Below are 144179 nucleotides of genomic sequence, written 5' to 3' on the forward strand. Positions count from 1 at the left end.
AAGTTGCAAGTTCTTCCTTCAGCAAACTGTTGGTTTAGCTCTTCCTTTTTATGACAAGACTCTGTATTTATTCTAGACTTTCATGTAGCTTTCCAAGTGGCAATACAACAGTCGCATAATATTGAATTTGGGACAATTAGAAAAAGGGGCTTTACTCCAGAGAAACAGGAAGTTGTTACATGTATGCAAGAAGTAACTACGCTTAAAGATTCAATTTCTGAATCTTTCCACAAGATATTCTGCTTTTAATACAAAAAAAATTTATTTATACAAAACCCCGCAAAAGCTTCATAATACACAGTGCCAACATTTATATGCAAGGACCTTAGGTGTCAAAACACGTTTTCAGAGCAGTTTAAGGCAAACATTGGTTCACCACTTTTGAAAACGTGTAGTCTCTCATATAAACTCAACCTTTTAGATCTCTGTCCTTTCAAAATTCATACTTTTAAATCGTTCTTCAAGCCCATCAGAATCTTCACCACTGTCTATACTATTGACGTTTGTATCAAAATCCAACTCATTCTCCAATCCACTGCTCTCTTGGACGTTTTTAGTAGTCACACTGTCAGTTCTGTCTTGTCCTTTATCAATCCTGCAGAAGGAAAGAGGATGTTATCACCACCCACTTTTGGAATTTATTTTCCTTTAAAACAAGAATGCGATGGAAGGTAGAATATTCTACCAGGGATAGAAGGGGGTAGGAGGTGGGGAGGAGAAGGAGAGGGACAATAACCTAAAGTTAATTTCATGTTGAATAGGAAAGATGTAAAACATAGTAAAGGGAAAAGGGTCTGTGAAGAAAAAAAATAAAAATTAACAGTTTGACCAACTAAGCAACTGCTGGCCAGTTGTCACAAACTAGTAAATTAATGCAGGATGCTTGATAAAGAAAGAACTCTAGTAAAAGAATAAAAGACCTAAAAGCCTGCTAAATATATTGCAGTAAATTTGCTCAATATCAGCCCTTGCTTAGTTTTTCTGTTCACTAGTAACTTAATCACCAAATGACAGACGAAATTCAAACAGTAAATTGACTTATGCATATTTTAATGGTGCTCTATACCGAACTCCATTTTGAAGTGCTTTGTTCCTAAGGAAGATATGCAATTTATCCTTGAGTATTAAAATAAAACGTCTTATCCAAGTAAGACTTTTTTTGGCCCAGTCCCACTAACATCACCAGGCATTTTACCCCTAGTTTCAGCAGAAGAAAGGGTAATGACTCCTACTGATTTCTGTCAGGATTATTCAGAATATGGCATAAAGTACAGCTTCTTGGCAGTTTCCAAACAAGCTCTATTAAAAGGGAAAGAAACAGTGCAGTACTGAAACTATGTAACCTACAAGCTACTTACGGAATTACTATTTCTTCTTCTTTTCCACATTTAGCACAAACTTCTAGTTTACCAGCACATGGTCGACAAATAATATGGTAAGGATCTTTTACAGTCTTCTGGAGACACTTCACACTGTGAAGAGAAAGAAAACATGATTAAAAAAATATTTGTGGACACTTATTAAACATTCTCTGTTCAAAGACAATATAGACATACTCTTCAAAAAGAGGAACAACATGTTATAGGCCAGTTTCATATGAAACAACTGGTGTTTTAACAAGCAGCACTATCAAAATCATTGCCTGTCTTCCCTCTCCTTTAAGTTTTTCAGGAAGAATTATTAAAACAAGAACCGAAGAAGAAACTTAAACTCACGGATTTTTATATTTTAAGTGACAAAAGAAACTTTTCCATTCATTTCAGTAGGTAGTTTTACTTTAAAAGCTACATAACTTCTTCTTCTGGATTAACGATAAAAGCAAATAAGAATATGGTATAAAAAGGTGCATGCACTTTACAAATAAAAAACTGTCAATTCAAACACTACAGTGTCTTCCTCTTAAACTTCTCAAGAGTACAAACAAAGCCAGTGCTGGACTTGGCTTTCTATGAACACAAACCTGCATGGAACTGTATTCTGAACAAACCCAACCTAATTATGTATAGGTTTCTGGCTATTCTTTTTCAAGATATGATAAAACTCCGTAGATTAATTCATTTATAAAATGCTATGGCTCAACATTTGGCTGGTATTTCTAAAGCCTTGTACTTGCGGAGAACAGAACCAGAACTATATATCCCATGTAATGCAGCTGTCCTAAAAGTCATTCCTTCTTGGTTCCTCAGGCACTCAAAAGTCTGTCAGGCAAGATTTAACATACAGTTCTGAACAGCAGATTTGCAGACTTGGCTAAAACAGGCTGAAGAAAAATACCAGGTGTTTTTGCATGCCTTGTAAGGAGACATGCACTAACTAGCATCTACTGAAACAGAATCTTTACTTGTTTTCTCAAATCCCATTCTTAAGCGCTATCACCTTCTCCCTACTGTCTTCATCTAGGCTCTGCTGAGCTTTCATTATTAGGATATGCGTAGCCAATTCCTTAAGAAGCTGTAATATCACAAAAATTGCTGTAGGACACATTTGACAAAAGCAAAGTCTAAACTTCCTAGTGTTCCTGGTCGTCCCTCTCCCCCAGGAAAAATCTACAGTTAGATGTCACTGGAAATACCTACTGAGTTTGGTTTTTTTTTTTTTTCTTTCTTTCTTCTATGTTCAATTGCATTAGTATTAAAAAAAGTCTACAGCTCTTCCCACCCATGTCACATCAAACAGGGATACTATCAACGCAAGGTTGATAGAGTGTTTTCTTTTTCTTTGAATAGTTTAATTTGTAATAATTAGGTACTTGAAATAAAAGTAAAGTAGGGATAACTTGTAGTTGTACTAACAATCATAATTTTGAAGATGTTAAAAAACTAGAAATAAGTTCAGGTACAGAGAAGTCCTCCATTCCCATTGTCCGTGATGTGAAGAATTCCTTTTTTTTTCCATACAGTCACATTTTTAATGTCTATAATGTGTTTACTTTGCCTGGAAGCTTCACCCATTAATGTGCTCAATATCAGCCCTTGTTTAGTTTTTCTGTTCACTAGTAACTGAATCACCAAATGACAGACAAAATTCAAACAGTAAAACAAAAATCTTCATAGTCATGTCCCTTCAGAACAGCAGCCCACTCAGCTGTTTTACTGCTGTAGGCTGGGCTAGAAACCAGCACCTGTGGAGTTAGAATGGTCTGCAGCCCAATTTACTTGTTCAAAAATATGATGAAAAAGATCACATGTTCTGTCATAAGGAGCTGCCCCACACTGCCACTTTTTCTATTTCCAATCCTCCTCTAATGTACAAGCTTTTTTGCCTGCTTTGTTTCCTTTGTGGGCAGGCAGAGAAGAAGCAAAAGAACCAGATCCACCACCACATGATTTGTTACAGCTCATTATTTTTAAACAGGATGCACATAGTCATTTGAGAAAGAGTTAAAAAAGACAAATCTCAGCTTCACCTGTGGTGAACAGAACCCAGAATGTTTACTTTGAGAACCAGTAAGACTTCTACCTAATCAATTTTTTTTTTTTTACATGAAAGGGTGAAATTGTTTACTAAAACCCAAATATTTGTTGCATATGGTTTCATATTAGAAAGTAAAACTTCTCACAAGTGGGGGATATAGTATGAACAAACATTCCTTCCCTTTCAACCTACTGAAAACCAAAATAAAATACATCGTCATTCAGGGAACTGCACACATACATTTACATAACCTCTTCAAGCAGTTCATAAGTATTTCAGAAGTATGTAACTGAGAACAACCCAGAGATGCAGAACAAACTACTGTGACAAAGGTGGCTATATCGTACACCACAGCCCAGCTGTAGTTCTTTGAGTTCAACGTTTCACTGTTGAAACACTGGCTGTGTCTGCAGCCATAGAGGTAAGGACCTCTGCAGCTGAGCAAGTAAGAAGGAAGCAGAGAGCATCCACTTCCGAAAATTAACATATCACAAACCTATAAATATTTTTTAAGATATTTATCACCTTTGTGATGTACTTATCCAAAACCACCTAGTACAGAACTGTATGCAAACAATGCTAAACATTTAATATACAAAAAGAGAGAACATGCTAAGAGCTAAGGAAATGCATGTCTTGCAAACATTTTGTAGGAATTGAGGCCTCAGTAATGCTGACAGCAGTGTTGCTGATAAGTTTTGATGTGACACAAAATTAAAGCCTTCCTCTCCTTATTTCTCCAACAATGGGTTTTCATAGCAGAAAATCATGTTACAACTGGTTCACGTTTGACTTTTTGTTCAGGAGGACACACTGACAGTTTTGTAAACTTACGGGTCCACAACTCAAACATTTTAACAGCAAAAAGAGAAGCAGTTGCTTTACCATTGTGTTTTCTTTTCAAAAGTTTAAGATAAAAGACTAACGAATTAGAAAACTAACATTGCATATATATTGCCATTGCAGATTCCACATTTGAAGGATGTCATATAGCAGCAGCTACTATTTGTGAGTTTCCAAAACTAGAATATTTTCCAAAAAGTTGACAAACTACATTATCAATGATTAACACAAAGTACCTACTCACCATTTTTTAGGTTTTGATAGTAGTTTGTACTTGCTGAATTTTACCCGCCACTCCAAGATACCTTTGCAATGCTGACACACTCCATCATGAAGCTTAGCATTTATTTTCTGGATAAATAAATAAAAATTAAAATAAGTATACACTGAATATTTGCTACTTTTATGAGTATAAACTTGCTTAGAAAGCATTTCCACCCATCATGTGATTAATACAATATTTAGAAATATATTTGTTTGATATTAACATAAGCATTTCATATACATTTATTGCTAGTAATTTTCTTCAGTGGAAAGAGTGCTGAGGTAGTCTTTTACTTCGAGGTAGTCTTCATTCTTATTATAATAATTTTAATATTGTTAGTACTAGTACTTATTTGCTATATTTTATAATTTTATCGCTAGACATTTTACAAAACAGATAAGTAGAAATGAGCCCTGAAATACACAGGTTTTGTCCAAAAAAGACAATTCGCAAGACTTAACATTTAATTTCTTACTGTTCAAGTTACCATTATACTACATACTTTAAGTAAGCAGTCTCAGGATTTTTCCTCAGATCACAGTAAAGTAGAATACACACATTATTTGCAGTCAAACCATTCAAAGTCTCTTTCATCGTAAATTTCCTTTATGAAAAAGTAATAAATTTTTGCTCCCAAGTATCTAAGATAAAATCTTCAAAATGGTCATTTTAACTACAGCGTATTTTCAAGACAATGCAACGTTTACCTTAAGATCTTCAAAATTTTGTGTTTAGTTTGCTGAGGAATATGAAATGTCAACTGGCCAGTACTATTTGCAGAAGAGAAGTTATTCTGAGATGGGAAGTTGTAGCAAACCACAGTTACCTCAAATAACAAGCAACATACACTTGTACATTCAACCTACTTTTATTTCTTCTCTATCCAAAAATGCCAGCAGTAACTTTCTCTCTCATACGGTTGTGCATATTCATTTAGAGCTTTAAAAACAGAAATTTCACGATAAAAAAAATGCATAGCCAAAATGCATAGCCAAAAAAAATTCTACTGTGCCTTTTTTAAGGCAGCTTAAAAATGGCTACCATACCAAAATTACATGATTGACATGGTCTAAATCACATCTGTTTCTTACAATACCTAAAAGTTCATTGGAACAGATTCTGCAGTAATTGGGATTAGAGCTTATGTTATACTTTTATAAATAAACTTAAGTTATTCTATGCATACAGTAGCTTCTGAAGTAATCTCCTGTTTTTATGAGCCACAAGAGATTCTTACTACTCCACAAAGTTCTGCTTCAATACAGTAGACAAAAGAACAAGCCTAGCTTTAAAAACACAGTATTTTACTCTATTCCGAAAAATCTATGTGGCAGAGGAAATGCTATTTACAAGTGAGACTATACCATGGGACTTGTCTTCCGTTATTTCCATTTTTACTAAACTTCAACCATTCAGTATGAGTTTTCCCACGGTGCGGTTTACTGAAGGTGTGGTGCTTTTAGACTGGTTTGGTTAAAAGACAGTAATTTTTTTTTTTTTAAATTAAAGACTTGGCATTTTGAAACAACCAACCAACCAACGTTTTGCACAATGCTTGGATATTGAATACAGAAAGTGGTGGTTCTTATGTCAGCTATGCATTATGAGTTAAATTTTCCAACACAAACATTTGGCTAATGTGAAGACTTTCTGAGAGAAAATCATTGGTAAATTCTCAGCAGGTACCTGTAAAAGGGCTGGCAATTCAAACTGCTGTCAGCACTGACCGTGTTCATTCTTTCAAAATTTATGCAATTTGAAGATTAACCTTCTGTTCAGTGCTTGACTAGCACAAAGTAAGGCTCCAAGTAGTATAGCCTGAATAAACTTCTAATAACCTGCAAATTAGCCTGAACTTCCCAGTTCCCCATCTTACTCTCCTGATTTGCATTAATTAGTAATGCAGGACAGGAGAAAGACAAAAACGCTGTAATTTGTATTCCCAGCTGTCCTTTATTGTGATCAACTATTTTTAGTATTGCTAAGGGAGAGCCCAATAAACGTCAAAAGATTGCAATAGTTTAAGCTGAACACAGCTGCTTGTCTTTCCGAAGGGAGTTAGCTTCCTTGCTGAAAACTATCTCGTTTCCAATAATATGTCCTGACATCACAGCTGGGGACAGAAGCCCTGTTACTAAGTGATGCAGGGACAGGCTCAGCAATGCATAACATACTTGGAATGCAAAAGGCCATGCTCAGGACTGCATGTGGCATAAACAGTGCAGAACAAAACAGGAACTACTTTCACCTCTCATCTGAAGGAAATCCAAAGTTTGTCAAACATGCAGCTGATTACAAATTCTGCTAAACATTTGCTATGGAACAAGGAAATATGCATAATTATTATTAATGGAGCTTTATAAAGCTCTTCCCCCTCCCAATATGCTTATCATCTGGCTCCAGAATACACAACAATCATGTGGTGATGAATTTCTTTTTTTTGTTTTTTTTATCAGACCAACGAAAACGCAGACCATGCCAAATTCCAAAGATGCCTTTTCATGTTACTCACAGTATAGATCTTTGCATGAAAATACCACTTCATAGCAAGGCCAAGAGACTAGTCATGTGGCATAAAGACTATATTACTCAGCCTTCTTCACCTTTGCTTCGAACAACAAAGCCCTGCATCTTATCTGATGCCCTCATCCCAAAGATTAGTCCTCTCTCTATATTAACACATTGTTTCACCACTGAAAAAGGTATTTAGAAAATAAGTAACACACAAGAAGCTCTAAAGTAAAATAAAGTCAGTGTAATTCAATTGCACAGCAACAATCACATTATCCTTATAAAGGCAATGAATCTCTATCAGAGCTGACCTGTGTATGAAGATTACTTCTACGCAGTCACCTTTGAACTGTTCCGTCTTCTTGGTGTGATCAGTGACACTTCAAATATCCAGTGCAAAGATAAAGATTAAGAACATCAACCAAAATGCTGCCTAAGAGTCTTTTGACACCAAATTAGATTGTAGCCATGGAGATCGCATTTATGTGTAACTTAAGATTCTGATCGAGGCATAAAGATGCCTGAACTTTTCAACCTAGTCACCTGTATGACCATAAATCTTAACACAGCAACTCAAAGAAACCACCTGGTATCTGCTCAGAAGGTAACAATTGGAAGAAAGAAGACAGCTTTTAAGTTCTAATTTCCTCCTTCTAACAGGCACACATAAAGCACAGTCTCTCCCTCCCCTTCAGCAATTTCCGGTATTTTTTACTCAATGTTGGCACTTCAAGTATGGGGTGGTGCAGTTAATCATTGTCTCAGCACATGTGAATATGAGAGAGACTATGACTCTACAATCCTACCAGGCTGTTGATTTAGAAAGTCAATAGAGAATGATGGATTGATGTAAAGCAAGCAAGCAGGGAGATTTACAGAGTTTAACCTTTACTTGTGTTTGCCTTCTAAGTTTATTTTGCTCAGAAAAAATGACCAATATTTAAATGCTACTATCACTAAAACAAGCTGATCATTACTGTCATTCTGTACACTAAATTCAACATTTCCTTTGACCAAAAAAGAGTATCGTATCATTTTCAAAGGCAACACTGACTTCAAGAAGCAAAGAAAGCTGCCCCTAATTAAAGATTTGGATAAGCCTTTTTTTTCAGATTTCTGAAATCACCAAAGAACACGTGAAAGTAAGTTCTGCTTACAAACTGGAAGAGAAACTTTCCTGGTATTTCAGTTCCCAGTCAGAATGGGCAAGTTATTAGTTAAATCAAAGAAATCCCTCTGCTGCTTACTTTTCCTATTAATATTCATTTTTTAATATATTTCGTACATTGTTTAAACTTTCACGTATTTGTATTTTCTTCCTTTTGCCCACTTAATAGCTTGCTTTCCTTTAAGGGTACAAAAAAACCAACCATCCACACAAAGACCTGAACAAGGCTTGTCAACTTCATTATTCCCTTCCAGCTTTTCTACTCAGCTTTTACGCAGGTAGTTAGCTCTCATACACAAAAAGGTGGTAGTGCTTATGGTCTGAAATTGATTTCTTGGTGTGAGAACTATTCTGACAGGTTAGTTTCTGTTTCTGTCACAGCAGCTTCCCTCTCTTTTTTTTTTTAATGCTCATTTCCCTCTTTTATTCAATAGCTCTTTCCTCTTTTCTTTTGCCATTCTTCCCTCCAAGGACAAGTGCAACTCATCCAGTGCTTACAGTATCTCTATATATTCTCCAAAGAAATTACAGTTATGCAATACAGACATACATAAACAGTCTTAAAGTATACAGTCACAAAATATTCCATGTGCATATTATATACACAGTCAGGTCAACTGCATTAACGAAACAGCATCCTCTGTAAGCTCACGTAACCCAATATTAAATCATTTAACGACCCGCCAAAAGCAGTTCAGAATGTATTAAAGTAAACACATGCACCTACACCTACTAACTTGGCACACAAAATAATCCCTAGCTTAAGCTAGCATTAAAGCACTCAGAAGTAAGATGTAATGATGGGGTTTCAAAGAAGCCTCACTGTCTGTTTGGAAGTTTCTAATTATGTGTGAACCTATGGGTATTTTGATTTACTCTACTGAAAGCAGACTCCTACTACCAAGCACAAATCAGTGGTCTACTCTGCTGTAAATTAATGCAATGTCAATGCCATGCATAATCTTCCTTGTCAGGAGCACAGGTGATACTGCCTCCAATCAACAAGGCTGAATGCAGCATTTCTGAATGACTACCCTTGTCAGAAAAACAAAATTCCACAGGATCTCCAGCACATGACTACAAAGCAGTTAAGAATAGGTCAGTGCAGACTAACAAACGTGAAACTGTGATACAAGACACCAGCTTTTCGGGGTTCTAATACACATTTCACAGCCTGAAATCAAGTCCACCAAAGAGCTTCACTTGCTCACATATTGTATCAGTATTACTTCAAATTCCATTTTCTACGCAGATATTTTCTCATCTCTTTCTAAAAAGAAGCACATTTAACATTTTAACCAAAGCCTTAAAGTCCTCCTTACATCCATTCTCGTTACGTACGGATGGCTACCTAAGCTAGCATTTAAGGCCCTGCCGTGTTTTATTGCTATGGACTTTAAAACACATGACGTCACAAGCTTTCTCTAAGCCCAATTCCAAATGGCCCTCCTGGAGATCAAGATGTATGGCTTCTTTCAGATGAGTGACCATAGATTTGAAAACATGCAAGTAACCAGCAAGAGAATGTACACACTTGGAAGGACTGACAGTCAGCTCCCACCCTCTTCCCCACAAAGAACTGAACACACACGCTCGCTCTCTCCCCTCCACCAGGGTTAGGTTAGAGTCCATAATAGATGTTACGCTTGGTCCTCTTCTCCCTACGTGAAAGTTTATAACCCAGGCCTGAATGCAGTTCTGAATCCAGAATAACAGGGGTGGCTAGAGAGTAGACTTTAGCCTACCAAGCTACTCTATTTTGCAGCAAGAACAGAAACTAACCAAACTCCAACACTGTTACCTGACAATTCCAGTTGGCTACTGGTTTATCTGCATCTCCCCTCTGAGCTTGAAGTCACAATCACGTGACCCAGCATTTAAGCTCTGTATTCACCTGTTCTGTTCCTACTGCCTTCGCACAGTCTTGACCAGTGTATCCACCAAAACAAGTTATTTATCCATGCAGACAGCTGAAGAAGCAGCTGACATAAACACTATGGTAAAGTTGAGGTTCAGAGTTAATAACCTCTGAAATTTAGGGAAATGTGGATTATCATCTGGGGCGTACTTAATGAGAGGAAAGAAATGGAGAAACAGATCAGTCATTTGGGTGTAAATATGAATCACTTTGTGGTTTACCGTCTTATTACAATGGAGTCCTAAATGTTCTCATTGAATGTTATTTACTTTCATCTCTAGAACTACTCCAGTTTCCATGTTGACTTATGTAATATACTTTACATAAAATGTATATTCATATAACATAATGTATATTCCTCACTCAGTGCCGCAAACAGCTGTTCTGGAATATACTATGTAAAGCAAGCGCCCATAAACAAATTCCAAGATTCAATAACTAACAGCACAGTGTGTCTTACCCTGTCCGGCTCTTCCTTCTTCAGTTCATCCTAGGATGGAAGCTTTCCCAGCACTGTTGTAGGCAGTTACCCAAATACAGTAAAGAGGCAGTGTATTTTGCCGCAACTAGCCTATCCCAGAGTAATGCTCTAGTAAAGACTGATCATTAGAGGAAAAACAGATGGATCTTTCAGCATGTTCTGCAAGTAATCAGATCTATGGTCTTTAAGATTGGAAAATGGATGTTAAGGTCCCTGTCAGACAGAGAGCACAAAACCTTTCAAAAAACCACAGAACAATTGGATAATGACTGCCAGCAGGGAAAAGTCAAAAGACTATTAGATCAATTTCTTCTGCAGATACTGCTTCACTGAGAGAAGCAACAATAACACTGCAAGTAACACCTCAACTACACCTACAGTACAACCCGAAGCTACAGTAGTTAATATTCAACATTGCTAATGCAGTGTGCAAGTGCAGCAGGATAAAAACTTTAAGCTAAAAAGCATTCTGCAGCCTTTCAAGATAATATTGCATTGGACAGTGTGTAGCAGTAGTCAAAGATAGGCCAAATACCTAAAAAAAAAAAAAATAATTAGCAGTGATTTACAGGAGATCTACCCTCTTTCAGCAGTGCTGTGCAGTCTTCTGATCTCCTGAGCCAGTGAGAGGTGGAAAGGAAGAATGCTCCACTCCTGTATCAGTCCCTGTGATCAAATTGCTACTGTTTCTTCAGTTCTCCCATCACACCTTGAATGTCTGTAGCACATCTGATCATTCAGGACTACACAGAACAGATGCAAAACTGTCATCACTGAGCATAGTCTGCATCTGAACTATGACGTTAATCACTACTTAATCTTTGTTAGTCTAACTTCTTTTCAAATTTCTCAAATAGCAGAATCAGGCCTAGTCATCATTATAAAGACACCTGTGTATCCCTTAGCACTAGAATTTGTACATGATGATATGCCAAAAGAAAAATGCATCCTTTCCCTTTACCGCGCATTATCTAACCCTGTAATAGGAAGCACCTTCTTCAAGCTTCTTCCCTGTGTTCAACCATCTCCATGAACTGGCAGGCACAGAGAGAAAAGAAATCATTAGCTTGAAACAGAAAGGAAAAAGACACGGTCCCATATCACAGTTCATGTCCACAGTGAATCTTGGCTACATTCAAAAGCTTTTAAAAAAAATTATTTATTTGAGTGCATGGTACTGTGTAGCCAGTTCTATATGATACAAAATATTTAAAAAGGTAAGAAAAACAGCCATGTGAGTATTAAAGTGACTACTTTACAGTTACAAAACTGAAGTCAGAATTCAGTTTCTCTTCGAAGACTTTTCTGGTAGACCAACTCTCTAGGATATTTTTGTGTGTCTATACATGTAGAGGCCAGACAGGAAAATACTCTCCTATCAGGGATCATGCAGTGACTCACACAATAAATAACAGTGGTGCTGCCTAGAGCCCCAGGAAAGCAGCCTGTTCAACTTGCAGAACCAGTCCTACAATATCTCAAAAAAAACCCCCAAACTCACCAAACTCAACTCCCCCCTCCCCAACGTCCCTCTTTGGTGCCATTCTTTAACTTACTACTTTCTTCTCCTCCTCTCAATTCTTTTTGACAACCCACTCAGGTTCAGCTAAAGAGATACTGACATAACAGCAACAGCACCAGATAAGCCTCTTCTAGAATGCTCATCTTGTGTTTTGTTTTACTCAACTCTTCCAGTTTAGCTTGTAAGAGAAAACATCGCACTTTTGTGTTGATACTGCTCAGGTACGCTGCTTGGTCTTCATGCTCTCCAGTGCTGCTATTATGTTACCACAACTACAAGTATAGAGCACGTTCCAAGAATATATGGTAAACCATTACCTTTTCCATGCTTAGAAACAAAAAGGGACAATGATGGTCTTTTGTAACAAGTGTGAAAATATCAAACCACGATAACGTGTGTAGCAAAAGCATTGATAAAACAGCTGAAGACACCTTTCTATGTAACTACTCGGAAGGGCCCTCTAAGATTTTTTTTTTACAGCCTTAAAGCAAACACGAGTCTTTTTTAAGTCGTCTAAAAAGTATGCAAAGTGAAACTTGATATTTATATGGCTGATGGGGGGAGCTGTTCAAAATTAATTCTCCAAATGTGAAGACGCCTGAAGGAAGTCATAGTCACAAACTTTGAGGAGACCAAACTCCTTTCAAGAAGGCACATGGAAAACACTGCAGGGAAGGTTTCCTTACTGCACAAAAGCAAATGCTTTATTTCAGTCTTCCTCTTAATAATTCTTTGGCTTAAGGAGGGCCTTTCGTGTCCGAAATACGACTCGGGTGTCACACAGCGTGTTTGCTTACGCAGCCGCCTAAGACGGGCCGGGTGACAGCTGACTGAAACGGCTCGTTACGGATTACTCCCTTGACACCGCTGGGAACCCTTCGGACAGACCCGCGCTGCCCAGAACGAGCTAAAAACGAGGAGGTCTCTCGGCTCCCACTGCCGCAGGGCTTTGCGATCCCGCAGCTCTCCAAGACCGCCCGCAGAAGACCGCCCAGGGACAGGCCGTCCCTTGCCAGGCGTCCGTGCGCCCAGCAGGCCGCACGGCCTCCTCTTCACGCTTTCGGCCCCAAACGCCGCCACACCCGCTCCGCCGCCGCGTCTGCCCGCCCGCCGGGGGCGCACCCGCGCCCACCGGGCACCGAACTGCCCTGCGCCGCCCGGCCCGGCCCGGCCCGGCGCTGTGCCGGGAGGGGAAGGCCGGCCCCGCCGCCGGGGTCCGCCCCGCCGCTCACCTTGCGGCGGGCGCTGGTGTCGTACTTGTCGTTCCTGAAGGCGCGCGCGTTCTGGTAGCGCTGGGGCCGCGTGCGCGACACGTTCCCCTTCTCCGAGCTCATCCCCCGGGCAACCGCCGCTGCCGGCGACACCTGCCCCGGAACCGCTCCGCGGCCCCTCTCCTCCCCCCGCCCCGCCCCTGCCCCGGCCACGCCGCCTCGCCATTGGCCCGGAGCCGGCGTCCGCATCCGCCCTCCGCCCACGGCGGTTCGCTGCCTATTCCCTGCTGCCCGCCCACCCGCGTTCAGCCGGAGCCTCAGTGGCCGGAGCGGCGCTGCGGGCTGCGCCCCCATTGGTGCGCTGCGGCCGGCGGCCGGTCCCGCCCCGCCCCGCCCCGCCGCTTCTTCGGCCGCTCCGGCAGCCGCTCGATCCGATGCAGTCGCTCGGCGAGGCGAGGCCGCCGCCGCCGCTTCTCCTCCCCCCGTAGGCCGCGCGGAGAGCAGTTCTCCGGGGGCCGCGCGTTCTCTGCCGCGGAGGGCGGCTGCGGAGCTGCGGGCGCCGACCGGGGGCCGGGGCGCTGACAGCCGCCCGCCGCCGCCGCGCCGTTACTCAGCACAACCGGCACCCCTCCCCCGCCGGCCCGGCGTTCGAGCGGCGGCAGCTGGGGAAGCGCGGGGCCGCGCGCGCCGCCGCCGCGCGGAGCGCCCGGTGCAGGTAGGGGCTTCCCCCCCCCCCCCCCCTTCCCGTGGCAGTGGCGGGGCCGGGGCGGGCGAGTTGCGGTGATGAGGGGGGGGTGGGGAAGCAGCCGGGGCGGCCCCGGCTGGGCGGCGGGGTGGCGGCTCGAGGATCCGGCTGTGGCGGCGAGCTGACCCCTCGGCAGGCCCGGCCGTTTTCTCTCCCGTCTGCACCTACCCCCGCCCCGCCGCCCTTCTCCCCCCGCTCCGGGGCTGCGGCGTGGGGCGGGAGGGAGGGCCGCGGCAGGCACCGGCTTTTCCTCGGCGAGGGAGGCGGCAGTTCGGCTCTCCGACCCGAACCGGGCAAGGGCGGGGAGGGGGGTGTTGGCGGCGGCCGCCCCCGCCCGCCTGCCTCCCGTCTGCGGGCTCGGGGGCCTCTGCCCCGCCGCCCGGGGTGCTGCGGACGGGCCGCGGACGCCTTTGTTCGGGCGGCGGGCGCTCCGGCTGTGGAAACGCGTGTGAAGGTCTGGCTTGTAGCGGGTCTAAACGGCGCTTCCGCGCCAGTGCTGCTGACTGACTGACTCCTGCGGAGTCCTCTTGAGGTGGGGACACCTGAGGAGCTGACTTCATTCCCGCGAGCCTGATTTAAGGTACTTCTTCAGGTTCCCCCGTTGACGACGGGGGGTGGGAGTGGCGCCGGCCTTAAAATCGCTCTCGGATATTACTGATTCAAAAGCTTAAAGTATTTGGCCGGGAGGCAGCGAGGAAAAAAACCCAGAGGACTGCAGAAGCCCAGGCGGTGCCACCGGAACGCAGGCCGGCTTCGAGAGCGTCGCCGCCTGCCAGGGCCGGGCCGAGCGGTGCAGTGAAGCACCGGGCTGGCGCGGCCGCCGAGCGGGAGAGGGGTCTCCAGCGCCGGGCCGGGCGCAGGCGGCTTCAGCGGGGCAGCTCCGTGGAGACGAGTCTTGCGGGGAGCGTGCGAAACATGACGGAATCCGGCTTAATCCCGCGGTTATCTGCCTGGGACCTTTCGCGGGTCGGCTCGATCTTCGGCCGAGGAGGGAGGGCGAGATGTTTCACTTGGCGTTCCCCGTGTTCCCTTTCTCTTTTCAGCCGTGCCGTTGGGCTTTGAGGTATACAAAGTAACCAGCAGCAGCGGGTCTCTATGTGCGAGTTAAGCTTTGTAAGACTGCTAGAACTCGTGACGCGGGTAAAGCTGTTTGTTTCTTTGAAAATCGCACTAACCAAGATGAAGTTTTGGTCCTGCTGGGCTTCTCTGTTTTTGTGTAGGTTTCTTTGCTCTTTGAAAACTACCTTAAAGAGTTCCTTCACGATGTTTCTTGGTGTGGCTTTTTCATTATTGAACAGACTTCCTCCGTGTTCTTTTCCGGACCTACTGTTTATTCTCTCATAATAATTCTGTTAGTTTAAACTTTTATATAATACTTAATCAGACACTGATGATTTTTTTCCCCCACTAAACATTTTGTTGCTTTAACTGTTGAAGTAGTTGGAGGATGTTCATACCCTTCTCTTCCATTTTTAATATAATGCAGATGTTGAAATAAATGAGAGCGCTTCAGTAGCGGCTTGAACTCGAGTTTGTTGCGTTGTGCTCAATGAAAAAGGGTGAGGGAAACTACTTTAGAGTTTCTTATTTCAGCAGTATGTAATGAAAAATAATGATTTAAAACAACAACACCCAAACAACAACCGAACAAAAAAAAAAAAACCCAACAATTTGAATATCTTGCCTTTAAAACTAGAGCACCACTAAAATTTACAAACCAGCAGCTGTATTTACGAGTTTGACTTTGTTCTTGTGATTAGTTCCTATGAAATAGGTAATTTGATTTAAATATACAATTAGAATAATTTCTATTTAATGTAAATATAAGATTTCTAGATAAGTGTTTGTAAGTGTTGGGCTTTTGAGGCTAATACATAGTAAAGTACTCAAAGATGTGAATAAAAGGAGCCACTCTCTTGTTATGATTTGCAGAGGGAGGACGACAGGAATAATTGCTTACACGAAAGAACTACATTTGTGTTCTAGGAATTGCAAGATAAATATTTGAGGTGTTCTTTCAGACTAGATAGACACACCCCCCCACCACCCCCCCCCCCCATTCTGTCAGCCTTAATGAAAAGAGTAATTGCCAAAGGCTGGATTGAAATTACTGCCTGTGGGCAGTTTTAAATTTGTCACTTTCTATGTCACTTTTTTATTCATAAGAAAGTTAGAGATAAATATGATAAAATTATCTGGCCTTCCTTTTAAAAGCTATCCCAGAAGGGGTGGGTGATGCCACTTGGGTCTGTTTTATTTTTTAGCCTTTCTTGGTGCCATAGTAGGTTTAGCAGTTTTTCCACAGTTTCTTCCGCAGAATTTTCCTACTTAATTTATATGAAAAATGCAGTATAATTTTAAAGGAGACAAATATTTCTCTTATTATGTTCTTTCTGTTGCTAGTAATTTTACCAGCATTAGGAGCTGTGTTTGCAGAACAACACTGGCTTCTTTTAGTATACTGAAATGATAAAGAGAAGGTGAAATAGTCATGTTGTTGGGATGTGTTGATCTCTGTGTCTGATGATGCTACTGTAATGAGCACAGACATTTACATCATACATGCTCAGAAGGTGTTAGACTGTAACTTAGGTATTAACAACATATCTTAGGCAAATGAGTCCCATTAAAGTTATTCATCTGTACTTGTGGAACTGTATGCTTAAGGTAATTTGTGGTCAGTGTTGGTTTTGCCCCAGTTTCAGTAAGAGTCTAGAAAAAGCATACATCAAGCCCATTTGTTATTAGAGTGACTTTTTAAGATGCAGCTTCACTTGCGATACCTTGTTCACTTTCCATAAATTATATTTTAGACTTAATAAAATAATTAGTCTCTTAAGACTGTTGATCTCTGAATCTTTTACCAAGGGTAGGTGATGCTAAATGAAGGGGGTTTTGTGACTCTTCACTTTTACTATAATAATTTCTGGCTGGATGAATCATTAGAAAATCATGTTACATGTTTTCTAACATTAAGGACACTAAAAAAAACACTAGTAGGGGGGTAACTTTAAGTTTAATCCCGCATTGAAGTATCTGAGCAGTATACTTTTTGAGGAGAGAGAATGCCTGCTTAGTTGAAGTTAAATTATGACATCTGGTGGATAACTACTAGGCTGAAATGCTGATTCAGTTGAACTTTTAAACAGTGATATCAGAATTACTCTATACACCCTGGGGACACTCTCACATCCTGGTTCCATTCCAGATCCGGAGGTTAAGAACACACTCATGTGAATACAATGAATGACAAACCAGTTCCAGTATAATGGAAACATTGTTTGCATTTAGTTAAAGGTATCCTCCTGAGGGAGTTCAGTAGGTGTTTTGTCAGATTTGTTCAGTTAGTGATGCTAGGGAGCTACTGTTTTGCTTGGGTCTTCCGAGTGAAGAAAGTATTTGTTTTAAAGGAAGGAGTTGTTGCTAGCTGTGATTTAGATGGAGAACAACTATGGAATCAGAATCTTTGGTTTCAGTAGACAGTTTCCATTGGATTAAATGAGCATTATATAAAGTCTAATTACAGTCTAGTATAGAGGAGAAATAATGCTTTAGCCATGGTCTTCAGCATAAGTTATTTGCCATATGGGGCAACAGCCCATTTTTAGCACATTTAAGCTATCTTGAGGCACAGTACCACCTCAGATGATTAACTGTGGTTACTCCAGTACTGCCCTGTGTGTGAATTCCACAGGCCAGCTTCCAGTCTTCTGAAATGACTTTGACAAATAGCAAATATTCTCTGAGTGAGATCATATTTGTAGTGTTGCTGAGCTGTTTATAGTTATAAATAATGTAAACTCTTGTTTTAATTCTTTCTGACAAGTGGACTGAGAAGCAAGTAAGAAATTCTGTAGTTATTGTCATATGCTGGAATAGAATGCAATCTGCTGCTCCTGGGCAGAACAGGCTATTTGTACCTCACTTTTGGAGGTATGTATTATTCTAAATTTTTCACATAAAATAATATTCCCCCTCTCCGCCAAATAAGTTGTGGCATCTAGCTTTGGCCTTCAGCTTTACTGAAAAGGTGGGAAAACTTACTCAGAAAAGATCGATTTAATAGTGTCTGATAGAAGTGTGGTTGAATGCTGGGTCATAAGCACTTGTTGCAAAAAAAGCCTGTTGAGACATCACAGCAATTTCTCTCGGCTGTGAACGTGAACTAAGTAAACTGTTAGAGAAGTAAAGAAGGGGAAAAAGTACTGAGTTTTTCCTGTGCATAAAGCAGCCCAAGCCTTTTGCCAATTGCTAGACCTCTTCCATAGAGGTCTTCCACTTCTTGTCCTACTTGCAGGTTAAAATTAAAATTAATGGCTAAATAACCTCACCTGACGGGGAACAGATGAGCTACTCCATATTGGAGTGACTACTTGTGCTGATTACATAAATACATGAGGTTGTTGTTTCGTTCGCTGGCAGAAATATGGTCCTTTATTGTGGATCTTCATTTAAGAGACAATCTATCTTTTTATGGGAGGTGACCAGTACACCCCTCCTGCCATCTCCTCTAAATTGGTAGTGTTGGTCACCCATATCTAAGAGCCTGTGATTTCTCTCTGTTCTGAAGAAAACCAGAGTCTCAGGGTGAAAGCACTTGGCTGTAGCAGCCTTGGCAAAAAAAACGGGGGTTTGGGCCCTACAAAGAGGAGTAGTATTCCAAGAATGTTCATGCTGTTTATAGGACTGTCTTGCTGTGCCTGTGTTTGTTACTCTGCAAGTATACTCTGTGTAACATTGTATTCACTATGCATTCATACTCTACCACAGGGAAGAGACCATTCACTGTCCAAAATACAGGTAGCTAATCTGTGATGTATATTCAACAGGTCTTATAGCAGTGTCCTTGAAGCTTTTCTGAAGAGAGATTTATACAGGCATGAAAACTATGCTTGTGTTACAAGTTAGAGGACAAACTTTGAAATATGATCTAAATATCACCAAGTATTATAGTTAGCAGTAAGATTTTATTGTTGCATTACCCAAGTATTTCTGAAATAAGATGGGTCTGTGGACATCAGAAATCAGCTTGTTTTGTTCCCATTTGTAAACTTGGATATAGCAGTCAAAGCTGGTACATGAAACTGTAAGAGTGTTTCTGTTCGCAGTGACCTGGCAGGAACTGAGCTTGAGACCTGTAGGTAGATTTGGGATGGAGAAGTTGTTGAAGTTGAGGTGAAATGTCGGATGCCTCAACACAAGGGAAGTAGTGTAAATGCTTATCTTAGGTGTGCTGGTTTCTAGCAGGGCTCTTGGTAGATTTCATCACTCTTCCTACCTCTGAGAAAAAGTATTGTCACAGCAAAGGATTTTTTCCCCCCCTCCCTTCTTGCTGCTGTAAATTAAGATGACACAATGCCTGCTTTTCAGGGCAACTATATCTTTACCTAGCTTGCTTTAGGTGTATGTTTGTTTACTTTTTTTTTTCTCCCCCACTCTGTTAACCAATGCTTTGAATTGGTAGTATAGATTATATTGATTTGCCAAATATCTGTGATAGAGCGTTTGGTTTGGGATGGTTTTGTTAAAGCATACAATAAAAATAGTCATATCACTAATAAAATCCCAATTTCTATGTGCAATACAGGAAACCTTAGCTAATAATTTCTTTGAAGGGTTTCAAAACATTTAAGTGGATTTATGTGCTCAGCCAGTATGTGGAGCACAGAAGAGTTTGTGGCTGGATTTTAGTGTACGGATGGTCTACAGTGTCTGCTAAGCCAGCAGAAGCATCTTGGTTTGCCTTTGAAGTTTTGACCTTCATGCACCTTTCACACTGCTGAAACCGCTTGCAAGAGTGCATAACTCATGACTGCAATACATATTCTCCATATTTCAGAAACGCTGTAGTGATTTTTGGCTGCAGAGGTCTGCATAGCCTTGGTATCCTGCAAATGCTGCAAACTATTTTAATCATTCTTTATAACATGTACACTTCTTTTAGTGGCTTAAGATGAGGGACTTCATTTCCTCCAAAGAAACTCCAAAACTCATGCTTGTTCTCTCCTGGGTAATCATATTTTAGTTTTAATATCTGGCAGAGCTTTAGAGCCATCGCTTTTCTTAATAATATGCTCATTCTAAAGTAGCTAATAATATCAAATAAGCTATTTTATAGAAATTCACATATATATATTTAAATCTGTTTGTTAAATGTTTCCACTAAAATTATGTATTATTTTCTAGAGAGGTTATGTTTGTGTTTTCCATGAGTTTCTTTTTTCTTTTTTTTGTGTAAGATTGTAACTAGAAACTGATACCATTCTCTCTTCCTGTTTCAGACTAGAAGATGAATAATCTTTCCTTCAGTGAACTGTGCTGCCTGTTCTGTTGTCCACCATGCCCAGGGAAAATTGCCTCCAAACTGGCATTCCTACCTCCTGATCCCACCTACACACTGATGTGCGACGAGAGTGGTAGTCGGTGGACTTTACATCTCTCAGAGCGAGCAGACTGGCAATATTCTTCTAGAGAAAAAGATGCCATTGAGTGCTTCATGACTAGAACAAGTAAAGGTAACAGGATTGCCTGTATGTTTGTGCGTTGCTCGCCTAACGCCAAGTATACTTTGCTCTTCTCACATGGAAATGCTGTTGATCTAGGTCAGATGAGTAGCTTTTACATAGGACTGGGTTCACGGATTAATTGCAACATATTCTCATATGATTATTCTGGATATGGTGCAAGTTCTGGGAAGCCAACAGAGAAGAATCTGTATGCTGACATTGATGCTGCTTGGGTGGCTCTTAGGACAAGGTAAGACATTAGTTGCCAATTTTCTTTTACAGCGTGCTTTTCAAATGGTTGTACTTAATCTGCATTGGTAGTTTAAACAGAAATGCTGTATTTTAGGATTAATTGATTCATATCCAAGCTGATTGGTGGTGCATTATGCTGAAGGCATTGTCAGTATTGAGCAAGATCAGTATATAGTCCTGATATACTAGAAAAATTGAAACAGGGTGAAATTTAATAAGGTATGTTTCAGTCTTGAATGATTAGAAGATAATCCTTATTGTCACAGGTTGGGATCTTCTAGCTGGAGATCTTAGAAGATAGGAAGAACCTATAATAATTGATTCCCCAGTAACTGAGCCACTGGTGTGATGTGGGTGAGAAAATGCAGGTTGTTTTTTCAGATAATTTCTTCAACTACTTTTTTTTGTAGGGAGGGGCAATGGAAAAGCTGCTATAAGAGAACATGGTGAGACTCTGTTTGGACTTCTGTTTGGTGTTCAGACCACCTTTGTTTCAGAATTCAGACCAGCAGCTACAGCATTTCCAAAGATAGCTTTCTATATAAAACAAGAAGATGTTTTTATCTTTGCAAAATATTATGTGTGGGAAAGGTTGTAATTAATCTGTGTAAGTACATTATGGTGGGAACAAAAACTAGGAATTGAACCAGTGGTTTTATCTCAAATAGATTAAAACTGGACAAGGGAAAAAAACCAAAAAAAACAAAAAAACCAAATTGGAAGGATGTTGTTTCAACAATTTCTGTGTTCTAAGCCTCTGGTTTTAGGGAGATAAAATAGTAAGATGAAAGACTCTGAAGGTATTCTCTGATACAGGTAAGAATCCTAGGCACCAAGTAAACACAGTACTGAATACCCATTTCTTAAATTTGGAAGTATTTTTCACCGTGGTTTGTTCCATTTAGAGCAATATTCTTGTGTTACAAGTACCCAAACTACAAAAGGATTATTTTTTTAAATACTTTGCGATCATAAGAATAGATGTTCACCAAAAAACCTCCCATCACATTGTGTATTTTGCACCAAAAATCTGTGAAAAACTGAATTTAATATAGAGCAGCATGTTATGGTTTGATCATTGCAACTTGAGCATACTGTTTAATGATATTATATCAGGGATGTGACTTAGTGTAAGGCCATGCGTAAAGACTCTTTAAATCCTGGAGCCTAGTAGTTGTTGCAGTGAATTTAGAACTTGATCAATGTAATATTAACTATTTTCCTATTTCTTTGGAGTGGATTATCATTTTTTCAGTGTTTTAAATACACATTGTTTTACATTATAACAAAGGTGTGATACTTCTGTTTAAAGAAGCATACTTTATTCATACTGAAGTAGGGGGAACGCTTATTATCATAAACCTCATACAACTGCGGGGGACAGGTATTCAGCCTCACATATCCAAAACCACGTGTACCATGTTGTTAGATTAGGTTTTGGCATTTCTTCTGATTACAGTGGAAAGCTGAGATATAACTAGACATCCGTTCTGTAAGCTAAGAGCTGCAACAGGTGCGCTGGTGACTGTGGTCTGTAGTTGATTGGTGATCTGGAAGATAGCCATTTGGTGAAATACCCAGTAACATTGACCAAAAGCATAATATGGTTTGTGAACAATGTGGAAGACAGCCTGAATTCTTTAAATGTACCAGAAAATGGAAGAGAACTAGATGGTGAAACTTAATCATTTGTTTATGTCAGTTTACAGGCTCAGTTTTATGAACTAATTTGTAATTATTGTCTCTTCCTCCCCCTGATGAATTTCTGATTGAAAACTTAAAAGAAAATGTGACCACAACTTGAATTCTCACTTCCATTCTTGAACAATGCATAGTTTATCTTCCCTAGTCAAATAGGATTGTTCATTATAATATCATATCTGAACATGCCCTTTGCTGAACAGACATTGTTGGGGGGAACTCTAAATACATACTACATCTATCTGCTTTTCCCTCTTCCATTCAGGAAGCTGAGTTCCATTTGCTGTCTGCATTTTTTTTTTTGTGTCAAAAGCTCCTTTAGAAATACATAATTCTGTAGAGCTTGGATTGGTCTGCCCAAATTGTGGATTTCACAAACGTGTACTGAATTTTTTCCGTTGCTTAAAAAGTGGTTGGTATTACTAGTTTCCACTGTGGTACTTTCAGCAGCTTTCCAATTGGCAGACCTGGTCTTGTCCTTGTGTCAGGATGCTGAATGTAGCAGGGAGAAGTTGAGTACATGACTCTGGATGTATTGGCTCCCACACTTTGATTACCAGTCCATGGTATTCTCTTGAGCCCTGAGAGAGTGCTAAGCTGTGTTTAAATACTTGATGAATATCTGGACCAAAACGAAGCCTTTGAGCAGTTGCTGCAGCATTGATTCACTTTTCTAGCATAGCCTGTTCCGTCAGTGTTACACTGCCACCATCATTAACATTTTATAGTGTGAGTGTTCTGCAAAATGTTTGCAGGATAGATGTAACTATAGCTCTAACTCCTTTGAAATGCATGTTGATGGAAGGAGAGAAGAAAGGGATCCTAGACTTTGAAATTGTGCCTCACAGTTTGTTATGGGACAAAGAGAAGAATGGAGAAATTACCTGTGTTGGAGGTTGATCACAGCCACGCACAGCTCCCTGCATTCCTTGTTCTGAGAAATTGTATCATAGAACCCAGCATTAAAAGGTGTTTCTGGGGTAATTGAAATGTCTACGTGGGCTTCATTCTACAGTCAACACAGCTGCTTGTGATAGAGATGTGTTAGTGTGTTAAGTTTTATATCTTGGAACAACAATCCAGATGGTCATCTGCAAATTGGCACAACTGTCCAGTGGGGACTGGACAGCTAGGGTGAAATAGTCTGGAACTGGTACTGAGGATGATGGTGAGGTTGGTCCAACACTACTTTCTTAAAAGTGGTTGTTGTAAGGGTGTGTGAATATTACCATTCCTGTAAATGAATACAGAAAGCTGATTTGGCAGCAGATGAGAAGAGGTAAAGAGCAGATGCAGCTTCTGAATTATGTCCCTATTCTTTACCTGCTTTGAGAATTTTAATAGGAAGCAGTAGCTGTCCATGTGGATGCTGACTGTGGAAGAAGGCAAGGTGATTCGCTGCCATCATGTTTGGGAAAGTTGCACATTATTGCATATTCATGTGCATGGGACTACATAAAAGCTGCAAGTGAGGACATTCTTTTTTCTGTCTGTCATAGCTACAAAGTGTTGAAATGCCAGTAGTCATTTTGGGATACGCCTATTTTCTGCTGCGTTGGTCTCTGAAGGACTTTGATGACACCCTAGCAAGGGTGGAAAGGTTTAACCAGCCCCAGGCAAATGCAGGGCAAGTGGTGCTCATTCAGAAACCTGAAGACTTGTTGGAGTTGCCTCATGACTAGATGTACCTTTAAGAAGCCAAAGAACCTTTTCATTGTTGCTTATCATGGACTGTATAATAACTGAAAAATTGAAGGGTAGATCTCACCATCAGCCTGGTATGTCAAAGTGGACTGCATGTCCATAATTTGAACAGCCAAATATAGGAATAATGTCAAATCTATTTGGATATTGGCTGAAAGTGTGCTTTTGAGAATTCACAAATTAGGGGGTTTTTTTTTCATTCAAAAGTTGGGGGGGGTGCTAGAAGATGAGGTGCCTTAACTTTGAATATTTGGAGAGAAATTGAGTTTTTACTTAAATTGGTAGGGAAAAGTAGCTCAATTCATTATGAAGAGAAATCTTGCCAATAAAACAAATATACTAGTAGCATTGTAAGGTTTAGAAAATGCTAAACTGTCACAAGAGGCAGAGGAGGTGCAGTTCGTTGATTATGACATTTGTGGTCAATGGGCTTGCCTCTCATAAAATGTACTTCCCTTTTATTCTAGTGTGGCGGGTTGACCCTGGCTGGATGCCAGGTGCCCACCAAGGCTGTTCTATCACTCCTCCCTCCTCAGCTGGACAGGGGAGAGAAAATATAACAAAGGAGTTGTGGGTTGAGATAAGGACAGATCACTCATCAATCACTGTCATGGGCAAAACAGACTCAGCTTGGGAAAAATTAACTCAATTTATTGCCAATCAACCAGAGTAAGGTAATGAGAAATAAAACCAAATCTCAGAACACCTTCCCTCCACCCCTCCCTTCTTCCCAGGCACAGCTCCCGGATCTCTACCTACCCCCTGCAGTGCCACAGAGGGACAGGGAATGGAGGTTGTGGTCAGTTCATCACACATTCTCTGCTGCTTCATCCTCTTCAGGGGCAGGACTCATCGCCCTCTTCCCCTGCTCCAGCATGGAGTCCTCCCCGGGCTGCAGGTGGATATCTGCTCCACTGTGGACCTCCCTGGACTGCAGGGGGACAGCCTGCCTCACCATGGTCTTCACCATGGGCTGCAGGGGAATCTCTGCTCCAGTGCCTGGAGCTCCTCCTCCTCCTTCTTCTCTGACGTTGGTGCCTGCAGGGCTGTTTCTCCCACATATTCTCACTCCTCTCTCTGGCTGTGGTTTCTATGTGCCCTACAACTTTTTTCCTTCTTAGATATGTTATCACAGAGGTGCTACCACTATCACTGATGGGCTCGGCCTTGGCCGGCAGCGGGTCCATCTTGGAGCTGGCTGGCATTGGCTCTGTCAGACACAGGGGAAGCTTCCAGCAGCTTCTCACAGAAGCCACCCCTGTAACCCAGCCCCCGACAGCCCCCCCCCCCCCCCCCCCCCCCCAAAAAAAAACCTTGCCACACAAAGCCAATATATCTAGTAATGATACATGTTGTATACACAAGAAGGGGAATGTGCATCTGAGTTGAGGAAGAGCTGTATGCTCATGAATTTTATTCATGGCCTGGAATGTTGATAGTTAAAGGTGTGGAGGATGTTCATGCCCTTCATGTTCTGCAATTTGCAGCTGTAATTTCATGTGTTATGTGCATGGCGACAAAAGGTTCTGAAATGTGCATTGAAAATTCCCTCAGGACGTTCACCCTTGTTCCACGTGCCTCAAGCACTGCTGTCAGTTAGTTAAATGCATGTGTTGCAACAGCTTCACAAACAGCAGCCTCACTAGAGCATCTATTGCACCTCTTCATTAGTGTGAGCCTGAGAGATACTATTGAAAATGTACCCTTATAAGGTTTATCTTACTGATACTTTATTTTATTATTGTAAAGCAAGCAAGTCTTCTAGATTAACAGCAGTAGTTCAGAAGTAAAAAAGATAAATTGCTTTCTGTCTCCCTTAGGTATATCAAGGGCAAAATGGCAGGTACTCATAAGAGCCTGGAAGTATAGTATGGTAATTTCAGCTGGTATTTGATTGTTAAAGGGAACTGAAGCTTAAAAAAAAAAACCAACCCAAACCAAAACCCACTTGTTACAGCCAGACATGCATTTTGTAGTTTACATATTGCACGTCATGGTAATGTGATGTATATCCAATGAAAGTATATAATATGATGAATATCCAATGTAAGTGATATATATCCAATTGAAGTGTTCAAGGTAAGGTCAGACAGGGCTCTGAGCAACCTGGTGAGTGGAAAGAGGTCCCTGCCTGTGGCAGGGGGCTGGACTAGATCATCTTCCAACCCAGTCTGTTCTGATTCTATGAAAAGAAAAAAAAGGAGGGAGGGGCGGAAAAGAGGTGGACTGCCACTAAGATAAGTGTTTAGTAAAGGTCTTGCTACAGAGACAGAAATATAAAGGAAACAGTGAAAGAGCTTGTGCTACAGGACATTGTAAATGTTTGTCACAAAGGGAAAAAAATATTTCATTGCTGTTTAGCAGTTCTTCTTTTTCTGCCGGAAGCTGAAAAGGTCAGGCAGGAGTGTTCAGGGCTGCATCTTTGACAAGAGACCAGCTATCATCTGATCAGCATATGTAGGCTCACAGAAGAGCATATTGGCTTTGCTAATTGCCCTGTGTTAGCTTGGGCCCTGATTCTAGGGAGTGGGCTGATGTTACAGTTACAACAATTTATTGGCTTGCTTCTTCCTTTAACCCACCAGTGGCATGTCATTTCTTGCCTGGCCCTGAAGACAACCAGCACAGAGGAGCAGAAAAGTAGTTGCTCCCCTTCTCCCAGAAAAGATGAGTTTAGTTTCCTAAACTAGTTGGTGAAGCCCAATGAAGGGCAACATGTCACTGAAGATGGAAACTGGAAAGTGGTTCTCTCCTGTTCTGTAATAGCTTAGCTTTGTAGTGACATTAACCTGTACCTTTAGCATGGTGATAGGGCAGAAGTTCATGAGTGCGCAGGCACTCTGTGTGGATGCTAGTAAGCTTATGTCAACAGATGTATGTTTAGTTCTAAGTAAAGACTGTTCTTCAAGTTCCATGTGCTTTCCAGGCATGTAGCCCTTAGGTGCATGAACATAAAGGATGAATCAGGTGTTAAAAAGAATTGAAATCTCAGTTGCTGTGGGAAGGTGAAAAATGATGTGGGGAGCCTTTGAACTGCAGAAAGTATCTATCTAAATTTCATGCCAGATTCAGTCCAGAATAACTTGTCTCTGAGGAAGAGTGCTCTCTCTGAGAAGGTACATCTATGCACAGCTACTTTTCAGATTTTGTACCAAGGTCCTTTCTGGTGATTACGGCTTAAACAAAACACATAAACCTCCCCCGTTACCAGGACCAACAAACTGAAGGCCTGTGTATTCTGATACAAGTTATCTAAGATTACTTGTGTAGACAGTAGTGTTTATATTACTCCTATAATCAACATAATGAGCTTTCAAAGATATCAACAGTTTTTACAGCATGTCTTTGAGCTCTTGTCACCAGAACAGCTACTTACCGCACATGGCTGTCACATTCCCTTTCCTCAGGATGGCCTGTAATTCTAAGGGACTAATTAAGAGAACAATATTACTGCCACTTTTTCTTGATCTGACACTTCCTCATTTGGGAGACCAGGTGTGTAGTCAACTAATGATTTTCTACCAAACTTCTTGGCTTTTACCTGGAGTTTACAGGACTGTCAAAAGGAGGAGTAGACAAATTTTATGACTATGGAACTTAACAACAGTTATCTTTTCAAGAATTCTTCCATTATAGATTGGGAAGTGATACTTCTGGGAGAGAGGCACTGGGAGACAGTTGGGCTCTTCCTTTTTCCCAAACTTCTCAGAAGCCTGTTAAAGAGGAGAGGGGAGACTGGAGACAGACACAGCAGATGCTGTTCTTTGGTTTGCAAGCTTCTTGTTTGGGGTTTTCCCCCCCCCCCCCCCCTTTTTTTTTCTTTGTCCAAGCCAGAATATTCAAAAGTCTGCTCTGAATCACCACTTCTGGTGATTGGCCTCACTATTTCAGTTTCCAGACTGCAAAACAAATAGTTTCTGGTGAGTGCTGTGAAGGCAATCTGTTTGGCTGTGGTGGAGAAAGGATTACTTTAATCCAAATATAGTAAATGCTTTTCTTGGATTACTTTCTGTAGCCAATCTTTAGCTATCTTTAGGCTGAAGGATTTGGATTAAAAAATAGGGGGAAGAATAATGAGAAAGAGGAGAATATATGCTCCAAAATGTACTTCTAAGTTTTGCTTTAAATTTGTGTGCAATGGCCTGCACCTTGTAAAACTCAATACCTGAGGAAATGTGAATGTGATAATTTGCTAGGTTTTTTATTTGAAAACTATGTTATGTCATAATTTGCTGTGCAAACTCCATGCCATACTAATGATGCAAAGTGTCAGGTATTAATTTAAACTTTGTTCAAATTATATGAAAGGGATAGAAGGCTATACTGTACTTTCAGAATGGACAAATGTGATTTGACTTATTCTGAATTGGGAGATTAGTTGTAAAAGGATAGGTGCTGGGCTGCTGTCAGGTGTTTCAGAAGAGATACAGAAATAATGAAGGCCTTACATTTGTTTCAGTTTCAAAGCTTTAATTCATACTATTTTTGTGTGTTGGAATTTTGAGAAAGTATTTGTTAATCAGAATGTTTGAATTTTTTTATTCTCCGAGAACCGTTGTGAGGTGGAGGGCTTGCCTGTAGTTCCAGGCTGATGATTGAGTCTTAGTGTTTTAGAAGTCTTGATTATGATCCTAGAAACTCTTTCTAGGAAATGCTGATAGTAATTAAGTAGTGATGATACAGATAGATTCTATGAATCTATCTGTGCTAATACTTTTACTGCTTTTATGTTTCACTCTAGCAGAACAAAATTTAAATAAATAGATGAATAGTTAAATAGACAATGTTAGCTGTGTATAGTGGACTTTAGCCCCAATTTAGAAAGCTTATTGGGGTGTCTAATGAGGTCTGCTAGTGATACTTACATTTCAGTAATACTTAAATGTGATTTTGTTTTTCTTGCCATCTTCCTAGTTTTTTTTTTTTTAAATTAACTGTTTATTATGTACTGATGTTACACACAGGACATGTTTTCTGGCTTATTGAAAAGTACTTGTGAGTTTTTGGGTTTTGTTGGTTGGTAATTTAAATGTCTTGGTACATGTGAAACATCTTTTTTCCTGATGTTCCTGATTTTGAGGCTTTTGGACTTTACTGATTTTAGTATATAGTGACCTGTACAGTTATTTAGCCATATTTATAAGATACTGGACAAGTTTTCATTACCTCTGTTTTGCTGGCTTTACTGGAGGTATGCAAAATGTACTAATTTGGTAACTCCTTTGTGGGTATGGGTGTTGTTACCTAGCTTTGACAGGAAAGATGCATTCATTTGTTGAAGAGATAATGGTTGCACTTCAACTGTAAATAGTTGATTGTCAGTCCTTTTAGGATTATAGTCATAGTCAGTTGGCAAACATTACACTTGCCTCATGTGTTCCATATTGGTGTTAGGCTAGTCTGCTCTAACTTGGAAAGCTGAACAAGTTTCTGATGATACACGAGAACAATGTTTGATTTTTGTTGTTGTTTTTTTGTAATGCAGTGCAGTATCTTTTCCTATTTAAGGTACTTCCTTTCCCACATAAGTTAAACAAAGGTACTCAGATAAATATAATTTGCAGTCTGAACCTGTACCAAGAGTACTTTGTTGGTATATATCAGTGTATCAGCAGCTCACTTCTGCCATGGGCACAGTTCTTGCCAGCATAACATTCTGTTTAGAGGCTTTTCCACTGGTACTTGGGAGCCAGCTGCTCTTTGTATCCACAGTAGTGCAAAAACATATGTTAGATCTGACTTGTGTAAGTGTTAACTAGATGTTTCATGACTCTTTTGTTTATCTCAGTTAATTACAGGAAAAAAAAAGAGTGTTTTCAACTTACTAGGAGGGAGACTTTGACTTAATTTTGTAGTGCTTATTGGGCTGTCTTAATTGTGGGTTAGGCTGGGTATTCCCCTTGCTAGCTTGCATGTCAAACCAACCATGATAAGAAAGAAGAATCTCAGCTACTACATAGAGAGCATAGTATTCAGACCACTGTCTGTGTGGGCTTGTTTTAGGTCCCACTAAATTGCTGAGCTATGTTACTAGCTTGCAGTTTTTATCAGGTATCAGAAGAGTGAAGCCAACCAAACTTTTGCAGATTTGACTATGCTCTACTTGATAACCATAGAGCTAGGAAGGCTTTAATCAGTTTTCTGTTGTAGGTTCACTAGAGCTACCAGTAAAGGCTTTCAGCTAGTATACAAGTCACAACTGCATTCACAAATCCATATTTTAAAAAAATGAAACATACTTCAGTATCATTCAGGCTTAAGGCAAAAAAACTACTGCAAATACAGAGTAAATAATTGTCCCTTTAAGTCAGGTTGTTATAGAATATACTTGCTTGTTCTTCTACCAGCTCCTGTTTCATAGTTTATACTCTTCAGGAAATTTTTGTCTTCAGAAATGCTTTTTTTGCCTTGCTGTGTAGTTGCAGTTTTGTCTGTTTCTCTTTATATACCAGTTTTGTTAACATTTTTAATTTTCTAGGTACGGAATCCGCCCTGAAAATGTGATTATATATGGCCAGAGTATAGGAACAGTACCATCTGTGGATCTTGCTGCTAGGTATGAAAGTGCTGCTGTAATTCTTCATTCTCCACTGACCTCAGGAATGCGAGTAGCTTTTCCTGATACGAAGAAGACCTATTGCTTTGATGCATTCCCCAAGTAAGTTGTAGGATTTTTTTTATTCTACATACATTTTTCTCTATTACAGAATTTTTAAACAGGGGAAACAAGTAATACGGCAAATAAAATTTCTTTCAAAGGATTAAAAAAAAGTTTGACAAAAATCAGAGTGAATAACAACGATGAGGAACATTTGATTTGAAGGACTTTACAGAACTTTGTAAATCTAGGTTTTTCACATGTCTAATCATTTCAGTGGGTCTGGAATGTTAATGTGAAATCTATTAAAGAAGTGATTAGTTTTCCTATATGTAACCCCTAATACCACTAATTCTAACAAGCAGTTCTAGTCCAGTGAATTGTTAATCTGGGTAACTGAACAAAGTCTTTTGCATATTTCTGTAAGTAGCAAAGGCTGGAAAGCTAAGTAGACCTTAACTGAAGAAAGTTTCTGTCGTGTATTTCAGAACTGTGCCACTAGTTGGTCCTTACAAACTGGTACACTTGTCTCAAAGAATTGTATTTTGAGCATCTAACTTCAAAGACCTTTTTTCCTCAAAGATGGTCAAACTTTAAATGCTAAAATTCCTTCACTTCTGACAAGCACTTTTTTACTGAAAAACTCTGAAGTAATATTTTCATCAGTCCAGTGACTTCGGTATTTTTTTTTAAGTGAATGTGGTAATGAATACCACTTTTAGATGGATTGCTCTGTTATCCAATCCTAATAGTTTCCAGTAGTTTTTTTCCTTTCTGTGTGGCTTTACATGCGCTACTGTAATGGCTTCCAGGGTGTTGATAAGATCTAATTTTCAAATGATTTAAACAACTTCAGAGTTAAATTGTTAAAACTACAATGTGTAATTAAAAAGTGAAATTAACTGTCTGGTCCTTCAAAAAGATTTAATAAAGCTCACTGTGTTCATAGATATAATCTTTTTCTTACAGCATTGACAAAATTTCTAAAATAACATCTCCTGTGTTAATAATCCATGGGACTGAAGATGAAGTAATTGACTTTTCACATGGCCTAGCATTATTTGAGCGTTGCCAGAGACCTGTAGAACCACTGTGGGTAGAAGGAGCGGGCCATAATGATGTGGAACTCTATGGACAGTACCTTGAAAGGTTAAAACAGTTTGTGTCACAGGAACTGGTGAACTTGTAATTTTCTTTGTATATTTACATGCTTTTGCATTTCACTGCGGAACTGCACGCCTTGATAAATCCATAACATAAAACCTGAAAGTTGTGTTTTCAAATCATCCTGGTTGCCTTCATTAAATTTACAGGTAATGATTTGTCAACATAATTAATGAAGGTTTTAATGCCAGCATTATAAACTGGAATTACATGATCATGCAGTCAAGCTTGGAAGTTCATATTACTTTGTGTGAGGTTTTTCTTTTCTTAGATGTACAAAAAAAAAAAATCACAAGGAGTACTGTATGAAATTTTAATTATATAAAATCAAATGCTGTAAAAGTTGCCAAATGCTTTAGCATATCAAAAACAAGTTTATAAATATTTTTTAAACATCTCAAAATGTACTGTGACTTACTCTGTTGCACAGGTGTAAATTAAAAACCAGACTTCTAAGCAGCTGTTCTGTAAAAATGTAATAGCCATGAAATTTGAGCAAATACTAATGTATGTAATAAGAATAGACAGTCACTGGAAATGACCCATGCCCTGTTATAGGGGGATGGAGTCAAAATAGATCTGTTTTTCCATATTTTTCATATCTTTTGGGCTTAGTTTACTTTAGTTCTTTTGTTCTTGTGTTGCCCCTTACCTTTCAGGTCAAACAAATTTACCCACTCATCTTCTCAGCAGTCCTAATCTTGCCAAAATAATGCCACAAGTTATCATTGTTGTAACATAAATATCACTCACATGATTACTACTTAGGCCACTAAGTACTTCTTTGAAATCGGTAAGACTTTTAGAACCTAGAAGGCTTTGTGGACAACGTAGTTATAAGCATTGATTGCGTAGAGATGCAATGTTTCATCAAAAGAACCTGGAAGTTCATCCAACTCTGTAATAAACAATTTGCAGGTTTGCAGTTATCTGATCAGGCTCTACTTTTGGATGTTTAGTGTAAAAGCTTGTTGGTTTTTTGAGTATTGTGTGGAAATTTTATTACTCATGCCTGGATGGGGTAGGGCGAGGGGCAAGAAAAGAATGTTGACATTTTTCTATTAACTCATAGTAAAATAAACTTTGTAAGTTGCCTTTCCCTTGAATGCATTTTGTGTGAATAGAACTATGAAAAATAAACTTAATTATATGTAGCCTATTTGTAAACAAAGTAATATACCAACAATACACACTGTGCTTCTAATTTAAAGGCCTTACGTAGTTTAATTGTTCTGCTTGTTTTTTGTGATTGAGACTATTGTATACTTAAATGTAGCTTCAAGTATTGTGAAAACTTTGATTAAGATGTGTTGATTAACAGTAAACAATATTCCATAAACTTGCTGTTCTTCCTTTGTTTTTTTAAAAGAAATAGCAACAGTTGCTTGTGATATCAAAAAATAATTCATTTACTCTATGAAATCTGAGAACTAAAGCAGTAACCCATTGTTACGAATTGTTGGCACATTTCTTTATCAGCAGCTAAGCTACTGTTCTGATCACCCTTCCATCCCCATGCCTTATCTTACTTCTTTCTGCTGTTCAGCTTACAGGTTTTCTGCTGCAGAGTTGCTTATAAACATTCTTCTGTAATGAATTCAAATTTAGCTTTCTTTGAAATCATCAGTGACTTCTTGCCTTTTGCTCTTTGGTTTGGTAAATGAATAGAAAGAAATTTGAATTTGTTCTCCAGCAATTGGGTTCTTTTTTGTCTTTGTGATCAAGTATGCTTCAGTGTGTTCTGAACTTCAGAGTAGTATTCAGGCACAATAATATTAGACTTAAAGATTTTCATCCTAATCCAAGATTTTGCAATTGGAAGTGTGCTTAAATAGATATGTAACTCAGCTTTATTACATCATACTGTATACATAGTTTGATTTAATTTTCTTACTACCTTCTAGCCACTATCTCTGATTTAGATGGAAATTGTTACCATTAGGTATTTAAGTGCTTTCTTTGTGATGAATGAAGTCCATTTTGAGTGTCCTCTTCAGAAATTCACAAATAAAGAATGCAAAACTGCAGTGGTAAGTGATACAGACTGGCTGATAGTACTGCACATGGCAGGCAAATGATCAACTGTCATCACAAGAACTATCAGATTGTGCTAGGGAATATTATGGCACCCTGTAATTGAAAAGACAGAAAAGGTGGCATAGCTGTTTTGCTGCTTTTGTTTGTGTTTTGTTGAAGCAGAACAAAAGGCCTGACTAACAGAGTTTTGTCTTCAGCAGATGCAGCTGTGCTGGATTACACTGGTGAGTAAGGGTTCTGATCTCTTTGGGACCACTTATGCATGGTTAATTATTGCCAGTTTGTTCTGATTTGTATTTTACACCTAGATTTTTCAGATGAGTTGTTTGTTGAAGGAATTAAAATTGGTTTTAGGCACAGCCTAGCTTGTGTTAAGAATCATATTATGGCAAAAAACTTGTTACTGACATAAAGCAACTCTGAACTCTTGCAGCTGGGAGGAAAACATTTGACATGGTGCTTGTCTTGTTCTTAAATCATCATTTTGGTGAATTTGACAATGGGCTGTTGTTTTGTTATAAATGCAATTGTCTCATGATAAATAAGAGTTGATTCAGCATTCATTAATAAGACAATGTCTGTATTTTAGGGAAAAAGAAAAGAGCATTTTTATGAACCACGTGGTCTGATTTCTTCTTTTTTTTTTTTTTCTTTGAGACAAATATTTGATAGTAAGCTGTCTTTTTCAGTTCTGGAAACCTTGGCAGATCAACTTTAAAACGAACTTCATTTATGTAAAATATGAGATCACCTTCTGAAGGTGGGGGTCTTTTGACACATGTTTTGCTGTCTTACATTCCTACACACATGAATGTGTACATTAAAAAAAACAACCCACCCCCCTCCTCTCTACTGTCTGCTTGTGGCAGCAAAGAATTCTAGTGTATGTTCAATTACCTACTCTTATTGCCTGATTTCAAACTTGCTTTTCTTTTTGAAGCTTTTTTTTAGTGAAAAAAAATTTGCATGTTTACTCTTGGGCTCTTTTAATTGGATGACATTGTGCAGCACGGCTAGCTGCTTGGTACCTCTTACTATGGAATATTCCAGGTCCTACAGATACAAATTCTTCTCACTATACAGTAGGCATTGTTAATATATTAAAGAAAAAAATGACAAAAATAGCATTTCTGAACCAGTGGAAAAAGCATCCTGTGTAAGTAGGGGTCTGATCACTTGGAATCAGCTTTGCAGAAAAAGAGTTGGGCACCCTGGTGGACAAAAAGCCAACCATGAGCCAGCAATGCAACCTTAGAGCAAAGACAACCAACAGCATCCTGGGCTGCATTAGGCAGAGACTTGCCAGCAGGTCAAGGGAGGTGGTTGTTCCCCTCCACTCACCACTGTGAGCGGAGACACATCTGGAGTGCTGAGTCCAGTTCTGGGCTCTCCAGTGCAAGGAAGATAGAGATGTACTGGAGCAAATCCAGTGCAGGGCCACTGCTATGATTGAAGGACTGGAGCATCTGTCACAGGAAGAGAGATTGAGAGAGCTGGGGCTGTTTGGCCTGGAGAAGAAAAGTTTTGGGAGGATCTTTTACCATGTGTGTGAATATCTGATGGAAGGAGGGAGCAGAGACAGCTAGACTTTCCCCAGTAGTGCCCACTGAGAGAACAAGAGGCAATGAGCACACACTGAAAGACGGGAAATCTGATCTGAATACTAGAAAACAACTTTTTTTTTTCTGTGAGGGTGGTCAAACACTGGAACCAACTGTGGAGGTGACATCTTTACCGATATTCAGAACCCAGCTGAGCGCAGCCCTGAGGAACCTGCTGTAGCTGACCCTGCTCTGAGTACAAGAGTTGGACTAGATGATCTCAAGTGGTCCCTTTCAATCTCAGCCATTCTGTGGTTTTGTGAATTATGGCATGCAAATCCTTTAGATGGTTACCACTACACATATTTTTGTGCCATCACTGTACACCAGCTCAGAAGTGGAGACTATTGAGTTACAAGGATTATCTTAGTTTAGTGCTCCCTACTTTTGGTGGGTTATTTTTCAGCAACAGAAAGCAACAAAAAGTCTGCTACGGAAAAAGCTCTTTATCTCTTAATCCTGAGACCATCACTGTTTGATGTGCTGTTGCTGAGACTGACTGTAATACCAAAATTTATACCTCAGGCAGTGTCATCAGAGAACATATTGCTACCCTACTACAAAAGGAAGACTGAAAAGCTAGATGTAAAGTATAGGTATGTTATCCTGAAAAGAGGAAAAGTATTTGAAAGATGTCTTAAACATTCTCAAAATGGGAATGTTGCATTCACAACTATTATCCTATGTGCTTGGCAAGCAGCAGAGGAGACTGAATGGAGATAGGGTTAGTTTGGGTTGTTTTAATAAAATTAGTTAATAAAGCTTGTTCTACTTCACTTGAATAGTGTTTGTAAAAAAAAAATTGAAAAGTTGTTTATATTGTCATTGGGCAGGGGGGTTCATGAGCTACTAACTGTGCATCAGGCCTGCTCCCCTTCACTTAAACAGTTCACATAACATTTGACTGTTTCCAATTGTTAAAAGTTAGTGTGAAAACCCATTGAGCTTAAGTAGCACCAGATTGAAATTTCAGCATGAAATAGTCTTAGAATGCTAACATATGGAACTTCTTAACCAATTTGTGTTGAGAGAATACTAATTGTAAAATAGCCATAGAAAGAAACAATGTTTCCCTGTGAAGAAATTCCATTGTATGATGATGATGATAATAAATACTATAGTATACTTTCTTCCTTTTTTTTTTTATTTTTCATGTAAGACCTCTTGCTCTTTCTTTCTGTGAAAGGAAGTAAAATTCTGGTGTATTTCTGATAAAATGGCAAGGAAAATGCTTGAGGATTAAGAGGATAGTGTAAAAGAAATGTTCTTAAAAACTGATTATTCTGCCACTGAGGAAGGGGACAACCTTAAAAAAAGTATCTCGGCATCAGCTTTTCCCTAGAGGTATTAATAAAGTATCTTAGTCTGATAATCTATTTCAAAATAAATAGAAAACCTCAAAAAGGTTTTGAGGCCTAGAATAGGTTTTGTGGCTGGTAAATGAGGCATTATACAAATGGTTGTAACTTTAATGTTTCATTTTCAAATTTTTTTTGCTTACAGAGGGCAAATAGTTTTCTAATCTTCAGCACTGAAGAGAAGACATGGAAGAGATATTACAGAAGATGAAATAGTCAATTTACCTTCCTATTATGCTAGAAGCTATGAGCATCTCAAGTAGGTAGCTGTGCGTTGTCTCCTCCTAGAGCACAGAGTATACCCGTATGAATGGCATCAGGCTTTCATACTGGGACATTTTTTTCTTTCAAAACCACAAAGCCACAAACGTTTTTGCCCAAAGTTTTCTTCTGGAGTCAGGTAAATAGTGGATTTACTGTGCTGTTCTAAAACAGAATTACACCACGTATCCAAATAAGACTGAATCTAGAACAGCATTTTAAGTAATCTGATCAGTAACTCATCTAGTACCTCAAAGACATGTGAAGGCAGTGCAAGTCTTTCTCAAGCATATTAAGCATTGCAAAGGTCCTTGGTTGGGCAAGTCACCTCCTTTTAAAGATCACAGTCTAAGTACACTTTAAATGTAAAAGAGTTGTAAGACATCCTAAGGAGAGCAAGGAGATTGTGGACTCAAAATCAACAGCAGCTTTGTTAGAGCATTACTGATTTGGAGTTACATATGTTGCATTGTGATTTTGCCCCAGATCTTGATTAAAATAAGTTTGCTAGGTCTATTTGCTAGATGCTGCACAGTACTTGGAACAGAACTGCGCTGGTCACTGGTTTGAAATGGCTTCCCAGGATGGTGCCATTCTGTTATGTTAATAGCAACGTTTTGATTCATTAGAAGCATACTGACAAAAGATTTGGGTAATAAAACCTAAGTGCTGACAAGAGGTATTGTGGTTTTCAGACCTTTCTGCTACCCAGGATGACATGTGATGGTGCTAAATATATAGTTTACTTCTTTATTTAGTATTTGGCCAACTCTTTTGTAGCATGCTGTACAAAGAAGGGCAAAGTATTGCATGGTTTACTTACCAGAATTCCATCTGCGTTGTAATATCAGTTATAGTTAGCAACAAGTGTGAATAAAAGCTGCTACTTGTCAGAGGTTTTGTGGCCACTCAAGTGGTGTAACACAGACCATATGCCTGTAGCCAGAACAGGAGGGTAGACAAAGAATACAGTCTTGAAAAATTGTATGAATTCCTGTTCTGCTGTAGTGGTAGAACCCAGCACTCTCAGTTTGCCCATCATAGCACGTGTGTAATAGCTAACCTGTCATTTATGATTCCTAAACAAAAAGAATTGGAGTAATTCTAAAAGTTGGGATAAGTAGGCTGTATTTTATGTGTTTCTCTGTAGTCACAAAGGCTAGTGGGTTCTGTTTTAAGTGAAAGCTGAGATTCACTTGTCAGTAGGTAGAGCTCTTCAGAGACATGAAATATTATAAGGCGTGATAAAAGCATGAGGACTGGCAAATCTGAATGTGCAGTCCTGGAGGCATCTCCAGAAAAATGCTGATAAGGTAAATGTTAAATCTAAGCCATGATAATTTCAGATTGTGCTGTTACAATGCATTATTGTTATGCTAGGTTTTCACTTAGTAACAGTAAGGAGATGCATTTTACATAAGGCATTGTTCATGAATAACAAAAGCACATTGTATTTGTCCATGACACTGATCTGTGACATTTATGCTTGCTTTCTACAGAAATTTTCATGAACAGATTTGTTTATATGGATGTTTGGGGGAATAGTTACTCTAAAAAAACCAACCATATATGAACAAGAGTGTTCATATGTGAACAAAGTATTGTGATTAATTTCTGATTATTTTTTCATCAGTGTTCAACAGCTGTTCTGGGTCAATTTGTCTCTCCCTTTCTGTGTGGTATGTGAGGACTTGGCCACCCATAATAATGTATGTGTTTATCTGTAATTTTGTTGTTCTTTTATTTAAAATTTATCACTTGTTCTGAATTTTAATTAGTACTGTGTGACTTCAGTGAACAATTGGATTTTATAAATAACCAGGAATCATTAAGGTATAGGTGTGTGTTTAAGTATTTTTTGATTAATATTTTTAAATATACACATTTTCATATATCACTGTCAGTGCACAGAAGACTCTGTTAGATATATAGCTGTTGCATAATTGTATAGTTTCTTTGGAATCAATTGTGTGATCATTTATGGTAGCCAAGGATTTGATTCTTATTCATAGTGAATGATTTAACTGGCTGCAGTGCTTTTCTGTGCTTCCTTTTTATAGTTGATAGGGTTGTTTTCCTGTTACATAGGTCTAATTAAAGAAGCAGTTTGGTTATGATGATGGGAGCTGATCCGCTCAGTTAGGTTTCCATGAAACATACAGATGTCTGTTTCCACATCTAAATTTTACTGCGGCTTTCTGCACTATGTAGACTGCATGTAGAGCAACAGCATATGGGTGCACAATAAAGTTTTTGCTTAAGCAAACGTATGAATTTCTTGTATGTCAGTTTTTCTGCAATAACCCTGTGACCTTACTCACAATAAGTGCAGGATTACTCATGCTTCTTTCCTTGAATTGTATCTCACTTACACATGGGTCAGAACATGCAAACAAATTAGCAACTAATGCACAGTAAATGCTTTCCTTGCAGTAAATTCTCTTAAAAAGTGCCCAAGTGTGTCAGATAAGTTGTCCATCTGTCCCAGTATTCTGTCTGCAACAGTGATAGTTGGAGATGCTATTTAGGAAGAGCTTGCAGACCTGGGTACTCTCAGTTGTCAGATCTTCTCATATTCCACTGGCATCCTAAATTACAGAACTAGAAATGTTAAAGGGTACATCTAAACCTATGCCCTGTAATACCTGTTTATCTTTTGTATGCAAATTTGTTTATCCTCTTTTTGAACTTCTTGGTACTGTTGTTCCACAGCTACAAATCCAAGAATTTAATTACTCACACTAAAAGAAGTATTTTCTTTTTTCTGTTTTAAATCTGTCTCCTAAAAATTTCACTCCTAAATGAGTGTCCTCCATTTTGTGTTTGCAGGATTTGGTGAACAGTTCTGCCATCATTTTATGTGTCTTATCCATCTTACCCCTAGTGGATTTCACTCTGTTTTTCTTTGTAAAGTAGGTGCTCCCTCTCCTTAATCATATTAGTTGTCCTCTGCTATGTCCTGTTTGAGAAGCACTAATAAGAGTGCACAAAGGAACTGCATTACTGAAACCATGTGCACATGCTTTCAAATAATCTGATAAAGAAGGAAGACCCGAAGCGTATAAATACACAATTTAGCACATGTTATACATTATGGATCAATACTTCTATAGACATATTTTTTATTTACTTTTGAGACCATTAGAAAAGGAGATGACATTTATGGAATGTGGGTGCTGATACAGTTCTGCAATAGAATCATTCAGAAGAAACATTGTTGGAAGGAAGTATGTCAAAAAAAAGGAAAACATTCTCTCCAAAGCACCTAGATTTTTTTACACAGTTAAAGCAGTAGAACCATGTATCAGCATATATTTTGAGGACTAATTTAAATATTAATCTTTAACTTGTTAGTAAAGGTATCTGATATGTACTGTAATACTTTCACGTGATATTTTTGACCAAAAGTGTGCATATACATTGTTAATTCCTGTAGTGACCCTTTCTTTTAATTCTACGAATTTTTCTAAGGAAAAAAAAATAAATTAAGTGCCTTAGTATCTACATTAATATTTTTTGGCTTATGCTTCACTGTAACTGATAATTTCTTATGCCATTGTGTATGTTGAAACATGTAGGGTAATTACTTTCTGGAAATTGCAACAGCAGGGAAACAACTAAATAAATAGTCTCAGAGTTCAAAGGCTTTTGAACACGAAGTCGCATGTTGCCAGGCTTCGTATTGTAATGATTGCTGCTGTTAACAATACTTGGAATTGAAGTAATGTGCTCTGGTGTGTAAATGCCACTTGCGAATAGAGGAAGTCTTTCCCTGAGTTCAGATTGTCTTGTTCTTTAGCTATGGTGCTCAGATGCACACACGCCCATTTCTCGCTGCAGATTCTTACCTGCTCCCTTTTTTCACTGTTGCACACTGTCTGGCTGTCCCTGCGCTAGTCTCAGTGCTTCACAAGCCAGGACATCCTGCCAGAAATCTTCCAACCAGCTGCCAGAAGCGGATGAGGCTCCACTGACTGCATGCCGTATTCTGCATTTCAGTGGCGTAGAGGACCTCAGACAGGAAGGGACTTGTTGCAGCAAATGGTCAGCTATTCCTGCTTTCATAAGGGAAGGTTTGTTGCCAAGGGAAAGGGTAGCCGGAAGGCTAGAGGAAGCAGAACACTACAAAGGCATGTCTTTACTCCCAAGTATTTCTCTTCCGTCTTGGTACGGGAAAAGAAAATAACAGGAAAGAGAGGATGTGGAAAATATAAAGTCCCACTGGGTAAAAAAGAAAAAAGATTAAGGTTGGGGGTAGGGGGGAAGGAAATAGGCAATGGGAAGGCCCAAAGATGGGTCTGCAAATCAGATAAAAGGGGCTTGTGCTTATGAAGAGGACTGCAAAAAAAGTAGAATGATACAGAAAAAGGGGATATGCTGGGAGAATGGAGATATTATGACAGAACTAAGCAAAATGAGAAAAAGGAAAAATGAGAAGAAAAAGACAAAAGGAGCTAAGAGCTTTCGGCTTTATAAAATAAAACATTTTGAAACAAAAATGTAACTAATCCAGATGGGAGTGGAGAACTTAATAGATGGACAAGTGCCAAATATAATGAAAAACAGAGGGGAAGAAGAAAAATGGAAAAATAAAAGGAAGTGGAAGGGGGGGGGGAAACACCCTAGAAATTTAGTTCTTTTTTCCAATTCCTGTGTTTTGTCATATGTCCTTGGAGAATCAGTTTTTCTGATAAAAGAATTTTAAGTGTAATGATGGCACATCCTCTACTTTTATTCACTGATACCATTTACTGTACCAGTGGGCTAGGCCATGGGCTTCCAAATGTTTTTTGATCACACACCTCTATCAGTAAAACATTTTTGAGCACACACCCCTAATAGATTTATATTTATTTATTTATAAATTATATGCATGTACTATTGTACCAATATATTATGTACATCATAAAACATATATGAAAATAGAAATTAAAAAAGGATGAGATAAAGATGAAACAAACACTATTTAAAAAATATTTTATTTATTAATGGTAAAAAACATATTCCTGCACCCCAGTGGATTGTGTTGCACACGCCCTGGGGTGTACTACCCCCCCCCCCCCACTGGATTAGACCCTGGTGCGATGTCTAAAGCTTCGTTGTGAGCTCTCTCCAAAACTATTGCTGACATTTCTGATGGCCTTGGTGATACCACAAGGTGCAGAGCTGTCTTGGCTCTTCGTAGCAGTGGAATCTAAGTGTTTCCAGTACTGCACAGGAACAAGTCCTGATATAGCTAGTTAGTACAGTAAAAATCAAATAGCTGGTCATTCAGTCTCACCACAGTTGAATTTTATAGGTTCTTGTCATCTTATTTTTACCAGCTACAAGGACAAAATTTACAGTTTTAAAAAAATGCACATCTTACTGAAGGCAGTGGCCATGTCTTTAGAAGTTTCTTGTCCTGCTGTAACCAAATTAGAACTAAAAGTGTTTGGTAAAGACAATGAGAATTTTATTCTCTTCAAATTCTTTTTTTTCCCCCTAAGCTTCTTCTCAAAGTAGGATCAGTAAATTAGAGTTGTGTAAGTCCTTTGACTTAGACCTGCAATCATGCTTTCAGTTGCACAGATAAGATTAGAGTAACTGCGTCAGGGGTAACTTTATTTACATGTGTTGACTCTTAATTTTAGAATGTATTTAATGTACCACATTATTGTGACAGTCAAAACTTCAGTAATAAATCATACTGGGCATTCTTGAGAAGGGTAAATCTGCAAACACCTGCCTTCATTTTGTCATCTTCCCATGTGCTTTCCTGTGGAAATTCATATAACAAAGATTATGGGAAGGTACCAGCTGTAAGAAGATAAGCAGAGACTTCTATTTAAATAATATTTCTTTATTTCTGTTTAACAACATATACATTTAATGTTTATAAAATTTATTTTTGTAGGCCTAGAAACAGCAATTTCAAGCAGTAACAAAAGGCAAATGTTGATAGTGAAACAAAAGCATGCTACAACAATGGATTATTTTAAGGTATTTTTAGATTAGATTACAACTGAAAGTTTTCTACCTTTCTTTATGCCCTCTGCTGACACATACCTGAATTACCAGATGTTAATATATTTAACATGCTAGGCTGAAGAATCTTTGTTACAGGCAGATTAGCTGATACAGTCTTAAGCTCAATGGAAAGACTCTCTGTTTGAGTGCTGTAAGAATGTAGGAATTTATGCCAGCAAGAAAATTGGCAAATGATTACTCTCTTTAGATGAATTTATATTTATGTTTCAAATATGTACTTGCAGTATAGTGGTTTTTTCTGACTTCCTTGTCATTTTACATGTTTTCTTGAAAGAGTCCATCAATACTATTGACTTTCTATGTTAATGACTTAAGGACCAGAATGGGTAGATCCCCAAAAGATGCGTTTAACCTTTCTGAGCTTGACCTTTCTGCTTAGAATATTGAATAAGACAGTAATTGTTACAAAACAGACATCAGTTTGCATAGAAATGGACTGAGAAGATTGCTTGTCTTCAGCATGCTTCCCCACAATGGCATCAGGCAATTCCTCTGAGCTTTGTTTTTAACTCACTTTATAAACACAAATCCATCATTATTTTCATCTCCTGGGGTACGGGTTGAAGTTGTTGACTCAGAGATAAAAGGTTCTGTATCCTGTTAGCTGTGTGCTCCCCTTTAAGTACTATTTAATGACTGTACTGTTTGTGAGACACTACTGGCAGAATGATAGGAAGACAATACTGCATTGTGAAATAGCAATGATATTATCAATAAGATAATTAAAAAAAAAATAATCCTATAGAGCTGTGTGTAGATAGTGTGTCTGGGATTTAGTTCCAAATAGAATGCATTCTGTAAAGTTTTACAAGAGATCTGTTTCCCTGAGGATGTTTATGAGTCTTTTCAACAAGGAAGAACTAGTGAACTCAAGCCCAGCCCAATCCGGTATATTAAAAACATATGTTGGACCACAACAAGTCCTGAGTTCATCCCTATCCCTCAAGACAAACTAACCCAAGCCTGGTCCTTTTGATTTACCTCCTGCATTTTGAACCTGCAAAGGGCACACAAGAGATATTGCCAAGCTCTAGCTTCAAAACAGAAGCTAAAAATACTACATTTTTAAAAGAAAGCTTAGATTCTGATGTAACCATAGCATTCTAGAGAGAATAGAGAGTCTAGAGACTGAAAGGCAAACATTTAATTAAACTTCAAGCTAATGAAAGAGGCATGGGAGCTGACAACACCAGAAGTGCTTGTTTGCACTTTTCTTTATGTGCTGCTACTTGCAGGACCATTTCTGAGATTCTGCGTGCTGGGCCTTAAGGGGTCAAGGACAGGTGCCTGAGGTTGTAACTGATGGGCACCTTGGGGTGTGTGACAGGGGAGATCACAGCTTTGGCCTCTGTAGTTCTACGACTTCTCCAAGTTAAGGCCATTTGTAATCCAGAGGGGATTTGAGTGCTGCCACTGGAAGACCAAATATGTTGCTAAGTGTCAGCCAGACATCAGATGTAGTGGTCTCATGCTTTAGATTTTCCTGGTCCATAGTAAGATGCAGCTTTTCCATTTCTAGTATTATCTGAATGTTTAAAAGAGCCTTAAGTTTTGTCCTAAGCTTCTGTTCCTTCCAGTTCCTGTGCAAAGTCTAGGAATCATCATCTTTTCCAGGGCTGTCATATTCCTTGGCCATGTTCAAGTCCAAGGGAAACAAAAATGGCCTTCACCTGACAGTTCTGTTCAGATGTTAAATACTTCTCTAACTTAAGTTCTAGCTTAAGAGTTGTCCAAAGAAAGGAACAGGCCTCCTGTGAAGTTTCAGGTGTTGTCAACCGCATATGAAAAAGTCAGCATTTTACTGACAAAGAAAGAGAAAGCTTGTAGCTGTCTGCCTTCCTCATTGAGGAAACATTTGAAAATTTGGCTAGTGAAAGGGACATCATGTATACCAGGAAGGAAGTAAAATTCTTTTAAAGGGAGGAAGAAACTTCGTTCTCCAGGCAAGAAATTTCAGACAGCAAATATCTGTTCCACTCTAGGTTTGAATTGGAATACGGCACTAACCAACAGCGAGTTGTCAGCCATGCTAACCTTTTTTTTTCCAATCCTGAGTATAGTAATTACTAATATTTCCCTTTAAAATGTGATTACTGAGCTTCAGGATTAGCACCCATGAGACGTATGGGAACCATTCACATCTCATGCCTTTTGTTGTACCAATCAGCAATCTCTGTCATTAAGTTCATATGCAGTCTGTATTTTGAAACTTAATTGTAGAGCTGCAGGATTTCCAAGGCAGATATTAAGATTGCCTGAATATATTTGTATAGTTTCTCACAAGAAACTCAAAGACACTGAATTGTAAATTCATCAAATAAAATAACATCCCTACTAGTCATTTGCTAGTCACTACTAGCGAATAATCCTTTAGACTTGTATCTAGTAACTTGTTACTGAGTATTTGCTATACAGGATAGATGGATCAGGTAGTATTGCTTCAAATTTAATGATATTCTATGAGAAAATATCTGAAATAACAGTATGCAAAGACATTTGTCTCCATTATCTCATTTTAATTCATTATCTCTACATCAAGTCAATTTTTTGCATTGAGGAGGATGTCTTAAAAGTGATTTCTGTACTGCCTGGCTTTCAGACAATTCATGATTTATTGTCACATTTCTGTGATTCTGAAAAAGTGTTCTCTTTTCCTGGTTACTTGTGACAGATAATACAAATTGTGAAGCCGACTAGAGGTAAGCTGTTATCAAAAGTGCAAAATAAACAGGGAAAAGCCTTTTAAAAATTATTTGAATTCAAATGACACACCACAAAGATGAAGCTACTATATAATTGTGGTGGGTTGATCTTGGCAGGCCAGCAGGTGCCCACCCAGCCACTCTCTCATTCCCCCTCCTTAACAGGATGGAGGAGAAAAAATGAAAGACTCCTGGGTCAAGAAAAGGACAGGGAGATCACCCAGCAATTAACCATCACTGGCAAAACAGACTCAGCTTGGGGAAACAAATTTGATTTATTGCCAATGAAATCAGAGTAGGATATTGAGAAATAAACCCAAATCAAAAACACCTTCCCCTCACCAATCCCTTCTTCCCAGGCTCAACTTCACTCCCGAATTCTCTACCTCCTCCTCCCTAGCAGTGCAGGGAGACAGGGAATGGGGGTTGTGGTCAGTTCATCACATGTCGTTTTTGCTGTTCCTTCCTCCTCACACTCTTCCCCTGCTCCAGCATGGGGTCCCTCCCATGGGAGACAGTTCTCCACAAACTTCTCCAACATAAGTCCTTCCCGCGGGCTGCAGTTCTTCACAAACTGCTCCAGCGTGTGTCCCTTCTGTGGGCTGCAGTTCTTCAGGCACAGACTGCTCCAGCATGGGTCTTCCACAGGGTCACAAGTCCTGCCAGAAAACCTGCTCCAGCGTGGGCTTCTCTCTCCATGGGTCCACAGGTCCTGCCAGGAGCCTGCTCCAGCGTGGGCTTCCCACAGGGTCACAGCCTCCTTTGGGAACCCACCTGCTCCAGCGTGGGGTCCTCCATGGGCTGCAGGTCGATATCTGCTCCACTGTGGACCTCCCTGAGCTGCAGGGGGACAGCCTGCCTCACCAGGGTCTTCATCACCATGGGCTGCAGGGGATTCTCTGCTCTGGCACCTTGATCACCTCCTCCCCCTCCTTCTTCACTGACCTTGGTGTCTGCAGGGCTGTTTCTCTTAACATGTTATCATTCTTCTCTGTGCCTGCAGTTTCTGTGCTGCCACAAGTTTTTTTCCTTCTTAAATCTGTTCTCCCAGAGGCACTACCGCTGTCACTGATGGGCTCGGCCTTGGCCAGTGGCGGTACAACTTGGAGCTGGTTGGCCTTGGCTCTGTTGGACATGGGGGAAGCTTCTGGCAGCTTCTCACAGAAGCCACATGTGCAGTCCCCACCCTTGCCACACAAACCCAATACAATAATTTACACATAGGATTTGTTTTATATCTCCTGAAAGGTGTATGAGTTGAAACAGTAATGTCAAAACTGTTAGATGTTGGATAACTGAAATTAAGTAAAATAACAAATGTCCTGATAATCTCTGTAACTGTGTAATAAACAATTCTTTGTGCATAGCAAAAGATTGGATCTAAAAGCATCTGTAGCTTTGGGAAACAACACTACCCCACTCCTTGCCTTTTTGGTTAGCAGGACTGTGAATATCTAAGGGTTTTTGTTCCAGTTGCTGAACACTTCAAGGAGAGGACACAAATTTTCCCAATCTCAGACAGCTTCTTGTTCTGACCACTCCTGCTCAAGAACACCTCCTTTTCTGAAACTGTAAGTAGCTCTCATCATATGCATTTAACTGTTTGTTTACCAAGTTCAGCTCTTGACTCCTTTGTTCTTAATTCCTTAGGATTAGAGCATGAATCTTATTCATGTACAGGTGGAGGTTTAGTCCAAAGCCTGCATGAAGCTCATCCCTGCAGCAGAGGCCAATGGGAAGTCGCTGCATTGCTTAGGCCTCACCTGAGTTTTAGTCTGAACCCATGGAAAGCTTTAATCATTGTATTAGCTCAGCACCATTGGTGATTCCTTATGCTTGTAAACAATGTAAATATATGGTAGGAAACACCATGCTTCATGGAAAATGTTGGCCAAACGAGTCTTGTAGACAGGCTGTGTGCTACATAAAGCCAGCAGGACCTTTTCTGTTCAATGTCTGTTCCTGTGCAGTCAGTACCTCTGATTCTCTAAAGGCTTGGTTGTGTCGGGGTTTTTGTAGACCCCCAACTGTAGCATTGTTTTTCCCAGGGCTTGGTTTAAATTACAGCTAAGTTTTTCATTTCCATAAAGTCTGTGCCCTGTCTAATTCAGACAGGGAGAAAATTACTTTGATAGATATTATGCTATCTGTATACTCAGCTTGGTGTTTCAGCTGAGAATTCATTGTCTAAGAAAACTTTGCTGTCTGAGTTTTGGACATATTACATACAAACATGAAGTACGTTGCTCACTGTAGTCTTTTTTTTTTTTTTTTTTTGTCCTCTTGCTCCATGCAGCTTGCTCCATGGAATTTTGTGGAGGTAGGACTTAACAATAAAATGTTGGTGTCAGTCCAACACGTACATCTGGCTTGCTTAGTAAATGTGCTTCTACTGCAATAAAATAGGCAATAGGGGAAGGGAGTGGAACAAAAAAGCAAGAGAGAAACAATAGGTTGGTAGCAAGAGAACTTGAAGGAAAATTAAGGGGTCAGCAGAAAACTTTCCTGATCTAGTGGTATCTAGCCTTGAGCGTATAAAGAATGGCAAGCTTACACTGAGAACACTGTCTTGCCTTGAGCATGTTATATACTTTATTAGGTATTTTTCCTGGGTTTTTCCCCCCTCATTGTTTATCTAAAATTAAATGACAGCATTTGAGAAGACAACAGGGAAGTGATGTTCTATTTTCTTAAAAGAGCTGTCGTGTTTTAAATGTTATCATTTTTGTATTGTTCATATTTTGTAACTGACACAGAACAGGAGCATGTGATTAATCTGAAGGGCAGTTCCTCCTTAAAAACTTCTTGATCTGATTGCGGTAGCATATGGCACTTACAAGTTGTTGGGAAATCTTAAGTTTATGAAGACAATTATGGGCTCTGAACAGTTACTGTTCAGAAATAAGATCTTGGCATTACAATTAATACTACTAAGCAAATATTGGCTCGATATTCAGTGGTAGCCAACAAAGCAAGAAGGCTTTAGAGATGGTTTGGGGAGGGGAGAGGAGAGGAGAGGAGAGGAGAGGAGAGGAGAGGAGAGGAGAGGAGAGGAGAGGAGAAGAGAAGAGAAGAGAAGAGAAGAGAAGAGAAGAGAAGAGAAGAGAAGAGAAGAGAAGAGAAGAGAAGAGAAGAGAGAAGAGAAAGCAGTTTTTTTAATCCACGGTGCCCATATTCTGGACCCTACTGCAATTCTGGTTCTGTCATCTTTAAAAAACGGTGCAGCAAAATTGGCATAAGAACAATAAAGATGGCGAGATATGAAACAGCTTCCATGTAAGGGACAAAGAAATATATTTTGTTAATATGTTTAGATTGGAAAAGAGAAAAGTATGGAAGAATGTGATGGAGTGGCATAGAGAAGGTGAATAAGGAATGACTGTTTCTTTCAACATAAGAACTAGGGGTATTGTATGAAATGAGTAAGTGGAAGCTCCAAACCCAATAGAAAGAGGTACTTCTTACAAGAAGCAGTTATGCTGCAAAACTCCTTGTCACAGGATGCCATGGATGCTAGGAACTTCTGTGAGTTCAGAAAGCAACAGATTATTTTAACAGAAGCTGGTAAAAAGAAGTATATAAATGGTGACACAGAGCTGCAAATCGTTGGAAGATGGGGAAGTAGTCCACCAAGTGTTGATGTATGTTTAGTTAACATTTTTTTAATACTCATGTCATCTCTTGTCATCAGCTACTGTTGGAAACAGGCTACTTTGCTAGATGAATGTCTGCTCTGGTATAAGGATTCCTATTTTAATACCACTTTATGTTTTGTTTAAAGAAACAGATCTGCAAAGCCAGTAACGGTCACTGTGCTTTCACCTCAAGCTCTTGTTTTAGGAACTCACTTTGAAAAGTGACATGATTTTTAGGATTATTAAGTATCTCAAACTGAACTTCCAGTTGTTTAAGGTGATACATGTTCTGCAGCACTGCAAATGCACCTCTGAGAATGGAAGGATTCATTTCTGATGGGCAAACAAGTACTTCTTGTTTTTACGTTTGGCTGTCATTCATATGAGACACTTCAATTCCTGTTTTTTGTAAAAAACAAAAGGTCAGGATGATATCCTATGCAGGGAGCCCAAGAGATAACTTTTCCTGTAACAGTGATTAGCCTTTGTATTTGTTCTTTCCCAAAAGGAAGAAGGTTCAGTCAGCCATTTGGTGACACACTGTGTTGACAGAGAACTGAAAATTTACTGGAAACAACCCCCTTCAGTTTAACGTATGCATATGATTGCTTTGGTACAAAACAAGGTAAGCAACATAACTATTACTTTAAAGTGTGTCATATGTGTTTTCACTGAATTTTAGAGAAGTTTTTAAAAGAGTATAATTTTGAGGACGATGGTCTGAATGTGCCTCAGAGTTGAGAGCCCAAAGTTTTGTACAAAGATTTGCATTAGCAAATCACCTTGTGCAAGAAATGTGTCTTGCAGTGTTTGATGGAAAGTTCTGTTTCAAACTTGGATTTAATGCCACAGAAATAAACGTTACCTTGGAGTCCTAAGTTTGCCATTTACCTGTTACATTTTCAAAGACATAAAAAGTATTCCTACCTGTGTATGTTCTTGGAAGAAGAGAGTTACCAGCAAATACAGGTTTTCAGCACTTTTCACATCTGTTTTTGGCAACAATCTAGAAGCATTATAGCTTTGTTCTTTTTCCAGAGTTATTTATTAATACTTTTTAATTATGTAATATTCCTGAACATTTCTACTTGTGAAAATATTTATATTGTCTCTTCAATCAGTTACGTAACAAATAACCATAAAAGCAAAGCACTTAAAATGCATTTCTCTACAGTGGAAGTCAGACTCCCTGTCTTTCTCCAATATTAAAACAACACAATTTTGTCATGTATCTGGCTTACTTGTATGTATCTGCTAATGTGAATACAGATCAGAAATCTGTGGTTTAAGCTCTGCTCTTCTTGTAAATTTCATAGAGTCTTAACCAAAATCATGCTCTGTTAAGATAAAAATAAAGAGCAAAAAATTCAGGACATAAATTTGTTGCATAGAACTATTATGTGCATAATTTTAAAGCAATTGCACCAAGCACATGAGATGAAACACAAATTATCATAGCTATTTCAAACAGTCTCAACTAAAGTCTGGCAAGCAATTTGTAGGAAATTATGTCTTTAACAATTTTTAGTCTGCCTTATGGATTGTGGAATGTCTCACAATCTGTTGTATATCAAAAATTTCTGACAGATGTGTAAAGGTCTGTAGACTGTGGCTTTTGACTTACGAGCACAGCACTGCAAACTCAACTCTCACGGGATTGACCAGCCTAATAGTTTATGTGGTTACATATTGTTTATGTTTCTTAACCAAACAAGCAAATAGGACCAATAGTCCTTATGGTTATGCTTCTGGTAACTCATTTAGCAGTTTCCATCAATATTTCCATTAAATGCAAGCCAAAATTACTATTACAGTTTGCTAGTAAAATTGGCATAAATGTCAATCCAATTCATATTAAAATAAATGTTGAAGTGACTTGGAAGGTGGACACCACTCAAGGGAAGCCTTCCCAAGGAAGAAGTATTTAAATACAGAGGACAATCACAATCACATGTTTTTAATAATATTGAACTAAAATGTAAACACAATGGGGAAATATCTGCGTTTCTTAATGTGACTGGATAGATTGGTTTGGTAGGGAATTGTGACTTTTATTCTGATGATATTAAAAATTAATGCAATATGAATTTGTTGCATTTTGTCTTTCATCAAACTGCACTTTAGGAGAAGTATAAAAGGCAAAACACAGCTTCCTTGTATCCATATTTGTGGGGGTGGGGAGGTGGTGTTCTTTTTTTCTTTTTCCTTTTGTCTCAGTTATCTGCTCCCCTTCATGCTTTCCATCTACGTATATCTGGTTCCTCACAGTCACCCCATTCTCATTTGCTCATTGTATTTATTTTCAACTATTCTTTTAGAAATCCAATTTATGAATCCTCCTTTCAACCTTCAGTGCAGCTTATACTCCCTTTATTAACAGGAATTTTGAAATTATTTTGCTGATTCACTGTCAGTGACTAATTACAGAGAAGAAAATCTAAAAGGCACTAAAAATTTATCAGGTTTTGGTGTTGGGTTTCAGCGATTTCTCATCTTTATATGACCAGAATCTTGAAATTCTGACATGTTTCTCTGCTGTAAAATTTTTGGTAACAGCCAAAGTGAGGGGGGTGAATGAAAGGTAGGATTTAGGCAGAACTCAGTAACGGGTCATTAGAGGAAGTTTTAGGGAAGTTGGTGAAATCCTTAAAGCACCCAGAGCAGTCTTGAGGCCACATGTCTCCTGTCAACATCACTGATTTAAAAGACTTTTTGTGTAAGATAGGTAAGGACTGAACCCAGACTACTGAACTCCTGAGTGAATGCATTTGCCACATAGCATAGGTTTTTGTTGTTTGCTTTTAATGTTTTTAATTTCAGTAATAATAAATTAATTCTCTAACAACTTTTTTCACACTTTTTCGTAGACTCACAAAAAGCAAATGAGTTGTGTGTGGTTTTGTTTTGACACGCATAAAGAAAAAGGCATGATCCTTTAATGGGCAAGGGAAAAGAGTACACTGAAACTGTTCCCTACTAAAACCTGGTTACAAGTTCTCTCCACATTTCCCCCATATGCATTTCAAACTCTTGTCTTCTGCCTTAAACTGTTGTTATATTTTGTTAACTGCTGTTAACTTTAGTTGAAGCACAGTATGTCAAAGTAGGAACAGGCTTTTACCAAGAACAAATCTCCCCTCAGCCTAGGCAGCCTTTGCATTATTTCAGGAATTCAACTTTTTTTTGCCACTCGGTGTGTTAGACTCCCAGAGAGGTAATTAAAAATCCACGTGTTTAGTATGATAATTTAAAACACAGCTACTATATGGAAAAGGTATTACCACAGACTACCTGGGACATATGCCAGAAAGGCTTAAATAAGGAAAGAAATATGTATGTTTGCTCTCTTATCTCAATAGACCAACAGTAAGATTTTCTAAATTGCAAGGATCTGGATGGGAATTCAGAGAATAGGACATAATGATATACTTACCACTGTCCCCCCTGTCTCCTAGTACCTCTTTTTGTTAAGAAGGACAAAAGTTGGCTTCCTTCTCACTTATTTTGAAATAATCATCAGACCATAGTGACTGCATCAATGACCTCTTTCAAACCTATCTTTTGCTATTTTTAAATTTTGGGTTATACATTCGGCCAAGGTTTTGTCTGCTTAACCCTGAAGCAGTATGATGAAAGAAGTCATACCAGATGGAGATGTGATGCTTTAGTGCACCATTTGGGTTTGATACAAAGATTTCAAATACTCAGGTAATCTTAAAGTCCAATCTTTCTCATACTTACTGGGTTTAGGGATTGTTTTATTCAAATGTATCCATCACTTTAAAAAATTATAGTTGTTGGGTGATATAAGAGCTCTAGTGTTCATATAGCTGCCAGGTACTTGTGATTTGCCTAAGACTGACAAATGTGCATTGTGTGTGTTATCTAAAATACACACACACACACACGTATGCATACATATATAATACAATATATTTACCTTCAGGCTACTTAAAGTATGTAGAAGTGTTCTAGTTTATGCCCCCATACAGTAGTACCAGCAAACATCTAGCCAGGTACCACTGCAATGAGCTCTTTGCTGGCTTGCGGCTGGGAATGTTGATCAGCAGCCTGTGTTTCTTCATTCTGTATACAAGTATATAAAAAGAAAATACTTTCTGTTCCTGGACTGCTATCTTTCCAGAGGGTAAGCAGTGCTTTGTGTTAATGAAAAACAAAAGCATTTCAAGACTAACACATCTGAAGAGTTTAGTTCTATTACTTAATGAGAACAGAAAACATATCCATCTGGCAAAATCACCTTTACAGATATTTCTTGTGGAAGTGCTGCATTAAGTGAAAATAATTTCTCAAAGGAGAGGAAAGGCTTAACCCTGAATAATTTTTGGAGGACAGGGATTTCCATGAATTAAATTGCATGAACGTTTTGTTACAATTGGCATTCCTGAGGAATAATTCAGCATTATTTTTTATACAGGATTATATGATGTAGGATCATTGAAAGAGTGTTTTGATGTTAAAAAAACAACTTTCAGAAGGTCAGACACATACTAAAAACAGTGCATACACTAAAAACAGTACACCTACTACTTATGTGCTACAGTTTCACTGTACCTGAATACAATTTGCCCATCCAAAGAGACAACTGAATTAATAATTGGACATGCGTGTTCCATGGACAAACATAATATTACTAGTAAAAAATGGATGTCCAGTGCCATGCTGATTTTTTTTTTTTAACTGGGCATTTTTTTCAGCTGAAAAGTTTGAATTTCACATTAAACAAAGGTAAACTACCTTCAGTTTGATTTCAGCCAAAGTCATTGGCAAATGTAAATATTCAGTTTGCATGTGCATTTGTCGAAATGAGGAAAGATTTACAATCACACGTGTTAGAAGGACTGTGCTGCTGGGCATTCAAAGAAATTAAGCTGAAGAAGGAATAGAAACACAGACGTGATCAAAGTGAAGATGAAACAGCCTTATTCATACACCTAAGGGCTTCCTTCACTGTGGTTTAGTGAGAAGGGCAAGTTAGGAACTGTCTCAACCCCTTTTGTGTCTATACAGACAAACCTCTGTCTTAACTATAACTCTAAATCTCAGTCCTGAAAACTATGGCCTGAAGCTCAAGTTGCGCAGTGGAGCTGCAGTCACAGTCACTGCGTGAGTTAGCGCAGCTGCTCATTCCATCATGGTCCCTGCACACGGAAACTGCTGTTTTGCAGTGCGGTGTTTTGCAGTTGTACCACCCTGAACGCTGCAGTCCTACTGCAATAGTGCAAGCGAAGGATCCTAGTGTAATCTCCAAGATTTCAGACTAATTGAAATTGATTTGCAGTTTATTATTTAGTCACTAGATGTCTCCATGTGCTGTAAGCAAACAGAGTCTACTCTTACCGGTAAACAAAGAAGAAATCGCTAGAACTAAAGTTACGTGGGGCAGTGTTTATAGGAATATAAATGAGTTATCACTTCGTTTCCAGCTGTCTGGAATTTTCCCAAAGAAATAATTATGTTGGAAAACGCTGGCTGTATTTCCCGAACCATTTCATTGAAAGCATCTCGAATCTGATAAGGGCGCTTTTTTTTTTTTTTTTTTTTTTTTTCCCAATGAGTTTGGCCCAACCTCGATGCACTGGAAACGGTGGGAGGTCCCAAACTTAAGAGAAGCCCGTTGTCAGATCTACCTCAAAGCTGACAGCCTGGGAGCCTGAGGTGCCCTGGAGCTGTGGGTCCCCAGCAAAGGTAAGTCCTGGAACTTCACAGTCCCGCTGAGTTTCTAAACCAGGTCGACGTACTTTGCTGTGGAACAGCTGCAGGGTCTGGCTGCTTAAAATTCAGAACGTTTTGGGGTTTAGCTTGATTTTACTGCAAATCAGACTTCAAAAAAAAAAAAATCCCAGAAAGTGGAATCAGATTGTCCTCCCCGGTCGGAGGCTGCCCGGGCTACGACTCTTGTAAGTAACCCTACTCTCTATTCCCTTTCAGCCCGGTGAGCCTCGATGTAATGATAACCGCCTCGTACCTTTCTGCTTTTACTCGTGTGGCCTCTGACGGAGGCCGCCTGTCCGTCCCCGCTGCCGTGGCGGAGACCGCACGTCGGGTCCGTCTCCCCGGGGGCTCCGCCACCTGCCCCCCCACGTACACGCGGACCTCTTGTACCTCCCCTGGCAGCACCCGTGCGCTTCTGTTGTGGATTTTTTTTCTTTTTTTTTTAATTTTTAAATCGGACACGGGCATCTAAGGCTGTCTTTGGTATTTCAGCGGTATTTCAGCTTTTTTCCACCCCGCCCGGAGGAGAGCCGTGGGTCAGGGCCGGGGTGCAAAGTGCCCCCACGCCTCCTCCCTCCCCCAGCCTCAGCCCCGGGTGCTGCAGGAGGCGGCGCCCGGTCCCTTCCCTGCGGGCGGGAGGGCCGGGGCTGCTGCCCTCCCGCCGGGCCGGGCCGGGCCGGGCCGGGCGATGCAGCTCCGCGGCCGGGCCGGGCAGCGCGGCGCCAGCCGGAGCAGGGAGCGGAGCGGGGCGGGGCGCTCCCGCCTGGGGGCGGGGCGGGGCGGGGCGGTCGGTCCCGCTCCTCCCCCGGCGCGGGGGCAGGGGGCGGCACGGGAGGCGGGGCCACGGCGGCGGGGGGCGGCGGCGGGAGGCGGGACCACGGCGGCGGGGGGCGGTGGCGGGAGGCGGGGCCGCGGCGGCGGGAGGCGGGGCCGCGGCGGCGGGGCGCAGCCGCCTCCTTTCGGGGCCGGGGATCGTCGCCCCGGGGGGGCGGGCTGCGGCCGCTGCCAATTGCGTAACGGCGGCAGCCGGGGCGGGGAGCGGCGGGAGGTGGCGAGAAGCCGGGCGGCCTCCCGCCGTGTCCGGGGCGGGGAGCGCCATGCCGCCGCCCTGAGCGCGCCGCCGCGCCGGGCCCAGGTGAGTGCGCGCCCGGCCGGGGACGGCGGCGGGACGGGACGGGACGGGGCGGGACGGGGCTGCCGGCGCGGGTGAGCCGCCGGGGAGCGGGCCGGCCTGCCGCGGCTGCCCGGCCGGCCGCTGCGGCACCGGCCTCTTTTGTTCCCGGGGCCGGAGGGAGGGGAGGCGAGCGCAGGGAGAGGGGAGGAGGAGGAGAGCAGAGCAGAGGAGGGAGCGGGGGCGGCGGCGGCCGGCGGCGGGGCGGGGAGGGCCGGGCCGGCGGCGGGCGCAGCCGCGGCTGCCCGGAGGAGCCGCCCGCTCCGCCCGGCGCCGTGCGAGCGCGTCCGGGGGGCTGGGCGCGCAGGCGGCGTGTGTCTGTCCGTCCGCCCGTCCGTCCGTCCGTCCCCGGCGTGGGTCCCCGGCGTGTGCCCGTCCCCGGCGCCTCCCGCCTGGCCGGCAGGTGCGGGCTCCGCGCCCCTTCGCGGGGGCCGGTGGCAGGTGCCGCGGCGGGGTCGCGCTGGCAGGGTCTCGTCGCTTTTGTGAGCGCTCCTGGCCAGATGCTCCCGGAATCAGGCTGGCGAGCGAGGGTGGGCTCAGACCGTTGCCCCGGCCGTGACTCCGCTAGTCCGGACCTGTCCGGGTAGGCACCCCCGGGTGCCTGGGTTATTGGGGATTGCCTGCCCTGTGCCTGATCACCAGCAGCCCACTTTACTTGCCCAGAGGCATGGAAAAAAACAGAGCGGGAGCTGCCTGTCTCGACCTTCTAATAAAAGAGGGCGTGTGGTGAAGAATGCGCTACCTTTGTGCTACTTTGCAGCTTGGATGAGGGGTGTGTGCTGAAGATACTGCCCTTGTTTGTATTTTAAAAGTGAATTAGCAGCACGGATTCTTTAAAGGGGAAGAGATTTTTGTATTCCCGAGTAGCTATAAAAATGAAGTAGCGCCTGGGGCTCCACAAAGACGGTGCGATAAAGAAGATGAAGCAGTACTTCACATTTCTTGAGTGGCATCAGTCAAGTTTTGATGAATCACAGAACAAGATTTGTAACAGCTTATCTACATTACTGATGTGAAATGGCCCATGGGTAGCAGTAGGGAGGAGGGGAGGTTCATCTTTGTTCTTAGGAGTCAGTAGCTCTCGGAGGTGCTTTGTCTACGTGGATCCTGCGCACTGCCTGCATGAATGTGAAATCTTCTGCCAGATCAAGTTTGTTGGGCCTGCTCCTCTTGCTCTCTCCCTACTAATACAGCATCCAGCGGAGTGTATGCCAGGGGCTGGAGCTGGACAAAGTGTCCAGAAGAATAACAGTTTTATGTAAAGCACAAGTAATGCCCGCAGATACAAAAGAATTCAGGATGAAAAAGAAGAAAAAGCGGGGGGGGGGGGGGGGGGGGAGGGGAGACAAGAGTTCAAGAGGACTGCTGTGAGGTCCTTGGTAAAGTGAGATTGCAGAAGTGACCTCTGAAATTTAGCAGCTGATCTGAACGGTAGGCGTGGTGTGTGCTGTTTTGAGATGTGGATAGATATGTTTTTCAGTGCCGAACTGTAGGGTTTTTTAAGTATGAACGTTAACACTTTAGCCCCACACTATTTTGTGGGGAAGGTGGTGGTTAGGGTTGGCTGGAAGCTTTTAACCTGTTCATCAGACTTCCTTCTTAATTGGTGGAGACACTAAGCAGTAGAGGATGGTGACCCCTGTGTGGAAAAACTGTTGTTTTCAGCAGGCCCTGTAAAATCCACTAAAGGTTTTCCAGCTGTAACTGATCCCATGACTGGAAGAGTTACCATTTGGTGGCACAGTTCATGTTTCTTCCCAGTTGACAAATGAGGGGGTGGAGCAGGGGAACAAAAAGGTTGTTTTTCCTCTAAGGCTGAATATAAAGATAGGTACAGGACAAGGAGATCTACTAGTCCTAGAAGCTTGAAGAACAAACTGTGGACTTCCTTGGTTATTTTACAGCTTGATTTTTTTTTTAATTTTTTTTTTTTAATTCTCAGTTGATACATATTTGAATAACTTGGACTTGAAGGGAGGTTAGGGAGTTTTATTTCCTTGAGTAATGATAGGGTGCAGTGGGACAGGTGCTTTTCAGTCTCATTTAAATACTTGAAAACAACATTCTTATTGCCAAATAGATGCCTACATACCTTGGACAATCTGGACTAGAAACATTGTTTAATTACAGATAACTTATTAATTTGCTTTTAATACCAAGCACAGTCATTAACTTCCTTTATCATGTGTCCAGTACATGCAGAAAAATCTTTAATAAACAGTTTTAGCATGCTATTTTTGTGCATTTTCAAGTAAGCCAGTTCAGCTTCTTGCTGTGGAAGTCTTGTTTGCAGAAAATGAGCAGTGTTCTGCAGGTTGTTATTTTTCTTCCATGTGCGGAAAGAAAGATGGGTGTTAGAAATGTCAGCCATGTTACTCAGTGACTCATTTATGTTCATGTTACCTGTTGAGTATGAGGTAGCCCTTTGCTGCTTTCCCCCTGGGAAGGCACTGACCTGCCTCTCTGCTAGAGTCAGAGCTCCGCATCCTCTTTTTTCTGCCTTGCACAGGAGCTGGGGAGGAGGAGGAACCTGTTCCCCAGTGTTTGCTGGTGCCTGATGCTACACTACAGCCTCCACAGCTGTAGAGGAACACCCCTGTCACCCCCACCCACAGCTAAAGGTGCTCCTCAGCTGATGGGCCACATCATGCATCTCTGCAAGGAAACTTGTTCCACAGTGCTTGTGGCGACTCTGTTCTTCACTTTCCGCGTGCTTGCACCAGTGATTTAAGCACTGCTGATGGAAATTAGTGGGGAAAATATGGTCTAGTAAATCTCATTTTCTGTAGGAGCATAGTCTGAAGTATACCCGTAAAGTTCATTCTTTGCATTAGCAAGGCAGTTCTATAAAATCACCTAAAGTATACATCAAAACGTGATTAAAATCTGTATTGTAAATTACACTTTCTTGTTTGGAATCCAATCATGATTAGACTTGATCCATTCTCAGCTTATTTTAACTAAAAAATATTTAACTACTGATTTAACGGAGATGTTTTTGGCAAGACAAATGGGAGTGAATTGTTTGTAGATGTGGGTGTAGAAACGTACAGAAATATTTTCTTGGAATAGTAATACTGAGAAAGGAAGTGGTAAGGGAGTAGAAAACTACATACCTTGAAGAAAGATGTGAGGGAGAGAAGTGATGTATTTGCCAATATGGAAAGGAAATACTGAAGACATTAAAGAGTGCATACTTTAGAACATGTAACTCATTTTATTCCTTTGTTGTGAAGTAGGTTAACAAAAGAGAATATACTAGTAGCTTTTCTATCTTTTTGGTGCATGGGATTAAGGAGAAGGGGAAAAAAACCCAAAACCTAACAACACAGAAGAGTAGTGCAGTCATCCAAAATGACTAGCTATACCTGGCAGGATATTGCAGGGCTTGGCTGTTGGGTGCAAAGTTCTTGGAGTTTCCTAGAAAGGAATTTACCACAGTAATCCAAAATATGAATGGAGCCACTAGCTCAGCAGAATCCATTACTTAATGGTGGATTAGAAGGTTTTGTTTTGCTTTTTGAAGATTTGCTTCTGTTTTGAGATATCCCAAATATGCTGTTTGTGATTTTTATAAAAGGGAAATGATGGAAGATGTTTTTTTCTCTTCTAAAATTGTGCAAGAGTTTTATGCCGTGTAAGTTAAATCACTGTATGTTATTCACCAGGCTTTCGACTCGCATAGTTCTGTGATTCCTGTGATACCTTAGAGCCATTGGGGATGTTGGCATTCATACAGTCAAGTTATCCTGCGTTAGCTTAGCTGTAGGAACTTTTCACAAGACTCTTACTTTTAAGGCTTTCTGCTCTCACTGTTTTTGCTGGTATGCACCCTACCCTTCTGCTGGAGGCTACCGATCCTACAGCAAAATGAAAACTGCTCCTATGTTCCAGCTACTGTGTGTTGGTCCAGCACGTTAATTTAGGCCATCAGGTAGAGGTGTATTTTGTGCTGATAATGTCAACAGACAATTGCAGTGGCTGAGCTGAGGGGGGATTTGGCCCTTAAAGGAGGCGGTGATTTTTGGAAAAGTGGCAGCAGAAGACAACAGCTAAAAGAGATCTTAAAGCACAGTAGAAGAATGGCCACATCCTATCAGACAAACTGTCCTTCCAGACAATTACCCAGTGTCTGACAGTGATGAGTAATAGATGTCTGGTAAAGTTACTACATAATGATACTTCTGCTTCCAGCCTCCAACAGCCTACAGCTCAAGGACTTCCTAAGCTCAAGGCAGTATTATTTATGCAACAATCCTCTACTGACTTCTGTTCTGTGACCTTGTTGCTATTTGAACCTACATAAACTCTTGAAGTCCATAGCATCCAGCACTGAGTCAGGTTCAGAAACCTCTTTATGTCTGCCTTTTTTTTTTTTTTTTTTTTTTCCCCCTTGGAAGAGATATGAACAGTCATTGCATTCTCAGCGCTACTTCTGACTGTATGGACCTGTGTCATATATCCTCTCTCTTAGTCATCCTTATCCAGGATGAAGAATCCTTTAGGGGTTCAAACACCTAAGAGTCGCTGATGTCACAGCTGTTTGCTCAGTGGATGTGATTTGGAGCCCTTAGCTTAATTATCTTTTAATGCAAACTCATTTAACTTGGCTCATGCAAATGAAAGACAACTCTAAAAGAATGTGGGTGTGCAGCTAGCAACTCAGCTTCTCAGGCAGCATTGCTTGCTTCGTGGCTGATTGACAGCTAAAAACTGTAGAGACAATCTTTCAAGTAAGCAGAATAAGGGGTAGCATATTATTTACTGAAATTTGAGTGGGACTGAAAAAAGTTATAAGGATTTGAGGGCTTTACCTGAGAGGAAAACCAGGATAGGTAAAAAGAACCAGGATGAAGAAGAAAGAAATGCAGATACTGATATGGAAGAGAGTATGTTATGCTACTGATTTGTGCTTTAAATATAATTTAAATATGACAAACTACTGATTATTATGTGATTCTATCAATACACTCAGGAGTTTCTTGGAGTATTTATGCTTATGCCTGTTGACTAAAGCTAAATATGGCATCTGACTCTTGCCCACTGCCTGTTACATTCTGTACTGTCATATATGCTTATAATCTATGGGATCTCTTCCAATTTAGTAAGAAGAAAAGAGGTATCTAATCTCACCTTCCTCCTCTTGAATGGATTGCAGGCCAGATCTCTGTTTCATCAGTGATTCAAGGTAGTGCCAGAACTGAACTTCACTTCTCTGAATTGTGTTACCATTACATAGAGAATTTTTCTTCAGTGAGTCCTAAGCTGTAGCTGTTTTGGATGGGATTTGTGTTCTTCTAGGGACTGCATCTGTAAGTACCACTTCTTCTTATCATCAGTATGAGAAGTAGTTTAAAAAAATTTTTTTCCTGTTTTTAGGGTTTTTTTTCCCTACCATCTTCTTCAGCTTCTCTAAGATGAATGCTGCAAATCCGTTATTTTCACGTGGAAGCTGTTGACTTAAACAGAGCTATTTATTTGCTTAAAAGTAGGCTTGTACTCAGATGCACCGCTGAGCTGAGGGAGACCAAAGTGTTCTGTAAACTAACCCTCACAATGTCCCTGTGAGGCTAGTGACCGTTTTTTTTCTCATGTTACAGGCTTGGGGCCCAAACAAGCTGTGACTCATGCAGCAAACTAATGGCAGATGCGTGATGAAAATGCAAGTTTCCACTCTTGATCTCTTATGCAAGTTATTAAATCTTTCGTTTCTGAAAATGAGAGAAACAGTAAAAATTATTCCATTTGTGCTGCCTATTTCAGCACACGTGCTGCATTTCCTGGTGTGCTCTCTTGGATCCTCTGTACTTAAGTCATTGGTCAATTCACTTGTATGCAAAGAAACAAATGGTGTCTGAATAATTTCCTCAAACAGAACATGCTATTGTTTTAACAATGAATGAAAACCAGAATAGAGTTCCCCAATTTCTTAAGTGACTTATAAAGAATAACTGTGTCAAAAAGAAACAAAGGGGAAAAAATTTGAAGTCACGGAAAGTGTCAGGCATCATTGTAGATACACAGACAACAGTTGGATGCTATGGCTTCTGGCTTATGTTTCTTTGTTTCAATGGGCAAGATCCAAAGATGTTACAAACATGTTAGAGCAGACTGAAAATAGAAGTGTCTTGAGGTCAGTTCAGAACACTTGAATGCTTGCAGGATAATGTTTGGTGTCCAGGAATTGGAAAAGACCAACATGTCCCTGCAGTTTCTGCAGTAAGCCGCATCTCTGCAGAAGAACTATGAAAATACCTAAATTTTGTACGTGAACTTTCTGAAAAGTTGGATTTTTTCGTCTGCTGCATCAAATGCTTTCCTGACAGTTATGTAAGTGAAACCAAAGGATCACTGCAGAGTTCATTCACACAAACTGTGGGTGAAGGACAAAAGCCCAGTTGTCATTGGAGAGGGGAAACGTGTTCCTTGTACAAAATTCCACTTTGCCTGTGATCTTTCAGCCTCATCCTTAATGGAGATCTACCAAATGCCTTCAGAAGAGGCTAGGAACTAAATTCATGGCTCTCCAGTATGCTGTAAGCCATGAACCTGAGAGTGGGTTTGCTTGATGTGCTGTTATTTCATACTTTTTCCCACAGACAAACTTATATTACACAGACTACAAATTACCCGTCTCCTTCTCTTGGGAAGCAGTCTTCTCGCCATCCTCTCCCCTCCCACTCCAGTGTCCTTTCTAATCCATAGATAATAACTATATTGTTTCGTATATCGCCTAAACATACGTAATTAAACTTCACCTACTTCTATATAGGTTTGAAATTTGCTTCTGACCTGGAGAGAGACTTGTGTGCTCAAAAGATTTCATTAGACCAGCTGATGAAGATTACTTCTATCTACAGACCCTGTTTTATACTATAAATATTATGCATGCTTGGACTTCGGTCTCTTGTTCTGTGGTACTTTGCAAAGACTTGTTTTAGGAAATGTGGTCCTCAGCTCAAGTAGTTTCCACTGGTTGTATATCATGCAATTTCATGCTTTTTCTGTGTGCCAAAAAATTCAGTAAAAATTAATAGTTGCTACACAGGAAATTCAGAAAATCTGGTGCAATAAAGCTTTGTCCAAAATAAGTTATATAATTCTCACTGTGTTTCTCTCTCTCTCACTGACTGTTGCTGTTTGTCCTCTGATTTTCTTCTGAAACTGCTGGGCAAGGGGGTGGCATGCACCAAACAGCATATGTGATGGAATATCTCTAGAGTTTTTACACTTTGTTTAAGTCAGCTGGGATTTTTTAAGCTGTTATAAACATTGTTGTGATTTCCAACAGTTATTTAACTGTGTTAATGTGTTTTACTGTGCACATATTCTTTCCAACTTTTGCACATGCGGGTGGAAAAGTAGGTTCCTACAAACATGCTGTCTGTTATCATAGTGAATAGGTGTAATTTCAAAACAAGGCAGTGGAAGAAAATGCAGAACCAGACAGCAAAGCATGTGGGCACCCCATGTGTCCACTGGGAACCATTAATTTTCTTAATGGTGAGGTTAAGATTTGTTGAACTGGGGACTTCTAAGGCACTTTAAACATTGTCCTGAAGTTAGTATCTCCACTGTAGTTGACCAGCTTGGAGGCTTGTGAAGGTGTGCATGTCTACTTCTGCTCAGTAACTGTAGCTACTTAGGAGCTTTTTAATACTGGCTTCTTGTCCCTTTCCTTTCTCTTTTGGATTTCTCACTGCCCTTTGATCTCATACCAGAAAAGTGCCTGTGCCAGGAAAGCAGCAGTAGCCAATGTGGTGCTGTATTACATGGGGAAATATTTTTCTTGATGTGTGTGGTTTTCCCCCACCCTTCCTCAGTCTTTTCCTTGCTGGCAATTATGTATTCTGAGATTAAATGGCGTGGTAATAGGTCAGCACTACAGCTGGTGGTGTTTGATAACCCAGAGCAACAGAAGTAGGATTTCTTCTAGTATCTCTTGTTTTATTTTTAAGACCTCTGAACTATGCATCGTTAAAATATGCTTTAAGGGAAGCATTAATTTCTTTGTACTGTATGGAAGTAAGCATACTTTGCTTACAAAATTTTGAGAAGGGGCAAGGGTGCAGGAGTTTTCTGGTGCATTTGACATGTTTTGTTATACTAAGCATTTGACAGGGGAAAAATGTGAAAGATCTTGGTATATTTCTCATGTTTTGGGTGGTGTCAGGTGATGTTTTGAATTGCCTTATGAAAGAATCCAATTCCTTTCCAGGAAACCAGCCCCAAACGGAGTAACAGATAAGCATGCCACTTGCTTATGAGCACACACTTGCATCTCAGGAGATTCAGATGTTATCCCTTGGTTGTACAGTGCATATGTGTTTTTGATTTCTGCCAGTGTAGAGCAATGTGGGCTTGTATGAGTGGGTAGTAGTGGCACAAGTTAAAAGTGATGAAGGAGTACGTGAGGAGACTGGAGATGTTGCAGCTTGTTAGTGGCTCATTGCTGTCTGCCTGCTGGGTTTTGCTGTCCACACAGCTCAGATGCTCTGTTGGCAGAGGCAGACTTGCAGGTAATCACTGTTTTTACTTAGATGCTGTGCAAAATAAACTTTAGTTTTTTTAAGGTGGTTTAAGCTGAGTTGGCTGATATGATGAGTATGAGAAGTACTTGCTTGCTTATGTTGCAGGAAGGTGTGCATAAGCAGAAATCTGAATTGTGTGGAGTAGCCCGGCTCTTGCAAAAGAGTAAGATGCAAATAGTGTAGCCTTCCAGCAGACAGGTGGTAACAAGTACATAGTGGGCTGAAGCATCTGAGGTGCTCTAGCTGAATCTGTGTGTTGGAAGCATCCCTGGTTCTGGTGGGCTGGCAGCACATACTTACATGTGGCCCTGACTAAAAGCTGTGGTGAATAATGGATTTGAAAATACTGCATAATATCCTGTTGAAGGCTGAAGGGCGAGAAATTAGGGAATACTCACATAGCAGCCTGCCTGAATGACATGGTAAATAACAGATTTGTACAGATTGAATGCTGTATGACTGTTAGGTAAGGTAATTGTTGTATAATGTGCAAGAACTTGACTTTTACTGAAATCACTCTGAAGAAATCTGTGAAGTAAAGTACAATTGTAAAAGTGGTGGTGTTCTTGTCTAGCACTGCACCATCAGGAGGAGGAGATGCCCAGATCATGAGCTCTTTTAGGAGACCTCATACTTCTGTGGGTTTAGGAGATCCTGGTGACTGGAGCCAGTCTTCTCTGGTGTTTTTAACTGCAAATGTTCTCTTGGGGCCTTTGATCTCAGCTTTTTTGCCTTTTTAAAGGAACACAGCATAGGCACAGGTCAAAGGGAAATGGCAAACTTGGGTGGAGAAAGAAAAAGCGTTACATGGAAAAATTCAGGTGCATGGGAACTTACAAGGAAATGTGGTATTTAAATAGTTAAACAGATTTCCACCACCCCCACCTCCACCTCCTGCATGTTACTCAAACTATATTTGTGCAACCAAATAACCTCACTCTCTAGGGCATAACTGGCCATATAGCCAATTACTACACTTGCATTTGCATGGTGCTATCTGCAGACTTACACAGAGTGGAAATAAACAAGTCAATAATTTCAATCAGATTAGCAATGTGTCTTAATTTTAAAGAAAAGCCAGTAGTTGTTCTACAGGATAGAAAAGATCCTTCTTTCAGCCAGAGAATTTCAAATAACACAGGAAGAGGGAAGGAAGTATTGAATTTGTTACTCCTGTTGTAATGGAAAACTATATAGTAAATCTCTTGAATGTGCTAAGTATCTCCTTATGGCTTTGTTTCATTATTTTTATTTTGTAATGGGTAAGACAGTGATTCTGCAGTCTCTTTTCCACCTGTCCTTGGGGTGACTTGTGTTTGTGCTTGAGTGGGACAGTTGGAAAACTTCTACAGTTTGCAAAATGAGGCTTGCAAACAATGCTTTGTACAAAACAAAATATGCTTGAAATATGACACAAGTGTTTTCGATGTCTGTTGTAATGAATGACTTTTTTCTTTAAAGGTCTAACAGTACTTTAAGAGGCCTTAGGCAAAATTGTGGTAAAATTATTTTGTAAAAGTAAGTTAACTTTTGCTTAACCATTGTGGATTTAGTTGATGTAGCTGAGCAATTAACAAACTTACTAACTCTTCGTATCACATTATAATGAACACTCTGTAGTCATTTTGTCAGTGTGATAGATAAATGCTGCATCTAAAAACTTTTTAACCAAGTTTTAGGAGTTGGGGGTCCAAACCATAAAAAAAAGTCAATGCTGGATCAGATTTCTTTGAATTTTCAGTCAGAAAGATACTGAAGTATTTGTTTCAACTAGACATATATACTGCCTTTGAATTAGTTGAAAAGCTTCTCTACTCAGCTTTTAACACCACTTCTAAAACATAGAAATGATTGAGTTTTCACTGCTGAAAGATGACTAGTTGAGTGTAAAAGCACATGTGGTGAAAGCAAGCTGTTGCACAGTGTTCATAACACATTGGGCAGTTAAGTCTGAGAGCAGAGGATTAGATTTAGGAAATAGTTTTTCAAAGAACAGAAAGGAGGATGGTGAAAATCAGTTTGCTACAACGAACAGGTGTCAGAAACACTGCTGGAGGACTTGGCATAATTTTTGCACTCTGGGATGGCTACTCCAGTTAATATTTCAGTGCCTTTATCGTCATTGTGCATACATCTGGAGATGCATTGTCTCCCATGAAAGGGTAATCCAGCCTGTTCAATAATAGCAACTCTTTTGCCTTGAAACAGTGGAGTATCAGATTTTGCAGCGTGCGAGACAAAAGGCTCCTTTGCTACTTCTCAGAATAAGATTACAGTTGTCATGTTTCTCCTTCACCAGTGTGCCTGGCACTTCAGAGCATAGCTCAGACTTCCCTTTGTTAATGGAAGAGAAAGAGGATCTTTATGCTTTTCTGTTATTGGTCGTTTTTTATTTTTGTAATTCATTTTGCTATTTAATACACATGACTTCTGCCTAAATCCCCTTCAGGATTTGGTTTAGAAAGTTAGGTTTCAGTTAACTGAAACTTGAGCAGCCTTCTCAAAATCAATCCCAAAGAAATTTTAATAAAAAAAATAAATAAAATTTTGCCAGCTTGCTGAATACTCCATATGATACAATACAGTTGACCAGAAAGCCTAAGAAAATGGTCAAATGCAGTTTTGTGTCTCTTAAAGGAAACCAGAAAAGCATGGTGGGTTAGAACTGTTGGTGAGGACAGGCCAGGCAGTAATGTTTTTGGTAAGCTTTTCTCATTGATTGCTTCAGAAAAAGATGGAAACAATACTAATAACTGAAATAAAAGTAGCACTCGCTTCTGGGTGATAGGTGCAGAGATCTGGAGCAGTCATGTTGCTTCCAGGCTTTGTGTCCAAACACAGGCATCTCAGCAACAAGAAAAAACATGAAGTTTGCTGAACAAGATACAGATGACTTTCTTACAGGACCATTCCTGATGCATCTTTACTAGCAACCAAATCTTGCTGTGAGTAAATTAAGAGTTTGTGGGTTCAGCTAATTAAAAGTGTTGACTAAGTTGCATCAGCGTGAATGTAAATAAAGTAGTGTTTGGTAGTTTACATATTAAATTTAAATGCTTTTTACTGCTTCCAGTGTGGGAGGAAGGCTTGTCTCTTTCAGCTTCTTTTCCATATAGGAAAACAATGAGGAGTTTGTTCAGCCTCTGCAGTGCAGAAGAAATACATTTAGGCATTCTTTGCATAACTGTGGGGAAGAAGGGGTTGCTAGCTTTCTCATTGTTCAGCTCGTTTCTTAATCACATAATAGAAGTTAACTGTGAAAACACTCTGTGAAAAATACCTAGTGGAACTACAAAGAAGTAGTCTGTGCTGTACCGTGTTCCCATACCAGATGCTTTTAAGTTTAATTTTGTTGAAGATACATATACAGTATTGTTTCAAGCTGTTACACCATGGCAAATGACCAGTAGCAACTGAGTGACTGATACTTTGTACATAGCCACAGTTTCAGTGGCTGTTCTCCTTAAGAAGGCATGTGGCTTAAAATTGCATTTTCGTTTGTTTGTTTCTTTTTTTTCTTTTATGTATTGTACTCTGTATTCTGAAAGCCTGTTATTTTTTCCCTGTCTGTGTCCGTGTTCCAGTGACTTTATAACATGCAAGACACTGATGCCAGGGGGAGCTCCCCTGCTTTCCTCCAGCCTCAGAACGGGAGCAGTCACAGGTCTTCTGGGTACATCCCGGGGAGAATTGCCCCTCTCCGTCCCCCGCCACCTTCGCAGAGCCATGCTGCAGCTGAATTTACTTCTGCGAGACAAGAAGCCCGGACAAGACTCCCATCCTTACCAGTGGATCAGCACCGCCGCCAGGCAGAAGCCAACAGGCACAAAAATACTCTCATTTGCTTTGCCATTTCTAGCCTTTCACTTTTTGTTGCACTGGGGATTTTTTTGGGAATAGCTTCAAAATATGCTCCAGATGGTAAGTTCTTTTGCAAACAAGATCATCCTAGAAGTTACGGTCCCTGGGAACCCAATTGAATAATTCAGCATCAGGATTAGTGTTAAAAGTTAAATGCAAAAATAGAACGCTTACTGCAGTTTTAACATGGGGGGAAGCAGTGTGTGGGCACTAAGATCGGCTCTTTTTTCTGTTATCAGTGTCATTTTTATGTTTTTACTGTGAATGATTTGATTTACTTACATGAAGCAAAAAGGCATAGCAGTAAATAAAGACTACTGGTGAGGGGGCAAGAAGCATGAATGTTGTATAAGTGTAATTATTTTTGCCTGCAGAAGAAGCTGTCTGGTATGTTCACAAAGTGCAGACAAAATTAAATCCTGTCTGTTTAAGCAGTAACTAAGGAAGGTAGTAGAAGAATGTTCGAGTAAAATAATTTTAAAATTTGCAAGAATTTATACTGACAGTATGTGTTTGCTTTGTTTATACACAAATTCGGCAGGGACCTTTTCAATCTATTAGCACTGATTTTTCTTTAGCTCATCTTAGAAAACTGGGCAACTTTCATGGAATTTGGAAAATGTCTCAAATAAAGCATGAACAGGTGATATGATTAACTGCTGGTTGCTAAGTATACATCCCTCTGGCCAAATACTGCTAGGAGTTGCTGTAAGGTACAGTTGCTAAAGGTTGTTAGTATAGTTTGGAGCATGGGTTTGGTTTTTGTTTTAGTTTGGGGTTTTTTTTGAGGCAGAAATCAGGTTTCTAAAAGCTAAAGAGGGTTTTGAATTGAAACTGTTGGCTATTGTAACACAGTAGACTTAGACTCCTCAGTGGCTTTTGGCAGTAACTCAAAAGATTCAGTTTCCAAAGTCAATGCAACACAGGCTAAATAAACTAGATAATCAACTGAAGATTTCAGATGACAGTGCAGAATGAATGCACACATCTGACCGGAGCACTCTTGGTTGTGGCTTGCTGAGATCTCTTCTTGGGTGATGTCACTGAGTTTTCCTAATAATAATGAAGGAAAACAAATAAACAAAAAAACCTGAGGGACTAGTAAATGGAAAGTTACTGCTGTGTTGTGATCCACATCACTGGTAATGGGTACATATCTGCAGTAAGTACTTTGGTTACAGCCAAGTTCAAGAGAAGGCTGAAAGGTGACTTAGGCAGTTGACCCTGAGAAGTACTTTGCAGAGGGGAAAAACCTTTCTGCTTTGATACCAAGATTTTAACTTTTAATTAACTAAAAGTTGTAGATTTTGATGATGGTTTTAGTAGAAGTATGGTGTTATTGTGTGCTGTGGGATACATAAAATAATAGTCCCTTTGTGCTTTAAAAGCCAGTAATGTGAAGGAGATGGCTTGCCTTTTTTAAAAATGTTAAGTGGTTTTGGAATGGTTTTGCTTCATCTGCCGTAGCTCATTCCAGAGGCATTGAGTTGTGCAGATTTATTGCACTGAATGCACGGTCAGCACGTGGTTGATCGATCACCAGGGATACCGAGGATGTTGCAGGAAGAGTTGCTGTGATTTAGTACACAGGCTTTTTTTTTGTCTACAGTAATGACTTACATAAGGGCTAAGGAGTAACCTAAGGTCGTGACTGCTTTCCTTCAACATCCCACTACTTCTTGATGGAAGTCCAGGCCAGTTTTCAGTACTAATTGTTGCATTGTGTCTTTCTGAAGTTCCCTTCCTTTATCCTTCTAAAAAAACTGAACATGCACCCATACAATCCTTTGGAAACCCCCTGTGGTGGTTTAAGCCCAGCTGGCAACAAAACACCACGAGGCTGCTTGCTCACTCCCTCCTCCCCCCTGGTGGGTTGGGAAGGAGAAAATATAAAGAACAGCTCGTGAGTTGGCACAAGGACAGGGAGGGATCACTCACCACTTATGGTCATGGGCAAAAGACAGACTTGACTTGGGGAAGAAACAAAATCGATTTAATTTACTACCAATCAAATCAAAACAAGGATACTGAGAAGTAAACCCAAACCTTAGAACACCTTCCCCCCACTCCTCCCTCCTTCCCGGCTCAGCTCCACTCCCGGTTTTCTCTCCCTCCTTCCCCCAGCAGCGCAGGGGGACGGGGAATGGGGGCTGGGGACAGTTCATCACACCTTGTCTCTGCCGCTCCTTCCTCCTCAGAGGGAGGACTCCTCACTCTTCCCCTGCTCCACCGTGGGGTGCCTCCCACAAGAGACAGTTCTCCACGAACTTCTCCAGTGTGGGTCCCTTCTGTGGGCTGCAGTCCTTCAGGCACAGACTGCTCCACATGGGCTTTCCCACGGAGTTATGGCCATCTTGGGGGGCATCTGACTGCTCCGGCATGGGGTCCTCCCCGGGCTGCAGGTGGGCCTCCGCTCCCCCGCTCCCCTCCGTGGGCTGGGGGACACAGCCTGCCGTCTCACCAGGGCTGCAGGGGCATCCCCTCCTCCCCCGCTCCTCCTCCCCTCCTGCCGCACTGACTTCGGTGTCTGCAGAGGGGTTCCTCTCACATCCCGATCCCCCCACTCACGGCAGGTTCCCCCTCTTAAACCTGTTCTCCCAGAGGCGCTACCACTGTTTCTGATGGGCTTAACCGTGGCCAGAGACGGGTCCAACCTGGAGCCAGGGAAGCTTCTAGCAGCTTCTCACAGGAGCCACCCCTGCAGCCCCTCCACTGCTACCAAAACCCCACCACACAAACCCAATACACCCTGACACAAGAGAAACTCCTACAGACACCAAGGAAAGTCTGGCCGAAATTTTAATCTTGCAGTATTGTTGCAGCAGCTCCCCAAAAGTTTCCTGACAGGCTGAAAGGTTAATATGCTCAGCTCCAACCTAGCACATGCGGTACTGCAGCCAAGGACACCAGTTCCAGCTAGGTGTGTTCTTCTTAAGGGCTAATTGGAAATCCATATTGTCAGTACTTGTAATGGCTGTTTAAAAGGCAGTGAAGGGAATGTGAGACTTAGTAGTAATTGTGTGTAAATCCTAAACCTCCAGCATACCTTCCCCAAAGGGAAAATGATACTTGTCTGCATTTCTGTTCCTGCCTGTCAGCTGGTTTCTTTTTTCCTCCTTGCTTTTATCTTCCTGTCATCATCTTTTTTTCTAAGGAGTCCTGAACACTGGAGAGCAGGGAGAGCACTGGAAATGTGATTTCCTTCCCCATTTCCAGGGGCTTGTGCTGCAGGGACAGGATGACAAACTGGGGAGGTTTTCAGGGAAAAGTTCTGCTTGGCCTTTGCAGCTCTTGGCTGGAGCTTGCCCAGGGTAAACAGGATCCTCAGAAAATTTAGCTGCCAAACTGTGATAAACTTCTGCTGAGCATGATATAACACTGATAACTTTTTCCCAGAGGCCTTAAAAAACTCTAGACTTGGTGGCTAAGCAGGTAAAAAGCAAGTATTTAAGTACATATTGAGAACTGTTTCCTGCCTTTTCTCCTGCCAAATTTCATATCCTTGCTCCAGTACATGGAAGGTTCTAGAATTTATTTTTTTTTTTGGCAGGGTGGTTTTTTGTGAGGTGGTTCCCCCCACACACCACCATTTGCAAAAACATCACTTCCTCCCCCCTTGTCAATTAGAAGCAACTAAACCTGAAGGAGAGCTGACCCATTTTTATAAAAATGCTCTGAAGCAGAGGCTTGACTTGAAAAATTTTCAACATGAGTGGTTAAATTTGGCATGGCCATAACTACCTAACATTTTCCGGTCTATGCTTCTGTTTTCATTTAACCCTAACTGTAGAGGCAATGACTGGTCTGTAAAATCTAATCAGTAATTTTGGAGGTAACATATGGTGAAGTACTAAATTTGATGTTTCCCTGCACCCCACTGCAATTGCTAAGGGAGAATTTCAAAATACTTTTGCTGGGCACATCTGATCTGCTTGCCAAAAAGTTGATTCACTGTGCTTCCAAAGCATGATTGCAATACAGGAGTTTCTGCTTCTGATGCTGATGGCTTCCTTGCTGGATTGTAATGTACAATAGATTTTTTTTTTTTGAGTTATTGTGCTATCCCTCTTCTTTCTGACTCAACATTAAAGCTTACAGTTATTAGATCTTCTCTTCTGTGAATCACGCTAAGCAGAAATCATCAGGTTGCTGACTCATGATTTCCTCACATTGCCCTTTGCTACCAGCCAGGAAATATGTGTTTCTTCACACAGTGCTTGTGTGTGTGTGGTGTCTGCAGGAAGGGGTTTAGTGACTCTGCATGAGTCAGGCAATAGGCCTGCATTTATCTGGTGAGTGCTCAGCAGTCTTGATGATCGCAATGCTTCTTGCTTTTTGGCTTTCCCTCAGGTGTTGAATTTCATTTTCTAAATGCTCTCTTCTTAGGATCCCTCCAAAATATTTTCTTTAGTTTTCATTTTTATATTACTACTTGGATGCCTTTTGCCCTTATGCAGTTCTGCTATTTTTTTCCCACTGGTAGTCAAATCTTGGTTTATGTGGGTTTCCTGAGTTGGAAAGGATTTGAATTGTGGAGAGTAACACCAAAGGAAAAACATTTCTGTCAGCAAAACTAAGGCTGGCTTGTGTTAAACTTCTGGATAGGTTTTACTTTCTTTAGGTTTTGCAAGAATGGGTTATTGCTAATAGCTTTTTAGCCCCAAAGTTGCATTGCAGATGTGTGGGTGTTTTTCTCCAGAAGATAAGATGTGAAAAGGCTATTTGGACTGTTGCTCTCAGTTGGGCTGCTAACCTGTTTATTTTGGCATCTTTCTGGTTGTCTTTTGCTTAAGAAAAATATTTTCAGTCTGACTTTTCTTTTGGTAAGAAAATCCAAGGAATATACTTCCCTTTTCTGTTTTTGTAGCATGTCTATGTTGCTGTTTTACTCAGCTGCTTGATGTGCTGAAGATGTGTGTGTTGTAAATACTACATTGCTGTAACTTCATCTGAAATCACACAACCCTGTCACTTCTTGCTGGTGTTTCTCCTTTTCTGGCCTCGTAGTATGGTATTATTGCCTGTGTAGAGCCTGACCTTCAGCAGGGTTTCAGCAAGGATTGCATCTGTCTCTGCTCTTGTGTGGTTTGTAGCCTGATATATAAGCTGATTTCCTAAGGAGTACAAACTGTGAGCTTAGACCCAGATGTCTTGTCTCCCAGGAAACTGCTCTAACCAGGAAGGCTTTATACTAAATATTCTAAGGATGTCTTGTCCCTCTTTATTCTTTACCTTCAAACCTACACTGAAAGAAGTGATTTGAATGCTTAAAAGCAAGAAAGAATCAGCCTTTCTCACCCAGGGAGAGACCTTGAGGGCAGTGAGATATTTAGATGCTTTACAACCACGTTAGTTGCCCTAGGTAGCTGGCCTAGGACATCCAGTGCTCAGTGTGACTGCTATGGATCCGAGTGCTTCCCACTTACCTTTCCTCATCTACTGCAGTTGATACAGAAAATCTCAAAAAAATCAGATGGGGTTTGAAAGGCTGTATTGTCAACAGTGTATGTTGACAGTTCAGTCTGTGGTCATCACTAGTTTAATTCAGTATAAGAACGCCTTCCTGCCCTTGAGAGTTTAGCCACCTTTCAGGTATCTTTTTGGCTGCTTGAATGAATGCAAACAGTAGAATCAGTGGCTGCAGTATTGTAATTACAGATGAAGGTGGGAATCCTTTGTGGGTGACTGACTCTGCCTTGCTCGTGTTCATCCTAATGCTGCCTTGATTGATGACGCTTGTTTTTTTAAAAGCTGAACTTCACATTGTATTGCAGAGAATTGTCCCGATCAGAATCCTCGTCTTAAAAACTGGAGCCCTGGAAAAGATCCTGAAAAGAGAGTTTTTATCAAAAAAGGGGATTTGTTTCGTCTGACCTCAGACGCTACAGTACACTCTATAGTTATACAGGATGGAGGTATGAAATGGCAAGATGAACATCATGCTTCAGTTTACTGCATAGTTTTTACTTCTGTGATTGCATGAAAAATGTGTTGGAATGTTATGTTGCAGCTTATTGACCAGTTCCCCTGCTTTTACTTTTCAGCCTGCTACCAGGCTGGGAATATCATTAAAAAGATGAATGAACACTGCAAAGTCTTTTCAGTGGAGCATTGATGTGGTTTTCTATAGGATATAGTAAAACAAGACTTGTGTAGTAGCCTTCCTTGTACAAGATCTGATTGTCTTCTGACAATGGCAGAAAAAATTAGGAATAAACCGAGCACAGTCTTAGAAAGAGAAATCGCAGTTGGTAGGAGTTACTTTCCCAAATATTCTTAAACATATATGACAGAGTAACAGCTTAATTAATGGGTGTGGAAAATAAATCTGTAATTCATCTGTTGTTCTTATTTAAGAACTTGAGTCTTTGAGTCTATCTGAATTCTGCTTTGATGTACAGAAATATATTTTTTCCTTTAGGGTTACTTGTTTTTGGTGATGATAAAGAAGGTTCTAAAAATATTACCTTGAGAACTCGATTTATCCTGATAAAGGATGGTGGAATGCTTCATGTTGGAGCAGAGAAATGCCGCTATAAATCCAAAGCAACTATTATTTTGTATGGAAAGTCAAACGAAGGTGCTGATATGCCAGAATTTGGCAAAAAATTTATTGGTGTGGGCCCTGAAGGAACGCTGGAGTTGCATGGGCACCAGAAGTTATCATGGACTCTTCTGTCAAAGACTATGTATTTCTCAGGGCTGGCCTATGGTCATTATTCATTTAAAAAGAATTTTTCCCGAGGACTAAATGTGAGAGTGATCGATCAGGACACAGCAGAGATTTTGGAAGTGCTGAAGTTTGATACACATGAATTTTCAGAAGAAAGCTTGAAGCTCCAGAACTTACTGAAAAATGGAAGTCCTGGTCGCATTGTTGCTATTGCTGTAGGAGATTCAGCTGCTAAAAATCTACTGGAGGAAACCAGAGTGACTATTCAAAATCTTCTGGGAAGTAAGTTTGTCAGAGGATTGAGTTACAGGTAAATAATTTATTTTCCCTTTTGTACTGAGTAAAGATTATATGCAGATTCTGCTGCCTTTGGAGAATTCATTGAACTTTGACAGTGTCTGTTCTTAAAGTCTTCAGAGGATTCTCGGTGTTGTACGTAGTACTGCAGTAGTAGTATTCAGTGCACAGTATTTTGATAGTGCAGAGACTGATAGTTACAGGTATCAGCGTGGTAGACTTTATTACGTACTTGTAATTGCCGTCTTTCACTGTTCTTTACAGAAGTTAAAACTGGGTGCAGTGAGGAATTTTTTTTCTCGTTCAAACACACAGATAGAAAGCAGTTGCTAGGTGAGGCTTTTAATGCATATGACTTTGTCTGGAGGAGCAAGGAATGCCAAGCTAGAAACTTGAGTACAGGGAAGGGATGCTAATCCTGTATATCAAGCAGTGTCTTATTCATACCTGTGCATTGTTGAGATGAAAGTACATTACCCCTCCACTGGTTTTGGAAGGGAACTGACCTATAAAAAAATATTTGTTACTGAAGTACACTTGTAAGGTGTTTCTGTATCTTTTGACCATTCTTTTCAGTTGGTCAGAGTTTGAATGGTGGACAGTAGAAGAGGTATAATAGGAATTACTAAAGCAGGAAACTTAAACTGCTGAGCCATGCATTTTGTAGTGGCAAATGACTTTTTGCAGTGCATATTCTGGACTTGGCTTTGTGCTGCACGGGCTTAGCAATACCAGTGAAAGGGATACCAAGTCTCCTAACCTGTTTCTGTTTTCCAAGAAATCGGTCGTTCAGTTTTTCCGTTCTATTCTTACCCCTCGCTATCCCCCCAGCATCTGGATTCCAGTTAGTTTCCTCCCTCTGCTTTGGCAGGGGCAGGCTGGGGCGTCAGTCAGGATGGCATGTTCTGACCTCGGTTCCCGTCAGGAGCACGTTTGTGTCAGAGGCTGTGTAAGCATGTGGTCATGGGGTGGCAAGTGCTTGCAGCACTCCCTCTGAAGCAGTTTGGTCAGCAGTGCTGAGAACTGGATGTCCTAAAATAATAGGTACCCCCTCCTGAAAGCAGGGAAGCCCGTGTGGTGGTGGTTCAGGTCATTGGCCTGGCCTGGAGGTGTGGATTTCTCGTGTTCGCCTCTGCCCATGACCTCCATGCCGGTTTGTCTGAAATGAAGAACTTCTTCAGCTTGCAGCTGGGAAGAAGCAGCCTTTCTTCCTTCTCTGCTGAACTGATTCTTGTCTGTTTTTGTTAGTCGGTAGAGGCTCTGTAAGCACATAAAATTGTCTTGTTCTGCTGTGGAATGCAGGCAAGAAGCTCTCCCTGAGGGCTCACTGAGGAAAAGCAGGGTTGTTTTGTTAAACCTGTAAAGCTAGTGAAGGAGACTTCAGCATGGAGGTGAATAACTCCGTTACATCCCTCTCCCCTTCTGCCTCTTTCTGCAAAACAGCATGAATTAAAGTACCTTGATATTTATTTTAAATGGTTGTCTGTGAAACGTTCAGCTTGTTTGCTGCTGCTGTTGAAAAGTTGTCCCGCTATGTACTATTCCTATGAACAGACTAACACTAAACAGTTTCAATTGGCCTTTTAATCCCAATCAGTAAGAACATCATGAGGGGAGTGAAATAAAGGCAACTGGATTGAAGGTGGTTTTAATATCTGCCTTTGAACCAATCATTAGGAACAGACTACAGTCCAGCTAGCTGACACTGTTTTCATTTGGTGTAAATGATTCAACTCTAATGATGCAAAGTTGTTCAGCTTTTTAATAGATGATCTCGACTGCTTCCTTTGCACACGTAATTATGGCATTACAGAGCAGTACAGGATAGCAAAATAGTCTTGTTTTTTGAACTTGGTGGCAGCTTGCTGTGGCATGTGGTTTGTTTTTCATTTCCAAAAACTTGGATGCATTGAGCAGAACTGTAGGAAGGGGGAAGTACATCCAGGACAGTTCCCTGGTCTACTCCGGTGCTCAGCCAAGTAGGTGTTCAGCTGAGGGACGGCACTAGCAAGGGGGAAAAGCAAAAATCCTTGGTCTCAGCCTTCAAAAGCATTGGTGATCCCTCGTGCAAAGGTTGTGTAGCGGTATGCCATTCCTTTTCTGGGCCTGAGCATCTTGAAAGATTCAAAAGGTATTGCCCGTCCAGTACAGTGATCGCCAGCGGCTGCTGCCGGCTGCGTCCACCCCTCCCGGCCTGATGCACGCGCGATCTCCTGGGACTCCTGACCGCTGCTCCGGGAGTCGTCCTCTGCCCCGGTAAAGCTGCTTGGAAGTAGGATCCTGTATCGCTTCTGTTGCTTATCTCTTGCAATTTGCCTTTGGAAAAAGTTGGATATTGCACCAAAAGTGTATCTGAAAGTCTTCTCTATTAAGAGGTCTTGTATTTGCCAGTTTGTATATAGGACATCCGATTATTTTAAACTACGTTTCTTTTCAATGAGGTATGCCCATTTTTCTTCTGCATTTTGAAGCTGCATTTTAAAATTAATTTGGAAGAGCAGGCAAAAGAATTATTTATGACTTCTGTGCTCCTTGTCTTGTCCTTTACCTGTTTGTGAAGAATTCATTAAGGACCATTGTATTTAAACGTTTACTTTTGTTTTTCACAGGCAAGCCTGGGCTTTTGTTGGTGTCATAGGTGGTGGAAATTCTTCCTGTAACGAATCAGTGAGAAACTATGAAAATCACAGCACTGGTGGGAAAGCTCTTGCTCAGAAAGAGTTTTTCACAGTGGATGGTCAGAAGTTTGTTGTGAGAGCTTACAGTGAATGGAATGATGGTAGGGAAGCATTTTGTAAAACGTGCAGTTGGGGAAGAAGTAAAAAATATTGTATATGTTTTTTTTCACTAGAACTGTTGGTTGCAATTTAGATTTCTGAGTGCTGCTCCAAGTTTTTTGTTTTTTCTATGGATGAAGTATGAGGACACAGTTCTCTAGTACAACCTGTTTTCTCAGTCTGTTTGTATACAGTATGTGAACAGCATAACTCTGAGAGTTTTCATTTTTAGTATATTTAGATAGAGATAAGGGGTCTTACAAAAGGCTGAAACAGACTTTTTCCTTTTCTATTAGTAATTTGTCAGTCGTGTATTTTAAATCTAAGCATCCAAGATGGTGATTATGATCCTAAAAAGAAAGCTTGGTAGAAGCTAAGAGAAATGTCTTATTCTTGTTCCAATCTTCTATTGATGTTTGATGCCAAACTTTAGGCAGCTTTTCTCATACCAAGTTGAATCTGTGGTATAAAGAGCCTGGAAGACCTACCACTTGTTTGCTTTTATCCTTTATTTGTTTTTATATTTAAGGTATCTTTGATCTGAGTTTTGCTTTTTTTGCCCAGTCAACTTTTTCTGTTCGTAGAATTACTAAGCAATATTGTATTTGCCTCAGAAGAATTTTTTTTAAGGTAGCCAGATATTTATTTATTGAGCTATTTGATACTACTCCTTTACTGTTCATTACAGCCCATGAAAGTGTATAGACTTATTTTAAAAAAAAAATTCCACCAAAATCATCTTTTACTTGCTGGTACTGTAGAGTTAGGGTCAAGAGTAAGCAAGAGTTGCTGAACTTGTGCAAATCCATCACAAGGCAGTGAAATAGCATGTGTGTGTAGTTTAGCCTGCCAAAGTGTTTTTTTAGTTGTGAATAAAAAGGAAAGTCCCCCTGCTTTGTTTTGCCAGGTCCTTGATTGCATCTGTAGAGTTTTAAATGGTGGAAAAATGTCACTTGAAACAAGTAGAGGTAGCTGGACCTACAAGTTGTTGCCATATGATATTAGGGGTTTTTTTAAAAAAAAAGCATATTTTTTTTCCTGTCACTGTCAGTTCCATCTTTTCCATTTGTTTCATTTGAGATCCACCAAATAAGCAAGCCATAATGGTATCTCACACTGGCAAGTTTCAGAGCAGAATTGTACTTTAGAGGGCTTTGGAGCTTGTGAAATCTCATACATTTCTTATTTGTATCTTCTTGGAGACAGTTTCATATAAAGGTGATTATAATCTTATATTGTGTTTACTTTTTTTTTTGTTTAAATTAGGTGTCCCAATTTCAGGCTTCCAGGTAGAAGCAGTAGGTGGAGTCATACTGAATCTTCTGGACGATGTTAGTAGTTGGGAGCCTGGAGACCGGATTGTGGTAGCAAGCACAGACTATTCAATGTATCAGACAGAGGAATTCACCCTCCTTCCCTGCCCAGAGTGTACCAAGCATCAGGTCAAAGTCAGAGGTATGAGAGCAGTCAACACTTGAAGAATTTGTGTGAAATATGTATACACGATAGTACAACCTGGACAGTACCTTTCAGCGGGAGCAGTAAAGAACAGCCTGTTCACCCATCTCTGTATTGCTTTGTTGTCATATACAGGAATGTGTGCTTCTCTTTGCTATAAAATTGCTCTGTGTAATGTCAGGTCTGCCTCACAGCTTACCATCCTGACTTTCGTTTCTCCTTTCTTCCCAGGCTTATTGAATGCTTTTGGTTTTTTCCAAGAGGATTATGCTTGTTCTTTCTTGGCTCCTTTCTGTCTTTTCACTAGTTCTCTTTATACGTGCTTGAATGGCTGTTGTGGTCATTACCATTTCCTTTGCCGTTAGTGCCCTTTCCATCTTTTGAAGTGTTATCGTTATAACTTTTTTCTGTTGTTATTAAAAAAGGAGAAAGGAAAAAAAAAAGCGCGATGAAAAAAGAAAATGGCAATCTTTGAACCTGTCTCTTTTTTTTTTTTCCTTTTCCTCAGTTCCCCCTCCACTCCCCACCAGCAAAATGGTTATGAAATAAGTGGCACTTTCAAGCATCTGCTCACACAGGATATCCCTGAGTAGTTGCAATCTGTTTTTCCTTTGGGCGTGATGTGCGCAAAATGGTCATGCGTGTTGTTGTCCGTTTCCTTTTTTTATTATCTGAGTCATTCTGCTCAACTTCACAAGAGCCTCCCGTGGGACTGGCTCCCTGGTTCTGCCGGCGTCTGTGTTTTCTTTCTGCCACTCTGTGCCAGCACCCTCCTGCCTGGTGGTCCATCAGCCTCAGACCTTGAGCTTCCCGTCTCGCTCCTTTCTGGTGGGCTGCAGCGTCCGTTTGTAGCACAACCTAACTAGTGTTATTTTGCAGTGTTTGCAGCAGCTAATTGGTGCTCTTGAGGATCTGGTTTTGTGCCATTCACCTCTGTACTATGTATGCGACTTCCTCTTCTTCAAACCACTCTTCTCTTTCTCCGTTCTCAGAAGTTTTCTGTGAACGCCCTCAAACTTTCCTGTTCCCCCGTGTCTTGACTGCCAGTTTGTACGTCCACTTTGCAGTGCAGTTTGCATCCCACAGCATTCGTTAGCATGGGTCAGATATGTTTTACTGCATTGTGAAGTCCCAGTTACGGAAAAAGTGTATCTAAGTTCACCTTATTATACATCAGAGAATACCAAGGTGGGTGAAGCTGCACTTAGTGCTGTTGAGCATGACACTTCCTGGGCTTTGTTCTTAAATGTCTCATGGTATGTACGTTACTGAGCACAGTATTTCAAAGAGCAAGCTTAATGTGAAGGCTGCAGTATGAAGTTTAAGAAGGTTTTTGTCACTACTGAATAGTGCATGTGCAAGCTCTGTTTCATCTCGGAAATCATGTACTGTGAAAAAGCAGCTCTTTTTAAAGGATTTTAAAAAAATTCTTTATTTACAATATGGCATAGAATACAAAATCTTGGCTTTTTTTTTTTTTGGAAAATAAATGCCATCTGAACTATATAGATATATATATATATCTTCTAAAGATGTTGAAGGAGATGAACTGGCCCATTTTGTTGTTGTTTTTTTCTACCCCCAGTATCAAGTTTCCTTTGTCAAAGTAACAGATACTGTTTAAAAAAATCCCCAAACCACCCTATATATTTGTTCCACAAAGAATGGATTTTCTGTGGAATGGCAAACTTGACATGCTGAAGAACTCACCATCTTTTGAAATTATTTCTTGTATTTTTTGCTAGGTTTTTAGCTATTTTGGCCCCTTGTAGTAGGAAAACTAAAAAGTATTGTTTCGTAGGAGGCCTAGTTGTTCTTCTTCACTTCATCTATGCATGCTAGTCAAATATAGGAAAAAACTATAAGTAAGCCTTCAAGCAAAGGAGCCCAGTCCCATTTACAGATATCTGTTGTCTTTTTAAATCCTCAGCAGCAGGTACAGAGTTAATACCAATCTTGGTTCTGCTTCATATTGTGGTAATGACCAGTTTAGGCTTGTATCCTTTTGTAAGCTTTGAAGGGACAGTCACAGTCTGTATTCAGGGAATCAATAAATTGGAGGGGGGAAAGGGGAAAAAATATTTTTAAAAAATAAATGCATAAATGCATATTTTTTTTTTAAGGTTTACAGGACCAGATAATTTTCTCAGTTTGTACAGACAAATAAGAAATTGATTGTTTCTTTGGAAGAACTGCGTAAAAACAGAGTATCTTGTTTTCCCTAATTTTAGTTTATGCATCTTCAGAATAGCTATCTGGGAAACAGCAAATTTAGTTAGGAAAGGAAATACTTTTTGCTTTCAGAGGGGGATGAATACAGTATTTTCTAAAGGTGTTTTGGCCTCATTCTCAGTTCTGATTTTTCTTCAGAACAGATCAAGCAGCCAGCGTCTTTTTGCTTTTAAAGCAAATCTGCATCTATGTTTCATTAAAAGTTTTCTACATACATTGGATTAATGTAAACTTTTCTTTCTTCTTTATCCATTCTGTTCACAGACTATTGGACTGAAATAAGATGCACTTGCAAATAAAATGTTAGGATTTGTTTAGGACTAGTTGTCTTACAAAAATGATAAATATGTAGACAGCACTTTATTTTAGAAGGAAACGTGGAGTAGCATGCTTGACTCCTCATCCTGCAAGATGCTTAACTATCACTTGAGTCAACCGCAGTCTAGAAGGGGGGAATTTTCTTGGTGTTAGCTGGGTTAATGTTTGTTATCTAACAATTGCCTGCTTTTTGTGTGCCTTGGCATAAGAAAAGCTAAGAGCTTACAGCATGTTAAGGTATCAGAATGCATGGGTTTTGTTGCTACAATTAGTTTGCTTCTATAAAATAAGTTGAGTTTGTTTTTAATCAATAAAAACTTTTTTTTTTCTTTCTCCTCCCCTTCAAAACTGGACAGAAAATCCTCAGTTTCCTCATGTAGGAGAAGTTATTGATGGAGTGGACATGAGGGCAGAAGTCGGAGTTCTTACGAGGAACATCTTAATCAAGGGGGAGACAGAAAATACCTGCTATCGTGAAAAGGAGTGTCAGTTCTTCAATTATGATACATTTGGTGGACATATCAAGGTCTGAAAAACATTTTAAAGTAGCTTTCTGTCATGTAGAGGCATATTGAGGACAAAAAGATTAATGTTAAACTTGGAGGGATTTGAAAACTTAAAGAATGTCAATTCATACAGTTGCTTTGCGTGGAAATGACTTCGTTCTCGTCTTTCCCGCAGTTAGATTTAACTCATCAAGACTTAGTCTGCAGAATTGGAGGAAGGGATATCGATGCCTGAAATGTTATAGAAGTATCCAGCACACAATGCAATGTTGTATGGCAGAGATTAAACCTTACAAGTGACGTCCATGTATGTGCATCCTGTAATATTACAGAATAAAGTTTGATCTCCCTTTTCTCTGTCTTCCCTCCTTTCACTGCCTTTCTCCCTTCCCAAGTGATAAGTATTGAATCCTAGAGATCTGCCTCATCTGAAATTGGGCTCTAGAGAGGCATGGAGAGAAAAGAAACTGAGTTGGACCATGGTGGTTTTTTATTTATATTTTTTTTTAATTTGAAAGCATTAAGGTGATGTAGAGGAAACTGCTTCTAATTTCTTGTATTACCATAAATATAAAGAAAGCTGAGGGAAAGTAATATTATAGAAACTAACATTTAAACTCGTATTCACTTATGTTTTTACATGAAAGGATTGAACAGCAGTGTATCAGCTCTTCACTGATGCTGCAGAAGTTTGAGGCCTTGTATTTTAAATGCAAATGTATTTGTGCTCATTATGTGCTGGTCACAGTTTAAGTCTCTCTAGTATATTTGGATGCAGATTTTAATTTTACAGTAGTGAACATAATGGTGGGAAAGAAAATATGCCCTTTCCCTACTGTGTGGCAGCTTTTGTTTTGTGGAAGAGAAGTAGGTGGGCTCAAGATACTCTTTTGTGTTTAAGATAATGTAATGAAAGAAGATAATGACAAGCTGTGAATCTTGCAAAGCGTGATCTTGATTGCCACAATAGCACAAATACAGCAGACCCCTCAGATGTCTGGAAGATATAACAGAAAACAAACGTTTTGAGTCATCAAAGTTGTTAAACAGTTCCCAGGAGACTGTTCAGAGTAGCTGTGTCTGCTGCCAAACCTAGACTTCAGCACTAAAACCATTTTCAGCTTATGTTAATCTTGCGTGCTCAAGCAGAGGGAGCCTAGGCACTAGCAAATGTTAATGGCCTCAGGGGTTTTGATCATCCTGGATTTTCTACTGGTCACTGGGACAGTAGCATAAAGGAGGCTTAGTGGCAGTGAGGAGAGGTGTTAGTTTGTATTTTTGTGACTGCATTAGTGCTTTCAATTGTTAAGAGTTGGAGATCTCAGGGATGCCTGGTTTTGAGCATCCTGCTGTATTTTAGGCATACAAATCTTAGGAGTGCAACTAGAGGAGGGGAAAAAAAAGTTCATATTACTAATTTCCCTACAGGACAAAGTCTATAATGAAAATGGTTATTTTTGATAAATACACAGTACAGGTAAGTTAATGAAATAACAAAAAAAGTTTTTTTCTCAGCTTAGCTCCTCACAGTTTAGGTGTTGCACTTGCTTTCTGTTTTCATAGCAGGTTAGGTGGAAAAAAATGCTTCTGCCTTTGTGTGATACTGGTACAGCCCCATGATGTTTTTACTTTGTATTAAGTAGTGTTACTGTGAAGTTACATGATTCTGAAGACAGTTTCATATTTTCCTAAATAAAGAAGTTCCTCTGGAGTGCTGTGTCCCGTTTTGGATTCCCATTGCAAAGATGTAAATGCACTGGGGTGTGCCCAGTGGAGGTGGTGTGTGGGAGTATGTGATGATGAGTGAGGAGGAGCTGAGAGAAGAAGGCTTGTTTGGTGTGGGGAAGGTGAAGAGGCAAGATTTTGTTGCTGTCTTCAGGCACTGGGGAGGGTTCAGAGAAGCCAGAGCAATTCTTGGATGTGCATGGTGGTAGGACAAGAGGCAATGGGACCAAGCTTCAACAAGGCAAATTCTGCTTAGATGCCGGAAAATGAAAGGGAAGAACCAACAGACATTACATGAGCATATCTGTGGCTGGAGATATTCCTTGGGCAACGTGCTGAGCAGCTGTCTTTAAGCTGACCCTGTGCTGAGCTGGCAATTGGACCAGCTATCTCAACAGGTTACTTTGAATCTGTATTATTCTGTGATTTTTATTCAACTAAGCCTGTCCCAGGTGGGCTGCACTGGTACATCTTCAGTATAGACGGGCTGTGATGTAGGTGACTTCTGTTTATTTGGACAGTACATGGTTATACATAAAGAATATTTAATGTGCCAGCTGGTAAAGACTAAACAATAAAGTGTGGGAACATGTCTAGTGAAAATTGCTTTGGTTTAGCTACATGGAGATTTAGCTTTTACACTTACTTATGGATACTGTTTTGTAAGGCAGGATATAGAGCAAAACATTAACAATTCTTCTAACTTTTACTGTGTTGGCCTATGGTAACTGTACATCTAACTTCTGTACCTCTGGTATAGATGATATATTAACTTAGATTTCCATTGGTTAAAAAACAAATAGTTCATTATTCATTCTGAACTTCTCATAATATTTTTTAGATTTTGAAGAACTTTACATCTGTTCATCTCTCCTATGTGGAATTGAAGCAAATGGGCCAGCAGCAGATTGGAAGTTACCCTGTTCACTTTCACCTTTGTGGGGATGTGGATGAAAAAGGAGGTTATAGTTTTAAGACTTACCTGGAAGGACTTTCCATTCATCACTGTTTTTCCAGATGTGTGACTGTTCATGGAACTAATGGCTTGCTGGTAGGTCCAAGGAGAGTAAAACATACCATGTTGAAATAAATGTTATAAAGAGCATTTAGAGCAAAAATAGTCTCCTCCCTTCTTCAAGTTTAATGCTCAGCAGTGTTTTTTCATTGCAAGAAATAAATGAACAAGTGCAAACAGTAACTTATTTTTAACAGATCTCACCGTTCTGTTTTTGCAGAATCTTCCAGGCAGCTAAGCTCTCCAGACATAGTAGTGTGTTTGTAAGGGATAAATAAAACTGTATGCTTGAATCAACTAAACTGCTGATACTGAAGCTTCACTCTGCAGCTGTGCCAAGACAGTAAAACTAGATTGTACTTGTCAAATAAATCTCAGTAAATGCTATTGCTACTGACATAATGAACTTGTATTTCTGCAGATAAAGGACACCATTGGCTATGACACACTAGGTCACTGTTTCTTCACAGAAGATGGCATCGAGCAGAGGAATACTTTGTTCCACAACCTTGGGCTAGTCACGAAACCAGGCACTCTTCTTCCTACAGATAGAAACAGCAGCATGTGTATTGGTATTAGGGATAAAGTGTATGGAAGTTATGTCCCAGTGCCAGCAACAGACTGCATGTGAGTGTTTCATGGTGAAAAAGTAAAACCAAACCAGCTGCAGCAGTTAAACTGCTGATGTTCTCTTGACAGTACACAGATGGGAACATTTTTATGTATAATTTAATAAATGCAGACACCTTAAATGTAGTTCACATAGTAGTGGTATTAAAAAAAAAAAAAAAAGTTAGTGTTTAGTCTTTTACTAAAGAGAAAAAATAAGTTGTTTTGTAGGAAGATTGTTGTTTCTTGTGGTACTTTTTTTAAGGCCGCATCTTTACTTCTCTGTAAAGGCATGCACATTCTCAAATTGTCACTGCTAGTTTTTCTGCATACTACTGATCTTTTGTAGAAGCTTATTAAAACAGTTTATCATTGCATGGAGTATCTGAACAACATTAAATAAAATACTGTGCATTGAATTAAAAAAAGAAGCATTTTTGACTTCTAAATGTGGAGAGGGTTGTGATTTTTATTTCATATGTGAAGTAGTGACTTCAGACATCAATTTAGCTTTTTCTCATTTGCTTGTTATGAAGGGGAATATTTCTGTAGGTGCTAGAGCTTTTCCATAATAACTTCTTTCTGAATAATGTTTCAGGGCAGTTTCGACATTCTGGATTTCTCATCCCAACAATCATCTTATAAATAATGCAGCAGCAGGTTCACAGGTGAGGTGTATGGATGTAATTCAACACAAACCGTTCACGCCATTGGTATTTGTAAAATCTGTAACATTTACACTGCCAAAAATACATACTTTTTTCTTTGTTATATATGAATATGTTCTTTTGGCAGCATGTTGGCATTACAAGTGCAGGGTTTGTCTAGGTGTGCATTTAAGAGATGCCAAAATTCTTTGTTCTGGCTGGAACAGAGCAGATCTCTTCCTCCTTATAGTTAATAGACCTGACAACAGTGTCAATGTGTGTATGTAGAAATAAATCCTCTTTTTTCCAAAGAACTAGTGCATTTCATATTAAAGCTTTTGTATTTTCTGTAGGTTGTCATGAGTTTACTGTGTACTGCTTTGCAAAATTTGTCTTCATAGCTGTAGTCATAGGAATGAAAAATTACTACAAAAAAATGTTCATTGTATAAGAAACTACTAAAACACTTTTATTGTCAGTAGTTAGTCATTTGCTTCCTATCATTTACTGCTGATATTTTATTTTTTTTTTTACTTGATGTGAGCCTTGTATTAGTGCAAATCTCTTGTCAAACAGCTGCTTGCGAAGTAAAGCTGAACCACTCAGTACGTGTTGTGGAGGAGGGGGCTGCAGTCTGTTCTACATTGGATGAGAGGCTGAGATGTGCATGATTTTGAGTGGATTTTTCTGAAGAGATCAGTGGAAATGGGAAACGGGCAAGATTTTTGTTGTTGTTGCAAAGGCTCCAGTACTGGAAGTAGAATATGAGTGTGTGTCAGTGTATTCTTAGGCACATCATAAACTGTTATTAATAGACCAGTATTCAAAATATTTAAATGGGTTGAAATATCTAGAGTATAAAAAAAATTTAGAAAATTTTGTTCTGCCTTTTGTGTGGTCTGACTTTTTTTTTTTTTTTTTTTTTTTGACAAAGTTTTCTAGCTGACTGTCTACTGCTAGGAAGAGTTTGGACACAGTTATCAAACCAATTCTTCTCTTACCAATGCAATGTCTTTCCATTTTGCCTCCTTTATATAATCCTCCTTTACCTTGTTTTAGCATTGCAGGCTAAGTTAAAGGAAACAGATTCCTTGATCTGGTGTTTAAAACCTGCAAGGTCTCTTTCTGCCTCTGTAGTGTATCCCAGTAAATGACACTTCATTCTGTTACTGGAATGTGCATGGTCAGAGCAAGCATTTGTGCATGTTACGAAGTTTTGCCACTTTGATACACCTCCCTTGCATGCATGTGAACACATCACTATAAAGGGACTACAGCTTACTATGTTTCAGAAGGAGAATACTTCAACTGTGTTGATACAAACTCTGCACTGTAGAGCTTTTGCTGGTATAAACTATAACAATTCATAAGCAAATAAAGTAATTCCATTCCCCCCCCCCCCACTCCTTCATTACACAATGAAGCCTTTTGTAAGGGTGTATCAAGCAATAGATGTTTCTTTTGTTTGAGCTGTATATGAGAAGGGGGAAAAAAACTTTTTCATTTTTCTGAATGCTTGTAAGTGCTTAAGGAGCTTTTAAGTTTATTAAACTTTTTTCCATGCATCAGGATGTGTTTTGGCTAAAAATTACTTGAGTCTGCCAAGCAGAGAGCTGTATTTAATTATATGTGAAGTAAGATTTTGGTATTTTTATTAATGGAACATCCACATTTGCTTTGGAATTGTTAATCACCAGAAATGTCAAAGTGTGTCATCATTACAGATGAGAATATGTTACTGAGAAGCAGAATTTCCAGGACTGTTTGGAAAATGAGTATGTTCTCAGAATGAAATGCATGAAACCTTTTAAGCCAGAGTGAACTGGCTTTATCCACATTTCGTGAACAGGAGGATGATGAGTATTTTTCATGAGATGGAACACTCAGTATGCAGTGTTTCTTTAGCTACTGTTTAACCCTTTAATGTGCCTTATGCAATGATTTTTGTTTATTAATTATTTTACAGACCCACAGAGCATGTGGTCAGGCAAAATTTTTCACATTTGTAGGTATCTGCTATGCAGGTGCTATCATAGTGCCACCTCTTGTGAACCCAGATGTGGTTGAAAGGGGAACTTTTGGGGGTCTCATTTAGCAGATAAATCCAGCTTCTTTAAGAAGAGGGATGTTGAAGAAGTGGAGAAAATGAACAGATGCTGAAATTATTACTGCATATTATTGGCACAGTGCTCTGAACTGGCCAGACTTCTTGGTGTGCTTTTTTCCTTTCTGAAAGCTCTTGTGGGTTTTTTGGCTGTGTCATTAAATTCTGATGTGAGCAGAGATGAACAAACCTTAGTCAGACTGTAAGAGTAAGGAGGAGAGGAAGGGTTTTGAGTATTTTACTGTAAATGACATGATTTACTAGTAAACAAAGGAAAATCCAGTGTGTGTGGTGAAATATAATGGAAATGCAAAAACTATATTAACTCTGACACTTTTCAGGTTTGAAATATTAGAGGATCTTTTATGTGTGGTGTTACATGGCTTCACTGAGAAGGAAAACACTTTTTAGTGTATATTATTAACTAGAATATAGCCTTATTTGCAAACTTCTGCTTTCTCACTGGGCAGTTATTTGGAGACTTTATTTTGAAAAATGTATTCCATTGTACATGGTTGGTTTGGGCTGTGTTCTTACTCACTTTCTTACTTAAAATATCCAAGTTCAACTTGGCATACACTTACTTTGTGATTAGATACATGAGCACTGATGGTAGTATCAGACACACTTATAAGTAATGTCATTCTCTCCTTACTTGCAGGATGCTGGAATATGGTATTTGTTCCACAGGGTTGCTACAGGAGATTCTCATAGTTTAGCCATTGAAACCAAGTCAGAGCTTACACCCCTAGGAATCTTCTATAATAACAGGGTTCATTCTAATTTTAAGGTAAGGTATTATCTGAGTAAAAAAACCTGAAGTTCTTTATTTGTAACTATGCTATTTTAGGACTTGTCTGTTTACGTTTTAAGCTGGTTAGGTGATGGATTCATGCTGTGTTTGAACTGTGTGATTCCATCTAGGTATTGTAGAATGGTCTATAATCAGCATGTGTATAGTTTCTTGCTACATTTTGAGTATTCACTGTGTTCAATATCATTATAAGGCATAAACAACTAAAATCAGTTAATACTTCTAATGAAATACATTTTCTCAGAAGCAGCATTTCACATGCTACTCTTTTACTGCTGGCATTGTTTTATACTCTGAAGAAAGCTGAGCCTTGAAGCATCAAGTTTATTACAGTTGTGATTCATGTAATAGCTTCCTCGAGTAGTTGTGACTTGTTTTCCTGAGTCTCTAAGGTACAGTAACTCAGGTGTTTGCACATGGCGGCACAGTCTCTGCTAGAGATTAAGCTTCCAGGTTGCCTTCAGGAGCCCATCCATTGGCAGCAGGTTTTTTTGTTAGAGGCTTCTCACCCTAGATGCAGGCATTCAGTATTGTTTGTTAATGTGACTTCATCTTTTCCACATTCAGCTAAGTGAAATTAAGTCCTTAAATTAATGATTTCATTTGAAATCTAGCTGCTTTGTGTCTCTCTGTATGCATGTGTATGTATGTATGTGTGTATAAAATACAGTGACATTTACAGAGCCGCTTAATTTGTGTTTGAAATTTACCTAATAAAGTTCAGGATCACTATTGCATTTTTTTTTACCATGTGAAACTGATTTTACTTGACAGTTGGGTGTCTGGGGTACCAAGAATGATGCACTGTTTTATAGAAATTGTTAGTGGTATGTTTGGAACTCGAGGACATTTGTTCAGATTGGGATTAAAACATACTGAATACAAAAGCACATTGTAAAGAAAAAAGTGTTTCAGCTGGATGGCTTGTATTACCTTTAAACAAGGGTAGCAGTTTGTGTGCTAAATTCCGTGTTAAAAGAGCAAACTCCAGTAGCAGGTCTGAGGATCTGCTCATGTAGGAGCACTCAATTGTAATCATAATTTGGATCAGAGGTGAAAGTGGCTGCAGGTATTTGTGTATGTAATTCAGACTAAATAACACAAGTGCTTCCTTCTGCTTCTGTTTTCTCATGTAAATTATTTCATACTGCATTATTGAGTTTTGAGTTGATAATTGCTTGGGCAAAACTCAGCTTCAGTGGTGAAGCTCATTTAGTTTTAAAGTGAAATACACAGCATTTTTCACAGTGGTATTTATTTCTTTTAATTTTTTTTTTCCATTTGTGAGAATATTTTGAATTCAACACAAGATTGGCTTGCAGATTTTCCAGAACAGCATCTGGAAATAAGTGTAAAACCTCAAATGGTTAGATGTTGTGAAAGAAATTTGAAATGCTCTTTAATGATTTTCCATTACTTTTTTTTTTTTTTTAATCCTAGGCAATTCTTTTCCTCTGCCCAAATTATCATAGACAGATGCTATTTTTCCCTTAGACAATATGTCAATTAAGGCCAAACTGGAAGTTCTTACAGTTTCTAATACATGTGTTGAATGCAGTGTAAAGTTTAACTTTTAGAAATTTAATGTTTACTCTATCTTTAGTTTTGGATAGTATGAATTTTCTTTCCTTGCTTGTTTCAGGCTGGTTTGTTCATTGATAAGGGTGTTAAAACAACTAATGCTAGCGTTGATGATCCCAGAGAATATCTTTGTTTGGACAACAATGCAAGGTAAAGGATATTGTCTTTCAAGTGAGTGAAAAATGTCAAAGTTTTGAGATAGCTCTTACATTCATGTGAGGAAAAACATTTTTAAAACAATGTAATTATTTATAAATAATAACGAAACAATAGGTACATATATATTCTTTTCCCTCATTTGTTCATCCTTTCGGGAAAAACAGAGCATGGTGTGCCTTAAAGGAGTTGGCTGTTTCTTCTGAGCCCTTGCTTAGGGTAGTTTTCAGCCTCTTAGAAGACATCATTTTAAACATGGTCTACTGTCATGCTTGAAGCATTTTCTGGAATTGCTGCTAAAAGTAAAGTCTTACTTTAAAATCTGCTCTTCTGATATATGACTCGGTTTTAAATAGCTGTTAGAAAAAGGCTTTTAATAGAGCTAAGTAATACTTCCACTTGCCTTTCTTACTGCTGAGTGCTTCCTGCTGTACCTTCTAGACCTGGAGATCATAGCTCAGTGGTACAGTTTTACTGAAGGCTATTTGCAGAGATAGTACAATCAAACACATTTTCTTTAGTTTACAAAGTGAGAGAAAATAACAGAGAGTCTAGGAAAATTCCAGGCTATACTGTGCCTGGTTAGTCTTGTCCTGAACTTCAAATAAAATATCCTGAGATAGTGGTCAAATGTCAATATTGAATAACTGTATCCATCAACATTTTATTGTGACAAATAATTAAGACAGAAAATATCGTTTGTAATATTATCTTTATTTCTGATTGACCTGTGTTTAGGATGAGGATAGATAAGTGATAGTTTCAGATGCAGAGAGGGAAGTTCCCAGTTTTGGTGGTACTTGATACTTCATGATTTGGAAAAGAACTTGCTAGTTTGAAGTTTTGACAGAAAGCCCATGTAACCCTTGTGGATTACCTCAGTAATAAGAGGTGGTCAAGAGGAACATATGAGGGACAAAATGCCCTTGGGAGAACCTGTAGTGTGTTGACAGGGCATCAACACAGAATGCAAGAAACTCGGTGCGTGAGATGGGGTTCCTGTTTCACAGCAGCCAAAGAAGTAACAAGGCACTCTGTAACTACAGGAAGCCACTAATCATTGTACATGGAACCAAACTGGAGCGGTTTAAATGTTAACTGAGGAGCCTGAGACTGTCAAAAACAAACATTCAGCCATTCTCCTCTTCCTCCCGTGGGGTAGGTAGGGCAGATCCAAATTAGAGTACAAGGTCATCAGTTTAAGGGGCATATACATCTTCACCTGCTCAAAATCCATTTTTGTAATTTTTTTTAGTCTACTATTTTTTCTTTGCGATCTTGGGGATAATCAAGTGAAAGCTTCCACTAGTCTTTAATTAGGCTGTCTAAAATAGATTCCAGCCATAACTTACCATACGAGACCATCTTGGTAGCAATGCAGAGTGTCTGGGTTGGAATAGAAAAATATCTCGGGTGTGCTCAAAGAAGGAGCACCCCACAACATCAGAAGAGTTTGAAAGATTTGAAGGAGCAGGTAGACAAACCTACAGCCTTTTTTGTATAGTGCACATCCACCCTTTGTATCCTTCCAAGGAGCTTTAATTCCCTCCATCAAACTTTCACATTAATGCTGCAATACAAGTAGGGAGGGAATACTTTGGGGAGGGCAAAAAGAGAAAGCAAGGGGATAAAAGGAGGTGAGATGCAGCTAAAGAAACTCGGGGAGATTGAGCAAAAAGCCTGTGAGAGTTACTGGAAAAGAGAAGTTTTATGTTCCTGCTTCATCATAACCTGAAAACAGTTTTCAAGAAATGGAGAGCTAGAGATGCACCTGGTTTTGGCTTCTGTAATTCCAAACGTGAAGCAGAGTGGATTTTGCCCATCAGGTTTGACCATGAGCATTTGTCTTTCAGCCTCTCTCAGCCCAACATATAAGATACATGTAAAACAAACAGTATTCTTATATTGAGTGTTTGGGTTTTTATCTGTCCCAGGTTTCGACCTCATCAAGATGCAGACCCTGAAAAGCCCCGAGTTGCTGCCCTGATTGACAGATTAATCTCTTTCAAAAACAATGATCATGGGGCCTGGGTCAGGGGAGGGGATATCCTCATTCAAAACTCTGGGTAGGTATCCAGAAGCAAACAGCTGCATGTTGTTAAGAATTTTCCCATGAAGCTTTGTTTATGAAAGTGCATTACAACAGGGTTATAAGAGAAGAGTGTTGCCTAACTCGGGGAACTTCTCAATAGCTTGAACTGTTTTCATGCCATCCTACTACTTTAAATGAAACAAGTTTATATGTGATTAGATGAGAACCTGCCTTAAATAGCAAAAAGAAACTATGTAATAAAAAGAAGTCTAAAAGTTGGTAGAGACAGTAAATTTATACTGAGGTATCTATGGTTTCCCTGAAGTTCTCATGTTCCTGCTTAAAATACATAGAAAATTACTTGATTTTTTTTTTTAACAGCAACATTTTAATAAGAGTTAAGTGTGTGGTGGTTCTAAATTCCATTAATAGAAAAATTCAGGCTTTCTTCAGTGCATAGCAGGATGTGCTCTTACATTGTAGGATAATCCAGAAAACATATCTGAAGCTTTGAACTGTCTTTTAGGTTTGCAGACAATGGAATAGGTTTGACATTTGCTAGGTGAGTACTTTATGTTAATCACTTCTGGGTTTTTTTTCTTGCCTAGAAGCTTAGAAAATACATATCCAACTATTAAAATTAATAGGTATACTTTCATAAGGCTTTAGTTTCATTTTTGGGCCCCTTTCTATTTCCAGTGGTGTGGATGATATTATAAAGGCTCTAGACTGACACAGCTGCCAAACCTTGCACTTTAATTCAACCTGTTCTTGGTTTACACCACAGTTTGCTGCCTTTTCACCAGAAGGGTTATGTTTATCCACGTATTTTTGGCGTTGTATGATTCCTTAGGCAGTTTCGATTTTCTACCTGAACAGCTGAAAGTAAGTAATGGAAAAGAAAGGGTATGAACATTTAGGGGGGGCAGAGTCTCCTTCTACTAAGAAAGAATCAAGTAACTTAAGTAGTAAGCCAAAATTGCTGCCATTTATGTTATGACAAACTGGTTCTAGGATTGCAAAAGTGGGCTGTAAAAGAAAGAGTGCTGCACTACAAAAAGCAGGAGAAAATTTAATGCTCAACTCTTTGCTGGCATTTCGAACAGCCTATAATACTGTTAATGGTTAAACTTATTGTTCTATGTATTGTAAATGAAGTATAGACTGCTCTGCTTTAGGAGGACTGTTACAGAAGTAAACATAGGACTATGCCTTGGTGTGTTCATCTGCTGGAGAGTCTTGGCTAAAAGCTTCTCTCTGACATTGCTTTGATAGTGATGGGAGCTTCCCAAATGATGAAGGTGCCAGCCAGGAAGTATCCGAGTCACTGTTCATAGGTGAGAGCAAGAATTATGGGTTTCCAGGTGGCCAAAATAAATATGTGGGAACTGGAGGAATAGACAACAAGGCGCGTACTCTGCCTAGAAATCGGTAAGTATGTTATGAGTGAAGGAAGTAGAAATGATACAAGAAAAACGTTCTCTGTATCAGATGTAAACACTCTTCTTGCTTCAGCTGTGAGAGATTAGGACTCTATTGAAGGTGATACTCTTTTTCTTTTTAACACTGTGTGTGAAGCTGTGTCACTCACCTTTTGGTGCATCAGTTTTCATCTGATGCTACCACAGGTCACTTTTCTGTAGAGGTTTAAGTTATCCTACTTTCATGAAACCTTAGTCTTAAACAACATTTGGGCCTGAATGAAAAAGCAAAAGCTTTCAGGTGAAGGATTTCAGGGGTCAGTTTAGGACTAGAGACTAGAGTCTGTGACAAATCCCAATCTATGACCATGATCCTTTTCTTTTCTCTCTGGCTTGCTGTGATGCTAGTTTAACATAGTGCTAAGTCCTAGTCTTGCCACAGAATAGAAAAGAAGGGTGAGGTAGGTCTAAGCCACCCTGTTTTTTTGCTGCTTAGCCATTTAGAGGGAAGAAGTTAATGTGGCAGTGATATATGAGGTATTGAGTCTAGTTGAGCAGAATCACAGAACAGTTGAAGTTGGAAGGGACCTCTGGAGGTCATCTGGTCCAACTCCCCTGCTCAAGAGGGGCCACCTAAAGCTGGTTGTGCAGGACTATGTTCAGGCAGCTTTAGAATATCTCCAAGGATGGAGACTCCACAACATCCCTGGGTAACCTGTCCCAGTGGTCAGTCACCTTCACAGTGAAAAGGTTTCTCCTTACATTCAGCAGGAACCTCCTCTTTTTCAAATTGTGCCCATTGCCTCTGGTCCTGTCACTGGGCACCACTAGAAACAGCCTGGCTCCATCTTCTTTGCACCCTCCCTTCAGAGATCCCTGTACATTGATGAGATTCCTGCCTGAGCCTTCTCTGCTCTAGGCTGAACAGTCTGAGGTCTCCCAATGTTTCCTCCTATGGGAAGTGGTCCAGTCACTCAGTCATCTCTGTGGCCCTTCATTGGACTCTCTCCAGTAGCTTCATGTCTGTCTTGTACTGAGGACAAGTACTCTAGGTGTGGCTTCACGGGTGCTGAATACATGGGATGAATACACCTTGATCTGTTGGCATCACTTCTCCCAGTGCAGCCCAGGATACCAGTTGCCTCTCTGCGGCAAGGGCACGTTGTTGGCTTATGGTCAACCACCATGGTTTCCACCAAGACCCATATGTCCTTTTCACTGGCACTTAGGGTTGTTCCTCCCTAGGTGAGTGACTTTGCAGTCCCCCATGTTGGACTTCATGAAGTTCCCATCTGCCCATTTCTCCAGCCTGTTGAGGTCTATCTGGATGGCAGCATGACCCTTTGGTGTATTAGCTGTCCCTTGCAGTTTTATGGCCTCTCCAAACTTGCTGAAAGTATACTCAGACCCATCATCCAACTTACTAATAAGGATGTTGAACAAGACTGGGCCCAGTGTTGACCCTTGGGGTGTACCACTAGTTACTGGCCTCCAAGCAGATTTCATGCCACCACCCTCTGGGCCCAGCCATTCAGCTACTTTTCAGTCCACCTCACTGTCCTTTCATCCATCCTATACTTCATGAGGATCCTATGGGGGACAGTGTCAAAAGCCTTACTGAAGTTTAGGTAGACCATGTTCACTGTTCTCCCCTCAGCTGCCAGGCCAGTTGTTTCATCACAGAAGTTTATCAAGTTGGTCAAACTTGACTGCTCCTTGGTGAATCCATGCTGATTACTCCTGATGACTCTCTTGTTCTTCATGTGCCTTGAAATGGTTTTCAGGATTAGCTGCTCCATCACCTTCCAAGAGATCAATCTGAGGCTTGAGGTTCCTTCTTGAAGTGACATTTGCTTTCCTCCAGTCTACGGGCATTTCTTCCAGTTGCCATGATCAATCAAAGAGCAAGTGGTATTATTCTCCTGCTGTATTTCTCATATTGGGAGCAGGGCACATTTGCGAATGAACAGTGAAACAGGAAAATTCTAACAGGAAAACTCAGAAGAGTGAGGGATTTTTTGACTCATTAGATAAGTGCAGAAACAAGATTTCCTTTACTAGGATCTAAGATGCAAGTCATTCTCTTAATGTTGCTTTCGTGATTCCTCTGAGAGAAGATGTATTTATGACACAGATTCAGGCTTATCATGGGTTTTGTTACAGGATGCTACAAATATTTGCTTGCATTAACAGGACATTTCCAATCAGAGGCTTTCAAATTTATGATGGACCAATTCACCTTACCAAGTGCACCTTCAAAAACTTTGTGCCAACTCCAGACAGATTTACCAGTGCAGTTGGATTCTTGATGAAAAATCCGTGGCAGATGACACCAAAAAACAACATTTCTCATGTGAAGTTTGGTCCAAATGTAAGTTTATTACAAGCTTTCTGTTATTCTTGCAAATGCCTTTCTTTTCTTCTTGCTGTATTTAAAATAAGCATCCAAGGGCCCTAGATCATCTTTTCCACACATCCCCATTCCAGAGTTTGTGTCTTGGTTGGAAGTCACCCAAGGTCTATCCTTTGTCTCCCAAGCAAAAAAAAAAACAAAACACAAAGGAGATGTAGGATATATTGCAATAATGATCTATTTCATGGCTAATGGTAAAGCTGAAAGGAGATTTTTATAAGGTTCAGTATATCTTTAGTAACAAATTTTCAATTGCAAATACTAACACTGTTCAGAAGCAAAAGCTGGCCTTAGCCTATTACTAAAAATCACAATGTCTCTTTTGCAAGATTCCACAATTCTTGCTATAAGTTTTTTAATCAACTTTGTCAAATTCCTGTGTTTCTGCAGGTGTGCAAGTGTTAGCCTGTGCTTTGCCTGGGGAAAAAAAATAAATATTTTAATTGTTGTTGCCAGGTTTCTTTGAAGGCCTTTTTTGGAAAACCTGGTCCCTGGTTTGATGAAGGGGATCTGGATGGTGACAAGAACTCAATATTCCATGATCTGGATGGTTCAGTGACTGACTACAAGGATACCTACGTGGGCAGAATGGATAACTACTTGATTCAACACCCCAAATGCATTAATATTACAGAATGGAGTGGAGTGGTTTGCAGTGGGACCTATGCGCAGGCTAGTACTCTTGTAGCTTTCTGTTTGGGACAGGTCTATAATATGAACAATTTATGAGGGCAGGGGGAGTGTAAGAACTACAAAGTTACCTATCTTTGGTTTTAAAAATTCTTTGACATTTTAAAAAATAGTTCTATGCATATTACACTTTTCAGCCAGTTTTGTATAGTGTTCCCTTCAGCACACACACTGGGAGTACAATATTAGATGCTGCAAGGTAAAACCAAATGTGTATGCATTCCAGGAGTCCCATGGTGCAGCCCTACCTGCTAGAACATTTTTGTGTTGGAGATGTTTTCTTCCACTGGAGCGCTCTCTGTCTTTTTGTCACAGAGTGGGTTTTAAGAGGCGCATTTTGGGTTTTTTTCAGTGGAGATGTTAAATACGAGCTCCTGAATACAAGTCTTATACAGGTCTGATTCCCATTCTGGTTCCTGTTCAAAATGGGATTGGCCAAGTACCATAACTGATTATATATATTTTTTTCCCCTCCCTCCCCTTTTTTTTTTGCCTGTAAAATGGGCAAAATCTACAATAAGTTTCTCAAATAGGGCTCTTCTTCAGGAGATATTTGTGTATTGCTTAACTCAGAACATCAAGTTGCAGTGTTTTCTCTAATAATGTACTGATTATTCTTCACTATTTAATTTCCTTTTGTACAGTGTCCAAATCTTTCCTCTTTCTTTTCGTCCTCCTTAATATCATATAGGTTTATGTCCAAACCTGGAATGGACAGAATCTTTCCATGACTATTGTACGAGATGAGTACCCAGCCAGTCCCATGGTTCTTCGAGGTATTAATCAGAGAGCTGTCTTTCAACAATACCAGCCAGTAGTGATGCTCCAAAAGGGCTACACAATACATTGGAATGGAAGAGCTCCAAATGTCACCTACCTTTATCTCATTAACTTCAACAAGTATGTTTACTTTCTTTGATGTCATTGATCCATAAGGCAATACTGAAGTAATGTCCTGCAGAATTAGCATGCATGAGAGTTTGCAACCATCAGTAAGACGAGATCTTGGGTTGGTTTTTTTTCATAATTACAAATAATAAAGTAGGAAAAACAAGAGGTTAAGCAATAGACCTGCACCTAAAGCAAGCTTGTGTCCAGTAGCATCTTTAAGGAAAATTCTTCAGAGAAGAAAATTTGCAAGTAGTGAAGTTGAGCAGAATTGGAGTTGAGTAGTTCAGCATACTTGATTTTGTTGTCAGATAAACTTAGTAAATGTCTAAAGTATAAAGTCAAACATATCCTGAGAATATCAAAGTTACTATAACATTTAATGACATACTTTGTGAAGGGAAGAAAGATCTTCTGGTTGAGGGTTTGGGAGCTTTTTGTGTCCTGTTACTTGTTTTTTGAGTGATCTGTTTGCTATGTATTGTCATCTAAACTGTTCCTACAGCAAATCATACACTTTATTTTTTTTTCAGGAATGACTGGATTCGTGTTGGTCTTTGTTATCAACCAAATACAGATTTTGCTATAGTACTGGAAACCTTTCAAAGGCGGTCATCTGCTCTGTCCAGCAAGGTAGAGCGCTACGTGCCTGTATCTTCAATGATGGAGCTCGAAAAGAATCGATCAGACAAGAAGTTCTACTTTGACAACAGTACCGGGTAACTCCTTGTAACTTGACCCTATTGGAAGATGTTGTTTAATCTCAAAATGTCCAGTTCGATAGTGTTAAAAGCAACTGATTGAGACTCCTGCATAAGAGGAAATCTGTTGTGAAGGAGCCCAAAGCCTATTTGAAAAGCCTATTGACTTTGAATCTCCAAAATACAGTGGTTGTCACTGAAATACTTTTCCAAGAGCATCACAGTTGTCACAGATATTTCCTATCCCATGCCTGGGGAAAATGTGGTACAGAATCATAGAATTGTTTAGGTTGGAAAAAGCCTTTAAGATCATCAAGTCCAACCGTCAACCCAACACCACCATGCCCACTAAACCATGTCCTGAAGTACCTTGTCTACGCCTTTTTTGAACACCTCCAGGGATGGTGACACCACTACTTCCCTGGACAGCCTGTTCCAATGCTTGACAACCCTTTCAGTAAAGAAATTTTTCCTCATATCCAATCTAAACCTCCTCTGGCGCAACCTGAGGCCATTTCCTCTCATCCTATCACTAGTTACTTGATAGAAGAGACCAGTACCCATGTTACTACACCCCCCTTTCGGGCAGTTGTAGAGAGCGATAAGGTCTCCCCTCAGCCTCCTCTTCTCCAGACTAAACAACCCCAGTTCCTCAGCCACTCCTCATAAGACTTGTGCTCCAGGCCCCTCACCAGCTTCGTTGCCCTTCTCTGGACACGCTCCAGCACCTCAATGTCTTTCCTGTAGTGAGGGGCCCAAAACTGAACACAGCACTCCAGGTGCAGCCTCATCAGTGCTGAGTACAGGGGCATGATGACTTCCCTAGTCCTGCTGGCTGCACTATTTCTGATGCAGGCCAGGATGCCGTTGGTCTTCTTGGCCACCTGGGCACACTGCTGGCTCATATTCAGCTGGCTGTTGACAAACACCACCAGGTCCTTTTCCGCTGGGCAGCTTTCCAGCCACTCTTCCCCAAGCCTGTAGCGCTGCATGGGGTTGCTGTGACCCAAGTGCAGGACCCCGCACTTGGCCTTGTTGAACCTCATACAATCCCTTGATCCAGCCTGTCCAGATCCCTCTGTAGAGCCTTCCTACCCTCGAGCAGATCAACACTCCTTCCCAACTTGGTGTCATCCACAAACTTGCAGGAAGTAACCTCTAAGTCCTCAAATAAAATTTAAACTGAAATTTAACTGAAATGTTAAACTGAAAATCCTAGAAATTTCCAAGAAGTTGTCTGTTCCAAGAACATTTTAAGAATGTATTTCTGAAAATCCTAATCTGTTTTCAGCCTTCTTGAAAGTACTTAAAAGACCTAGTCTGTCTTTCTTTCAAAAGTACTTCTGACAGAGGCCACTGAGATCCTTCCGAGAGGTTTAAGATGCGGTCAACTTTGAGTAAAACAAGTCCTACATACATCACTTGTGTGTACTGCAAATGTTGATCTTTAATTTATAGTTTTTTCTCTTACTTATGTTGTTCCCTTATCAGCTACTTTGTAATAATGTCTGCAGGTGAATGTAGCTTTTGAAAAGACATTTATGTTTCTTTTGTTTAAGAGCTACAGTGATAACAGTCAAATGTATAACAGAAGAATTACCAGTCTCTGTGTGCTGTGAACATTAATGACCACTACCCCCTAAACTGCATTTCCAGGCATTTGCAGCAGTGCAGTTGCAGTGCCCCGTGCTGGTGGCTGAAGCTGAATATCAGTTACTGCTGGGTATCTGCAAAGATCTGTGATCAAAGAAAACATTTATGCTCTGCAGTTCGGTTTTTGTTTCCTGCAAGCGGCTGATTTGAGGAGTGGCTCTTCTTTTCAAAGCATATGCATTCATAACGATGTCCCCTTTAATAGTTGGGAATTTCAGATATGCCAGCAGATAATTCCTAACTCTAGTAAACTCTAAATATTTTGAAAAAGTTTGAACAATGGTGCAGAAGTGAATACTGTAGTTTCTCTGCTTCTGAAAATCGTGAAATACAGCTGTTTTTAAGGTTTAACATAAACATCTATCTTTCCAGCAATTGATCTAGATTCTTTTCCCCCCCCTTTTGTGTAGATTACTGTTTTTATTTCTTCAAGCCAAATATAATAGGGATGGTCACAGTTATTGCTCATCTCAGGGATGTGAAAGGATCAAGATTGTGACCAAAGATTCAGCAAAAGGCATCAGTAACTGCATGGCAAAAGCTTACCCAAAGTACTACCAAGGACCAACCGTCATAAAGCAGATGCCAGTAAAAACTACTGTACCATGTACAAAATGCGGCACAACTCAGGTAAAATAAAATAAGCAAAAACTTTCATAAACTGTATACTCGAGGTTGCTGTCTCCTAGCTTTCAGGCAGAATTTCAGTCTTTCTGTCCAGAATGCTGCACCTACCAGTTTGCGATGGTCACATTGTTAATCTCCTGTATGATAGAAGGCAGGGAGTCCCTTGTAGCACAAAGGTTTCAGTTTTTGTTCTTTGAAAAATACTGCTTCACCTCTCACTCATGAGTGCTACAGAAAAGGAACATAGCTAGATCTGATGTCTTCTGCTACAGTATTATCTGTACTCCATGTGGAATCACTTTGCTGCAGATCTATATGCTATTGGCCAAACTTCTCTCTTCTTTTTTGGGTCTTTGCTTATTAACATGAACTTGAAATTGCATTATCCATTTAAGCTATACAAGCTGAGAAAAATTCTGAAAGCAAGGAAGAAAATAAAAGGAATATACTTCATGATATTTATTAACATTGCTAGTACCATAAATAATGCCACTGACAAATGGATGCATTTGCTTTGGAGCATGGGTGATCTTTTGTAAATTGTCTGGTATGATAGAGTGTTGAAGATGCATGGATATGTGTATTTAACATGTTTCATTTGATATCCAGATGGTATTTACCAGCGATCCTCACAAAAACTACCTCCTTGTGCAGATTAATTCAACTGGTAAAAAAGAGTTAAGCAGAGGTCAGCAAGCATTTATTTCTGTAAGTATTCTTTAGGGTTTTCTTCTACCTTTCTCTTTAGCAGTTTGTATTACACCAGTTATACAACTCTACACCATACTGACCTCACTTTTCTTTACTTGAATGAAAAGTGTTGGTTTATAGTTTAAAAACCAAACAGTCAAAAAGCTGATGTTTTAACCACAGAAAATGAGGCTTCAAAACTCCATTTTGTTTTCAAATCCCTCCCTTCTGGAGAGAAAATTGTACTAGTAAGGGAGAGTGTGAAATCTTCAGATCTGGATGGATATGCATTCACTGATGTCTGCTTTTGGAAAAAAAAAATACAAACCAAGAAAAACCCCAGCCAAACAACCTGTTAGTTAAATCCATGTTGTTGAAACTGGTTTTGTGCTAACAGATTGGTGAGTTAATGGGATGAGTTATTCAAGCCATTAAGCTTTGCTAAACTCCTGCAAAATAGCAATTACTTAAGAAACCATAGAGACTTCTATATTTGTTCTGATGCAGGCCTGATAAGCCTAGTGATGTGATACTGTATAAAAAAGTAGTTTACTTCAACTTTTCCATTCGGATGCTGAAGGAGACTTGCACATGCTGCTGAAATAGTGTTTGCAGACAACGTCATACCACAAAGCTTAAAGTCTGTATGTGGCTTACATTCTGCAATGTCAGTGTGTTAGCTTGGTTGAAATAATAAAACTGTTGAGTTATTTGAACAAATAGTACAAGAGCAGTGTAACCTAGCAGTTGCAAACTTCTATGGGAATGTGTGTGCCATATCAAAAGCAGTAAGAGTGCTCTGCCGGAAGAAACTGGGCTGGCACTGGGCTGCTGCAGAGACAGATTAACTGTACTATTGCCAAAAAGTGCAGGTGGTTCAGTATCTGTGTTTTAGCTTCCCAAAGTAGGAGCAATGAGGTAGTAAGTCACCTGAAATGTATGATCACCCTGTAGAAGCCAGGGACTGGAGGCTCCCATGCAATCTCAGAAGTCCCACTGAACGCCTCTCCTCAAGGCAGAAAATAAAAAGATGCTAGGGAGAAGCAAGTATTTGTAAGGAAATTAGTACACCACTGTGTCTAAACTAGGTGAAGATTAACACTGAGCGGAGTAGAATCGCTGTTGGATTCATACTAACTTTAAGAAAGAAAGAAAAAGTTCTTTTCTCTTTTTCTGTTCCCATTTAGGTCAATGGCACTATGTTTTCCTTCAAGGATAATGGTATACTTATTGTTGTAGTTGATGCCTGCATCGGCACAGTGTCGGGAAAACGATTATTTTCTGGAGTAGACATTAAGCATTTAGATGGGTATTTAACATCTGGAATTCCACAAAGGTACGTGTAATGACCATTTATTTCCAGTATGTCGTGTGAGCTGTAGCTCTGCTCTCTAACAAGGATTTAAATGGTACCTATACATGAGCACTGAAAGTGAGCAAAACATATATCTATGTTGAGGGGAAAGGAGAAACATAGGAGCATTTTAACACACAATTTAGCCTTATTTGAGAAAACAAAGCAACTCAAATTTTGGACACTTAAAATTTTCCACTGTTGCCTGTCTTTCATCTCAAAAAGATACTTCTTTTTTTTAACTAAACTTCATGTAATAACACTTTGCTTAAAACAGGAATAACTTTTTGTTTAATAAGGTCACTTAAGGACACCGATGAGAACTATGTGACAAGGTACCATACTGTTCTTCCCCCTATCTAGGGAGAAAATTGCTTATCATTAAAGAAAGATTAAAAGTTACTGTTAGAAAAATCAGCATTCTAATATTATAATTTTGGATCAATATCTAAACTTGATTTTTTGATACAAAATATTAAACTATATTTAAATAACACTTTCCAATGATTTTGAAGTTAAATTTAAAAAAATTTAAAAGAAAAAGTCTAGGTGGATGCTTTTCCAGGTACTGCTTTCAGAGACGGTTAACTGCTTCCATGTCATGAAATGACATGGCAAGAGTACTCTTAAGCAAGTGGCCTGTGAGGCCAACTAGCTGAAAAAGCATGTAGCAGAATATTAAGAAAACTTTGCGTTTATAACAGCTGCTGTCTCTGCACCATTTCTGCTGCAGGTCTGTTGTTCTACTGAGCACAAGAGGTGATGTAGCAATTCCTAATAATTTATCAGAAGCCTTAATGTCCCTGGGGACAGCCAAACCGCCTTATCTTCAGAGCAACGGTTGGTGGAATTTTTGCACATTTCTTTGACACCGCCTTGGTCTGTGTGTTTATGTTGGCATGATGGGTTTCTCACGGGGTGTGTGAAAAGGATGCAGCTGGCGGAGGATGCTTGCCAGTTTGCATTGGTGTGGGCTGCTGCGTTTCAGCCCTTGCTGGGGGGGGGGGGGCGGGTAGACAGCCCTTCAGCAGATGGGGCAGAAAACCCTTCCTGTTGCCCCAAAGGGCATTGTGTGAAGCTTGTTGCAAGCAGAGAAGTGACTAGCAGTTCTTTGTGCTTGTGGATTACAGAAAAAGAGCCCCGGGCTTTTTTCCCAAAGCCTGTATTTTGTGCCTTACCCAGCGAATCTATTTTTAAACAATGTCCTGTGTAAGGCTACTATTTCTTGTTCTAACCAAATTTGAAGATAGAGATGAGAAGCTGTCAGTATTTTGAGGGATGATCATTTTATAGTCCACATGGGGTAGCTCTAGTCCATTCAGGGCCTTGGCACGAGTTCTGTCTGAGAAAGCAGGTTTTGTAACTGTCCCGATAGCTATGTTCTCAAATTAAGATTTTAGAGTATTTAATACCGAATATTGAAAAAAGAAATTGCAAATCAGTATTTCTTTGCGAGGTTTGTGTGAAGCTGAGAGTGGATTAATGTCCTGAATAATCTGGGGGCAGAATTTCAGAGAGGCGTGCCATTCCCTTCCCAACCAGTCCTGTGTTGTGCTTGGACGGGCTTGGCTGGTTCGGTAACACTGAGCTGTTTTTGTCACAGGAAGCCTGGCCTTTCTGGGCTTCAGAGGAAACTTTAAGCCATCCTGGATTAAGCTGTTTACTGGTCCTGCTGGGCATGGGCTTGTTCAGATAGAAAAGTATATCCCTTTACAACTGGAAGAGTATGGCTGTGCCAGAGCAATCAAAAGCCGACGGAAAGACCTCGAGCTTCTGAAGAAGGCTACACAATCTCATTAAAGACTAAGATGTACATAAAAGCTGGGGCAAAAAAAAATGTGAACTAACTTATTTTTTAATTTATGGCATTTTAAACTATATTGTTATCCAAGTAAATCATGGTATTGTCTGACAGATGTTTGCCAGCATTGACCGCTTGAATGCCAATCTGTGCACCTTCTAGTTGTACAAAATATTAAAGAATTTATTAGTATTTGTATAAACAGGTTTCAGAGATTTTTCAGATGTTGGTATTTACTGTAAACAAGTTCCTTCTGTTTAATACTCCTTTTGTATGTAAGAGGGTGTTCATAAAAGCCTTAAATTTTTGGTAGCAGGTGTTGGAGTGCATCTTGGATTACTTGAAAGATTAACGTTAAAGTCTCCATAAACAGCTTGAATTGGTCATACCTTATGCATTTTCCCTCAGCTGTTAGGTGTTTTCCTGAGGGTTTATTTAGCAGTCAGCTCAGTTACATTCTCAGTCTGCTTTCTAATGTGTTAAAAACCAGTTTCCCTACACATGCAGCAGACTCAAGCGGTTTTAACTGCAGTAAAATTTTTGCTTTGCTGTATGAAAGGTGGAGAGAGGGGATTCAAAGAACCAGCCCAGGGCTGGGTAAGAACTGTGTACCACCTAACAGCATTTAACAAGGCTACGTGTACCAGCATGGCATACGGAGCAGAAAATTACCACCGTTCTTTGGCGTCACTGTTTACTATTCACCCCTAAATATACAGGTGTCTGTAAGAGTTACTTCAGTTAACAGTCTGGGTGTTGAGGCTGCAGTCTTGTGTACAGCTTGACTTCAGCTTTTTTCTTTTAAAGCTTTTAGCCAGAAAGGCAAAGCTGAGATAGTTATTTTCAATCTGTAATGAAACTAGGCTTCTACTGTTGCAGTGATTTTTTTTTTTTAAATTCTTTTTTTTTTTCTTAAGGCTATCCCAGCTTTAAGTGAATGGAAAGTGCTCTCAGTTCATTCAGGCATGTTATATCTTTTACTTTAACTTTGATTCTTTTAATATACTCATGTTGCTAGTTCCTATTGATTTTATGTTGGGTCTGTTTGATTTCTTTTGGTTTTGTTGTAAGTATTTTTTGCACACTTTCTGCAGATAGTGTGAAAATAATTTAGAAGAACTGAGGCACACAAGCCCTTTTTCAGGATCCTAGTCTTTGAAATTAAATTTCAGAGACTGTAAAGATGCATTTCATAATAGGGAACAATAGGTGCCATAGAGGTAAAATGTAAACATAGTTCTAATAAAACTGACATAGTTCTTGTATATGTTCTCATTCATTCTAGCTGGTATAATATGTCTATCATTCAGAGATGCATTGTGCTTTGAATTCAAAATGGAGTGGCTGTTGGAAATGAACTATATGCCTGTCTTCTCCAAAGAAGTTGAAAAACTGTGGGGATTTTTTTTGTGCTTTAAAGGAGAGGCGGCACAGTAGCAGACCTATTATTCTGTTCAAATAAATATGCTACCTCAGTGCTACAATTAAACTGCCTGGTCTAGTGTAGTTTCCTAAGTGGGAGGGGAAAGGAGCACAACACAAGAGATGAAGTTAGCAAATAGATAACTGATGTTAATTTTATTGTAAAACCAAGCCAAATGGATGATTGTGTATTTTGCAGTTGTTTTGATGCACAGTTCTCTTATAATGTTAAAAAAAGGCATTTTGTTAGGGGGAGATGTGGTAAATCTTTAAGACTAGCTATGATGTTTGGTGTTACTAATGCAGGGCAATGTGATTTAAATGCTCTGAGTGCAGTAGTGATAGTGTTTGGGGATTAAAATGTTTTTAAGACTTCCTCTGTTCTGTGGGTCATGCTCAGCAGAGAAATACTGATGAGGTAGTGACCTACAGGCTTGTGAAGTTGGCCATTATTTATGAGGTTCTGCTGTTCTAAGCCATCTTGTAAAAATTGTACTTGGAAGTGTAAAGGGTATTCTGATGTGGGGCTTACTGATGGACAATTGGATGTGAAGTTGAAGTGTTGTCTTTTGTGTAAATTTGAACACTTGATAAATAGCATAAATAAATTTTTACATCTGACAAGGCAATAAAATCTTGGGTCTCTTCTGTTCTTGTATCGAGTAATTTTGTAATGTGTGTTATGTGAATACTAGAAACTATTTTATTTCAAACACCAATAGACTTGTGAAGTTTATGGAGCGTATCCTACCCTCCATTCAGAGACAAGTAAGAAATGGAAAGGAGACACTAATGGTGACTGAAGTTATGGGCCCGTCTCCAACGTCTGTCATCTTAAAGTCTATCTGAGCTGCTGAGTGTAGAGTCATTTCAGCTTGGTGGGGGCCAGTGCAGTGTTGTTACCTACTCAGGGGCATCTTACCCATGCCTGTAACTACTTGGTGGGGGAGTAAAGAAGATAGAGCCAGGCTATTCTCAATAGCGCCCCATGGCACAGGGCAAGAGGCAGTGGGCACACATTGAAATGCAGGCAATTCCATGTAAAGAGAAGAAAAACTTAGGTCAAGCAGCAGAACTGATTGCCAGAGAGGCCGTGCAGTCGTCTTCTTCGGAGGAGCATCTGTAGCTGACCCTGTTTTGAGAAACATCATGTCTTGGGGCCATCTCCAGAGGTGGCTGCCAGCCTGGGTGCCACTGTGGTTGTGTGCAGTTAACATTACCAAAGTGTCTAGCCTCTCTTTTCCAAGCACTCCAGCTGCTGCAGCCTGCAAGGTCTGAACCATGCACTTTTCACCTCATGCCTGAAACGCAGTGAGATCTTAAAAATGAGGCATCTCTGCCACAAACCTAGTCCAAAAGGCATTGTAATTGCCTCTTCGTGGTCAGGCTGTCAGGCTTTGTGTACAAATAGATTGATTTCCATTCCTTGCTCAAATGGTGCCATTCTGCAGCAAAAAATTTTAAAACTCACCAGGCTAGAGAAAGGAAGGCAAGTTTAAAGCTTTAATGTAATGTGTTAGAACTTTTTAAGGCACATCTGGGCTCATGTTCTTATTCCACAGGTTGTTTTTGCATTTTATTTTTTAATTGTTACAATGTTTTAAAAACAACAACAAAGAAAACAACAAAAGAATAAATCAACTACTTGGAGCAGGGATCAGATTAAGTGTACTATGAATAAGGCACTCTCTCTGGCCAAAGGCACTACTGAAAATCCACTATATGAGGGGCTGGAGACCCATCTCTAAAGAGCTGGGATAATGGCAAAGACATGCTTTAGGAAAACATAGACTTAATTCTGCATATTGTGGGACTGCAGTGACAGGTGAGGCCCTGGATAACTTCTGACCCAGCACATTAAACTAAGTTTTACGGTTCAGGGCAAATCCTGTGATTTCCTCTGCTTTCCCTCAACTCCTTTTAACATTATGTAGGAAGGATGTACATCTGAGGATAGCCACTAAGCTCTGACTGAAAAGCCCAGTCCACCAGGTTTGATGACAGCTGTATCATATGGTGCAGTGGTCAATGAAGGTCAAAAGGGTATGTCACAACTATATTTGTTTAAGAGGATCCTGGTGCCATCCTAGTGTCCAAACATCTATGAAGTGCAAAGAAAAGCAGTAACTCCTGAACTTTGAAATTGCATTTATGTGAGCTTTTCCCAGCAATTACTTTTCCACACTAGCACTTATGGGAAGGTTCTGTCCCTCCTAGAGTTCACAAGCATATTTTTTTCTAATGCCTTCTTTTTTTCCCCGTGTCTCGTGCTAGTTAAAATTCTAAAATAATACTCAGTTTTGAAGTATATAAGGCCACCTTTGGCTTGAGGGAATTTATGAGCTTTTTAATTATATGGCCTGGGAGTACTAAAATTTTGCATATTAAATTGTATTAACAGTTGTAACTTGCTAAAAAGAAAAAGGCTTGTCTGGCCATTGACTTGGATGACTGGGAATGATGGGATTGGCAAGTTATAGAAGTCCACTGCTCCTTTTTCGTGTGATGAAACTGAGAAATAAAGAGATTTTAGATACAATAGGAGCAATTTGGGGAGAGAACATTCTGGGGATCTCTGGAGATCAGCCTAGCCTTTTCTGATATGTCATCTTGTGCCTGCTCTTGTGTCCTTACCTTAACCCATACTGAATAAATTCAGAGACATCTGTGCTTTTCTTGAAAGGTTTGTGGGTTTTGTGTTTGGTGTAGTAGTGAGAAATTGTCTTGGTTAGATCACAGAGAAATTTCAAAGTAATCAGTCTCTATAAACTTTATCCTTAAAGGCCAACTTTTTCACTTTTCTGATTTCTATTGTATTTAAAAATACAAAGCAGACTTAATTGCCGTGCCTGGGAGACAAATTCTTTGTTACATCTTTGTCAAAGTTGAATGGGGTGACAGCTGAATATCCTGATTTATAATTTTTTTTTCCGAGGAAATGTTCTTAGAATATGCAATGGCCTGTCTTAATATATAATTTATTCTAAACGGAACATAAAGTGGTATTTTAAGATTATTTTAGTGTGTGCAAGTTTATAAGTAGTAATGCTGTACTAGAACTGCTATAGACAATTATAAACACAACTATCTTTCCCGTGAAGCATTTCCAGTGACATTTTCAGTGGATACGCAAGTATCAGTTCAGGGTATGTTATGTGTAATTGGTAGCTTTTAGGGATGGATCATAGATGATGACGTGTCTTTTTAGTATCTATGAGGTTCTTCAGCAGAAGATGGTTTACTCCATCTGCAGGGTGTGAACTATGATCTAATAGTTTTCTTCCATCTCTGGTGCAAATGACTGGCACATGTTCTCAGTAGTAACAGACAACACCACAGTTATCTGTGGTCTCATTTCTATTTCTGAGAAATGATTCTATGAGGAGCGTCACTCGGTAGCATATATTGCACATTCCTGCTTTTTAATAGTTTTATGGTAGCATGTTCTGTGTTAAATTTTTCTTTTTAATATTCCTGTATTGATAAAAGATTTTTCTGTCCTTCACAAAAGTATTAGAAGATATGAGTATGTATACTCACATGAATCATAGCAGCATGCACATTTGCCATTGGGTTCCTTCTGCTAGCTAGCAGACAAATGTGAAATAAAGAGTTAATGTCAGGCTTTAATAGTTGGACATGGAAGAAAACAAATGAAGGTTCAAGAAAAATTTGTTAGCTGTCTCTTTTCCCTATAAGCCATATAAACCTTTATCTTTTTGCTTTGTAGGGACAGGGTTCTCCTCACCACTTCCCTTTCAGTCTGTAAGGGCTGTGATGCTGCTCTGGTTAAAGTATTTTGTTGCCATAGAATTTTCCATTTCTGATATTCCCAATGTTTTGCTGCCTGTGGATTTTTCTGAGTAATTGTCCAACCTTCTTCTCCATTAACTCTATTTCCAAAGCATCTCAGGGAGTGGGTTGGACCCACCCTTTTAGTTTACCCAGGCTGACTTGAGTTTCAAAACGTAATCTGTTTTAACAAAGCCATTAGCCAAAATACAGTTTTTCCATTAAATTCTCTTGTCCTGTGAGTCACATTGTAGCAACATGTTCAAGGTCAGTTAGATGCATGGAAATACCTTTTGCAAATAAGCATCAGGTGTGAGGACAGTGCCTGTGTCAAACTGAAGGGATTAACAGCACAGAACTTGTGTAAAAATGTTGATCTCCACTGCTTATTTTTGTGTGCAGTGTTTCTTGCTGAGCATTAAACAGGCCCATTGTAATCTGGGAGTCAGGTTGGGTTTGAATTCTTCCATAGCTGTCTTGTTGAATGAGCCAGATTAAATGCTTTATGCTCCAGAGTATAGATTAGAATGAGTACCAGTGTGAAACTTAGAAATGTTGATATCCACTCTTTATAGGAATAATTGGCTGGTTTTTTTCATATGATACTTCAGTTTCATTACTTTCACACTTAAGTCATTGTGCACTCTTCCCTCCCCCTTCCCCCCCCGCCCCAGGCAGTCCTACACAAACTCCATGACATCATTGTTAATAGTGACATACAAGCCAGTTTCTAAAATGAAGCTAATAAATTAAATTCACACTAATAAGCATATGCCTAGCAGTTACTGATTATACAAGATGTAAATCTTGTCTTAAGTGAACTGCTGTTTCTAGGTTTATATGTGTTTAAGATATGAGTGTGTAAATAACTGTATTAATATATTTCCCAAAGTATATCCTAAAATTACAAAAATATTTTTGTGTGTGAACAGTTCCCCTCTTTGCCTGTGAAAGCCTGGTGTTCAGGATCTATGAAAGGGTAAATAACGTTGCAAATTGCCAGGAATCTGTACTGAAGTTGTTAAGGAAGGTTGTTGCTGGAGGGGCCCAGGACACAAAAGTCTCAACACAGAGCTTAATAGGGAAGCAAATGCTCTGTTAGGAGCACAGTGTGTTTTAAGTTTGAGTCAAAGTCACGTTTTCCCCTCTCACAGGTGACTATACATACAACTAAAACCAATATGTGAACCCATATCTATAGTTAATCAAATTCTGATACAGCACTTAAAAACTCGAAGACTCTGTGTCTTGCTTGTAAACATTAAGAATTCTCAGAAATGTTACACAAAAGTAATAAAGTTGAACAGAGACATGCCATTTGTTAGAATATAACGGTGATGTGAAAGTACAAAGGAAGTTGACATTTCTTATTAAGCAGAGACACAACAATATAGATGCAGGCAAATCCTTGATTTCTGAAGATAGTCATTACCATTGACATCTTTGTAGTTTTTTGAAGTTATCATCCAATAAATGGTTAACCTGTGAATAATCAGCTACGTGAGCTTAAGGTCATAGGAACAAGTGTTTGAATGTAAGTGTGGTTTTTTGTTCATGAGAATTGTTGCAGAAGTAATGTGGCAATTTCTGCCTAAAGAGAGTGTTTAATTCTGCTTTTCATTTTGTAGTCTGTTAACTCTTGCTTTAACTTCTACTTCTTGCAAACTAAGTTCGTATATTGGATCTGTAAAGCTCCTCCTTACACAACTAATGAACCCAACTACATGCAGAGGAGCCATCAGTGAAATTTTTGAGACAGAAAACCCCAACAAAACTCTTTCCTAATGTAACAGCGGGTAGGGAGGAGTGTGAGGTTTTTGTGTGTTCACCGACTCTTTTGCAGATTTGTCTGCATCTTCCCTAGCATTGATACCTTTGCAGCAGCATGGCTTATTTTTCATGTGAGACAGATAAGGTGCATGGATACAATTGTACCTCTTTTTTTGGAAGATGGGAAGCCAATTATACTGGTATCAAGAAAATGCAGTCCATATGTACATATGTAATGCATTAACAGTGGGGTATGCGGATCTCCAGGGCTGGTTTTGAAATCCAAGGCAGTAATTATATATATAAACAGTTTAATTTCCAGCCAAGTAGCCAAAGCTCATCCAGAAAGCTTCTTTCATTGGGTGTGTAGAGACTGTCCCAGAGAAAATGTGGAGGGATCACACATCACCCAGAAAGAGAGTTGATTCATCATGCAAGAGGACGAGTTTAGGAAAGAAACATCTGTACATGCTGGTATGATTTTTCTTTTTCAGATAAAGTTTGTCACAAACAGGAATGGGTTCCTGTGCAGGAAACAGCTCTTCTGTAAAAGTGGACAGGGAACAGAGTGTATTAGGCCAAGGCAGTGGCAGAGCAAACAAAACAAGTACAGCAGCTACTGATTTCCTTCCTCTGTCATGCCACAGCGTAATTCATTGCAGAGCTGTAGAGAAGCAATTACTCCAGCTTTCAACGCAGTTGTCACCTCTGATTCAGATAGAGAGTAATGCATGCTCTCATCCTAAGAGATACTTAGATCAAAAGGTACTAGCTATGGAAAAACAAATGCAGGCAGCTGAATGTATTTGCTATCAGAATAAATTTCCCTGAGATATTGCCAGAAAAAGGGAAGTTCTCCTATAAAGGAAGTTGTTCAAAAAAACATTAGCAGGAGGCATTTACAGTGCTTCAGCTGAAGGAAGTTACATTTTTGTACCTCCTGTTAGCTAATCCTCATGAAGCAAGAAGCGCTATGATTTTACAAGCACTGCCAACAGATGCAGAAAAAGCCCTTCCATGCATATTGTGGTCTCGCACCCAGAGTAAGCATACGTAAGCTCCCACAGGAGAAGCAGAGGTGTCACACCTGCCTGGCCAGAGCCAGCAGCCAGTGTGAGAAAGGGTGTGGCTGGGCAGCTCAGAAATAAAAGAGAATCTGTAGCCAAATATTTGGAACATTTTGGAGTGAGGCTTCTTGAAGCACAACTTTTCTTGAGCCTTTCAGGAGCATTGACTACTACAGGGTGTGTCAGACCCTGGGAGGCTTGTGCTTATTTGCAAAAGGTGTTTTTGGTGTGTCTCAGCTACAGCCTGTAACGGTGAGCTGATCCGAGCCAGGCCCGGAGAAGCAGTCACTTGCTGGGGTGTTTGCAGCTCCAGTGTGCTTGGGCCCAGAAGAGGCAGTGCCAAATGGCAGGGATCTTGTATTGCTTTACTACCTGGCACCTGTCCAGCAGATATTGCATCCTCTTAACAAGATCTCCCTGCCAGGCAAAGCAACAAAGAAAGGCTTGCCATCACATTAACTGATTAAGGTGAATAATAAAAAGGGGGTCACTTTAATTAATGGGTTAATGTGAGCCTCTAAATTGAAATCTCGATGGAGGGAATTAGAATAACCTCTGGGTGAACTTAGTTGGAGCTATCTGCTGCGCTTCGCATTAAGAAACATAAAGCGTGGGCTGTTGTGAGCACAGATGAAAGAGTATCTTGGGTGGGAGCACTGGGGAAATAAAGGAAGGATTAAAAGAGACAACACGAATTACTGAGGAAGGGATTTTTCTTGCCTCTTAGCTCCCACTCCATCTTGAGCGTTAAATTCCAGATGTTCCCCACTGAAAATCTCCAACAGATGTCCATCTTCAAACAAAAACCTGTGAGTAGGCTGTTGAGTAAAATCTGAGGCTGACTCTCAGCATGACTGAGGATCGTGGTTTAATCAACCAGCAAACATTCTCAGATAGCTGTGCCATAGTTCTTTTGCCATTTTACATTGTAATTAAAAACACAACAACAAAACCTCAGAAGATGTTACCTTGAATAAAATACAGCGACAGTGCATTGGAGACTAGGAGAAATTGAACTCAGTTGGGAGGTAGGAGTCTGGTTTTCTTAGCTAGATTTTTTTTCTTTTAAACCTATGCTTCCATCAAAGTAACAGCTATTAGTCTGTGGACTCTAAAGAGCAGATCTGCATGGCAATAAAGATACCTTCAGTCTTTCAATATCAGATTTAAAGGTACAGATGGAGACAGAGGACGGCAACTGCATTGGGGTATTTGGTGCCAATCGATAATTGCAATAGCAGCCTGCTCCAAAAATGCTGTAGTAGACCCTGCAGAGTTGTTTATTCCTAACTCAGTGCCTACATATCTTCTTTAAACACTGTGCAGGGGCTCAGACCCCATGTATTTCCTGGCACAGCATATCAGAAGGGGCCATTTCCACCTCTGTCATCTGAGTCCTTTCTTCCTTGCCTGTTCCAGAGTTCTTCCTCCCCGATCAGTTTTTCTCCAGATGTCAAATGTCTAAAGCTCATTAGTCAACATTAGTTCAGCCTTAAACATCCATTAGATGTTCTTCTCTCTCCTGTTCTTAGTCATCGTGGTTTTCCACACCCATTAAGAAAAAAGGCAGTCAGCAAAATGATATTTATTATTAACCCGTCCTCTTCCAATGGAAGGGCAAGGTTAAATGCTAACTCAGTATAGATACAATCTAGAGAACATATTGATAAAAATCAAGTTTTTGGACTTTCTACTGCCTATTTTGAAAGACTGCCACCAGTTTATCATTTCCTTCCTCTATCTATGTAAGGGAAAGACATTTCCACTAGCGTTTATCTCTGCATCAGTAATGTCAGCGATGTTTTCTGAGTTTTTTGTCTTAAGCCATGCTGCACAGGTTACCTAGTGGAGCAACAAAGCTGGAATCAAAATGGTTCCCAACTACATTACTGTGAAGGGAAAGCCTAAGGTCCCAAATAGCATTTCAAAACTGTTTTTATCATTTATATGTTGAATAGGAATTATGTTATTCTCATGCCAGTTTTTTGGTTTGGTTGTTGTTTTTTTTTTAAAACATTGTTTATTTTTTCATTTAGGGCTTTACATTTCAGCAGAGGGCACTGTGACCTTACTTAGAACTCAATCTGTTAATTGGACCACTTGAGCATGGGAAAAAATTATACCATTTTTCCTCAGCATCAGTCCTTAAATCACAGAATTATATATGCAGGATTTACTTACTCTCCATTTTAATCACTGCCTCATGATTGTGGCTAAAAGACTGGAAGTAAATAAGAAAAACCACTTCATGGAATTAATATATTTAAAAAAACCCTCTCCTTACTTTTCTATAAGGGACAATTAGCTGAATAAAGGCTTGGACTTTTTTCCTCTAGGGTGACACAGTTTCCCACACTACAACCCCAGCTGTAGGCATTTTAACAAAGACTTTACAGCAGCTGCTATACCAGAGGATAACCAAAAAAAAACCCTCAAAACTCCCAGGTGTCACTGATATGTACAAGTCACTGAAGCACAACTTGCTGTTCTGTGCATTACCACCCACAAAGGGCAAAGGCACCAAACCCACCTCCACTCCAGTTAAACCTGGGGGAGGCTGGGACAGACTGTAAGACTGACATCCCTGCTTTCCTCTGGGAGCTGAGCCTCAGCCAGCCACTGGCTTCCTCTTGGGCTCAGCTCTTGCATTTTGGCACCAGCACATTGGCTTCTGAGGCTTGTTTTGGATCTCAACCTCTGCGTAGGTAGGCACCAGGAATTCACTGAAATGAGGAAGAAGTGAGGAAAGAAGAAGGAGGAAGAGGGTCTCTGCCTCCTGCCTCCCCACCAGGCTGGGGTGTCCAGTGTTAACGCCGGCTTGCTCTGCTGTGGAGCATTTCGTGATGAGAATCTCCCAGCTACGATGGGACGTGCAGTTAGGCACAGCAGAGGTAGCGCGAGGTGGTGCCCTGTGGTGGCGTGAGGCTGCCAGTCAGCAGTGTGCCCTTCCTCGAACCAGAGGTATACCAACCACCGCCTCTCTGGTGCTGTGGGGCTGGCTGCAGGGTTGTCCCCACTTTGTCAAATGGGGTGAGCTGAACACCTACTGTGTGAATAGGAAGCAAAGGTGTTGCTGCCAGTTGCACTTTTACTGATGCGATTTATTCAGCTGCTGCACAGAAAATGCCAGTAAAAGGGTAGTAATAGAAAGAGATCTTTCATGTGAGGCAGTTTAGATAACTGATAATATGCCCTAAAAGATAAATCAGTCATTCTTTCAGGGGTGTGTGTGTGTATTTGTAGCTATTAACAGTGAAAAGATGAAGTCAGGATAAAGAAAAGAAAGAGACTAATATAGGCTAGTAAACCCATCCTTTAAATTTTCTGCATTGAGTGGATTCTATCCAAAACTTTCAGCTGCTATTTTATCCAAAGGTAGTATTTGTATTCCTCATAGATCATACATAACTTGGCAGGAGGTGCAATGGTTGCTTTGAGCTCCACAGCCAGGAAAGCTTATTTAAGATATCTCCATTTGGTTTTGATAGTAGCATATGTCTGAGGAAAAACGATTTGTTTTCTAAGAATGACCCACTTCTTTCCTTCCCTCTCTGGGATTAAACATGCTGGTTTTGCAAAGCAGAAATATGAGCACCACTGACTTGTGCTTTAGATTGCAGGATTATAATCCTGGGTACTAAGGGGTGCTGTGATGCTAGACATCTATTATCTTCTGTGACCTGTGACCTGCTCTGTATAGTTGACCAGCTGGTGTTGGTTGTAATCCATTTATACACTGCTTGTACCAAAAGACCTCTGGGAACGTGAGGCTCCTTGTGATTTACAGACATCTAATGCCAATGCTGGAAACACGTAATGGAAAAAGAGGATTTTCCTGTGGGGAACATGGTAGAGTGCTGCCATGCTGGAGTCAGATATCCTGAGAGTTATTTTGAGCCCCATGGGCATGCAACATACTCAACAAGCACAATGGTTATGCATCATCTGTAGCCAAAAGTTTGTGGCAAAATTGCCCACCACCTTGTTGACAAGCTGTCCTGCTAGATGCTGTCAGCAGGATCCCTCTAATGAGACAACTATTTCTTCACAATGCATTAAATAACAGATCTACCTGCACATAAAAGCCATATGCCACACAACAGTGACCTCTAGCTAATTATTGTTCCTGTTCCGCCCACTGCACCCACAGGAAGAGTTGCAGCAGTTCAACTTCTCTGACCTTTTCTATGTCTTTGACTTTTGGGTAAACTTGACAGCTGAAGCTAATAGAGATGCTCTGTGACAATGTGAAAACAATTTCTTGGGTTTTACTTCTGTTTTTCATTTGACATGTTACCACTCTTGCTGCTTTCAGAAGATTGATGGGTTTCACTGCGTAGCTCCATTTGCCTGGTACAGTCCCCTGCTGCCCCCCAGCAACAACCTCTGTGGCCACTCTGGACAGGATGGCAAAATCAAGCAACTTCAAAACTATACTGACCCCAGCATTGGTTCGTGATTCTAAATGATGCAATTCCCATCACATCCAAAAGCCTCTCTGCTGTGTCTTGCGACTCTGTAGGTAGTGCTGGTTCCTAAGAAAGCAGTCTTGCCTCTGTACCCTGAACACTTACAATATAACTGCCACTTACTCTTTCAATTGTTTTTTGTCTTGTGAAATATACAAAGAAATACTACCTACCACACTGCCTTTTACTTGCTACCCCTAGGCCTGTATAAAACGGGAGGCATGGAAAATAAGGTTAGATGTTTAACTCTTTAAGGAAGTTTTAAATGATTTAACATTACGGTGAGAAGAAAGAGGAAAAAAGAAACACTGTGCACCTGTACTGGCTTGAAAAGGAACAGGTGATGACAACAGTGATAAGAACAAACCATGGCATGACTGGCATAAAGCCTTCCCTTCATGTCAAGATGGAATATACATAGCCAAGTTGTCATTTTTATCTATGGATTTCTCAAAAAAAAATAATTCAGTTGAGTTCTAATGATTTGTAGCAAATCCATTGCAACAGAAACAAGTTAGGACTCCAGTCTGCCAGTGCAAAGAGCATTTTGGTCATGTAAGATCATCACCTTGCATTTCTTGTAGGTTCAATTGCAAATTGCACCCATGAAAGCACAGCCATGCCCTGTCAAGCTTCAGCAGTTGCAGAAAACCCTGATTTTGGTGTAATGGCATTTCACGGAGGTGTGTCTGAGAGGAAGAAGTGGTCTGAGAGGGGAACAAGAGTGAAGATGAGCAGCTGTGGTGCAGAGCAGGTGCTGGAGACATGGAGGACATCCAAAGAGGTTGGGTGGCCCCACCGGCTGCAGGAGTGGTCAGGAGGCCACAAGCAGGAGCTGGGGGAAGCACAGCATTGCTCACAGTGGCCATGGGCAACTGGAGCTGGCAGTGGAGCTGGCTCTCCCAGGGCCAGAACAGGGGCTCCAGGTGCCCCTGAGGCAGGAGCACCCTGTGTCCGACCAGATACCCATGAGACCTCCCCTCAGCTGCACACTTGTTGCACACTTCTGCTGTGGCCGTTGGCCTACAAAGGAGCGGTGAGCTCCCACGGGGCAGAAGAGAGGGCGAGAAGACTGCAGTGGGGATGTCAGGAAAGGGAAAGATGGTCTGGTTCATCATTTGCTCCTCATCAGCTCCTCTGCCACCTCTCTTCATTTCCTTACATACTCCTCCTGCAAAGGCAGCATCTCTCCCAGTGTCCATATCAATTACAGGATTATGCTGATGACTCTGAATATACCAATTAATTTAAACCATCAATCCTATTTGATTCTTTCCTTGCAAAAGTTTTAAATGGCTCCTTCAGGGCTTAATGTTCTTCCCTTTACAAATATTGCAGACTCTGTGATCATGGCTAGGTTTTGATTTAAAAGTAATGCAAGGATGTTATTAGATTGTGATTATTTATTTTGTAATTACTTTTGCCTAATTTAGATCTGATAGCGGTGAAAGTGATTCCCCTACACTTAACATTGGCTGTGGTATCTCTTTACAATTTGTGCACAAATCCAGCAATTCTTGCTGATTTCTTTCTGGTCTCCCCCTTCTCCCAATCTCTAATACAGTTCTGCAGATTTTTTATTAGCTCACTCAGCAGTATTTCTCGTAACAGATTTTTGTAACATCCACTGCTAGCTATTAGAAACTCTCTGGATGACAACACATACATTTCGTGTTGTAATATAAAGGGAGCTAGCTGAAAATTGCATACCTGTTTTCTGAATGCTGAGATGCTAGCAAATGTTTCCAGGCCCTGGATGTTGTGATTTAATGTGACTTAATTCTCCGAGCAGAGGTTTGCTTCTCAGAGTCTAAGCAGGGTACAAGGCAATCACGGCTTTATGCAAATTTGTTGAATAGGAGCACTGGTTAAAGAGAAGTGTCTTCTCTGTGCTGAGGCTTGGAAACTTTGACCTGAAGAGTGGCATGGTAAGGAGAGTAAAGTCTTGAGTCAGCCCAACAGCAGCTGCTTACAAAAGTATGTCCTTCAAACCCACTAGTTTACACTCTAAGCACATGTTTAACCCAGCAGGCAATACTGTATTATAAACGCTCTCAAACACATTTAGAGCCAAGAGCAGCAGACTATGTTTACCTCAAGACCTAGCTTTGTTACGCTGCAATGCTGATGGCATGAAGGTCTCCAGATACATTCACATAGAATCACAGAACATCTCAAATCGGAAAGGACCATAAGGATCAAGCCCAACTCCCTGCTCCTCACAGGACTACCTAAAACTAAACCATATGACTAAGACTGTTGTCCAGATGCTCCTTGAACACTGACAGGCTTGGTGCCATGACCACTTCCCTGGGGAGACCGTTCCAGTGACCCTGTTTAGTACTACCAGGATCTGATGAAGTGATGGCATTTTGAAAAAGCCTTTCTGTGGGAAAGGCATCCATTTTGGCATGTGCTGCTTTGTAACAACTCTATTTCTCGAGTAGGCATTCTTGCTTTGCAGTTGCTGGTTTTATATTGCAGCAAGAGTTTTGATGGTTGCTTTCACCAGGTGAGAACTCTTAGAGATGTAGTTATTACAATACAAATATTTTTAAACATGTTATTTTCTGCAGGCAAGAGATACTGTTCAGATACTGAGATACTGTCCACAAGACAGAGTAAAAATGTGTGCAAATGGATAGATCTTTAACGATACAAATACTTGCGAGATCCTGGCGGTAACTTTGGCTCTCAGTGTTCACATGCAGCATGCACTACAGCTGCTCTTTTGGGCCTTCATTTGCTCAAGTTGAAGTATCATCAAATTAATGAAATTAATCTCCCTTACATGGGAGATAATTACATGAAAGGTTTTGTATCCAAAGTCTGATTTCTTCCCCTTGTTGGTGCAGAAGGCTTTTATCTGTTTAGCTCAATCCTTATTTATCACATATCATATTGACGAGGAAAATTCCTTTCCTGAAAATAAACTTTTCTGTCACATAGCTCTGTGTCAAGTAAATGAATCTCAAATGGAGATTTTGGGGAAAAAATGTTTTGAAGCAAGATTTATTTTTTCATCAAATAGCTTCAAGCTATTCAAGTTAACCATGCATGTCACAATTCAACTTCCCCTGTTTATGTTGGACTTCCTAAGTAATTGGATTTTTCTTATCACGATTTAGTTCTGGGGAATTTACGGAGCAAATAATTTTTCCTTTTTTCCTTCTTTGTTTTGATTCTTGTCTCTGTAGTATTTATCTTTTACTTTTGTTGTTGTTCCTTTCTCCTTGTTTTGCAAAAGTGACCTAGACACCAAACAGACTTGTACAGAAGAGTGCGTTCTATCCCTAAAAGCTGACCTACAGGCAAAAGTGCTGGATTGAAATTGTGCAGGTATTTGCAATAGATAAGTATTGCGAAGGAGCGGCATCAGTAGCCCTCCTGGACTAGCATTCTGCTAATCAGCTAATCTAACCTATTCAGCCACAGAACTGATGGAAGCCCCTGCTTTGATACTTGAATAAGAAAAGGGAGTTGAGGCGCAAGCCAGAAGCAGTTTATTGGCTGAGCACCCTTTGTTCCTCACTGATTTCCATGGATGCCAGAGGCAGACAGTCCTGTGCGTTTTAATGGCAGTGGCCCCATAACTGCCGCCTTTTCCCTCTGACACTGGTGCTGCTTTGGTGTTCCGCACCTGGGGCTTTCTTGTCTGCAACCCTACAGCCTCTTTCTGCTCACAGATCCGTACCCTTTCACCGAGGCTGCGGGGACATTGTTTCCCAGAGCTGCTGGTGCAGTGTTTTTCCCACAGCGTTCCCACGCTGCTGTTGATACGCCGTCTGCCTCGCACATGCCCACTCCCGTGCGGTTGTTACGGCAGGTTCTCGTGGGAAGGGGTTGCCGATGGCTGAAGATTCATTCCCCCCTTTCCCTACCCTGCAGCTGCAGCTCTGGTTTTCACTTGGAGACACAGTAATGCACCTGCACAAAGCTCAGCAGCCAGCCAGGCGTGAAGTACCGGCCCACACCAGCGCATGCTCCTGCCAGCGGTAACAGCAGCTTAAGCACCAAAAGCCAGCAGGGACTTCAAGCAGGTCCTGATGAAAACCTGTAGTGTTAATACAGGAAAGTGTTCTGAGGTATATCATCGGCTGCATGAGAAAGGACACCTACACCTGGGAGGATGTTCCTCTGAGGACACCCCATCACTTTCTCCCCCCCCACCCCCGCTTTGCAAATTGTGTAATTTTTCTCTGTAAGTAACTTTTGACTATTAGAGTTGATAAATGTCACCAGCTACAGACCCCATCCACACATCTTTGTACCTGGGAATCTGTCCCAACACATTTTGTATAACAGCTTTCTCCCACTGCTCTGAATTGTGAAGAGCATTTTTGTGAGAAGCCTTACTTAAACTTTGTAAGAGTTATATATAGTTATATATATATATATGTATATTTTTGTACAGCATGCTTAGCAGTCCTGAGCCTGGAAGAGAAATAAAGGGGTTTGAAGCAAAATAAGCCACATGCATCAGAAAGCTGTCATATTCAAACTCATTACCTAAATGACATGCTGGGCTGCTGCCACCAATGGCTAGATTTAACAGGATAGCCTTGTGTTAAAGCTTCTGCTCTCTGTCCTATTAGGGACCACAGGTACAGCTATCTTAGCCACTCCTTCCTGTTCCTGTCTACCTCTCAGAGTGCTTCAGTGATGAAGGAGCAAAGAGATTATTCAACATTCCATTAACGGCCTGACTGAAAAATGGAGATTTTCCTTTATGCCTTCCACTAAAGATTCCAATATATTTTCCTCTGATCATTATCTACTCTTCCCTCTCCTCGCTGACTACATGCAAGCAACAAAACAGTGCTCCCTGTAAGCCTTTTGCTCCAGTGTGAAGCCTGTTTTGGCATAACCGTTTTCCTGTGAGTTGGCATATCACACATTCATAAATCAGGCTTAAGAAAACACAAACTAATGAACTTCAGGATGTTCTGTAATGGTGCATGCCAGACTCTTTTAAGAAAAACATTTGATGTCAAATGCAAAATATTGGTGAAGATATGGTTCTTTCATAACTGTCGGTTTGTAAAGACCTGTGCAAAAGTGAAATGTTTTGATTGATGAAGGTCGTGCTCACACGGGCCCACTGAAAAAATTTGCACATGTAGTTGTGATGCAGCACCTACCACATCTGCCAACTGATAGAGAAGATTCACTGTTTTCACAGTTGAAGTTCATGCCTGACTTTAGGGCTTTTTTTGCTCGCTCCAAGATATGTAGACATGTTAGAAAGGCAGACAAGTTTAGGGTAAAAGGGACTTCCAGTCCTTGTATATGCTATTAAGTTTCACTGAAGTCTTCTTGGCTTTAAGAAGAGAAGGGTAAAGAAACATCTTAGTGCTGTCTACAACCACTTAATGGCCCAGTTGGAGAAATTCCCTTTAGATATTAGGAAAAATCTTTTCTGTAAGGGTGGTCTGGGGTCAAGTTGTGTGGACAGTTCGTGGTATCTCCACCCTTGAAGCTATTACAGATGTGATAAGCCTTGAGCAAGCTGCTCAAGCCAGCCCTGACTGAGCAGAGATTTGGACTAGAGATCTCCTGGGGTCCCTCCAGCCTTCCAACTTCTATCCTGTAATTATATCAGCCCTCTGTTTCCTCTTCTTTTTGCCATGCTGAACCAACCCTCTTCCCTCCAGCCCTCCTTGTATGCCAGGTGCTCCTGCCCTGTAACCACATCAGTGACATCCACTGCTCATTTATGGATGTCTCCCTGATGCTGGGGAGCCCCAGGATCCCTTCCCTCAACCTGATGCCTGCATTTCTGCTAATGCTGCCCAGTATGTGCTCGGCCTGTACTGGAGCAGTTAATCTCAATACCACTTAGATATCTTCCAGAATGCAAAACACGCAGTGCTTTTACTTGTACTAGTGAAACTCTTTGCTATTCAATAATAAAAATGGTAATTCTGGTTTGAATTTTGGAAGGCTCACCTTAATTTTTCTTGGTTGGAGTATAACAGCCTGGTTTTATATAAATGAAAAAATACACACACAGAGACACACAGGGCACACACACACACACACACATACATGTCTGACTGTTCTGTCTTCTTCCCTCAAGTACAAACATATGCCTTAAAAGTATTGCAGGTGCAGCTATGGAAACCCTTTGAAAACTTGGCATCTTGTGCTGAAATTATTGAACTATCATTCTAGATAATCTGAACATGTCTATATTGCAGAATACTTAAACTATACAGCTCAACACAGTCTTCTGGCTCAGTCTTATACCTATTTTAGAAGCCGATAATATAATTTGAGGTCTTGTGTGAAGACAGCAGAGTAGCATATGCATGACAGTCCCCATTTGGCCTATTCTTATACTAGTCTTAAAACTTTACCTCAGCAAAAACAGTAGGATCATGTATTCAAGGATGGAAGTATAAGTCAAAATTTTGCAAATTATTTTTTCTAATAGTTTTTAAATAGCAAGAATTGCTACCTTGCACGTGACTTTTAGAACATTTCACTGAATGAAGTGATCAGATGAGATTTGTAGGTATTATTAACTCTTACGTGGACCCAAGCCTTGGCTATGTTGTATAAGGTTGAAGTATAAATATGAAATCAGAGTTATATTAGCAGTCTAATTCCTCTATGAATAAACTTTCTTTATTTGCTTTGGTTTATTTTTCTCTCTCTTTGAAAGAAATTTAACACCATCTGGAAAGCTGCATGCACTATTTCACCATTAGCATCCACTGTCTTGTATTTGTTTTACTGTAATAGGCTGATAATCACAGTTGCATCATATGCACAAAAAAGTTTTGGTTTCCTGAAGATATCAACTGTAAGAAAGTAAATAGTGGAAATGGTACAGCCACAGTAGTCTAGATATGTGAGTGAGGCAAAGCTTGTGGAGAACAAAAAGGTGTTTGCTGTCTTTCAGGAAAGCTTTGGTTACCTGGAGAGTGAAAGTTCTCTTCCTCCAGAGGTACTCTTTGAATAGGAAAGCATGTCGTTTCATTTGTATTTCTTTAAGAAACAGTGTCCCCTGTGTTTTGCTACCTGGTAAATTCTGTCTAGGCTATGAGGATTTTAAATAGAATGTTCTTTTCTGGTTTTATTTTATTTTATTTTATTTTTTTACTTTCATTTAATTTATTTTTAATTTAATGTAGTTTAATTTTACCTTCAATGTTAACCATGGTGCTTTCCCTTTGTCTCAAGGTATGAGTTAACTCATTTTAGGTCTGAAGCAGGTAGCCTTGCCTACTCAGTGCCTTCATGGGGGCTTTCCTAGCTGCTCATCTCTCTGTCCCCACCTGATTCCTTATTTTCCCATTGCTCTGTTTGGTCCAGCTCCTGCAGTCCTTCTTCTGTCTATGGCAGCAGCCCTCCATGGTGCCCCTAACCTGTCATCCCAGTCCATGTCTCATCCCTGCTGAGCTGGACCCTGTTCCTGCACCTGCCTGGGACCATGGCCCCAGGCCCTCGGCGTGTCTCCCCTGGAGGGGATGGGAGGTCCTGCAGCGCAGTCTGCACCTCTTCACAGCTCACCACCTCCCTCCCATCACTTTGCTCGCACGCTCTAATGAGGGTTTGCTTTCTGCATGGCTACAGAGGTTTGGTCTGGCTTCCTAGTCTGGCCTTTCCACCCGGTATGCTTAGTGAGTTTTGTTACTTCAACTTTTTAGCTCTGCTTTGATGTTACAGTAGCCATCTTAAGTAATTTTGTGGGTGGCAGGAGAAAGGATCTATGATTGCTGTGGGAAAAAAAAAAGTGGCAGTTTGAAAATAAATTTAGTATAAAATAGAAACATCCTAAGAGAAATGTCTGATATACTTGTCTATGCATTAAAACATTTCTGGATTTACAGTATTTTTACACAGAATATTCTGTGGCAGATCCTTATTGCAGCTCCAACTGTTTGTCCTCTTCTGTCAGCTGATTTTTGATGCAAAACACCTGTGTTTTCACCAGCATCATTTAGTTTTCTCTTTTGTGGCTTTATTTTGTATTAGCTACAGTGCCAGAAACATCCTCTAGTTTGTGACTAGACTCTGGAGAAGGCTGAACTGCTTCCAAACTGTAATTAGACCTCACTCCTCTTTAATCATTTAATCAGAAGAACCCACAAATGTAGAAGAAATGGTGTAAATATTTCTGTGCATAACATGGTCATGAAACAGCTGATCTCTCATTGTGCTAGTTTATTCTCAGATTTTCACTACTAGAGGGTACAAACATGAGAGAAATACAGCATGGAACTCTCAGAGGCCACAGATTCTGACATGCTGTTAAATAAATGACAGTGATCTTCATAACCTTTATTAGCATATATGCAGAGTAAATCGGATACCTTCTGCTCAATCACAAAGTGTCTTTTTCAAGTCCTCTATAGCCATAAAATATTTCTGCAGTGGGATGGAAGGTTCTTAAAAACATACAAAACTGATTGATGTGGTACAGAAACAGGTAGGTACCCATAATTAGTGTACAGAATTATGTTCGAGATGTTATTAAGTAGTTATGAAGGACTCATTCCCTTCTTGTTAAATGCTTGCTTAGACAGACTGAGTAGCAGCTTAATTTGTTAATGAATCCATTATCAACTAGGTCGTTCCTTCTATCTTCAAATATTAATTTGAAGTTTAAATGAAAAAACTGCATTGATATTTTGGCTATAAGTGTCCTCTCATTTCTAAGATTGAAAAACATTGACCTAAGAACAGGTGAGCAATAAGACATCTGCGTTCTGGGATTTCTTGAGCGATGCCCCCCCTAATGCCAGCCCCTCTGGAAGCTTTCACCGTCCTGCACACTGGTGGTGGGTTAGGACAGCTGCTCTGCTTGTCTCAGCCATGGATCGTATTCTCCTCCTGCCACCGAACAGCAACCTGTAGAGTTTGAAAATGCTGTGACATCTTTCTGTAGGTCTGGATACAAGAGCCTGTATGTGAGCGCCACTGAAAAATAACATGCCATCTAGCTGGCTCCTTAAATCTTGGTCCAGACTTGTCTCTGGTTGACGGATAAATTTTAAATGTGTTATCAAAACAAGATGAGAAGTGCTTTGCAAATGAATTTGTGATTTTAAAAGAATGGAAAAAAGTGAAAGGTTGTAAGTGACTCATGTTGCCTATCTTATCTAAGGGATTGTATTTCCTGCCAGTTACATAGTTGGCAAAATGAAATATGTGAGCCATACAAAGGTCTGGCTCTGTTCAGAAGTGACAACAGAAGTTACCTTTCCAGGGTAAAAGGAGAGAGCACCCCAGGTAGGTTTTCTTGGCCAACACTAGCTATTATGTTTTTAATCTTTTAATATGCACATTTTGTTTGAAGAATTTAAAATTACTTTATAAAGAAACACTACTCCCATGCTAGTGCTGGGAACAAAAATAATTCCTGTAGTCACAAAATGCATCAGTAGTAGAGTCCTCAGTGTAGTTAGGTCTTGTGCATCTCTTCTCCAGTTGAAAGCACTGACAACTTAAGGAAGTCCTGTTTTTAAGAAAAATATTAGCTTAAATGAAATTCAGAACTGCCTTAAGCAATTCCATATTTTTAAAAAAATATTTTAAAAATTATTATTCCCTAGTTTCCTTTATACAAGGTAAAATTCCCAGTACAAAGTGAAGCACCCATTTTTTCTCACCTGCCAAACAGCTCAAGACACCAACCATTTTCAGTCTCTTTTTGAAAGTGTTTTGTGTGGTGAATCATCCACAAGACTACCAGGTTGATCATTTTTATTACCTAATTTATTACTTTGATTATTTTGTTTGCTTACTCTGATAATATCAAAATCAACTATTGTTCAGACAACCCTTGGTGATAGGGAAGGAGAGTTTATATATGATGTTGGGATACAGAGTGCAAGCGATTGCTATGCATGTTATATAAATAATTGGTTCAGCTCTCTTATTTCTATGGGGAACAGGTTGTGCAATAAGTGCCGTTTAATACTTAAGTACATGAAATGCAGTCGAAGTATGTTGGTTTAGTTTCTACAGTATGGGTACTCTGTTCTGCATGTTTACAAATGTACCAAACATAACAATCTTTAGTACTTAAAAATTACATATCTTATTTACAGTTCTGTACCCAAATAACTAACTATTAATCCACCCTTTCTACATGTGTAGTTATTATTCCCTTTCACTTAATTGATGGAGAACTGGAAGCAAAGAAGTACGTCTGTAATGATTTTCTCCATAAAACACAAACTTAGGTTCGTGGCAGACTGAAGATGGGACTTCTGAATCCCAGACCCTGGGCTGCTCTTCAGCAGCACACGCTGTCCTGTGTCTCCAGACAAGTTCTTCTGCAATAATTGAAACTCATAGACCAGAATACTGTTCTGAGGACAGGACTAGCAGTTTCTGAAATGTCTACCATAAGCCACGTAGGTCACACAAAGTGCACAGATGGCATTGCCTTCCCATATGGCAGTACGAATGATGGTTGGGGAAACAGTTCAGCGGACATTAGCTATGAAAGAAGCCAGGCCCTCTGGCTGCGGAGGGTGGTTGGTGCCTTGCAGCAGTGAACCCCAGCTCTTCTCTGATCTTTCACACTCACCCGTGGCTCTGAGCGCAACCAGCCTTGGGCAAGGCTCCTAGGAAAACAGAGGGAATGCATATCGGCTGGTCTACACACAGATTTGGGGATATGTTTATGTTGATTTAGAAAGGTTTGTAGCTCTTTGACTTGCATCAGTAAATTTATATTATCATCATGTGGCTTTCCAACACGATGGGTGATTGTTAAGATTCTCTGTTGGAAAATAAAATATGGAACATTGGCTAGCTAAAGAATTCCTCCTGCCTGCTGTTCTTCTGTTTGCCTAAGATTGCTGCAACTTTTTATAAAAAGGGACACACCTTTAAAGTAAATCTCAGCTGGAATATTTTTACTAACCTTAAAGAAAGGAAGGGACAGGGTGGTAGCCTGAAGTTTTCACTGAAATTAACACAGGTGCAAGCACGTGTTGAGGGAAAGGCAGTTTAAGGCCATGTGCGGAAGACGCACTCTGAATTTAATTGATCTATCAGTTTCTTCCATAGAGTTCAGAAAAAAGACTCAAAAATGCATTTTTCTTTGCCATACTTCTGTATTTTTTTAATAAGGAGAACTTGCAGGCTAGAACAAGATAAAGGTTTTGTTGTTTAGATAGCTAAGGAAATTGGCAAAGCTTAAAGATGATCCAAAATTATCAGCATTCCCCAGCTGTCAGCCAGCAGGGCAGGTAAAACAACCAAATGTCAATAATGCAGTGCTGGTTTTTAAAACCGTAATAAAGCCTTGATCTTTCAGTACATCTGTTATGCATTTTCTGTGTCATCTCAAAGTGTTCAGTGTAGGATAGAGAGCTATCTCCCTCCTGGTGAAGAATGAACACTAGGCAGAGGTTGTGAGATGGCACGCTGAAGTGGCTTGACAACCTCAAGCCAAAGACACAGGGATGGGGAAGGCATATGTGAATATTGATATGATTTTCTTTGAACTTGAGATATTAAATTGTCAAGCTAGGATGCAATCTAAGTGTAAAAAAAAACCCAAATCCTTCTCACTTTTCTGTCAACAACATCACCAACAGCTTTGCAACCCCAGGAAGACTAGTGGGTTATACCTTTTAAAAATTGTGTTACTGTAAAAAACCCCCAACAAAATCATTGCTTGTATTCATCCAAGATTAAATGCGAGGATATCTCCTGTTTAATTTTGAACCTCTGCAAAAATTAGTTGCAATTCTAAGTCTCACTTCTCTGCTCAGCCTTTTCTCCATAAAAGCCTGTCCAGCTGGCACTTTCCTTTCTTTTAAACTAGGGAAGTTTCAGTTTTTGCCACATCTTCAATGTGCAAATATGCTACCTCATCTGAACACTCAACCCCATTTTTCTCTGTGTAGTTACCTTGAGCAGGAAGATGGAAAAAATGTAATATTTTTAACTTTGGAAATAAAATTAATTTCAGCTTGATTATTTTATAGTTACCTTTTTTGTCAAGCTTTAGATGTCAAAAGATAGCATCTTTTGGCTCAGAGGCTGGCCAGGCCTTGCCTTCAAGACTTATCTGCTTTTAGAACTGCAAAGATAAAAGAAGAGAAGAGGATATTCATCACATCTAAATTAATTTCTGCTTTGCTGATGGGTAATTTAAATCTTGTGCTCTCCTGTGACAGGGGTTTTGCTCTTTTTTTTCATTGTAGATATGAGCTACATGCCATTTGCAAAGTCTCAGCTAGGTGTGTCTGTTAGAAACAGAGATTTGATATGAAACTAGATGTTTCTGGACAGAAACTGTTTGTGTTTCAGCTTTTCAGCTCCATAGGGGAGCCTACGTCACATCTTAAAGCTATCTTAAATGGAAGGTATTTATTCTGTTTAACCTATAACATTAAAATTTTTCTTTGTTATTTTCACTAGTAGTTGAAATTGCCAACTATCCCTGTAACATTTAACTCATAAAAACATCTTTCTATGTGCAATCATACTTTATACAGCATCAAATGACTTTTACCTGCATTAGGTTAAGCTTATGTTTCTTGTGTCTTTTTTAACATTTATGAGTGTTCCTAGAACACTGTCTGCCATGTGGAGAGTACTGCTGAATTTTAGGCTTGCCAGAGAAAGTAGTTTTGACCTAATTCAATCATAACCGAGTTGCAGTGTATGACTTTCAGTCACACACTACCTCTGATGAACTTCAGAACTCGGCTGTACGGTGGAAAAAGTGAAATGTATATATTAAAACTTCTCAAGAGTAACAGGCAAAGCCAAAAGCCCTTGTCTTTTTTATCTCTGAAGGCCTGAAGGAAAAACTGGCATTCCAGAATCATCAAGACAGTTCACCATGGGGGCAAGAAACTGTGATGTGGACAAACGGGGTGCAACAGCTTTCACTTGCCTCTCTTTACCCACATGGCATCTTCCAGCAAGCATAAGGGTCCTGCAGAAATTCTCCTTGTGACTATAACTGTGTTTCCAGCTCCTGCTCTACTATAGCCCAGCAGTCTACAAACACTAAAGTGGCTGCAGACACTTGGCTCTTTTTGTACAGGAGCCATTTTTCCCCTTCTTTTAAATTTCTTAGCTGGAAAAGATCTTTGCCTTTTTTTTTTCTGTTTTGTTTTTGTTTTCAAATGTGTTGAGAGTTGATGTGATTGATTATAATTCATAAATTAAGCAGAGCTGCAAATCACACCTATGGGTTGGAAGTGTTAAATACAGCTTTGCGTAAATATCAGAGACTCCTTACGGGGAGCTGACTTTTGATGTCCGACTGAGCAGAAATGGTCACAAGAGATTCCAAAGTGCAAGCAGTTTACTGAAGGAAACACAGCATGTTAAATGTTAAACAAAGAAGTTAGGCAGAAAATACACAATCAAACAGGAACTGTTAATAAGAATAGCCAAACTGCAGACAAGATACAGTATTACAGCAGAATCAAATCCAAGGGAACAGGTAGGCTTGTGCTAATCCCAGAGTTTTGGGTATGCTTGCATTTCATCTGTGCACTGCAGTGGGGCTGTTCAGTAATTACTGCCAATATTGTGATACTGATGAATACTGTAATCCCAAACAGGCCCAACATGTCAGTGGTACATAAAGGGTTGCCAGCTCCCCTCCCAAGGTTGTTATGGTATGCTATGTTTGATATTTTGAGTGGAGAAGATAGCTACAAAATCTCTCTTTTTAGAATCCAGGAGTGTGAAATCTTCAGCAGCTACACGGGAAAACTTGTTATTCTCAAGGCACTCCTGAAGTTAATGAATATGCGTAGAGAGGAAGAAAAAAAACAGACAGAAAAGAGGCAGACCTGGCAAGTGTTTTATTTGCAGTAAATAAGAAAATCTTCACAATTTTGTTTTAGTGTCACCATGAGCAGAAAAACGTGGCAAACTACGAGTCCAGTTTGAGATGAGGAGAAAGAGCCCGAAAAGGATTATTTCAGAAACCAGTCGGAACAAAGTGGGTTTACACTATTACCTATGGGTCCTGCTCAGCTTCAGTTAAAATAATAGATGTCATTTTCAATGCAAAAATTTTTTTTTTCAAAATATACTCTGACTTTTCCTCTTCTGTTGACCTTGTTTCTCACAAAAACTGTCCTGAATGCTCCTTTCCTGCACATCTTTATGTTCCTACTAGACTTTGAGGGAGAGAGTGTAACTTTCAGATGAAAGTGGCTTCTTGATTTTTCCACCATCCAGATATCCAGAAGGTAACACATTTTCCCTCTAGGGAGGAAAAAAATATGCAAAGAAATATGAACACTGCTATTAGCATAATCTTTTTAGATTAGAGCAGACAAAGTCTGTCAGTACAATCACTTTACAAGGCTGTAATACATCCAGTGAGTCCTTCCCTTTGAAAATGCTCAGTATGGACTCTGGGCTTGGCAGAACTTAATCTGGAGGCACAAATCCTTCTCTGAATGCCCCTCCCCAAGATAGTATGCAATTTCACCAGTTTAGACATCTCCAACTATGAAACTGTATATTTGCCACTTAATCTGGAAAGGGCTCAGCAGCTTCTGGTAGGATCCTTCTGTGCTGCTGCTGCACATCTTTATCATGTGTTTAGCACCTCTGCTTCTTCACGGGTAACATTTTCTGAACCCTTTGGTTATCCCTGTTCACACCTGTCCTTGCTTCCTGTGGCTGGGTGATGTTTAGGTCCTGAAACTTTATTTTCTGTCCTGTCCCCTCTGACTCCCACTAGTCTGCACTAGCATTGGCCTTCTCTTGCCTTTGGATGTGCCCAGTCTCCGTCAGGCTGTGGTAACAAATCCAGGTAACAGGCATTCCTGTAATTCATCAGTCTGCATGGTCCTCCCAGTGCTGAGGAAGAAAGAGGGGGGTTAGTTTATACTGCAGCAATAAATTCATTGAGCTATTTCCTTGGAAACTAGGGGGCAGGAAGCAAGGAAGGCGGATGAGGTAGTGGTGGCAGGTTAAACTCGCAGGGGGCAATTCACAGATTTGCATTTTATCTCTGAGGTTCCAGTGATTCCTTCTTCATATGAACTATCAGATGGGATTAAAAAGAGATAGGATAAATAATGCATGGTGTTATTGGCTGAAAATATATTGCTAAAATTCACTTCAAACAGCATACTCTATTATATTGTTAGATTTTCAGAGCTCTTCCATTAGTGCACATTTAAACATGTAATATTTTCCAATTAAATGTGTTCGTAGGAATTATTCATTTTAATAATTAAAGCATTTCCAGAGCTCCCTGAAGAGTGTTACCATGGAGGATCGGACCCTCTGCTGGGAACACTCACAGCATGCTAGTGTACAGTATAGGCCAGCTGCTTAATGTCAGTCGTGCAGAAGCATGAAATCCAATCCTGAGGCACATTAGCGCTGGTTGCATGTATCTGTCCCTTCTGTGGCTGTGTCAAAGTTAGTTTTTTGAGGTAGCTTTTGAATTCTGGGGCTTATGGAGCCTGCTGCTTGAGCACCCTCAGATAGGCTGCAAAACTGCCTGTGTCCCATTGCACATTATGGTGATGGCTTCCTCATATCTTTGGTCCTCTTAGCTTGTTCATCAAGGACAAAAGTGAACGCCTTTATGCTCCAATTATTTGCCTTGTGTGCCTTTTGGAAGACTGCTAGTCCAGACCATTGACAAGCTGGCATTGCCCCTCCTTCCACTAACCCACATCCTTGGCATGGTCCTCTTCTTTAACAATCAGAAATTAAAGACATCTGCTCCTTGTGGATATTGAAAATCCCATGGCACACTCTGGAGAGGAGGGTTTGATGTGGCATCCTTGGCCAATATTCCATTTTCCCACTGCCATGCAGTGCATTGGCTGGCTACCAGTTGGCTCGTGTGGCTGTCACCCTCCCACTAGAGATGGCTGATGCTCTGTCTGTTTGTGTGGGCACATGAAATGAGACAGACAGACTGCAAAGTGCTTTAGAGACAAGAGGTATGATACCAAATTAAGCTTCACTACCATCAGAAGATCTCCAGTCCATATTCAAAGATGCAAACCCCAGACTAAGTTGAACAAAAGGAAACCTGGCCAACAATGAGTGAGTCACAGGGGCCATGTATCCTTCCAACATCATAAAACTGTTTCTGTTTTTATTTTGTGTAAATAAAGAAGGAAGAGGAGCGGGGAACTGGTTAAGATGCTGTGTTCTTTCAGGCAAGCAGAGAAACCTGAGGGAAGAGAATTTTTTTTCTTTTAGCTAAGCTAAACAATTAAACCAATAAAATAATTTAAAAGAGGCAAAGTGCCACAGGAACAGCTGTCAACAAAATAATTTTATTGTTGTTACAAATCTCCTTGCACTACATATTTCCTTATCTACAGAAAGAGAAATTGGATCAGTTAGCAGTACTGGTACCTCTTAAAAATGTGACCACAATCCAGACGTCCTACATTGTCCTAGTGAATCAATAATGTTGTGAAATATTCAAAGGTTTTCTTGATCTGATTTTCAATGTTTATTTCATACCCTTATATCCTTGGAATGCTTACAAATAAAATTCACAGTTTGTGTTCTTCGGGCTGTAATTTGGAGATGTATGAAAGTTTATCAACAGTTTGTGGGGAAATATCAAACCTAAAATATTTCTGAATAAGTTGGCTTAAAGAAATTCCTTGGCTTTGAAAGAATCCTTAGAAAAAGAGTTCTGAAACCAGCATAAACCGACTGGCAAGAACTGAGAGAATTTTTCATCTTGAAAATATCAACTAATTATATAAACCAAGCTGAAATCTAGGCAAAACATTAAGGGCAATAGTTTAGCCATTCCATTAACAACCAGAAACCAAAGTCTTGCCTGAATTTGGAATAGACTCTTTTGAAAGGCTTGGAAGTTCACAACAGACAGGAAGATAATTTCCTGCCTGCATATAATACTTAGTAGCATACATTTTTATTCACTTGAAGGGGGAGATAAATGTCTTTCTGCTAGAAAGAACTTCCTTTCAAGGACAAATAAATTTCACTGGTCCTTCTATTCTGATGCCTCTTTTTTCCCTGGAGAGTCAAAATATGGAGTTAGATGAACTACTTGCTGGTGGGATTTGGAATGCTAAACTATCTTCTCCTGTATTATAACTGATCACTAATGTGCACACATTACGTGAGTAGAAGTGTGATTATTTGTTTTCGTATCTGACCAGAGCCACTGGGATATATGGGTTATTCTACAGTCAGTACTAGCTTCCAATCTTGCCCTATTTGTGCCTTGAAGCTGGTTGACAGGGGTTAGCAGTGTGCCGCTGCAGCAGGCAAGGCAAATCAAATCCTGGGCTGCATCCTCAGGGGCATTACTAGCAGAGACAGAGACTTGATCACCCCTCTCTACTCAGCACTTGTCAGGCTGCACCTGCAGTACTGGGTCCAGTGCTGGTCCCCACTATTCAAGAAAGACTGGAGAAGGTCAAAGGAGACCTATGAAGATGATCAGAGCACTGGAGAACCTGTCCTTTGAGGAAAGATTGAAGGAGTTAGTTCTCTTCTTCCTGGAGAAGAGAAGGCCTGGGGGACCACATCACGGTATTCCAGTACTTAAAGGGTGAATACAAAGAGGATGGAGGCTCTCTGTTCACAAGGAGCCACATGGAGAAGGCAAGGTGCAACTGGTACAAGTGGCACTGGGAGAAGTTTCATCTCTACATAAGAAAGACATTTTTCACAGTGAGAATAATCAATCACTGGGACAAGCTCCCCAGGGACATGGTAGAGTCCCCATCACTGGAAGTTTTTGAGATGCAATTGGACAGGGTGCTCAATGATCTCATCTAGGCTCCCTTTCCCACAAAAGGTTGGATCAGATGATCTTTCAAAGTCCCTTCCAATCTGGACTGTTCTGTGATTCCATGATTCCACAGTACCAGAAAAACCTTAAACAGTCAAAAAAATTTGTTTAGATAAATCCACTCATTTTTTGTCTATTTTATATGTATCAAGCTCACAACTTCCTCTAGAATGTTATCTTTTCTTTAACTCATTCCAAAGTTACTTGAGTGTGCAGAAATAAAAATAAGTTTTATAATCAGCCTGGTGTCTGTGAGACACCAAATGCAGCTAGACTCATTTACTCAACACCTTCACTAAAGGTAACCTGCATCAGGCTCTGGATCTGCTCCTCTGTAGCCTGAACAAGTGTGATCTGCACCTGATCCTCTCTTGAATGTTTCTTTGCCACAGAAGTGACTGTCCATAATTTTACATAAAAAGGTGCATTTACCTGCATTTCATTATCACTTGGTAACCTTACGAAACTGACTCTGGGAAGTGTTGGCAATTAATTCTTCATGTTCTTTGTGTTCCTGAACTTATCACTGACATTATCTGATGAAAACAGATTGAGCTTAGTAGCATTGAACTAAGTAAAAGACTGTAAAACTGGCTTAAAATAATTCTCATTTAGAATTATTTCTATTGCTAAAATGACATTGCACTCACAGGTGAGAGTAGTGCAAGCAGCTCATGTCACTTATACATTGCAGCTTTAGCCCTGAACACTGATTTGCACAATTGATTTCCGTCTTCTCAGTGACTTGTCTTGCTGTGCAGTTTGTAGCAGGAAGCTCATTCAGGACACATCTGTTAAACTGTGATGGAACTGGAATAAGCAAGTCAAACTAGGGGTAAAAAGAAGCAATTGCTTTGTAAGTTTTATGAGATAATCCGTGAAGCTGTTTTACTTGTTTGATCTTCTCTGCTTTTACACCCTGAATACTGCAGCCTGCTTCAGAGCTGCCTCTTATGACATTTCACACTGATGCCTCCAAACTGACAAAGCAAGGTCACAGATGCTTGGTCGTCTTGTCAGCCTCTTTTCTAACGAGTGAGCATGAATGTGGCCCCATGACAGAAGAGTCCAGACTAACATCACTTAGGCAGCCAAGTGTTGCTAAAAAGTGTGGTACAGGAGAAGAAAAGAGAGAGGTAAATGGTCCTGGCCAGCGGGCAGCTCAGAGCTGACTAGCTGAGTAAAACACAGCGGCGATCTCCTAGCCATGTCTGGAAACCAGAGCAGGATAACTAACTATCACCTTCTTCACAGTCCAGAGGTTTACTTCTGATACACCTCACAGACCAAGATGGCTAAATCTAAAATCAGATCCTCATCCGTCCGTTTTAATCAGGACCCCCTGCTGTGATCGCCCCAGCTGTCAGCATATGATCTTCTGGCACTGCATCCTCCCCCCTGTGCCCATCATGGCCACGGTCTACTTCTCCCAGCTAAACATGCTCTAGGCTGTCCCTGCAGCTGGGACAGGAGGGATTTCAGTGCCTCTTGGCTCACACATCAGCAGGTTGGATGGGAAAGGCTGACAAGGTTAATAACCCTCCAACCTCTACCTAGGAAGACCTAACTGTTTGAGAAGTTGCTCCTGATTCTCTGAAGTTCACAGCACAGCATATAAAGGCAAACGAGCACTAGTTTCACTGCTTCTGCCTTAATCCATCGTAGCATAAACTACAGCCATAGGGCCATTTCTGATCCCATAGGAACTCCCTATATCTAGCACTGCTTTTGTAAGCCCAAAGCTTGCAAATGCTGTTGGTTTATAGTTAATTCTTCAGGCACATGAAGGTGCATAGACTGTGACTAGACTGAAACATAGACAGTAAACATTCTTAGCAGCTGATAACAAACTCAAATATCTGGCAAAACTACATATGTCCCTACGAACATTGTGCTTATCTGAGTTTCTCCACCACTTTTGGAGATAGGTTAGAGTCCCCTATGGAGTCCAGGATCTCCAGGATCCCCAGTCCTACAAGGGGTTTCTTTGTGAAGGTGCAGAGTCTTAGTTTCTCTCTTTGCCTCCTCCATTTTCCAGTAATTTTCTTTCTGCAATCAGTCACACAATTAAAAAAGAGCTCTGTACTGGGTAAGCACCTTTCTTCCTCAATTCATTATCACTTCCTAGCTTATAAGACTGATATTAGTACCTCAAGATTTGCCTAACTTAAAAAAAACCCTCAACATTATTTTGGACACCAGTTTTTCTTCAGGGTCTACCTGTCCCATTTTCGTGAGATTCACCTCAGTGGAAGCCTTTCAAAAGCATGAGTCTGCATAGTCACAGCTTGTGTGAATGCCCTTGTGTGGAAGAAGTTAAAGGTGAGAAGTTTGCGTTCTGACCAAAACAAACTTAAGGACCTACTGCATCAAACAGAAGTTCTCAGCAGTCCAGTAAGAGACCCTTAATGCCACTGCACACTTCTTTCATTCTCTTTCACAATCAGAAGGATGACAGTGGCACCATTTGTTGGCCAGTAAGGGCACCAAATACCTTTGAAAGTATTAATACTTTCAGGTGGGGGAAACGGAGAGAAGGGAGACAACCGCTCACACTAACCAAGAAAACTTGGCCTGCTTGCTAGCTTTGAGTCTCAAGTAAAAAACCTCTGAAGTTTGTGAAGTTTGGCTGCGAAGGATTTGAACTGTGTTGTCAGGTGGCTGCCAGAGCTGGTTTGGGAGGTGAGAGGAGCAAGCAAGAGGCGCTGGTCCAATTAGAGAGCTGAAACACATTTTTATAATGCCCTTCTCTTCCTGGTATCTTCCCTGTTAGCCGACAAGATAATTAGACTATATATAGCCTTTACTTGCACCTTTCCCCAACTTTGCGGTTCAGATCTGACCTGTTTCTTCTCCACTCACCTCCCCCTCCACCCACCTCCAACTGGCTACCAATCTGTGACATTTTTTGCTCATTTGTTACAGTTGTGCAGGCTGGCCCTGCTGTGCATGGAAAAACAAACTGGCTCATTTCCTCTCTGCCTTTCTACCCCATATGCACAGCATCAACACGGGGCTCTCTCAAACTATATTACTATAGCAACTGGTCTCAGATGTCTCTCAGATCTATTGTTTCAGCAAAAGCATTCAATACTGTATAAAAGGTTTTCAGCTGGATGTGTTAATCTTTTCCACTTGACCTTATTGCCAGTTTTGCTCCTGAAAAAAAAAAAGTTCAGAATTAGAGAATCAATAAAGTCATTGGGCACCTGGTAACAAGCCACAAGATAAATATATCAATAAACAATAAAAAAAGAATTAGCATCTTTTACTTTCAAATTCTTACTTCAGGTGAGATGTTTCACTTCCATTTTCAGTGTTCAAAAATCAAACAAATTCTAGCAAACCTTTTCAAAGCTACTTTTCATTGGCAATAATTGTACAAGCTATGACAAAGAAGACCCAGGTTTAAGAATTCAGCTTGTTTTTTTTTATTCCGAGTCAGCTACTCAGCCTAATCTTATGGTTATTTAGTTATGTGATTATGTTGAATGATTCTTTGAGCACATGAGGATTAAGCAAAACCATGTGTTTGTAGATCCAAGTCTAATATGTGATTTTGGAAAAATCTTTCTTAATGCGCTTATTGTAAATCAAATGCTTCTGACTGTAGTTGAGTATCTAATAAGATTTTGCACTCATGGCAGTGGTGGCTCCAAGGCTTTTTAGCTGGTGAAGGTCTCAAAAGAAAATGTTGTAGTAGACTTGGATGTATGTGTATGCACATTTACATACCAAGCAGAGTTTTAAGAGAACAGTATTGTACAACACAAGAACAGCATAGGTTTGTAAAAATGGTAGTGTAAAGAACCTTGTAACTTACTCCTATATGCCCAAGGAGTCAATCGTCATCCTGGCAAGCTTGAGAATAGGAGCAAAGTCCACAGAGAAATACTGTGTATGTCTATGGCTGCTTGAAAAGGGTCGTAAATAATTAAAAAAACATATGGACGGAGGTACGTTACATGCCATCTCCATGTCATATGTTACCTCTGTTGTGTTATGCTGCCACTGCATGTCACTCTTCAAACAGCTGCAGTGAACTATTTTAGCAAGGTTTAGGAAGTTCTGGTGGAGTTAACATGCTGCTTGCAAGGAAAGAGCCACCCTCATTAAAAGCAAAATAATTTTGATTTCTACACAAAAACAACTATTCATTGCATTATGTTGTTATAATTTAAATCTAGAGAAGACCTAATGGCAGTCTGTGCTTTGTTTCTGGAGTTTACTGTGTCACTTTCTTTCACATTGAATTTCAGTGGCTACACCACAGTTTGACCATTTTCATTATTATTTTGTGTTTTATACTCCAAGCCAAACAATTTAAAACTCATCCCACCAAAAAATTGAAGTGTAAAGCCAACCTTCTAAAAACCCTAAAATGTTTTAAAAATTTTCACTGCACTACATACATACAAGAGAAAACTATTTCTTAAATAGTAACATGTTCACAAAATGTTTGAAACCCAGACATTGCTGCATAACTGAAGGAGAAGAACATCATAAATAACACAATTCATTTTCCTCCATTGCCACAACTTAGAAGACTTTAAGTTGTAAAGAGCAAGCATTTTGACAGGACAACTAAATTCTTAGAATTCATTGATTTTAGACATACTTAGGGTGGTAGAGGTAATCTACGTTTTTACATTGTAAGTTTCTAAGCTTGTACTGTAGCTTTACATTTAATGAAAAAATCTTCATTATTTAGTTTTTCTTACCAATCCTCCTATCTTTTGTTTTAAAATAAACTAGATTGTAGTTGTTCTTCTCTCCAGGATGAAATCTGGAGAAAGGTCTGACTCACACCTGCTGTTTTATCCACATGTTATCTTAGCTGTCAAAACCTTCATTGGAAGCAAATAATATGAGTGAGTTGAAGACGATAAAGGCCCTTGTATCTTTCCAAGATAATGTCTTTCCTTCCTTTCTTTTTTGCTCAATAATAATGTGATTTAGAAATTTTTTACTTTATATTGTAAAAAAGTAAAAGTGTCTGCAAATAGAGAAAAAATGAAGGATTTGACTTTCTTAACATTTGACCAAAAAAAAGAAAAGAGATGGCAATGTAGTTGAAATGCAGAAAAGGTCTGGATGTTTGGTATCTGGAATAATTTTTTTTTCATACCTGTCATACAGTTTGGCATGAAAACTCTCTCTATATGGTACATGTCAGACCTCAGTTCAAAGCCCTCTACACATTGAACAGCAAAATACCCCAAAACAGCACTGCCTAAAGCTAGTCAGTAAGAAAATACCAATATAAACAAGGACTTCCATTAGTGCTTCCAGATGTTATGCTCAAGGCTGCAGAGAGTTGTCTACACATGCTCCAGAAGAAATTATTGAATGGACCTGGTCCTGGTATCCTGTTTTTTCAAGGCAAAAAAATAAGACTAACTTAAAGATGCAGAAAGTAGTGTTTGGGTCTCAATGTATGTAATAGTGTCTAGAATTTCCTTAAAACCCAAGGGCACTGGTTCAGCTCCTTTCTTTGCTGTGGAGATCCACACGTGGAAATCCACCTGTGGATTTCATGTGTGAATGAATGCTGCCTGCTGGGGTGGGCAGACCAGTGGTAGGCACCTGTAGGAACCCAGGGACAGGCAAGAGGAGCTGGGAGCCTTACATCCCACTGGGAATAGCCTCAGGAAATGTTCAAGGTCTGCTGGGACCAGGGATAGTCTGCAAGAACAGGCCTTATGCAGGGAGCAGGCAACAAGACTGTCTCCTGCAAGGAAGGAACTCTGCTCCCCATTTCTGAGAATCCTAACAGTTTTGGTCATTAAGTAGCCATTGGACAGCAAATGCATGTTATAGCACATATAACAAGCCTTTATGTGGGGATCAGAACCTGTACACCCTCCGGGACACTTGAGCTCCCCGCTGCACTGGTGTACCGTCCCTGGTTTCTCTCAGTCCCACATGAATCTTGACTCATGCATCACAATGACATGGTTGGGGTGACTGCTGTGAGAGAAGTTTTAGATCCTCTGGAGCAGAAGAAGGAACCAAATTTGGCTTTGTCATGTAACAGGTGACCCTGCTAATTGATGGATCTGTTTTCCTCCTTGCCAGCCCTTGGTGACCACTTTAAATGTGAGCAGGTTTGTCAGCATGTTCTGAACAGACAGAGGTCTTGCTAAAAGGTATTTATATACAGTCCGAGGTATAGCTTGCCTAACAGAGAGCATTGCTAAGGAAGCTAAGGCAGGAATGCTTCTGGCTGAATATCACAGTCAGGCCTATGTATGAAACCCGTACCTGAGGTTCTTGTAGCTTCCTAGTATCTAGAAGGCTTTAAGGCTAAAATAAAAATGGAGTCATTTAAGGAACTTTGTCAAGTTTTAGAGAGTTTCAGAGAAAAGAATCACAGGTCTGAGTTTACTGAGTCACTGAACTTTGTCATATTTGATAAACTAAAATTTTAAAAAGTCACGTATAATTTATGGTAAAAATTCTCATCCTTATTATTGTTCCTGCTCGGAGTATTATTTTTTACTTCACCAGTAAGTTGTTCAATGTTCTGAGACTTGTCCAAAGTCACACTGAGGCAAGCTTTAGTAACACAATACAACTTTGTTCTTCTTCTGCTAATAGTGACTTGAAGTTTCTTACAGCTCCTTCGCCTGCTTACAAAGAGGTGAAACAATCTGATGAGCATGCTGCTTTTGAGGGCAATAAGCAATACTTGAAAGCAGAGCTCAGGCTGTAGGGGTGCTTTGTCTGGTAGCCTGTGACCCTCAAGATGTTAGAAAACAGCATCTTCTCAGTCCCCATGTGACACAGGCAAAGCTGATTCACTACAGCCTTTATTTATTCAGCCATAAATAAATAAAGTGAATTGTTAAGTAACCACCAACTGTTTTATTGTAGTTTGCCATTAGTGTGAAAGGTTTGCCAATTTATGCATCTAGCAAGTAATGATACCTAGTAGGAAAAGGGGAAGCCTTTCTCACAAGGGAAAACTCCAATCCCTTCCTGAATTCAATATGACTCCATAAACAGCAGAAAAATAATCTATAAATAGACCTAATGAACCCATGTGCCACAATGCCTTTTACACCAGCTTTAGTAATCACGATCAGTGTCATTCATAGATTGTTTTAAGAACCAGCTGGGATAATTACCACTTGGCTTTGAATCCAGCATTAGTACTAGAATTAGGAAATTGATCATTTTATCTCAGGTGACAGGTGGCAAAACTTCTTTCCTCCCCAGGTATCGATTGCCTCCGCAGTTGAAAAAACACCAGGGCTTACTGCAGGAGACAGCATGAGGTGTACAGTGATTAGCCTTCCTTTGTGCTCCCCAGCTCAACAGGCAGCAATGTCAGAGGAGAGGAGATCAGCTAAAGCCAGTCACAGGAACCTGCGGCAATAACAACATGCAAGAACTCTTAAACTGCTGTGAGGGCTGACTCTTCTCCCTCCACCCCTGCTTTTTCCACCTCCCTGCTGTAGAAACGCACCAGTGTTGCACTCTGCTGATAGACTTGAACCTGTCGCATCTCCTACATCTCCCAGAATGAGGGAAAGGCAGCTGGATTCATAGCAGTCCATCTGCAGAGAGTTGGCTGCCCAAATGAAGAATAAACAGGCGAACTTGGTGAGTTTCCCATTCTATTTAAATGTATTGAAATGAAGTAAGACTTTTGTTGGTGGCGATTTTTTTAAAAAGTTAATTTCAGATATTGGGATTGCTCTTTCCTAAGTCTGTGGAGGCTGTCACGGCTGGGAAATTCTGGAAAGGAAATTTACTTTAATAGCTCACTTTGAGATCAGGTGCAC

The 144179-nt window shown here is 40.2% G+C and overlaps 3 protein-coding genes across 8 annotated transcripts; 2 read left to right on the forward strand and 1 right to left on the reverse strand.

The window, feature by feature from the left end:
* Positions 1–237: 237 nt before the first annotated feature.
* Positions 238–13501, reverse strand: CZH9orf85 (chromosome Z C9orf85 homolog). Its single transcript, XM_075019656.1, has 4 exons — positions 13355–13501; positions 4502–4608; positions 1359–1472; positions 238–595 (listed from the first exon to the last, which is right to left on the reverse strand). Exons 1-4 carry the CDS (start codon positions 13454–13456, stop codon positions 418–420), a joined length of 501 nt encoding a protein of 166 aa, XP_074875757.1. The 5' UTR covers positions 13457–13501; the 3' UTR covers positions 238–417.
* A 232-nt stretch (positions 13502–13733) lies between these two features.
* ABHD17B (abhydrolase domain containing 17B, depalmitoylase) lies at positions 13734–39522 on the forward strand. Its single transcript, XM_075019833.1, has 4 exons — positions 13734–14048; positions 20360–20834; positions 30720–30899; positions 31809–39522. The coding sequence occupies exons 2-4, from the start codon at positions 20368–20370 to the stop codon at positions 32026–32028; spliced, it is 867 nt and encodes a 288-aa protein (XP_074875934.1). The 5' UTR covers positions 13734–14048; positions 20360–20367; the 3' UTR covers positions 32029–39522.
* Positions 39523–46939: 7417 nt separating this feature from the next.
* On the forward strand, positions 46940–108164 carry CEMIP2 (cell migration inducing hyaluronidase 2). 6 transcript variants are annotated; one of them, XM_075021215.1, is made up of 24 exons: positions 46940–50252; positions 68650–68986; positions 74701–74841; positions 75348–75909; positions 78506–78675; positions 79940–80128; positions 83038–83207; positions 85754–85963; positions 86349–86554; positions 87135–87204; positions 89949–90077; positions 91744–91832; positions 93773–93904; positions 94397–94432; positions 95146–95301; positions 97485–97662; positions 98161–98376; positions 99086–99294; positions 99816–100001; positions 102047–102266; positions 102873–102971; positions 104141–104289; positions 105041–105147; positions 105911–108164. In XM_075021215.1, exons 2-24 carry the CDS (start codon positions 68662–68664, stop codon positions 106105–106107), a joined length of 4146 nt encoding a protein of 1381 aa, XP_074877316.1. In that variant the 5' UTR covers positions 46940–50252; positions 68650–68661; the 3' UTR covers positions 106108–108164. The 6 variants fall into 6 exon arrangements, 5 of the variants coding, with proteins under 5 accessions (XP_074877316.1, XP_074877314.1, XP_074877317.1 ...); XM_075021213.1 differs by lacking the exon at positions 46940–50252 and adding an exon at positions 54517–55336; XM_075021212.1 differs by lacking the exon at positions 46940–50252 and adding an exon at positions 56319–56498.
* Positions 108165–144179: the final 36015 nt, after the last annotated feature.

This window comes from Buteo buteo, chromosome Z (genome assembly GCF_964188355.1).
Source record: "Buteo buteo chromosome Z, bButBut1.hap1.1, whole genome shotgun sequence".
NCBI lineage: Eukaryota > Metazoa > Chordata > Aves > Accipitriformes > Accipitridae > Buteo > Buteo buteo.

Coding starts and splice junctions, on each gene's coding strand:
- CEMIP2 (XM_075021215.1), top strand. CDS start 68,662: ATGCAAGACACTGATGCCAGGGGGAGCTCCCCTGCTTTCCTCCAGCCT. Junction 87,205..89,948: donor ATGCAGCAGCAGGTTCACAG/GTGAGGTGTATG, acceptor CCTTACTTGCAG/GATGCTGGAATATGGTATTT. Junction 91,833..93,772: donor TGTTTGGACAACAATGCAAG/GTAAAGGATATT, acceptor TATCTGTCCCAG/GTTTCGACCTCATCAAGATG.
- ABHD17B (XM_075019833.1), top strand. CDS start 20,368: ATGAATAATCTTTCCTTCAGTGAACTGTGCTGCCTGTTCTGTTGTCCA. Junction 20,835..30,719: donor TGGGTGGCTCTTAGGACAAG/GTAAGACATTAG, acceptor TTAATTTTCTAG/GTACGGAATCCGCCCTGAAA. Junction 30,900..31,808: donor TGCTTTGATGCATTCCCCAA/GTAAGTTGTAGG, acceptor TTTTTCTTACAG/CATTGACAAAATTTCTAAAA.
- CZH9orf85 (XM_075019656.1), bottom strand. CDS start 13,456: ATGAGCTCGGAGAAGGGGAACGTGTCGCGCACGCGGCCCCAGCGCTAC. Junction 1,473..4,501: donor CTATCAAAACCTAAAAAATG/GTGAGTAGGTAC, acceptor TTCTCTTCACAG/TGTGAAGTGTCTCCAGAAGA. Junction 596..1,358: donor GAAGAAGAAATAGTAATTCC/GTAAGTAGCTTG, acceptor TTCCTTCTGCAG/GATTGATAAAGGACAAGACA.